The sequence below is a fragment of the Lepidothrix coronata genome, unplaced genomic scaffold (assembly GCF_001604755.1).
Source record: "Lepidothrix coronata isolate B3197 unplaced genomic scaffold, Lepidothrix_coronata-1.0 Scaffold98, whole genome shotgun sequence".
Lineage (NCBI taxonomy): Eukaryota > Metazoa > Chordata > Aves > Passeriformes > Pipridae > Lepidothrix > Lepidothrix coronata.
Window position 1 is genome coordinate 2,474,440 of NW_016690278.1, and position 127,671 is coordinate 2,602,110.

The following is a 127,671-nucleotide window of genomic DNA, read 5'->3' on the forward strand; positions in this document are numbered from 1 at the left end:
AGTCACGTGAATCCTATTCTCTTTTTGACTACATATAATCTAGACTTCCTACAGTGTTCTTCATCCATATATCTCAAATCATTTTATGAAGGAGACTGTAAACGTTGTCTTTATTTTATAAAAAGAAGCTTGAATACAGAAGGAAATGTTCAAGGTCACACTGAAAGTACTGGTAAAGATAGGAGCTGGACTTTTCTAAGTCAGGGAGATCAAGTAGTGAGCTTTTTGTTTGATGATCACACCAAAACCTGGGGAAATAATCACAGTGGTTCAATCCAAAACAGAAGATGTGATGGTAAGTTAGCAAATCAGTGCTGAAATGCAAAGTACAAGTTACAATATTTGCTGTTGTTTTTCCTTGAACTCAACCCAGATTTTGATCTGTTTTCCATTTTCTGTTTGGTTCCCATAATTATTTTTGCCAGTACTAGGTGAGAGCAGCTCCAGTTCATAGTGTTACCTGGCCACAAATATCCCCAACATAGTACAAGTGTAACATCAGAGAGACAGATGCTAAAAGAGAAACCTGAACTTCTGTCTCTTTCAAAGGACAACCAGTAAAAATTGCTAGATATTAAAATGAGCTGATTAACAGCAGTATTTTCTTCTGCCTAGAATAGTTACTGAGGAACAAAGAGAAAGTGGACTAGGTCTTGCATCTGTGCAACTTTTCTGGAAAGGCAGAAGAAAAGCAGTGGGCCAGAAAAGCACAGTGCACACAAAGAAGTTGTCTAAAGAAACCATAATGAAAACTGCACCTCTACAATAGATGTGAGATGTCAACAACCATCCAACTGTGTCATATATTAACTTTTAGGTACAGCTACAACTATGAGAGGTATCAGACAATGTCCATTGATTCAGTGTCTTGTCTCAGAGACTAGCCAAAGACAAGGGTTTAGAAGAAAATACGAGAATAGGACAATCACATAGAAATATTTTTGCTGATATACTGCCATCTTTCAGTGGTTTGATGTTTAAGGATAAACTGTATCCTGACCTTTGTGTTTATTAGTCCATAAAGGATTTCCATTAATTAATCTAATAGAATTTAAACTAGTTGCCGCCAGTACTTGGGGGTGATGCAGCGTGACCATCATGTGTCATGTGCAAATACACACTGCACTGGCAAACAGTGGTATTGTTGTCCCAAATATGGGTTCTTTCACACTGTGTGCTAGAAGCTGGTCCACACCAGAGTCTGGATATCTGTTTCATCTCTGTGCAGAGATGGGTGCCGGGTGGTAAATCCACAAAGCTGGCACACCTTCAGTATGCCAGGTGCTCAGTTTTATACACTTTGGACAGTAAAAGATTGGCATTTTCCATATACATAGCAACTTGAAGTTACAGTCATTGGCTTTTCATTCTCTTGTCTCGTTTTACTGCACGTGTTCTGTAAGGAAGTGGCTTATGTGAGTGAGAGGCAGTCATAGCCTGTGGTGGGTATTTCACTGTGATAGTGACTAAGGCTAACACAAAGTTCACTTCTTTGGCTTTGTGATTTGACTTATAGTGTCCTCTTGTTCTTACTTCTCAGGTCATGGCTCTTGGTTCCTGAAGGTCTGGTTATTCCCTCGGTTTTCATAAGCTTTTTTATTTATCCTGTAATGTGTTTTAGTCAGTTTTTAACCTTTTTGTGGTGCTTTAGTTCGACAAAATGGAGAAGGGCTAACACTACTCCATTTTCAAACAAATTGCTCATGTTTTTAACTGAGCAACTTTGGACAATGTTTTATTGGCAGGGAGAAGCAGGAAGGAGGGAAGACTTCAGCCAGACACACCATTAGGTTTAAAGGCTACTGACCCAAGTACTGTATTTAAAGACACTGAAGGTTGCATAAACATATCTGATTTGTGTGTTTAAGTATCAGTACATAAACATAGCGAAAATACAAAGTCCTTTTCAAAAACTTTGTGTGTAGGACAGGTTTCAGAGCTGATGATCCCATGTAGCCTCCCATGCCACTAAGCTCTTTGGGAAATGTACATAATCACATGGACATCAGATTTTTCCTTTTTGTTCTTTATATATATGAAGGATACAGAATGGTAAAGCTAAGAAAGTGGAAAAAAAAAAAGAAAAACTTAAGCTCTCACTGCAGGACTTTTTTTTAAAACTGGAATAATTTCTAGCCAATCATGCAATTAATTTTCTCTTCTTCAGCGTTAGTAATGTTGTCAACTCTTCATTTTCCAGGAAAACACAAAAAACTATGTGTTCAGTGACATATACCCCAGTGAGTTTGCCTATTGTTCTCAGGAAGAACTTTAAGCAAGAGAACTGATATTTTGAACAACATATTCATTATAATGAAGGGGCTCTGGATCCTGAAAGAGTAGGACAACAACAGAACCAGGCTTTCAGTCAATTGTTTTGTTGTAAACAGTATGACTCACGGCATGAGCCATAACAGAAGCTGACAATCCTACATCCCTCTTGGCTACTGGGCTGATCTTTCAGTGCTTAGGAAAGGATGGAGCTTTACCAATGTGGTATTTGGAGAATGACTTAGCACTGTCTGTAACTGTTTCAGGTCTTGCAAAAATCCCATCTCGCAAACAAAATGACCAGCAGTGATGTTTGTTTCTTGTCTACCTGCTGATCAACAAGCAGGTCTGGGTCAGCCTTGCCTTGAATGTAAACATCTACTTGCCATTGAATAATTTGCATTCAAAAACCAAGTGTCAAGGGCTCTGTCTAGGCTTGCAGGACATATAGGTTATGAAAGCTTTGTTTAAAACAGAAGTGTGACTTTCCCCAGTTGTGCATGAGAGGTGGGAGTTGTGTGGTCAGTGCTGTGTACCTGTGATGGTCCCTGCTTACCATGGTTAAATAGGGCTACCATCTGGCTGGGGTTGGCTGTGGGCATGTTCTGATTTTTGCTAACACTGCAAGCCGTAAGCACATAAAAACCTGCAGTTCTGAAGCAGTTTGAACTTACAAACCAACAGGGAAATCACATCTCTTTCAAAGCAAAGGAGAAGGGTGGAGACCCATTGGCACTTCTGGTATTTGTCCACGGCTTAACCTGAGTTACAACTTGGCAGATCTCAGTCAGGTATCTTGTGGAATAATTTCTATCTGCAGATGTGGCTCTAGAAGAAAATTGCCCACAGCACTCCACACTCACCTTGCACCAACTAAAGATGTCTTCACAGAAGTTTTCTTCTGAGAACCATCCCATTTCTGCTTGCAGCCGGTGGTAATGTGTAGGTTGACTCTACTGCTGCTTGTGGTCACTTTCCTTCTAGCCTTAGTCAGAGCTTGTCTGCTCCATCTGTATTTGGGGCTTGCTGCTGGGTTAGGTTTCTCTTTTTATCGTGAGCCAAGTTCATATAGGCTGCATGGCTGCCTGTGCCAGCACAAGAGAGAACTACAGGAGTGTGCAGTCAGCAGTAGGAAGGGGAGAGACAGGAAGGGAAAGTTATATTATGTATATTATATTTATTATATTATTACCAACCCTTCTAGAACTTTCCTGCTTGCCCCTAGTCTTGGTTACCTTAAATCTGTGTTCTCAGCAGGTTTTGCTGCTTTAATGAGAAAGAGACTTTTATTTTCTAAAAATTAACTAATTTTTAATCCTTCTCAAAGCTTCCTCTGCCTGGGAATTTCAGGCTTTCTTAATAGCTTCTAACAAGGCCCTTCAAAAAAGCTGTTTAGAAAACTTCACTTCTTTATCATGAATGGCTAATTTCATCCCCTAGCCTATGTAGCTTGGCCTTACACCACTGAAGTCAGAGGACTCTAGAGGCAACCTATCAGAGGAGAATCTGCTCTACTACTCTTTCTAAGGAATTCACTTCAGAAGCCTGATTTCTAGAGGTAGGATTACCCCTGTTTTACTGTTCACATCACAATGCTGTGTAATCCCATCTCTAATGGTGTCCTTCAGAGAGTTTTTCTCGGATGAACAGTGTAACTCTCTGGCCAAGCAGCTGTTCTGAATGATAAAGAGTATAAGTATACCTATACCAGTATAGGTATTTTATTCTTTGGTTCTGTAAAACCAAAGTCCAAAGTCATCCAGTCCTGGCAAACACGCACCAATTCCTGCAGTTTTTGCATCACAGTTCTTTTTAATGTCTCTCCCTGTGACAGTGCCCCATCATCAGACAAACATCAGCATATTTTTCCCTTGTGAGGACCACAGCAAAATACTCATTTTCCTACTGCCTTTTGATGTTCTCCCTTGACAGAAAATGCATACTTGTTCTGGGTTATATTTATTTTTCCTTAGAGGATACAATAAGGAAATAACAAACAATATCCAGGGAAAGAGTCCCTCTCCCTATTTCGACACTGTGAGGACAATGCCAAGGAGATGGGGAACTACAGCCCTTGCTATGGATACACAACAGATGCCAACAGTTCAGATTATCAATTAGTGTCACTTATAATCAGGTAGTCCCCACTGATTCCCAATCAGACCAGAGCCTTACTATGCAAGGTACTGGCAAATAATTAACAAATAAGAGAAGCAGATGCTTACATGGATTTATTAATATCTAGAGAGCCGATGTAATTTCTGGCATTTCCTGTTTCCAACTGGACTATAAACAATGTTAAACATTTGCATCTTCAAAGTTTTAATTGCTCTCCATAGGAATACCAATGAGATCTGTGCTATACCTGTTATTATCCATGTTTATGAGGAGCAGGAGGCAGGAATGGTGAGTTGTACAAACACTGATGAGGAGTTCCTGGCATTTACCTGTAAAAGAGGCCATTAGCTCTTCTCTCACCTTATGCCTTCTCTCTGCTGCATCATCTATTCCACCTGAACTAGGAAATGAATGAAGGATGTAATCATATTTTGAGGTTGTAAATATTCATTCACACGTGGGCTAAAGAGATATCATCAGCTTAAAATTTATCTGGAATGTCACTGCCACCAAATACTGTCAAGATGCCCTTCCCTCTCCTTATATTCTTGCCCCACACCTCCAGGAAAGGATGGAGCTTTACCAATGTGGTATTGGTAAAGCACAACTTGCTGCGTGGGCACAGTGACGGCTTCATGAGGAGGCTGCGCGCAGGCTGAGCCCTGTGTGCTCGTTCTGCCTGAAGATATTTTGCATACCCACAAATACCAAGGACTCCCAAGAGGTTTAGTTCCAGGAGCAGGAGCAGAGTACTGACCAAAGAGGCTGCAGGCAGGTGTGCAGAGCTGTGGAGAAAGGACAGGTGAGTTTCAACAGCGCTCAAACCCAGAGCACAATGCTGAGTTTACCAGGACGGATAAAAGCATGGATGTGGAGCCCTGGAAAGACAATGAAATCCCAGGCTGAAGCTGAAAGTGTGCCCAAAAGTAAAGCATCCCACTCTAGAGTAGAAAACCCTGTTTGCCCATCTTTTTGTCTATGTGTCCTGGTGGTGTCCTATGGGAAACAGAGTTCCAACAGCCTTCTGCTGCAGAACAGTTAAAACCTCTGAACCCATAGTCCAATTACAGTCAAATTTGACAGAGAAAGCTGTCACAAAGATAGAAAATTCCTTCATGTTTTAGGAAAATGAGAGAATGGCAGAGTGACTCTAAGAGAGTTATCAATATGCTCACTAGTGGAAAAAGAGTAAAGGATGGAGATGGGACAGAGATGATACTGCTTCTCTATCCACTGGAGATCTCTAGTCAGAGCTGTACTTAAAGCAACCAGAAAAAACTCATTCTGTAATCTGTTTACTGATGTCCAGTAGGGAGTGAGTTGACAAAATAGCTTTGATACAGCAAAAAACGAATCAAGCAACTAACTATGAGATGCAAATCTAAAGAAATTAGGATTTACGAATTCAGCTACTTCTGGAATTTATTCTTTTGATTCAAAAAATAGGATATAAAAGGGTCGTCATCACATGTTCACATTTTTATATCTATTTAGAAAACCAACTCAATTCAGTGTAAACAAGCATAAGCAGTTAACCCATCCTTGTTCACCTTTCAAGTCCCAAGACTAACAAACATTAAAGTTAATGGAATGCCTTGGATTTCTGCACTTTTCAATCTCTTGTTTCCTAAGGACACCTATGGGCATTTTTTTAAGTGTTTGACACTTAGATGAACATAACAAGGGCTCTACTGTGCCCCTTGCATGGAGTCATGGAAAGAAAAGGGCTAAGATATAATGTTATAACATAAGATGACTCCAGAGTCTCTGATAAACTTAAACAGATAGTTAAGGAGCCAGTAATGTTCAGTCTTACTGTTTCCATTTCCATTCCCATCTAATGTAATTTCTCAGGGTACCACACATCTCTAAGTTACTGCCAGAACTGTGCTGGATCTCAGTTACTTCCAGAAGTTTTTAAAAAGATCTAGATCGTGATCTGGAATATGTTTTTTCCATTCAGATAAGTTAACATGCAGTCTTGCTATGGATTCTCTGATTTGTTAGCACTTTTATACCTCACAAGTGCAAAACCCAACAATATCTTTCACTTTCCACATTACTGTGATTTGAATTTCATTTTATATTTAGTAAGGGGACTCAGGAGGTGTCTGTTCTGTTTCTGGTCTGCTTTCCCCTATTTGAATCCCAAAATGCAGAGAAAGAAAGAGCATCTCCAAATTCTCAACATATGAATGAGTTAGATTTTTAAAATAAATCTCTTCCAAATCAATATTGTAAATATATAAACGGAAGTTAAAACAAATTCAGCAAATATTTTTCAAACTCCCTGCGTCTAAAGAGAAACCCATACAGAATTGTCCAAGATAGTTGTATTTCTCTGCCCCAGAAGAGACACAACAAATAGTTGTATTTCTCTGCAACAGAATCCTTTGCATGGGCCTTTCCCTGACATTGTATTCCCTGTCTCCATGCAGATCATCTGAGGCAGCCAGGGAAGAGGAATGCTACTTGTCTGCATCTTTACAATGATCCAGAGATGTGATGCAATGCTGGTAAGGTGACTGTATCACCAGCTCAGTCTTTTTGGAGGATATTATCTCTTTGGGTTAAATGTTTCCAACTGACCTGTCCAGAGTGCTGTGGATAAATAGTACTACCCTGTTTTCTGATTATTATGCACCATTTAATGAGAAAAAGTAGGTGGGATTTGTGAATTAACAAATATTTTCAATCTATCTATTTCTCTGATGTTTTTGCCATCCTACAGTTCTGGCAGCATGAGGTAAAAAAAAATGTGAAGGACAATTCGGATCTTAATTCAACTTTCCTTATTTTAAGTCTGATTTCCTAATAAAGTCCAGCTAGTACTAAACCACTGGTCATTAATCTGCTTATTTCTGTGAGGGTTAACAGCAGGTCTGTCAGCTCTCTGGGAGAAGATATTGACTTGGGAAACTTGTGGGTATATCCTCGAGATAAGAAAACTATGTACACAGCCCTAACGAAAGAAAAGACAGCTGTGGAGGGCTTAGATTCAGTCCTGTGAGAACCTCAATATAGCCTTGAGCCTTGCCAAATATATCAGCAATAAATAATAGCCCATTAAAACACTGTTGCTTGCTTACCTAAAAAAAAGTTGCTGCTTGCTACTGACAAGGGATATAAAAAGGCACACGGTAAAAATAAAGAGAGACATGCATTTTGCTCTGAACTTGGCTGTTAGTGTATTTTTCATTGATGGCCACAACAACATATTTCTACTGGGATGGATCTCTAAAGATGGGCTGATTGACTTGTGGCCCAAGTCCCTAAATATAAAGGCTACAAGAGTGGTCTAGTTGGCAAGGAGAATAGTGCCATCTGCCCATATGTTCGCACTGCTTTCTCAAAATGCAAATTGACTTGGTATTTACACATCCACAGTGAGGAAGGAGGGGAGGGTGTGGATTCATTTTGCACTGGAGGTCTGGAGCATCACTGGGGGCTATGGAACAGGTATATAAGTCAGAGGTAGTGAAGATCAAGGGTAAGGCCTTGGATGGCTGGTATTTCCAGACCCTCGGACTTACTGCCACAGAAACAGGAAACTGTAGCATCAACAAACAAATTTTACTGCCTCTTGTTAAATCTGAAGAAAGTAAAAAGGGAGATTGCAGACAAGAAGTAATACTGAGCAGTATTCCTGACTCCCTCAAGTGCAGAGTCAGCTCCTCTTCTGTAAGAGAATTGTGCTATCTGCCTAGAAGATGTTTATACTGCTTCTGCATTTTGAAACTCAAATGCCAAGCAGCTGGATCTTTGCTATCTCTTACTTTTCCTACTTTGTTGGTGAGCTTTCCTCAAGCCAGTAACATGTCAGGCAGGTTGCAGTCACAAGGAAGCTGGAGGAGAGGGACAGAGCTTTATTAGAAAGCTAACTTCTGTTCTTTTTGGTTTCAGACTGAGCAGGGGTTGGAAGCTTTGTTCTGTGCAGAGATAGCAACACTGACAAACTGAAAACACCTCATGATAATGATCTCCTTCGCAGCCTCTTTCAGTTTTTTATTTTCTAGCAGAGGTATAAGGGGTATAAAAATATAATTTGTCCTGTGCACATCTAAGTAGTATAAAAAAGTCCACCAGGAGGAGAAGCTCTACAGTCCTGAGCAGCTTCATATAGCTACTCAATAAAGCATGTTCTCTAATCTCTGAGCAACCTGAAAAAGTAAAAGCCATTGAGCTAGAAACTGCCATGCAAGAGCTGCCAAACTTTGTTTGCCAAAGCATCAGCAGTGACCTGAACTACAGAGAGAAGTAGTGAAGAAATTTGTAGAGGACCACACAGCTTACAAGGAGGCTTTACAGTCACCGTAAGGCAGGAGTTCAGACACAAAATTTATTTTGGTTTCCTTATTTGACCCTTTAACTTGGCTGCCTTTGGTAAAATACCATAGTCGGGATTTTCAGGTCACTGAACTCTTCCTTGAGTTCCTTCCTGGGATTTACACAGGTTGATATGCTGTGTTCATAGAAAAGCTTAATGCTGGAGAGAATTTTTATTCCAAGCCAATGCTGGTGTTAACCTGTTGACATGAGTTTGATTTGGTATCACTTTAACCTTAAATAAGTATTATCAAAAGGAGAATAACTTTTCTTGACTTTACAGTTAATCATTTGCATAAAATTGATCCTAGGTTTCCTTTTTTAACAGAAGCAATGTGAGTCAAGGCATTACTGGCACTTGTAGAGGACATCAGTGATTTCATGTAAAAGCCTCACTAGCACCCTTGATTAGTCTCGGGATCTTGCCCTTCTAAAAAATGTCAGTTGTGTCATTAATGCCTATAATTAAGGGGGACTATAACTCCAAACAAATGATTTAGTATCTAAAACCAAGAAATGTAAAATACACTTCAGCTCCCTGTGATCACACCATCAGCAAAGGGTGGGAGAAAAAGACATGTTCTCCCTAGGCAAACGAAAACCTTCAAAGGCAGTAAGAGCCTGTCAACATGCTAAGCTCAAGTGGTAACAGAATTGGAGCTGTCAGGAAGCACTAAATACTTCCTCAAGAAATGGTTTTCCACAGTAGGCATAATACCATTGAAAACACAGAATATTCGACATTAAAAAAACAAGCAACCAACCCAGGACACTACTGTTCAGTACAATGCATACTGAATTCCATGCCTGCCATCACACTCTTCCACTTTTGTTTGTGATTCTATTCCACTACACAGTGGAATATAAAAGGAACCATAAAAGGAAGACTCTCTGTTGAAGTGTGATGACATCTTTCAGTGGCATTGCTTAATCATAGAGTAACAAAACAATTAAGGTTAGAAGGGACCTCAGGAACTCTTGAGTCCGTGTCCCTTTCAGAGCTGGGTCAACCAAGAAAACAAACCAGAATAGATGGCACTGGGTGGGTAAAGTGGCCCAAGTCATTCTTGAGTTAATCTGCTTTAAAGTAAACAACAGCACAAACATTACACTAGAGTGACAGGTAGTAATTAGGCAGAAGACTGCAACAGCAGTATTCAGCAAGAGCTGCACCAGTCTTTTAGCAGCGGGCTACATGTGGAAAGCCTTAGGAAGTGGAAGTGGGAGAATAAGGAAGTATTTGCCTTTGCTTGATGGAAAGCAGCAGAGTTTGCTGAGTTGCTTGGTGTGGCCTGTGGAACAACACGTGGTGGCCCTGGTAAAACAGGACCACTCAGCAGTGAAATCTGCTGAGCTTTATTTGCTGAAGTGGTAAATTACAGAAAAGAGGAAAGGTTTGTGCCATTCCTGCCCCAGATTAGGTCAGTAAGAAACAGTCATTGAAGAAAGTCACGCTGCCAATGACTTTCCTCAAACACCGTCTATGGGATGCACACTTTTCATCCATCTGAAAAGTTAAATTCAAGACAATGTCTAAATTCTTATTTTCTCACGATCTCTTCTCAAAAATAGCTTTACAAAAAATAGCAAGGTCAGTGTAGGACAGGGCAACTTGGAGAAGCAAAGTAAAGCCTGAGGAAGGTATTTTCTAAAGAAAAAAATGTGTATAAAAACTATAGATAAAGATATATGGGTGAGTCATGTTGATGGTTTTGTGGATGTCATAGTTTCATCATTATCTTCTCTACCACCATTGATCATGCTCCACCCCTCCACAAAAATTAGTAATGCAACCAGTAAAGGACCAAAGAAACTATTCAAGTATACACTAACTGAACATCTGAGTCAAAAGTCACATATTTGGCATCAACTTTGGTAAACTGTTACTTCCCATTAGGCTGGATTTGGTGTTGTTTATTCCCATGAACACTCATCATGTATTGTTTGTATTAGAATAGATTCAAGAAGAGGAGAGAAACCATGTCAGAATCCCAATCTCTGTGATTATTCTAATCAAAAACAGCAGAGAAATTTTCAGAGTAGAGAGCAACAGAAATTTTGTGTACTACCTTGCAACTGGATTTGATTAGAATCAGAAGCCTTTAATTTCTTCCAAACAGCTCTTGTGAACCCAAATAATATGTGAACCTAAACGAATAAATGTTTTGGGTAAGACCTCTGCTGCCTTCTATAAAACCATGGAAATGGTGCCTGTGACTTTATGAAACCATCCTGTGGCCTCTGTGTTGACAGCCCATGTTTTATAATAACCAGGGAATGGCTGTTTCACGTGACAGGATAAACAGCCAGATAATCCTGTGAGACAGAACACCTTCCATCTCACTTGGAAGGCATCCCCTAGATGCAGATAACAGCTATTTATCCTACAGTGTGCTCCTGTTCATTTGGCAGCAAAAGCTCTGTGATAGTTGAGCAATCCATGCTTTCTGCAGGCCTTTGGTGAACTCTAATAACCCTTTGGCCTGCCACTACTCACTTGTCATGGACTATAAAGGCAGGTTAAAAAATTCTCTTGTGGGCTGGCACTGCCTAGAGCCACAATTTTGCAAACAGTTGTTTATCTGGGTGTCTTCCATTGCACTAGAATAACCCCAGGACTGGGACAAAAACACCCATTGATAAATGCCCTCCCAGAGAGGCCACATACACAACAATAGCATATGTTCTGCATTTAACTGTGATTTTGCAAACATGCATTGGTAGTAAACACATCAGCTAAGCAATAACTGTAGATGGATGCACAGGCAATGCAGGAGTCTTTGCCAAAGAAAGAACATCTACTGAAAATTGTACCTACTAACCTAGTGCTTGCTGGCAGCTAATTACCACAACTTCAGATGCTGGGACGTGTTAAATCAGTGATTTCTGTTTGTGTTTTTAATTGCCATTATTCAAATGCAATTTACATTAAATAGTGTCTGTGTCTTTTTTGGTCAAATATGCAAACTGCACACAGTAAGAGGCAACAGGCACCAACAGTGTAACTTGAATTTCTGAAGTCTCTAGCAGTTAGACAACATACCATTAATACAATTACAGTAAGCAATGGCTCAACAAGATCTACTGTTGAGGTCAGAGCACCAAGCAGCTGAAAGGCTTGTACTAGTGTGACCCTTGCTTAAAAAATTTAATGAAGTATGCATGTGTATATATCTTTTCAGTTAACTTCACCTTTGAACAGAGAAATATCATGTTACGTGATTAAAATGTTAAAGACAGCCTGAAAGGAATCCCCATGAAGGTCATGGGATCATGGGGTAATCTGTTATCCCAGATTGGAAGATCTCTAGGCTAATGCCCTACTCAAAGCAGGGTCGGCCATGAGATCAGACCAGGGTGCTCAGTGCTTTGTACAGTTACATTCTGAAATCCTCCAAGGACGGAGATGACACAACTTCTCAGAGCACCTTGCCCCACTGCCTGGCTGTCCTCATGGTGGTGCCATTTCTCATTACATTAATCCGGATGTCTCCTGTTTCAGATTATCCTTGTTTCTTGCCCTCCCGCCTTACATTTCTGTCATCTCGCTCAAGTTGCAAAAGTCAACCACCAGGACTCTGACATTAAGCCTTTATCAGTTCGTAGTCTCCCTATTTTTCCAGTGAAAGTACAGATCCCTGTGTGGTAAATTTAGGCTTTCTGAACAGGTAGGGATTTTCTGTAGTCTCCTGACAAGTTGTTGAGGACCATCAGCTGGAAAACACTGTCAAGATACATTCCCAGCTAAAGGAGAGAATGAGTTGTCAAGTTTTGGCACAGAAGACTGGGGAGCAGAATGGCAGAGCACTGGTCTAATTGGAAAGATGATCCTTAGCAGCAGATAGCTGGCAGTGGAGAAACCAATGAAGTGAATTTATTAAGCTGGAGAGGAAAAGGTATAATAGAGAGAACATAATCTCTGCTCACTAATGAGAAAGAGCTGGCACCCAAACTGCTGTAAATCAGTTGAGCTCCAGTTCTTTCAGTGGAGATATATGCTTCTTACACCACCTTAGGATTAGGCTTGAAGTATCTTAAGCCCTAAGGAGCTATTCCTTGTCTCATTCTGTGTATCATCTTCCATGTGCGAGCAGGTTATACACCAGCAGGTGCTTGTTATGTCTATTCAGTGCTGTGCTGTGTGGTAATTTATTGCTCACTGACATGTCAGAAATTTTTTAATGATGTGCCTCTGCTGTTCTGAAATAGGGTGAACTCTGAATATTAAGTTTTATTTACATTTAACATTCATTTAGATCACGTGGCAAATTCAACATTCTCATAGCATGGCTCAAACTCTTTTTGACACATTCCTTCCATTTGAACAAATAATCATTATTCATTTTTACTTATTTGGCACAAGTCAAAGGTGGAAAAGTCATTACAAGGACAAACAGTTCTGACAAGAAGTCTGTAGGATGCTAGAAGGATCAGGCAGTCTGCTTGTGGCACTGTTCAGTGAGATCGAATGAAGGCTACGTTAAACAGCTCTTATTTGTCCATAGAACGGAAGGAAAATGTGGAGGGATCATGTTAAGTTTAAAATAAGAGCTATCCTAGGGATGTGGCAGTGCATATTTACATTCTAAGTCTAGCTGAATTTGCAGTCTGATGCAATTCTGGTATCAGTCACTAAGTCAGAATTCATTCCATGATACCTGTCTAGATCTTTAATTACAATTCCTGTCTAGGCAGGTACTTAAGTACACATTAAACTCTCACTTCAACAGGATCACTCACATGCTTCCAAATTAAGACACATGCTTTACTAAGTCTTGCTTAATTATGCAAAACTTGACTAATTTCTAAGTCAAACTAAGTAAAAATTCTCACAGATTAAAAGAAATTCAGACTGGCCCCTCAAACTAGGTGCAATATCCCATGCCAGGGTAGATAAGGCACAAGCATTAAACAGAAGCATGGCACAACATGATTCACATAGTACTGGTTTTTAATGAGGTTGTTAGGTAGATCCTTCACTGGTGTCTGACATAGCACCATCGAAGTTACCGACTGTGGAAAAAAAGGGCTGACCACTCATGAAGAGTTTGGGGATATAGTTAGGTCATGTAGAAAGAAAACTAGAGGACAAAGGCAAAACTTGAACTCAATCTAGCCACTTCTGTTAAGGATAACAAGAAGTGCTTCTAAAAATACATCAGCAGCAAAAGGAGGGGCAAGGAAAACCTCCATGCTTTGTTGGACACGGAGGGGAACACAGTCATCAAAGATGAGGAAAAGGCTGAGGTATTTAACACCTTCTTTGGCTCAGTTTTCAACTGAGAGGTAGTGAAGACTCCTGAGTCACTCAAGAAATAACACCATTTCAACTTTTCTTCTCTTTAGTCCTCCTGCTGTTATGTGGCGTTCATCTTCCTTCCCTCAGCCTAAATGAACACAGAATCCCCATAGTTTTCACACCAAACAGAAAACTAAATTGCATGGAATAGTTATTTTTAGAAAAGCGTAAACACACACATGGTTAAACACAAATAAGAAAAAGGAATGACCCTTATCTCCAACAAAGGGTGAAACAAATAGCCCAGTTTTCTCCTCTTTTCCACCCCCAATGCAGAATTTGTTGCAGAACAAACACACAGTCTGCTTTGCAGATTCTGATCAGGCAGAAGCAGTTTTTAGGTATAGGAGGAAACACAGAGCAACAGAGTTCAGTGTTCTATCTACATGAACTCTGACTTAAAGTCAGAGACAGTATTAGGGCTCATATAAATTTTGAACATGTCTGAATTGCATCACAAAGGAGCCTGATATGGAAGAGGAGATTCTGCATAGAAGTGAACTTTGTTTCTGAAGATGTAGCTCTGTGGGCCTGATAACTCAGAAACTGCAGCCATGCAACCTTGGCAAACCTTTGTTCATCTGCTGCCTATCTGACTTGTGAGGTGGTTGTGCCTTTGACTACTTTTCAGGCCTACAAGGCTTTCACACAATTTATTATCCTTAAAAGATATCATGGTTTCAGGCATCAAAAGATGCTTATTTTGGTCCTCCTGTTGTCAACTGGTTTATCAAGACTCACCAAAACTTCAAGCTTTTCATATTGTTTTCCTGACATGTCGTATCCAAAGAAGCAGAGGATTTATAGCTTCAGATGTTACTGGTTGGAGTAAAATATAGCAGTGTCATTTGTTCTTTACTAAATCCTACTTTACTTCACTGATTTTGTGTCTGTGCATGCTATTCCCCATCTGACCTGCTTCATGACCTGCTTCCACTGCCTGTGAAGCAATTAGGTGAATGGAGCTTGCAGGCTGGCATGGTACAGTCCTCTTTACATTTGCAGTCACTGGCCTCAATAAATGTCTTCTCTCTAAACTGCTTTTGTTAAATAACTTGATAAACTAGCAAAGTCAAACAAAAAGCACATCTCCAACATGGTACTCTACCTATTGATGAAGACATGAGATCTGACATCTGCAAAAAATACTTTCTCTGAAAGTAGATGAAAACTTAATTAAAACCTTCTGCAGGGAAGAATTTACTGCATGGTTGTTAATTCAAGGCTTATGGTATTCTTAAAATACTTTTTTTAATTGAGTTGTGAAGTACTAAGAAAACTTGTCATTGTACCTATGACCTAAACACTCAATCTGCTTTTGTATTTTCCTTCACAATTAGGCAAAAGCTCCCAGGCCTAACTCAGAGCTGGTATTTTTCCTCTAGCCTGAAAGGATGGTTTGTTTCAAAATGGCACCAAGAAAAAAAGGCCATCAGCATTTCAAATAATCTCTTTGGCACAGGAATACACTACTGATTTCTTTCTCTCTGCCTGAGCTGCATGAGCTACCTGTCCCCTTCTGCCACACCTAGCTCTTACCATGCAACTTTCTGTGTTGGGCTGGAGCAGAGCTTGCTAGGTACCAGCTCCAGAACGGGGCTTGGCTCTAAATGAACATGAGAGAGCTCACTGGAGAGATAGGGGCTGGGGTAGTACATGGGAGACTTTCTTTGCTTGACTGCAGGTCACAGCAGAAAGTTCCAAACATGACCTGCAAAGGGGGAAGGGAAAAAAGGGAAGGGACAGGGTTAACTGCACATACAATCAGGAAAAACCTGCAGAAGGGCTAGGCAGCTATTGGGAGTCAAGGGGATGACTTTGAGGAGTGAGCATCCACTAAATCTGAGCTTGAAGGCAACCTAAAGTTGTTTGAGTGCAACCACAAGTGCAATTGCCAATACCAGTGGGGGAGGCTTGGTATCACTTCAGGACTTGCTGTCACGGATGACTTGGCCATCTGAGAGTTTAAAGGTGGCAGTATCCAGGTATTCAAGCTTGAAATGGAAATGCGTCTGCTCAAGAGCAGGAAACAGAGCCACACGTCTCAGGCTCAAGCAGCCCACCTGAACACATTCAGGCACCCAGTTTTAACTCTAAACACACAAACAGTGCCACTTGCCTGAGAGAGCACCAACAATCCACTGAGCTGTTGTTGTGGCGGTCAATAAAAATACACTAACAGCCAAGTTCAGAGCAAAATGCATGTCTCTCTTTATTTTTACCCTGTGCCTTTTTATATCCCTTGTCAGTAGCAAGCAGCAACTTTTTTTAGGTAAGCAAGCAACAGTGTTTTAATTTGCTATTATTTATTGCTGATGTATTTGGCAAGGCTCAAGGCTATATTGAGGTTCTCACAGGACTGAATCTAAGCACTCCACAGCTGTCTTTTCTTTTGTTAGGGCTGTGTACATAGTTTTCTTATCTCGAGGATATACCCACAAGTTTCCCAAGTCAATATCTTCTCCCAGAGAGCTGACAGACCTGCTGTTAACCCTCACACTGAGCAACAGCTGGAAAGCTGTACCATGGCAATGCTTATCTCCCTGAAGGGTGACAAGAGGAAAAAGTTAAGCATTTCTGTCTTTGGGAATTAAATTACAGTCTTGTTGTGTGTAAAGACCATCAGCACATTGGGGAAGCTGCAGCTCCTGGTGAAGGAGCTGCCCAGCAAGCTTCCAAATGACAGCTGTAGCTGCAAAGAGAGGAGCTCCAGCTTAGCAAGAGAACAGAATGTCTTCAGCCACTTTGGGGGGTTACAACATCTTGCTGTATCTACACATACAGGAGAAAAATCTCCAAGTGGTGTAAATCTGCATGGCATCCATAACTACAAAAGATTAATGCAAGTTTATATAAAAGGAGGAGTAATCTCAGTTTTGACAGACACCCATAAAGGTTTCAGGGCAGTAACGATCAGGTTGTCCTATTTGTATGACTACAACCATAGTGGTACTTTGGCCAAGATGTTGCTGCTGCTAGGGCAACTACTAGTAACAGAAATAACTAATTCTCACAAAGCTTTACCACTCTGTTTGCACTATAAAACCTACACCATGTCTTACAGAGCAAGGAGTACTGGCAAATCTATTAATGCTTCAGCCACAAGATGATGTCTTGGTACAGTTATTTGGCTTTTACTTGATATAAGTTTTCTTCTGCTTTACATGAGATGGTAGCTGTAGCTTAGGTGGCCTCAATCAAGTTTTATGCTCTCTGGAAATCTGAATTAATTTTGAAAATGAAGAAAGATAAGCCAGCCTCTCTTTTACATGTTTATAATTTAGCACATGTTAATTATCTCTTCAAATACGGGTATGTTTATGTGACTTTCATACCTTTTTTTCCTTAATTCATACCCAGCTCAGATCTCTGATCTATTTAAGAGGTTTATGCCAGCGCAAGAAAGGTTCAGACATGAAATAGTAAATAGAGGGAGAAGGGAGAACAATAGAATTGGACCTTGAGAAGGGAATCATACAATAACACAGAAGTCAAACTGTGGAACAGGTTTTGAGTTTTTTTGCTGGCACCAGTCTAGTAGTTTTTGTGATATCCTAATCAAAGTCTCAGCATACCCAGTTCTACACCATAAAAAGCACTCAAAATGCAGAAATGCAGTGCCATGTACAGAAACTTCTGCTATTTCAGGTTCTTTTTCTTCCCAAACAGCAAAAGTATTAGTAGACTGTTTTCTGTAATAAATAATCTGAAATAAAAAAATCCCTTCTGGAATTACCCAGCTCTGACTAGACTGAAGTGATCTGTTTTATCTCTGTCATCTGATATTACACACTGCAGCATGGCATGGCATAACACATCAAACAGTATTTAAAGTCATAGAACCACAGAGTCACAGAATGGTTTGGCTTGAGAGGGACCTTAAAGACCATCCAGTTCCAAGCCCCCTGCCATGAGCAGGGACATCTTCCACTAGTCCAGGTTGCTCAGGTCCCTGTCCTATCTGGTCCTGAATGCTTCCAGGGATGTGGCATCCACAGCTTCTCTGGGCAACCTGTTTCAGTGTCTCACTACCCTCACAGTAAAGAATTTCTCCCTAATATCCAACTTTAACCCACAATCTTGCAGTTTAAATCCACTCAGATGGTCTCCGACCTGATCTTTTTCTACCGTGGGTGGTTCTTCATTCTCACAGTCCCTGTCTTTGCCTTCTGTGACGTGGGTGGCTTGGCTGGAGCACTTGCCACTGCAGACCAAGGCAAAAAAGATGGAGTATTTCAGCCTGTTCCATGTCCTAGGTAACCAGCTCTCCCATTCTTTCTGGAGAAGGCCCACGTTTGCCCTAGTCTTCCTCCTATCACCAGCATACCTACAGAAGCTTTTCTTTTGTCCTTTGAGATCCCTGGCCAGATTTAATTCTGTCAGGGCTTCAGATTTCCTAACCTGATGCTTGGCTGCTTGGACAATGTTTCTGTATTCGTCAGAGTTTCTCTGTCTTTGATTCCACTCTCTGTAGGTCAAAAAATGTCAAAAAATTAAATGAAATGTTCTTAAGTCATTTAACCCCCCAACATTTTGTGTCTTTCTCCCAGTAGCATTGGTTGAACTGCAACCTAGCTGGCTTTGTTGAACGGAAACAAAATTGCCATCAGAAATTCTGCTAAGAAATTTCTATTCTGCTTTGCCTTCTACTTCTTCTAGTAATTATCAAACATGCAAACAGGTGACAAATAGGTTTGATACGCCCTGAAACTGGAACAAAAGCATTTTATGCCCTGTTCATCCAGGTGTGAAGGACAGCACAAGGTACACATGGAAGGGCTAGTGAGCAAGGCTTGGTTCCAACTCTGGGTGCAATGTTTGGCAGTTTGGTGTGCAGGGCACTTCAAAAGGGTCTCTTTGGACAGTGCTATTACTGGAAGTTTGTCTTCTCTAGCTGGCTAGTGAGCAAGGCCTCCAGTGACCTAATGATGCTTGGGAGGGACCAAGGGGCAGTACACTGTTATTGCAATGTGCCTCCACTAGAACTGCTGTCAACTGAAATGGCACAGTGCTAGACAACACAGATTAGAAACATGCTGAGGTACTGGGGTTTGACCCTCTGTTTGCAAGTCTGATTTAACAAAATTCAATGTTTTTATCCTATCTGGTTAGGTTGCACTCATGTTGTTAAGGCAGTCAAAGGAAGTTATGCTGCTCTGATTCTTTCTGGGTCACTTCTTAGCTGGTACTAATACTTGTTAGCCTTGATATCTAAGGGCAAATTTGGGCCTAGTTCTCCAAGAAGTATTGTCAGTACCGTGGACTGGACTTATGAAAAGAAGTGAGTTCATTTTGTCATAGATAAAGCTTGCAATACTACAGAAGACAAAGTGCTTCTGCAGATGCCTTGACTTGGGATATTTTCTGTGCATCTTTCATTATCATCCTGTTTTCCAAAGAGAATTAGCAGTCAAGCCTGCAGAATTGATGTTCAGATTTAATTGGTAGGGCTGATCTTTTGCCTTATCATAGACAAACATTCCCATATATTTTAGTCTTGAATTAGTTCAAGGTTTTCCTCATCTGTCATTAATTCAAATCCTTTGTTACTATAGTCACTTTCTTTCTTTTTCTCTTTCATCACCTGTCACTTTCATACTCATTCTGTGTCAGTCTTTACCCTACCTCATAAATGCAGAAAAAAGACCCCAAACCAACCCCCTCCATAGCAGGGAAGAAAACATTTTGGATGTGTTTGGATGTTCTATGTATTCCCACCTTATCTTCCAATATCTGTTTCTATGGTGACTGTAATGAATACACACACAAATCAAGCAACCTCGCTTTTTTAACATCAGTTTTTTCACTTTTCTGTTTTCTGGAGGCGATGAATTTTAATGTCTATGCATCCAAGAGACCCATAACAATGTCAGGTCACAGCACAGGATCAGGAGAGATGAAAAACTATCTCAGCTCTTTTACTTACTGCAGTCCTTGCTGTATCAGAAGCTGAGCCTCAGAGATTGAGAGCAGTGCTCTTTGGTATTCAGTATCTGACTAGGATTTGAGTATTCCTACACATCAAAATGTTTCAGACCCAAACTCTGACACTAATTTCCTCTGTTTTCTTGGGAAATCATGAAATCTGTCCATGCTTTTGTAAAGGGAAGTAACAATTCTTGCCTGTCCACTGCAGGATCTTTGAGATGGCAATCAGTTTTTATTACTAGTCTCTACAATGCCAAACTCAACAGAACACTTATCTAGATTGCAGGAATTACTGTATTACAAACACTGGGAATAATTAGGAATAGGCAGTAATACTGTTTTGTGTCATGGGTCATCTCAAGTACAACTTTTGTTGTCACAATGAAGGATCATCTTGGGATTAGATGTCAAAAGCTGTAAGCATAGTTAGAAAATGGCTTCACCTAAATTCATAGTAAGGTATTTATTTTCTGAAAACATTAAGAACAAATAAAAGACCTGGGACATAATAGAGAGTGAGTTTATAGTTCATCCTATGCTCTGGCTGTGTAGGTATGCAAGAGACATACCTACACGACGGAAATTAAACCAGACAAGACTGGGGGTGTTGATTTACCATGTTAGTAGTTCTGCTGTGACCAGCTGTGTGAAACAACCTAGCAGCTGCTCAGCTACACTGACCAGGTAAGCGTGTGAGCCTTAAACAGACACGTAGTGTGGAGACTGGCTGTGTAGTATGACTGTTGAGACAGAGAGGAAATTCCTCACTTAATCCCTCACAGCACTCATCACATCATTAACCAACATTTATCTACATCTTCTAGCAGCTGTCTTTCTTTTAAAAAAATTTCAAATTAAAAAAAAAAAAACAACAGTAGATATTTCATGAAGAGTGGGGACACTTTCCATGTTGAGGATCTAGTTCTGCAAGCTCCACTCAGCTTGTTCGTTATGTAGATTACATGAAGTCACAGTAGCAGATTGTGCAAGTGTTGGTCAAGTTAATAAACTGGCAGCAGCCTCCTCCCATCAATTTTGCATCCTATGCAGCTAAATCTAACATACAGATCTCTGAAAGTCCAGCTAACTGGAAAGAGCAGATGCCTCATATTGGAGAAGACTAAGGCAGACTGAATAGGAAGCACTTTGAATAATTCACCATTCACCATTTTCTTCCTTTGGGAGTTATGTGGCCTTAGTTATACAAGCACCATGCAGTTTGCCTCTTCCAGCAAAGCAGTGGCCTGCAACTGTGCCAAATTTATCTGTTTATCCATCAAATATCAAGAAACAAATTATTTGCCAGAATCACACAGTAAAGCTGGTACTTAACTAACTGAATCCTTTCTCTTCCTAACTGTGACAAGGTGCTCCTTTGAGGTGCTCTCCCCTTTTGGAAGACTGACAGTTGTACAGGTTGTTTCCTTACTCAAAAGGCCATTCCCTCAGGACTAGCAAGAAGCTGCACCTATCCTGTCAGATCCAGGCTGAACTACACTGACCTGGCACTTGTGACTGCCGAGTCTGAATAGCATCAACTGTTCTGCCTCAGAACAGAACAGATGCCCCTCAAAACACTCACAGCTGGTTTCATACACAACAGGCCATCTGCTCATGCAACACAGATGGCTGAGAACAGAGCAGCTATGGGCTTTGCTCTTTTCCCTGGCTCCAGGTCAAAATAAAATGAGAGGTTTGATCTTCATGTTGTAAGAGACACGACCTCTCTCTGACTGAGGAAGGCTTCTGCAACATGTGTCACAGTCAGCACGAACAGGCAGAGCAGCTTCAGAACACTCCGGGGACTGTTCCAGCTACTGGGACACCTCTCCTCTAAGCACATGCACGGATACAGAAACAAAAAGCTTCTGGGGACCCTCATGTGCTCAGATGTAAGAAGAAAGAAATATTTTTATGGTTACACTTTACGAAATCGTGAAACGCTCATACACCACAGCAGTATCTAAGAAGAGATTTAAAAAAAAAAAAAGAAGCAAGCTGTGTAAATAATGGAAAAAATATGGCTTGAAGAAGAGTACAGGCCTACAAATCTAGGACTTGCAGCCTCTAGATTCTCATATCTCTCCTCCAACTCATCTGGGATGCATTTATCTGACTGTCGCACTGGTTTATATTCTGAGGCTCCTATTCAGCAAAATAGAGTTTGAGACAGATTGAAATCTGGTTTCAAGTATATGGATAATCCATCTGAAGTAAAAAAGATAACTTATGTATCTAAAATGAAGCATATGCTTAAATGTCCTGCTGAATAGGATTAAGGTAATCAAGAAATTTTCTGCAGTTGAAAGATTTGCCACTGATGTACATTCATTGTGTTCTTGAAACACCCAGGAACACGTGGATTTTGCTTCCAGCTTTACAGGAAGACAGAAACTACAGTGATGTAGAAAATGGATATGTCATAGAATCACAGAATGTCTTGGGTTGGAAGAGATTTGGTCACAGGAACCCCTGCGCAGCCCAAACTCACCCCAGAACCCTCTTTCAGTCACCTCTGGTGCTGCCTCAGGAACAGGGAGGGTAGACACACTGAAATCAGAACCATGTTTCTGATTCAGGCTGTAAATAGCAAGCAGCTCACAGATTATTGCTCATCTTTACATGAACCCTATTTGCTAAAAGAATTACTTCAGTCTGTTTTGTTGTCATTTCACTTACATGCGTAGAACAACATAACTTACCAGGAATTCATGTCTTCATCTTATGCTTTAAAAAATGCATCCACAGACTGGAGTTGAGTAAACTTGAAATTCACTCCCTGACTTTGCTTTCCTAGTCCTCATCATGAGGCAAGGTTATTAGCTGCAGATTGAGAGTTTGCCAGTACTTTCAGAAGAATATGCTCTCCTTTTCCATTCGGCTGAATCTGGCGTTTGGGTTGTTTATTCTCAGCACCCTTCATGTTCTGCACATCTTCACAAGTGTCCTCAGCTTACTCTCAGTGAATTTTAATTTTCCACAGATCACTGTCAGCTTCTGACCTCAGCTGTAGTGAACCAAACATTCTCAATTCAAAGCCAGACTGATAAGTAGGAAGTGTTCTGCAGAGTACACACACAGAGAACACCATTCTGCCTATGAACCTTTTTCTAGAGCTAGAGAAGCCCACTTGGAAAAGCCAAAAATTGCGTGTTCTACTGGCTTTTACTCAGTCAAGACCAGAAGCTCCTTGAGAAATGGGTGATAAAATCTTCAGCCTAGTAGTCTAGAAGGTATCTGCTTCCTTTTGATACCGTACTTGAACACATGTATCTATACCACTCCTTAGGAGGTGATTCATGAGAATTTTCTTTGGAATACAGGCATTTTGAAGCTTTAAAATCACTTGCATCACTTCATGCTATGACTGATCCTGACTCTCATTTCCTTGTCTGTTTCTGAGAAGCTGGTATAAATCCCTCCACTCTAAAGCCATCCTCACATTATCAGAGCAGAAGGTCACACAACTCAGACACAGTGAGACAGACTAGTAAGTAATCTCACTCTCTAATGGACATCAAAGATCTCATGACTCATTCTGTACTTATCACACACAGCATTCTTATTGGTGTTGCTTTATTCTTTCATAGAAAAAATTAATAGAATGGGAAACAGGCAAAGAAAGCAAAATCAAAACTACAAGTCAAAAAACAGTGATATTGAAGCCCAAAGCTGCTTAGTTTTTTTGCTATAGAGCTTGTCTGGATTTGCCCCACATAATCAAAGTCAGGGTTTAGACAAATAGGAGAGTGACTAGGAGAAGAACCAGTACAATGAGAAGGAAAAAAAAATCATACCTGTGAATTCTACCCCAACTTCTAAGTGACTGTATGGTTGTTTCCTGTACACAGATGAAGTGCTACATTCAACTTACAGATGCACACGTTCTGTGAAATACTCTCCTGTGAAAATCTCTGATCTAATGGAATTGTCATTGTAACAAGTATCCAGGGAACAAGGAGAAGGACGAATGAAATCTCCAAATGCAAGTCCCTTTGCTTTGAGCCTTTAACTGCTCCTGTTTATGTTTGCTAAAAGACAAGACCTTCTAAAGCCGGGCTGTTATGCTGTACCTGCCAGCCAGCATTATATGTGTGAATATTGTCAGATAAAGTTTGTCCAGTGCAAAAAGTTCCCTGTATAGATAAACTGCTGGTTTTCAGTGGCATTCCTCACTGTAGTCTAACAATATTTTATAGAGACTTCCCATAAGCAGGAATTCGCTCTTTCTTAAAAATAAAAATGAAAGTAGGTCTAGGATGTTTATTTTTCACAAATAAGGTCTCAAAAAGTTTTCCTTTGCTGTCTCCTTGAGTTAACGTATATTATTTTGAATAAAAAGTTCTTTGGGAAGTGAATGGAGGTTCTTAACATGGTACTATTAGGAAACATTATGGTCCTATGAGAAACGCAAGGACAAGACTATCAACTGAGTCTGCAATATGAGATGAAACTTGTTCTATCTCAGATCAGTGACCTAAACAAAAGCAGTGAGATGTAATGCCCTGATGTTTTCAATTCTATTCTTCAAAGAAGAGACAGTCCCCATTGCTCCTTCTCTGCTGGACCAAGCTATATGTTTGCTATGGCAAGAGACAACAGTTGTTTCTGTTGTGCTCTCACTGTCTTCATTCAGTTCTCTGGTCCTGAACATAGAGCTGACTTCTGCTCTGTGAGGGTGTTTCTTAAAGACTCTTTCTTCCAAAACTTCAGAGTACTTAATGTGCTTAATTGTTTGCTCCAGCTGAATATTTGATGAAATTTCAAAATGTTGAATGTGAAAAGAAGTTCACACTCACCTATAATATGGTGGGATGAGAGAAAAACATGAACAGATACTGTGCACACAGTAACGTTTGACTGATTACTGACAAATTGGCTTGGCAGAAACCCACAGTCATGCACGTGGGAGGGAAGATGCTCAATTCAGGCAAGGACTCTCACACCGCCCTAATTGGGGCTGGCAAACAATACTGGACAAACTGTGAGGCATTCAGTGGCAGACACATATTTGCCCAATAAACTGGCAATGCCACTAAAAAAATACAAGTTGCTTAGTTCATTTGCACAGGGTCACCTTCTGAGAATGACCTTCTGCCCCGCCTGCTCTCCATTCGAGTCTACGGTTGGAAAGCCAAACCCTTTCTTTCCCAACACTGCTACCATTAAGTGGTGCAGAGAAACTGGCATTCAGAGCAGCCAAGAATCCAACAGATAGCTTGCACCTCTGAATTCTGCCAAAGAGAAACTATTTGAGGCAAAAGCAGGTTGACTCAGTGGGCAACTGGACATAACTGGCACTAGCAGAAGCTTGCAAGTGCTCGTCAAAGTTGTTACGAGTTAGAGTTTTACATCTACAGCCAAGAATGAGCATAAATTAAAGCTTGTAATAACTGGCATTTTCAGGTTGTTGAAGTGGTTACAGTGTGGAGCTATTACATGCAAATCCAGATGTTTGAGAGTCATAGGGTACAATGAGATTAGTTTTTTTAAGGATACATCTCATGGATAATCCTACTAAATCCATAAAGACAATAGTTGGTACTCTCAAAGACTGTGGTAGAAACAGGCAGAAACAAATAGAAATAGATGGAAAAGAGAAACACGGACACAGCCATCCCAGGGATGGACATGTTCTCTTTGGCCATTTGGAAGAAATGTTGCTCTCCTACTAACTATTCAACCAGTAAGTATCTCCATCAAGTAATTGGTCAGTCAGAGCCACGTGTGGCTTTGGTGGAGCAACTGGAGGTGGATTATAACTGAAATGCCTGGATGGATACTCTAATTCACTCTGAACAACTAAGGTGTTAGTTGCTGCATTCTGTTCCTGGAATGGAATGACTAGAGCAAAACTTACAAAAGAGTCGTGAAGGCGCTGGGCAGAACGCAGGAGGCCTTCAGCTGTGTTACACCACATCAATCTATGGAGAGATCTATGAACAAGAAGAGCGAAGCTGTCAGCCATGCCTCAAGGGGAAAAAAAACAAACTTTTTTTTCTTTTTGTTGTTCTACTCCTGCTGTCTGAATTCACAAAACTGATCAACAGCTCTGGAGCAATTCTAATTTTCTGTTGTATGCTCATCTGATCTTGGCCACTCAAAGCTAGCTGTTGCCCATATTCCATCCCTTGAATTCATGGGGCATAAGTAATTAATTTGCTACCTACCTTGCAGATGAGAAGCCAGAATTATACACTCAAAAGCCAGCCTGATTTTAGCTTTTAGTACTGCAATCCCAAGTCAAGGCAAATGTCTCTACTATCTCCCTGTGAATGGTTTGCACTCCTTCCTTTGCAATGCAGTTCTTTGTATCTTCCTGTTCATTTCCTCCTTCAGCTCTCCACTGCCAGCTACGTCAGACTTTTCAGTACAAGGTTAAGAATGCTTTACTGTCATTCTTGTCTCACTGTTTTTGAAACTGTGCAGTGAGCAGGATATGCTTCAGTTATTGTTCAGTCTTGGTCTAAATGCCAACAAAGTGAAGAAGGGAAGAGAGCAACAAGCCAATAAACTCAGTGACAATGAAGTTAAAAGTAGGCTGTCACATTCAGATCTTTGTTGCATTCTCCGCTTCATGCAGACCTTTGACTCAGGTATTTAGGCAGGGTGGGGGATAAGTCTAGCCTTATTTTCATGGCACTGATGAATTAACTCATTCAAAATGGGGAAAGTAAATATTATGATGCTTGGCACTGTATTCCTATAGCTTTGATGTTCTTTGAAGTTTCATACTGCTTCAAAGCAGGAGGAGCAGTGACTTGTGCTGTTCAGATTACAAAGGCCTGCCAACAAGGGTGTAGCTCACATACAGGTCTGTTAAGGGCCTGAGTGGCACTGTCATCTGGCACTCAAGATTCTGCTTCACTTGTTCTCATGTTTACACTTATAAAAAAGTGCTGTTGACCCTTCTGGGATCATGCTCATCCAGGGACTGCAAAGTACTTTGTCAGGGTGTTCAATATATGTAATAAGCCCACTGAATCCTCATCAGTTTCACTGTTGTGGCCAATAGATCATTTTGTGTTGTTATAATATGCTGACAGCTACCTAGGATAGACCAGCTATAAAAATACCATCTTCCAAGAAATTACAGAGTCGGTCACAGAATATCGACCATGACAATTAACAGAGACATTGCTATTTTGCTCTCACAAGAGCTCTTCATTAACTGTTGAGAAATGGTTTCTCCTCAGTATCTTCTTGCCTTCCTAGTGTGTCATTGAACAATGAAGACTGTTTATCAAGCCATCTGTTAGGGGAGTCCTTGATTTGATCAGAAATGCATTTATACAGCTAAAGACATTATTTGGTACTGATCAAATCTTTCTGGAATGACATGGATTTAATCTCAGGTGAATATTATGAAAGTAGCATTTCAGTGACAGGCAGGCAAGCTGGTAAGATCTCTGTCCTCACTGTATACATGAGTTTGGGTGCACGTGGCTATGAAAACAGAGGAAATAAAGCTGGACTATTTAATAATAATAGTAGTAGTAATAATAATAATGATAACAACAACAACAACAACAACAACAACAACAACAACAACAACAACAACAATAATAATATAATGAAAACCAGTCCTTTTTCATATGAATCAAACAGCGTAAAATATTGAGCAAAGCTCTCAAGGAAGGTTGTTTAGAGAAAGAGAAAGCATTTGCTATTAGTTGAAATAACACGTATGTCATTGGTAGGAAAACAATTAAATGCGAAAATCTTTCCTAACTCCTCATAGTCACCTCTTCAATGAGTTGAAAGGATTGATGACTCCTTGAAAACAGTGTAATAATAACAAAGTCAAACCTGACCCAAAAAGTTTAATCTTAGCTCTCAACTCTTCAATGGAAACAAGAGTTTAATGTATGCAATGGTAGAACTGCTGACATAAATATCTTACTACTGCAACTGTCTCTGGAGACCTTGTCTGAGCACCTCAGTGCCAAGCATTATGTAAAAATATTTTTTTCCTGTAGAGTTATCAGTCAAAATCAAGGAATAAATAATGGAGAAAGAAGGAACATATTTCTTAACTCCCAATCTTCTTCACAGCCACTATGCAGTATTGTATTCTTTATGGATTGTTGTGCAGTTAGATTCAGATTTATTGGCAGATAGAAAATCTGGTAACAGATCATCCTAAGTCTGAACAGCACTACACGAAAAGCCAGAGTGTTGCCTGAAAAAAGAATCATATACCCAATCCTCAGCTGAAATAGCCTCAGACACAGTTTGCCAGAAATAATTACATCTAATAAACTGAGAGAAAGCACAATGGAATATGTTACAAATGGGTCAGCTTAGGCAATTTCAGTTGTATCATTTTATGGAAATGATCCCTACATTCTGATCCACAAAACAAACTCCGCAAATCAGAAACTAAATGCAGTGTTGTGCAGGCTCAGTTTCTCGGTGCTGAGAAAAACCAATCCCATGCTGGCAGATTTTAAGTAGGACTCTGGGAAGTTGCAAGACTTCAGCAGCCAGTGTTTAACCAAGAATATGGGGAAGCCTTTCCCTCCTTTGGAATCCTTACAGCACTACACCAGAGCTGGGAGCTGTCACCAAGTGCTGTCGCTGGCATAGGAGCTGTACCAGCTGAATACACTTGGAAAGACCTGCACAACTGGTGGACAAATGAAAAGAGGGAGGAGAGGAATTCCCTTAAGCTTCTGTCTCAGTGACTCCCAGTGGTCCATGGCCACAGCCTAAGAGGAGCATCACAAGCCTGCATTTCTGCTCTTCACTGAAGCAGTGACACCCTCAGCATCCCCCAAAAAAGGAAATTACGGGAGGACAAGGTGTATTCAGTGCTCCCCTTTTTCACACAGTCTGTTCTCAATACCTCTGACAATTTCTGGAAGAGGTAAATGCTACATATACTGTGAACCAGGAGAATTGGGCCTAAAAAACGTCTGCAAGTTCTCTACACAAGTATATCCTTACATCAGTGGAGCTAGCTCACTTCCAGACTGACTCTATCCCTCACTTGTTTGTGATTGTTGTGTACTTCTCTATCACTGTGTGCTGTCTGTAGACAATAATTCAGCCCATTTTTTATGGGTAGTGTCTAATCTGGTAATAAGTCAAGAGTATGGATATATAAATGAAAAATTTAGCAAACCTATCCCTGAAAGATTGATTTGCCTTTGAAATATGACCTTTCTTTTACATCCTACCAGCTTTTACTGCTTGAATGTTATTCAGACTTTTTGAACATATACACATTTGGTTTCAAATGTAACAACTTCCACACCCATTTATGCTTCAAGATAGAAAGATAGAGCTTACTAAAGGAAATGGTTTGCAAGGTTTAAGGCAAAGAAGTTACTCTTTCTTTGTCTATTATGCTCTGTGCTTTTACAATATTTATCATATAATGGGAAGCCTTCACAAATACTCCATATTTCCACTTTCAAATATTCAAAAATTAATTTGATTCAAATATCATAACACTTCTAATATACTGGTTCTATTCATCTGCCTTGTAGTTTTAAGTTTTTAGGTGGTTTTTTCTCTCCCATTAGGGTCAGTACTTTTACTTTCAAAATAAAGGTATTCACTCCAGAAAGTCCTTCCTCAGCACCTACAGGGACCACATCCCAATTTGAAGGGTGTGTGTGTATGTGTAGGTCTCAACAGCAGTAGTCTCCTCTCTTTCCTTGAAAAATAGATAGTCTTCATCTTTTTCTCCTGTCTCCTGGGTTGAGACCAAAGCTGTAAGCTGGTTTTATCCAACAGCAGAAATAACTCAGGCCACAGAGAAAACAAAGAGATATGTCCCTTCTTACCCTCTGGTAGATTTGGGCAGAGACGAGAGAAATGCTTTGGTCCATCTTTGTAAAAGGGCAGACCTGTCACTGGTTTAAAATACCCACTTCTTGACCCACTTGCACATATTGGTGTGTACAGCTGCTGTAATTCCTTGGAGGCATGTCTCCTTTCTTTATCACTCTGCAATCTGTTTAAAGGCTTTGGTCTGTAGCTCAGCAATGCCACCACTGCAAATAGAGTGCTTGGAGAGAAGATTCTCTTCGTTACTAACTTCGTGCCAGCTCCTTGCCCATCAAGCACTGCTCACTTAACTAAACACATGCAAAGGGTTTCTGTGTGCTGACTTGCAAAAGCATTGCAAAATACAGGAAAGAGGGGAAAGGCAATGTCATTGTGCTGACTGGACAGAGAAGACAGTGTGCTTGAAGTACGTCATCATTCAACCAAGCATTCAAGCACATGGTTAAAATCAACTACCTGTCTAAAGTGCTTTGCTAAATCCAACCTTCCATCCACCAAGATGTGAGATTGAGTTCTCCTGCTAGAACACCAGGCCTGCAGGAGTGTATGGTAGGAAGCCCTTCTCCTATAGTTATTTAATTACATATTAGATAAAATCACAACCTGTGGAGAGCAAAAATCCCAAAAGCTTGTGGGCACTGATTTTTGACAATGACCATCTCTGAGAAGTCATCAAAAGTTCTGAAACACAGTCTTCAAAAACCCAGCAATCAAACAAACCGAGTCTTGTATCAGTATATTCTAAACTGAAAAACCTTGTGCCCTGCCAGAACAGACAAAATATTGGGGTATGAACACTTTGTCATTGAAAAACTATTTTTAATACAGTAGTTAGCAATATTTCTGTTGACATCCAAATGTAGGATGCTAAAAATACTTTCCATCTTCATTTCAGAGCAGAATTTTGTATGCATAAATAAATAGATGCTCTCTTCAAACACAAAATGAATCTGACTTCTAAGGCTAGACAGAGAAAAAAAGCAGAATGCCGGGGTTGTGAGCATATTCTGTTATTCTAAATTAGACACACAGTTACTGCAGTTGCGTGGCAAATCAGGTCTTTGAATGTACAAAATGGCAAGAGGGCCATGTCACTGCAAATTCCAAATGGGGGTAAATAATATTTTACAAACTGTACATATACACTGATCACAGTGTTGTAAGGTACCCTTCCATCTTCTTGAAAAAAAAAGTATCATAACCTTTGAATAGTGAAATGAGACTTAAGATATTTAGATATTTTCTCATGTTAAGCAGCAGTGCTTTTATAAACTACCCTTATTCCCCTAGACAGTATAAATGGAACAATCCTCTCCTCGGGTATTTCAGTCTTCAACAACATCCATATATGTCAGAGGCAAAAACAGACCTTGCTTCCATCTCAGATATATAGGGAGATGCTGTTCCTGAATCCTAATGATGGCCACAATCCCTGTGGCTCAAAGTGTGAAGATTTTTGCCTGTCTCAATGGACAGAAGAACAAACTTACTATAAGGCTGTAAAGTTTTCCATACTGTCATGTTTCCTTTCTCCCCTTCTCCCTTTCTCCCTCCTTCCAATAACCAGCAGCGATGGCTAGGAGTATAACACAGAAGTTTTGCTTTTGCCTTCTTGATCAGAACACGTAGAAATCTGACTATTGGGACACAATGCAAGTGTCAGGCTGTTGAAGCCAGGGACAGCTGATGTCTGATGTGACTAGACTTTGGATTTCATCTTTTGCTATGCATGTTTTGAATTTGAGGGAGGGACAACGTTGAGCTTTTCTTGTGACTCTTTGTAATATACGTCAAAGATTACACTTTTACGAACCATAGAATTAATTTAAGAAAAAGACCATTAAGATCATCAAGTCCAACCATAAACCTAACACTGACAAGTCTACCACTAAATCATGTTCCTAAGCACCACATCTACATGTCTTTTTAAAAATCTCCAGGGATTGTGACTCAACCACTGTCCTGGACAGTCTGTTCCAATGCTTTACAACCCTTTGTCTGAAAAAAATTTTCCCAATATCAAATCTAAACATCACCTATTGCAGCTTGAGGTGATTTCCTCACATCCCTGGGATGATGGGAGACCATCATGATGGTGTTTCCTGGGAGATGAGACCAACCCCCACCTGCCTACAACCTCCTTTCAAGTAGTTGTAGAGAGTGAGAAGGTCCTCCACAAATCTGCTTTTCTCCAGACTAAGCAACTCCACTTCCCTCAGCCACTCCACATCTGGGACCTCATTAGACTCATGCTCCAGACCCTTCCCCAGCTCTGTTGCTCTTCTCTGGACATGCTCCAGCACCTCAGTGTCTTGTAGTGTGGGGCCCAGAACTGAACACAGGGTTCAAGGTGCTGCCTCACCAGCACTAAGTGTGGGGGATGATCCCTGCCCTACTCCTGTGTGCCAGGCTGTTTCTGATACAAGCCAGGATGCTATTGGCCTTCTTGGCCACCCAAGCACCCTGCTGACTCATGTTCAGCATCCCCAGGTCATTTTCCAACCTCTTTCCAGCCACCCTTCCCCAAGCCTGTAGTGCTGCATGGGATTATTGTGTCCAAAGCAGAGGACCCAGCACGTGGCCTTGTTTAACCTCATACAATTGGTCTTGGGACAATGATCCAGCCTGTCCAGATTCCTCTGTAGAGCCTTCCTACCTTCCAGCAGATTTACACTCTGCCCAGCTTGGTATTGTCTTCAAGCTGACTGAAGGGGCACCTGATCCCCTCGTCCAGAACATTGATAAAGATGTTAAACAGGACTGGCCCCAATACTGAGTTCTGGAGAACACCCCTTGTGACTGTCTACCAACTGGATTTAACTCCATTCACCACCATCTGAGCTTGGCCACACAGCCAGTGTTCTGCCCAGCAAACACTGCATGAGCAAGCCATGAGCAGCCAGCTTCTCCAGGAGAATTCAGACAGTGTCAAAGACTTTACTAATACCAGGTAAATAACATCCACATTTCCTTCTCCACTAAGTGGGTCACCCTATCACAGAAGGAGATCAGGTTGGTCGAGTAGGACCTGACTTTCCTAAACCGTGCTGGCTGGGCCTGATCACCTGCTGGTTCTGTACATGTTGCATGATGGCACTCAGGATGAATGCCACGTCAAGATGAGTGCTATCTCTGTTCCATGACCTTCCCCAGCACTGATGTCAGGCTGACAGGCCAGTAGTTCCCCAGTTCCTCCTTTCTGCCCTTCTTATGGATGGGCATTACCCTGGCTAGCCTCCAGTCATCTGGGACCTCCCAGGTTAGCCAGAGCTGCTGGCAAATGATTGAAAGTGGCTCAGTGAGCATGTCCTCAAGAACAAGTGGACTTACAACTAAAGACTGCAGCAAAGAAGGCATTAAGTATCTCAGTACTATACCTTCACATATAACAAATCTCCTTTCTTTTTGCTATGAAAAATGAGAAAAAACTCAGTAGAGACGAATGGTAGCAACAAATTTGAGTACAAAGACCCAAAGGAAGCAGAAAGCAAATATAAAATTAGTTGAATCACCACAGCAAACCATTTTCCTTAAGAGCTTTCAATACTCTTAGCTAGAGGGAATACAGCTGATGAAGGTTGAAAGCACTGAATTGTGCATGCAGAATAGTTTTCAGTGGGCTGAAGGCACTGAGTTGGAATCAGGTTTCAAGTCTGAAGACACTGAGATCTAGGAACATGGACCAGAAGATTATGAAGCCTGTGAAATAAAAAAATGGGGCTAGGTAATACCATAATTTTCTAATGCAGTGAATTCCCTTCAGGGTCCTGAGATTTTGTTTCAAAGATTTGAAATCTCACTCAACCACTGTGAACATCTGAAAGGAGTTTTCATACTAGCAAGCTCTCCTCAAGCACTCCTAGGAAGCTGCAACTAATTTGACGTCTGCTTATCTGGAATGAAATTGCAAGGGGAGGTAGAAATTCCTTCGTAGATGCATATACTTGTGCTTCCTTGTGGACAGACAGAAACTTCAGCGAATGGGCAAATTTTACTCCTTCCACTCTATTGGGAAAATTATGCAAGAATCTCTCTCTCCTAAGTATATACGTCAATTACAGGATTAGAGAAGGTGGCAGGAGTGGTTTTTTGCCTATGCTGCATGAAAGCCCTAGTACAGAGAAGTTATTTACTCTGTCCTTCAGCCATTTCAGTACTTCCAGATCTAGCAGGATAGGAAACAACAGTCTTATTCCAGACTGAGAGATCTTTTTCTCCCCATTTTCTTCTTCTTTTGACCAACCTTTGCTATGGTCAAGCACAGAAGATACAGAAACTTCAACATTAATTTATCAAACTAGAAGCTGATTTGATCTGAAGCTGCTTCATGTTCCTCAGTTTTGGAAGTTTAAAACCTCTCCGTAAAATCACATTCCTGCTAACATGTTTCCTGGACATTCTTTATTTGTCAGAAAGGTGCTTGGAATAAAAAACAGAACTCAAATGTTCCCTCTATTTTGAGTGACCTAAAGATTCAAACCAACCTAAAACACTTTGGCATTAAGAGGTTAAAGTAAAAAAGCTCTCCAAACCTGAATTTTCCAAATGCTTCAGCTTAGCTCAAAAGACATATCCCTTATGATCCCTTGAGATGTAGTCTGAGCTTAGATTTCCACTACATGACATGTCTCAGAGGCAGATTCCTATTGATAAAAAGTGCAAATTATTCAGCAAAGTCCCTTGGAATCAGTTCTGGAACCTCTGTCAACACCAGACTGGCAAATCAAAGCCCGAAATATTACAGGAGAACTTGTCAAATTTGCCCCTGTCTTGAATCGAGCATAAATACAAGTGATCCATCAGCTGCAGGACAGATCATATTCCTGAGAGGGAGTGCTGCCTGTTTCTTCCCACAGCTCCCTCTATCAGGTCTGAGCAACTCATTTACAGGGACAGAGCTGAAGGAGTTTGTAAGCATTTTTAAAAAACATCCCGCGTGGTTTCAAAACGCCAATTCTGCCACCTAGTGACCACGGAAAATGAACCTACGGTTTACGAACAGGCTGAGAAAAGACTGGCTCGCACAGCTACAACTGTGCCATAGCTGGTGGGTGGGCACTGCCTTAATGCCACTGGCACCGTGGTCCACCCAGGCACTCTGCCTGCACTCTCAGAGCGTAAAAGACGACGTGAGTACTGCGCAGAAGTGCATGAGAGGGATGACCAAGCCAGTATGTATAAGCCCAGTTCGTTCATCAGCACACACTGGAACTGCTGCTGCCTCTAGACCTCGACTTTAGGGAGCTCAGTGAGTAGATTCAGCTGTTGGCTGCAGGAGAGCACAGACAGTACTGGAAGAGGGGAAGGCAGCAAATACTGATGTTCTTTCCCAGACCTTTGGCTCACTGGACAGTGACCCTGATTTGGACCCTATATCTCCAGTGTATGGGTGGTGCATCAGCAGGACCTTCCTGTGTTCAGAATTCACACACACAGAACTGCTAAAGTACCTGCTCAGGGTGAAGCTTCACAGCATGGTTCTCCAAAGGAACTGGCAGCAATCAGCACTCTCCACCTCTAAAGTGTGTTGGCCATGGAATGATTCAATGCAATTTCCTAAAATGTCATGTGGAGTCCTCTGAACTGAGCCATTTGTAAAAAGGCATCCAGCAAAAACGTATGTGCTCTTCTCTGCCCAAGATCTTGTGACCTTATTTTCATTGTCCTGTGTCATGTGCACAGGTTCTAGGAAGACATAAAGCATTGAGGTTAAAGGTTGCTGTGCCTTCTATTACAAAGCCAAATAGTGTGGTGTTTAGAAATATGATTTCAGAGCAAAATCTAACCTGTGGGTTAAAACAACTAGCTTCTCTGTATCTGCCCTGGAAGCATTCCCAGGCTAGACAGGTATAAACTCATTGCTTCCTGCTGCATTTCACAGCGCTCACATACATCAAAATGATCTTCAAGCTTTTGTAAAGGGGGTGGAAAATGCTTGGAAAACTACAGTGGAAATAACAAAGAGGCAAAAAGCTAAGCTGTTTAAAGGATGTATTACTAATTAATAAAGTCTGCAATTAATCATTAAAACTTTGTCAGGGCAGAGCTGCAAATAGAATCCAGGCTTGCCATCTTCATCTTCTTTGTTCTAGTGACTTGAAAACCCTTTGTCCCTAAGTAGTTGTGCATCTGTTTTACATCCTTATTAACACTGATGTAAAAAAGAATTACTGAAAGAAAAGCTTACTATAGAGCTCTGGTTTTAAGATAGCTGGTTTGTTCTTTCTTACACTTTTGTAACTCAGAAAATTTCACCTGAATTCATGGAACTAAAGCATGGTGAGAGAAGTGTCCAGTCCAGCATCTTCAGAACCCCGTATCTCATACAGCTACTAACCCTTTTTCCAGGATGATGAAGGCAGCTATTCAGGAAGGCATTTCTATTGCATTTCAGTATAAGTTTAGCTTTAACTTGTTTCCTGGTTGAAGTTTTAGCATTTATGCAGAATTTTTTCAACCATGAGCTGGGGAAAAAAAGGAAGTAAAACAAAAAGTCTGTCTGAGTGACAGACTGTGCGTCACGCAGCTATATCTAAAGTCCTTGGAAGGCATTCTCTACTTTTCTACAGCATGTATTTACCTCATGGAATCAAAGGCACTTAGGACTATCACAGCAGTACTATAAAATCTACGTAAATCAGCAGACACTTCGGGGGCTTTTTTCTCCATACTGTCACACAAAATAGAAATGCTACATTCTTGGTGATTTAACCATATATTAGAAAGACTAAACACAGCAAGATTTTGGCAGGAGAAAGATGGCAGATACTTGTTTTACAGTATACGTATTTTATCCTTCAGCTCCATCTCATTTCTCATCCCATCCTGTTTTGTTCAGCAAATAGGAAATTCTAGCTAGTATTTGAAAGCAGAATCACTAAGGCAGTATTTGTTTTAATAAGGGATGGGATTCAAAAGGTAGAAAAGGTAGGGAAAAGGTAGGGAAAAGGTAGAAAGTTACAAGGATACCAGAGAAGATCCAGAAAATGTTTTGATTTTTATCTTCTAAGGAACTGAATTGTGCACATGTTACTGAGGATAGCAGCTGTTTATTAGGGGCACAGTGGAGCAGAGTGTAGAGATCTCTTAAGTAGTCCATCTAAAAGGTTTAACTCAAGTAAGATGTCCTACTGTATGTCCCTACTGTTTCATGATATGAATGTGTACACAGCTAAGGTGTTTTGAACAATACTGTCCTACATGTCCAAGTGAAGGGTCAAAAATTCAACAGTTAGCCTGGATGAATATTCCTGTATCTATACTGCAGTTGATCCCTAAAAGACTCATGATTTTGAGTCTCATCCTGAGGTGTCATTAAGAGATCTGACCTAATACTAGGTCTTGCATGTGTGTGCATGGTGGTGGTGATGGTAGTCATTGTTCATTTAAAATAAAAGTGAGCCAAAACACAGATGTGTCTAAAAAGCATGCAGTGAAAAGTCTTGTACACAGACAATCAGCTTGACATTCACTGTGCATCAGTACCACAGTTAAAGCATTTGTACTTCTCCCCACGTCGTAAGAGTCACTAGGCCATGACTCAGGAGTGGGTACAACTTTCCTACTCCAAACCAGTGAGGCACACTAGGACACACTGACACAGTCATGGGGACTGAAATGGTGACAACACAAAACAACTATAACCCTAACAAAATAGTGCTAATGATTAATATTTCATGCCCACCTCAAAACTCACAGAAAAGAGCAACTGCTGCAGGAGATGTTCAGTAAGACATAGGAAAAGAAAACACAAGAACAGCAGGAGCCAGTGTCCTCTCTGCCTTGAGTGGGTAGCTCATCTGCCTCTCCTTTACCAGTGTGCTATGCCCACTGTTTGACACCTGCTTAATTGCTTACATGATGACTTACAGAACAAACCCTCCTCACAACAGAATGAATATACTATGTAAAACAAATATGGTCCCTCCTGCAAGCTCAGTAGCTGAGATGGAGGTTATCTATTTCTCCAAGAAATTTCACAGGAAAATATAGCATGGAAAATTCACTACCACAGAAGAGTTGTTCTAAAACAGGACAAAATGCCGCCAGCTGTCCTAATTCTTTCATAGGTTAGCCTCCCCCACTGAAAAGGTAGAGGGGTGGAAGAAGTCCCCTCTTTTCTGTACCCTGCCACCAGTGCTAAGTAGCAGAACACATCCTTTGGAGATGTTGTGGAATTGGTGTCTGATCAAAGAAAAGTTTTACAGTAGGGCGACATTTATTCTTGGAAAGCCTCTGAGGTGGAGCTGTTTGGCAAACATGACGGGATAACACCTGAAAAAGAGGGCAGGTCTTTCAATCATAACTGAATCTCTTTGAGACTATTACTTTATCATCACTTTTATTGCAATTGTATTCTCTTGTTGTTTTAAGAAGTATGTTGAGTAAGCAGTTTCTCACTGAAAAATGCAAGTTCTTTGAAACTGAAACTTCTTGGCCATGCAGAAATCTTGCCCTAAATCTGTCAGAAGTTAATTTTGATACCTGAAGTACAATGTCTGATCCATACTAGAGTCTGCCCTTGGTCATTAACCCAAACAGAACCAACTGCTCAAGAAGTTAGGCATTCATCTGAAAAACAAATGAACAGCAGCACAATACTTCCAACAGCATTTGCAATATCTTAGTAATTAGACGACTAACTAAAAAAGCAGAGGTTTTAATCTTCCTAAAAGAGAAAATACAGAATCAATTCTTTTTTTTCCCCTGCTGCAGAACAAACAACTACCGAAATCTGTCTTTGTGGGATGGTCACAGTTTACCACGGTTGAGGAGGTTTTGTTGTGCAAAGTCCAATGTCCAACATAAGTTGTCTGAGAACCTGCGTTTTCTCTATTTACTCACAAATCTTCTTGACTTTCACTGTTTTCATTAAAATTTACTGTTCCTGTTTTGCAAACACAGAGTTGCCCTGGGTCCTACCTAACGAAAATCTGAAGCAAGAAGGGAGAGGTTTCCTCATCCACTTCTAAAACTTGCAAGAAGCTTTCTGGTAATGAGCTATTGGAATCAGCCATCTTGGATAGACTTGGTGGATGGATAACACCTCTGTAAACCATACAGTGTTCCCACAGAACTGCTAAAAAATATTTTTCCATATTTAAATTTTTCCATCTTTCAGCTTGAAAACTGTTTCACGAAATCTTTTGAATTTCAGAGTGACACACTTTTCACTCTTCTGCAATCCCTCCCACCAGAAATACTTACAAAAGTGTCCTTACAAGACACTGCATCCCCTCCCCCTGGGATTTTGCTAGTGTGCCATGAAAATTGATAAAGCTGTACTCTTGTACTCACGGTTTGTCAGAGGCTCTATGGTCTATGCCTAGCCAGCTGCCTTGGTCAGGTTTCTAGAACCTGGTCAGTGAGACAGGGACAGTGACAGGACAAATAAAGAAAACCTCTTCAGTCAGCTATTAGCACTCTTCCTACATTCCTCTATGTCCTGAGCCTGGTGCCTGAGTCCCTTCACTGCAGTATCTCAGTTCTGTGTCATTAATCACATGCTCATTAGTCCTGCACTTCTGCTTGTTTTCCACAACTATGAAGATGTAACAGCAAAAGAGCCATTTCTCAGTGTCACCTGCTCAAAAATCATGCATCTTCAAGTGAAGCAACAACACGTTTGGCATGCCAGATTATTTTCTAGAGGCAGACTGTTTCTGCTTTTATTTTGGAAACATTCTCCCACTTGGGAACTTGTAACAACTGTTGACAGAAGCATTAATAGCAGGAAGAACTGCTGCAGGTGACTAGAGGCTGGAGTTAGGATAGTGTCAGGTAGGAGCAAAGAGCAATGAGAATATTCTGGAGTAATGTTGAATTAATAGTTACGAGAAAGGCAGACAAATAAAATAAAACAACTTACTTGGTGGATATTATTCTAGTATTTAGGGGAATATTCTGTCAAATGAAACAGATGTAGCCAAAATGAAACAAAACAAACCTAAAAAAACCCCAAACATTGACTGACTGTGTTCCTGTAAAATACTTCTGAGTTTGAATTAACGATCTTGAAGCAAAGGTACCTCTGTACATTCTTCAGGTGAGCCATAGCCTCTAGATAATTAAAGAGTTGCTAATCAAAGATAAAATGCTGACAAGAAAAAATGCTTGAAGAAGTTAATAGAACTTGCTCTTCTCAAGAATATTGTCAGCCAATGTTTTTTCTTCGGTGTTTATACCACAGTGATTATTTCAGACATCCAAGGATTTTTTCTTCTCCACCCAAACTTTTTGTGGCCTTAGATGCCAGGGCTGTTAGTCTGAGGCTGTGTCAACCAGCACAAGCCTGGTTCAAGGGACACAGGCAGCTTGATATCTGATACTGCTGAGCAGATGAAACCTGCATCCATTGGAACACAGACAGTGTTCACAGTACTATCCAGCTGTCCAGGACCAGTAAGAAGGGAAACCCTCCAACTAGGCCAACAAGATCACACAGGCTCGATGCTTGTTTATACATACATATGTACGCATTTTTTTAATTGGAATGGTGGCCATTGTATTAAAAGAAATTGCTTTTCAAATTTTTAATACCCTAATTTTAAGCATAAACGTAAGTGACTCAAAGAACAATCAAGCATTGAGGCTGGGACCTTTAGGAAGGAAGGAAGAAATCCAGTGAAATTCATTGTGAAGGCCCTCATATCTTTTGTTAGCTGTCACTGTCAGCTGCACTTGCTGCATGTATACTGTCAACTGCAGTGTGGAGCTGAATTATGCTGAACCCTGTGACAGTCCCATCCCTCTGTCCTCCTTTCTGGCTTAACTCAGCCTCAAAGTTTCAAAAGAGTACTTCCAAGGACTCACACACAGGATTATGCATCAATATTTTGAGCTACATCAGTGTCTATCTACACTGGATATATGAATGAGGGTTTGTGTCCATGGCAAACCACTCTTTGGTCTTAAGCCTGCCCATCAGTTGAATGCTGAGTTCACTGCAAATGTTCTCCACAACCAACAGGCTGGGCCTGTGCCAACCTATCAACCATCAGCTGGACATTACTATAGCTAAGCTATAAAATTCAGCCTCTGGAGAGGAATGTCTCTACTCCTCTCTTAAAAGAATACTATAGAGAAAGCCAGAGAGATACAACACATTGAATATTGCTATGTCTCCTTTCTTCTCTTACTCTAAGAGCTGAAACTTCCTTGATGAATGGTTCCTTGCATAACATTAAAGAGTGCAGAATGTGACAGTACCTTCCTCCATAGCCCCTTTTCCCATCTTTCCTAAGAAAACAAATAGCAGATCCCTTTAGCATATGTTTTTTTAGGCAATGACTTTTCTCCAAGAGATTTACAGTGGCAGCCTTATAAGAGATTTGTAGCAGGCAGTCCTCCATCTGTAGTCTTACATCCTCACTAGGAGAGTCATAATTCTCCGGGAATGAAATGACAGAAGACTGTAACAGCTAATCATATATTATAATGGTAGAGCCTCTACAGGAAGGACTGTACTTGGCTTTGCATGTCTCCTTTGGGCAACACAAAGCTTTCTCAAAAGGCTGAGATAAATTCTATTGTTTTGGTTTCTACCGTGTCATCAGTTGCACACCCCATCCCCCCTAAACACACACACACACACACAACTGTACTGTCCCAGGTATTTTAAGGAACATTTTCTGAAAAGGGGATTTTTCGGGGGGCTTGGATACTGGCTATGGAACATTTCAGCTGCAAATTGCTAGCATGATTTTGGCTCAGGCTGGTTATGATGTAAATATGTCACAGATGTTTCGCCTGCGTGCAATAGTCTATTCATGCAGTTCTTCATGCACAGGTGATCTGACATCAGAATGAAATTCGACAGGTACTAAATAGTGCAAAGCAACACGTTTTAATATACAAAGAATATCTATAACTTTCAGTATGGCATGAATGGACTACTGTAGGTACAAAGCAGTACCTAAACTAAATGTTTAGAAAGCCATTTCGCCAACACACCAACACTTTATTCTTCTAAGGAGTCCTGAATATTTTTGATATGTCCCAGAGACAGGACCTCCATTGTACACCTCTATCCTCTCACCAGAAGGTTACATCTCTAAGAGTACAATGCACCAAAATTTTGACTGAGCACTGGGGAAAAAAAATTTCACCCTCTTTATTAATTCAAAAAGCTCTCTGCTCTTTCTCTTTCCTTGGTGTCTCCAGTTTTCAAATTGAAACAGACCTAATATGACCCACTCATGGGGTTGCAGCACAAAGTAGAATCACAACAGGTCTTCTGACTTTCTCAGTAAGTTTACTGAATTAACCTGTTCTTCTGTGGTCAGACATACAGCAAGAAGAAAATCTTAGCTTTAATTTGTGAGAGCTTAGACGTACTGAGTGCTGTGCATCTTTTCTTAGTCAGCGATGAAAAAGTCTGCAAGAATCCTGCCATTCTAATGGCAAAGCAGGATCCCTTGAATGTTTTTACCTCGGCTGACTAAAATTCACAACTGACAGGATGGCCAGTATACAAGCTGGAGTTCTCTGCCTTGTGACTGGTTTCCCGTGTGACTCGACACAAGCATCCATGCTGCACTTCCACAGCAGTCAAAAAAGTGCAACGGCATGGTTTAACTTTTGAGAAAGATGATCGGCTTCACACGGGTTCCGAGATATATGGGACCACAGGGCTCTGAATAGTTCAGTGGGCTTTATCCCCATATCACTCATAGAGACGGGCAGACATCCTATTTGCCATTTGTTTGCTGGAATGCCTTCTCATGATGTACTCTTGTTTGTATTCTGCTGAAATCAGCAGGATCACTCTTAATCCTGCATTGATACATGTGTATGAAAGTTAACAGTAAGTTCACAGGGCATATTATGGAGGGAATATGTGTGGGTCTGTATTTAAATAAATTAGAAAACCGAAAACAAAACAACAACAGCAACAACAACAACAACAAAAGAAACAAAACCAAACAAAACCAATCCTAGGAATACTGAAGATAAGCACGCAGGATGGGATTTTTAAAGATGCAGAGTGCTTGCCAAGCACAGATAGATGCAGATTTATTGGTAGGTGGAAGAAGTCAGCAGAATGATAATAAGCAGATTTTGTCGATTAGAAGAAGGAGGCAAACACACAGGCTGTAACAATGCCTTGCTGGTGCAATACTCAATTTTTAGTCTGCACAATGCATCTCTTCCCATTTCATTTTCTTCAAAGCAAGGCCAACTTTGGACTGAGCACTTAGCTCAGTACTGAGCCTGTTTCAAAATGACACCCCAAAACTTATACTTTAAAACATACCCAAATAGACTGAATTTTATTTAATGCTATTTTAAAGGTATTTCTCTCATTAATACAGAACAACAGATATAGATTGGTTTTGTACTCTGTAGAATCTTTAGGTGTTTAAATATGGACAGATAAGATCAGGATACTACACCTAGTGAGAAAAGAAAAGGTAAATATTACCATACAATTCATGCTTTCTTCCCAGAATGGAAGCAGTCTAGACACAACCTACAATTTTCAAGTGCAAAGGCATTTTTTGTCATTCTTGGGCCTTGTCTCTGTTGTTGTCTCTCTCAGTACCAAACGGTGCTTCAAAAACTACAACGTGTCATTCTCAGTCTAGCAATGAAATGAAAATATAGATAAAGATCATCCTTCTTGGTGAGGAGAAAAGGGCAGACTCAAATCTGTTATAGAAAAAAGCTAGTTTCTTATTAATGGTAGATTTGTGATGTAACCGTGCCTTAGAGCAGATTACATTCAGCATCAGAAAGGAATCATAAAGTGCAATTCAAGAAGTGCACTTAGGCATATGCTTAAAGTTCAACTTCTGCGTTACTGAACTAAGATTCAGCAATTCCAATTTCAGTTGCTTCATTAGATGCTAATCTAAATAAATATAAAAGCACGCACAATCATGAATAAGCCAGATTTTTTTAACTTTTCCTCTCCTTTGTGTGACCGGCCAAACAAAGTGCAATAAAACTAATGAAAGCCAGGTAACTACCACTGCTGCTGTTACCACACCCCTATCAAAAACTAACTAATTTCCTCAGTCCAGAGGCAGAGATTCCAGTGATTATTTCTAACACTGATATTTGTTCAAATACTTTCTACAGTTCTCATATACTTACACGAAACTCCAGTCACCTGTGCTACAGCTGGTATGTCTTTACAAGCTTTTCCATAAAGGTTCCCCCAGAAAATGAAGACCTGGCATTTTTTAATCACTATAAAGATACCATTACCCCTCTGCAGCTGCAAAAAGCTTTTGATTATTGGCTAGGATTTTTTTTTTTAAGGGTTTACAAGTCTCTGCAGGACTGTGTTTTAAACCCATTACTATCTTCTGATAATCATGCTGTACATGTTTATTCTACATCCAAAAGAGAGACAGTATTTAATTACCAGGACAACACTCTGAGGTCCTAAATGAAGCAATTGAAGTGGAAGTCCTAAATGAATGGATTATTTAAAAAAAATTGAATTTGGTCTATTTAACAGACTGACTTAAGTACATCTATGGCATAGTTGTCATGCTTTTGTTACCCAAGCAAACAGAAAAGACAAAAACTGGGACAAAAGTCAGTTTTATAAATGGCAAAATGGAGGAACAGAGATACAGGAGTAACATGTCCAAAGTTACACAAGAACTGACTACAGATTTCTTGTTATCTATTTCTGTGTCAATCACAAAAGACACATCCCTTCTAGAGAGTGTTCCTGCAAAGCAGTACCTTGATGGCCACACCTTCTGGAATACCACAGAATTATTTCAATAGAATGAGATGGAACAATGGAATATAATGGCAATGTACATGTAAATGGCAAAAGGGTATTTTAACCTTTTTTCTAATTTTTTTTATTAGAAAATGTGAAAATTGTGATGTTACTGATGAGTCATCAACCTTGGAGGTATTTAAAAGATATGTAGATGTGGCACTTAAGGACTTGGTTTTGTGGTGGACTTGGTAGTGCTTGGGTTATGGTTGTACTCGATGATCTCAGAAGTCTTTTCAAACCTAAATGGTTCTGTGATTCTACTTGCCATTAAACTGAGAAGAGCTAAAAAAACCCAGCATGATTCACAACTCGCCCACATGACAGTTTCTGTTTTATTTTGGAAGCCTACAAAACTCCTTCTCTAGTCACAAGGTCTCTTTTGCCTCATTCTGCTTAAGGATCCCTTTAAACTTAAATCATTACGATGTTATTTTAATCATGGATATTCTACTATATTGATAGAATAATTCTGCTACTGAGAACTGCGAGTGTTGCTTCATACATTTAGGCCATGTTCAAACAGAGCTACTGGGCCAGTAAATATACCTTAAGAGAGACTGATGTTAGCCAGCGTGACACCTATCTAGAAGAAGAACAGGATGGAGGATCTGGGAAACTACAGGCCTATCAGCCTGACCTCAGTGACAGGGAAGGTTATGGAACAGATCATCTTGAGTGTGATCACACAGCATGTGCAGAACAATCAGGGGATCTGGCCCAGTCAGCATGGGTTTTGGGAGGGCAGATTCTGATTGACCAACCTGATCTTCTTCTATGATAAAGTGATCCACTTAGTGCATGAGGGAAAAACTGTGGATTTAATCTACCTGGACCTTAGCAAAGCCTTTGATTCTGTCTCCCACAGTATTCTCCTGGGGAAACTGGCTGCTCATGGCTTGGATTTGTGCACTGTTCTCTGGGTAGTAAACTGGATGGATGGCAGAGCCCAGAGAAGGGTGGTGAATGGTGCTACCTTGGCTTGGCAGTTGGTCACTGGTGGTGTTCCCCAGGGCTCAGTATTTGGGCAAGTCCTGTGTAATATATTTATTAATGACCTGGATGAGGGGATTGAGTGCCTCTTTAGCCAGTTTGCAGATGACACCAAGTTGAGTGGGAATGTTGACATGCTGAGGGTAGGAAGGCTCTGCAGAGGGATCTGGATAGGCTGGATCAACGGGCCAAGGCCAAGGGTATGAGGTTCAACAAGACCAAGTGCCAGATCCTTGGGTGATAACAAACCCCATGCAGCACTACAGGCTGGGGGCAGAGGGGCTGGAAAGCTGCTCAGCAGAGAAGGCCAACAGCTGGCTGAACATGGGCCAGGATGGCCGAGAAGGCCAATGGCATCCTGGCTTGTGTCAGCAAAAGTGTGGCCAGCAGGACCAGGTAGGTGATGGTTCCCCTGTACTCAGCACTGGTAAAGCTGCAACTCGAGTTCTGTGTCCAGCTCTGGGCCCCTCAGCTCAGGAAAACACTGAGGCGCTGCAGCGTGTCCAGAGAAGGGCAGTGGAGTAGGTGAAGGGTCTGGAGCACAAATCCTATGAGGAGCAGCTGAGAGAGCTGGAGGTGTTTATCCTGGGGAAAAAGTAGGCTCAGAGGTGACCTTATCGCCCTCTACAACCACCTGAGGGGGGCTGTAGCGAGGTGTGTGTGGGGGTCGGTCTCATCTCCAGGTATCAAGAGATGGCCTCATGCTGCGCAGAGCACGCCTTCACCGGGCAGCGCCGCTGTCCCGCGGGGGGCCGAGGGGTGGTTGAGCTCGAGGGCTGAGCACGGCCCTGGACGACAACCCCCGACATACCCCAGCCCTCGGCCCCCCGCGGGCCGGGACCGGCCCGGCACGGAGACATGGCGGCACCGGAAGCGGCGGAGCGAGCCGGGGGCGGGGCCAGTGGGCGGGCCAGGACCCCCCGCGCCGCAGTGCCTGGCCCCGCCCCCCGCAGACCCCGCCCCCCGCAGACCCCGCCCCTCCCGGAGCCGCCGCGGGCTGAGGGGGAGGAGGAAGAGGATGAGGGGGCGCCGCGGCGGCGCTTGTGTTGGTGTTTGTGCTGCTTGTGCTGCAGCCGCGCTCGCCTGAGCGGGCCCCGCGCTCACTCCCTCCCTGCCGGCCTCGCACCGCGCCGCCGCCCCCGGGGGCGGGGGGAGTCGCGGCGAGTGGATGCCCGGCGGGCACCGCCGGGGCACAGACCCGCGGACGCCATGGGCTGCTGCAGCTCCGCCGCGCAGGTGAGCGGCCCGGCCCCCCCTCGCTTCCCCTGCCCTCCTCCGCGCCCTCGTCCCGGGGCCGTCCCTGTGGCTGCGCAGCCCCTCGTCCCCCCCGCTCTGTGCCGGCCGTGCATCCCCTCGTACCCCTGCCCGGCTTCCCCGTGGCTGCACCGCCTCGCTGCCTCCCGCCACCGGCGCCCCGCTCTCCCGTGGCAGCGCATCCCCTGCTACACCTGTAGCGCCGTTCTCCCGTGGCTGCGCGCTCGCTGCATCCCGACCTGTAACCATACTCTCCCATGGCTGGGAACCCTTTGCTTTTCCCTCCCCGACTCACACCCCACCGACAGCTCTGCTCTCCCGTGGCTGTAACACTCCCCCCCCCCCCGCCTTTGCTCTCCCCTTGCTCTTTCGTGGCTGGGAAGGACCCTCTGCACCCCCTTGTTCACCCCCCCCCCCCCATAGCCTGGATCCTATCGTGCTGCGCACTTCCACCCTCTGCGCGCTGCTCTGTGTGCTGCTTCCCCTGCGGATCAGCATCATCTTGCCCCTTCTTCCCCCAGCCCTGCCACAGCTTTGCAATCTTTACCATACCCTGCTCCCATCCCCTGCCATGGCTGCAGCTGCATACCTCCAGTTCTTACCTGCCACCGTCTTAGTGCCTTGCACCACTGTCCTGGCGTCCTCACCGCCTCCTCCCCTCTGCCATGCCTCAGTACACCTCCCTAGATAGCTCTACACGCCCTGCCCTTCCCTGCAGCATGTTCTTTGGGGTCCCTACTTGCCGCCCACCCCCCTCCCCCCCAGAGAGAGAGGCAATTTCATGGGAGGAAATCATGCCCAGGGCCTCACTCAAGTCCACTGCCCCTGGAAAGGGAGGCAGTCCTAATCCCAGCCCCCTGCTCCACTCTGTGGCCAGGGTTTCAGGTGCCTCCCTACATCCTTTTCCCTATGTGTGATTGGTTCCACGCATATCTCTTGTTTCCGAGGTCGGTTTTTCCTTCTTCCCCCTCCCCCCTCGCTCCGCTTTGCCCTTACTGACTCCTTTTTTTCCCCCAGAGTGGTGCTGCCAGGCAAGGCACTATTGGGAGCTCCACCCAACGCTCCAGTTTGCGGCTCTGCTTCCCGTTTTAACTTTCCCTTTGAACAACACGGCCAAGGCTGTGCTGTTGTTTTTGCTTGGCTCCTTTCTGAAGGCTGTAGGACGAGCGATCACGACTGATGCCTTGGCTGTGCTTTGCTCGCTTGTAAATGTTAGCTTCCTTTGGCTGTGTCACTTACGGTGGCTGAATCCAGCTTCCAGCAGACTGCTTATGTGGGAAAGTCCGTCTCTGCTGTCCCAGATGACTCATCACAGAGATGAGTTTTTGTAGCTCATCCGTTCAGGCAGACTTTTTTTTTTTTATATAAGGGCTCTGTCCTTCCGATGCAGAACACTGCAGAGAGCTGTCCAGTTGCAATAGGGAACATTCTTTCTGTACAGCAGATTTGCTGCAAAGAGGAAGGCAATCAGCTTTATGGTGCGTGAAGAAATGGTTTGAATTGAGAGAATGAGATGTATGCTAAATGATAGGGAAAGATTTTGAAGTTGTTTGGTCACTGCAGTAGACTGCCAGGGGGTATTGTGGAGTCTGTATTGCTTGAGGTTTGCTAAAAAAAAAAACAACTTTAGATAAGCATCTGTCAGGAGTGGCTTAAGGAAAGCTGATACAGACTCGGAGCACTGAGAGTGAAGCTGATATTTTGAAGTAATGTTTTGAAGTCTTTTCCAACCTTATTTTCTGTGATTCCTATCCAAATTGCTTTTCTGAAGTGATTAGTAGGCCCTTTCTAGATCTTCTTTATGAATTTGAATTGCTGTTCTCTGTTCTGTTCTTAAATGAAAATGCAGGCTTATTTGTGGGTAACATTAGACTGAAATAGGAAGTAGAAGATCAATTGGTTTACATATCTGGCTTGTTCATGGGTTTCAACTGATTGATTTTGTTTTTCAGTGACACTTGTGTTCCACTGTCATGGCGTGTGATGTTAATAGTGCACTATTGAACTTTTCATTTGCTTTCCTCATGTGTGGCAAGATATGGTACAGTAATTGAGCTTTGTATCCCATATATATAACTGAAATATAAAGAATGGCTGTTTATTTAACACCCCAGCCATAAGCAATGTTGTGTCTTCTCAGGAAATCCAAAGCAAGGGCTAGTTGCTGAATATTTTATCAGCAGTTTGTCTGGTATACGGATTGCAGAAACCTTGCAACCTACAGTACAGCATTGCATTAGATCCTAATGTCTCTTATCTTCCCTTTTATCATTAAAAATAAATGTTGTGTTCCTCATCTACCACTGTCTTTGTACTTTCCCCTCTTCCATTTTTCCTGGGCAGGGGTCCATCAGACATTCCTTCATATTGCCTCGCTTACTTTTTGCTTCTCTCTTTGTAGCTGCATGTTGGTCTTTGACATAGTCTCTCCCATTGCTGTGGATTGCTCATCCTCATTCCTTATGACTTTGTTTTTCAGGTTGATTTCTCATTAACTTCATTCTTCAGCTCTGTAGCCTATTTGATTTTCATCTGCTAATCCTCATTTCTGTTTCTGAGAGAAATGATTACTTCTGTTTTGATTCTGCCAGCCATCTTATCTGAGTACTGCACCTCCAGGTCCCTTTCTCATGACTGCCACCTCCTCTTATTTGTGATAATGCACCTACCTGTGACTGATAGTTGAACAGGGTAGATTTCTTTGTTGTCTTCTTCCTGACTCTTATTTCATATTCAGTTATCCACTTTCGCTACTGAATACATTTCCCAGTTCCTTTGCTTTGCAGGCTGTCTAAAGCAATGCCTCAGGCCTTTTCCTGTATCTCTTCCCCTGCGGAATCTAAAGATTTCCAGAGAAAAACTGATTAGAATTGACTTGTTTACCTTTGCTCAGTACTATTGATTGCTGCTTACAGAGATGGATTTGCATGTTTGCCTTCTGCTTTTCCTCGTTTTTAACTACTTAGTCTGACCCCAAAGCCCCATTCATTCAATTTTCCTGTTTTAATTCCAAATTACTGGGTTTTACCTCTTGCTGCCATCTTATTCCCTTCCTAATTTTGGTCTGAGTTACTATTATCAGTCCTTAGCTGACAGTCAGCTCCAGTCTGCTTCCCTTCTTTTCCAAACTCCTGAATGGAAGAATGTATGTTTGTCCTGTCTCTTCATACTAAATTAATTCCAATCCATATTCTGTGTTGTGCTGAAATTGTCTTCAGTAACGGTTCTACAAACTTCTTCTTCTGCCCAAGTTGAAAGGATTCCCCTTCTTTCTTACCCTCCTTGACCTCTTTCAATACTGTGTGTAATCCTCTGCCACATGGTGTCTTATTTTCCCTGGGCAGTCTGTGGTATCACAGAATATTTTGAGTTGGAAGGAACTCACAAGGATCATCGAGTTGAGCTCTTAAATGAATATGAGGATATGCCTGCTGAGGCACTTAGAACAGGTATATTCTTTCCAGTTAATTTCTTGTTTCCATTTTGGTCTTATTCCATGTTTGCACGAAGTTCTTCTACTTCCCCTGGTGTAGTATCTGCCCTTGTTCTTTATCATTGCAACCAGAGTTCCTGTTTGCGTGTTTCTCCTTTTTTGTATTAAAACAGTGTCATCATCTTTTTTTTCTTTAGGGGTTTGTGCTATTCTATACTTATTTCGTTTCACTAAGCTGTAATTATTTTTGTGCTTGCTGTCTCTTGACACTATCACCATCGTGAACCTTGAGCTTGCTGAGAAAATCTTGTGCGGTGTCCGCTACATCCTCACACTTGTCATAAAGCAGTCTGGGTACTCATAATTAATTACCATGACCAGATCTTCCTAACACTTTTTTGAATTGTAGTTTAGCCAAAGTGTGCTGGCCTATATGAGATGAAGACCTGTAAAGGACAAGAGAAAGAAACCCCACCTCTGTGTATCTCCTCTCTGGCACTGCTGTTAGTTGCCAGTACCTTAATGTGATTTCAGCCCACTGTCTTCTCTTGGCCATATCTTTGTCATGAGATGTGTGTTTTCTCAAGGTGGGTGCTTCTGTCTAGGTGGATCTCTTTCATTGTGGGTCTGCCATGCAACAGAAGTTAAGAAGTTTCTGCTTACTTTTGATAGAGGTTGTTCTGGTTTGGTGGAGATGTTGGTTTTTTGTTTTCGTTGGGTTTTTTTTGTTTGTTTGTTTTTGTGGTTTTTTTTTGGTGGTGGTTTTTGTTCCTTTTTTTGTGGGTTTTTGTTTGTTTGTTTTGTTTTTTATTTTTGTTTGGTTGGTTTGGGGTTTTTTTTGGTGCATGCGGTTCTGGAAATTATGTTCTCTACCTAATGTACACATCTTTTGAGCAAATGGTGCTGAAGTTCTGAGTTAATAGAACAATTAAGTTTCTATCAGATCTTTAGTTTTATTGAAGAAGAAAAATGGAATCTGTGGTTGAATGACAGTATTCTCTTCTCTTGCGTTTCATTCTTCTTCATCAGTGATATTTTCTGCTATCTCACAGCATTAATCCATTATAAAACTGGATTTGCAGGAGGTAACTGTTGGAGTTCATCACTCTTATGTCACCATAACTGTTAGGCTGCACTGTAAATCCATTTGTTCAAAGTAATCTGTAACAGACTTTTTCTAAGCAAGAAAACTTGCACTACAGTGTAACTCAGATTGCTCTGCTGATCTAGTTTATAGCACAGTTCCATAAAGTTTGCATTGTTATATCTGAGCAGACAGACATTAATAGATCATGAAAGGGAACGAGGTAGGGGGAGAGGCAGACCTTAAACTGCTTTCTCATGGGACATTTGTGATACATAATCCATTCTCCCTTCCTGCTGTTCTGCAGTTGGAGTGGCTGATTGGAGTTAAAAGGTGTTTATTTTGGCAACATGTTGTAGGGAACAAAGCAACTTATTGAGATCTTTGTGTTGGGATTGGGAAATACTATGTGTGTGTGTTTATTTTATCCCTATAGCTTTTTACATTAGTGACTTAATCCAAGATATGTGTGAGAGAAGCTTGAAATATTGACAGAAATTGGAGGCATGACTGGAAAAAACAAAGCACATGTTATTCTTGGTGGTTTTAGTGGTGGCCTTGGTTTTTGAAAGACTCTAAGAACTTCCCATTATTAGAGGAGATGAAGACAGATCATCCATTAACTTTCCCTTGAGCATCTGCTATCAAAGCAACACTGAATAAATCTGGAGTTCCTAACTTTCTAAAAAACCTCACCGTTCTGATGAAATGTCTCTGCTAACCTGTTATGGACAATACAGATGGCTAATTGTACACTAGTGGTATCTTCAGTTGTCAGAGGTTCTTGCAGTCAAATGAATATAAGGGGCATCAAAACATGCCTGTTTCACTGTGGGCACGGGTATGATCATGGAAGAAGACCAGCTGAATAACAGTGTTGATGCACAGAAACAGAATGAGTTGTGAATTCTAATTCCAGGAGATAGGAAGCTTGCTTTGGCAAGCAAAAATAGTATGAAGGGCAAAGCGTACAAGCAGGATCCAGAAACATACTAGTGAGTCAGGTATCTCATGAAGTTGTTGGTGGCTTTTCTGTATTTCTGATCTGTGAGCTCTGTTAGATTCCTGTGAAGCATGAGATGTCCTTTTACAAATGCTGTCACAAGCAACCTGTGCAAATAATTCCATTCAATCTTAACATAGAAAGAAATATTTCAATTACATAGATACTTGTAAGTAGTCTTTAAATTCATGTACTAAGGTTTTAGTCTACCCTTCAGTTATGTCACTTCTTAAAAGTTGTAAGCAGCAAGTTATTTTCTTTACTTTGTCAGGTAGTTCAAAGATCAACTTTGTTATTTTTAAGAGCTTCAGGAAATGATAGTTTGTATTAAGAACAATAATGGGACCTAGCATCCTTATAAGACTTTTTTTTTTTATAAAGTGAGAACAATTTTGGAAAAGATTGATTATCTTGCATTGTTAATAGGAAGTGCTAAATCCAAAGCTCGTGTTATTGTAATCTATGGGGCATCAAGAATAATGTCAGCCATCAGACTTTTAGGCTAATAATAGTGCAGGTATGTTCAGTATCACCCAACTGATGGCTTTTATTTTTCATTATGAAGAGATGGCAATGTTTGTTATGTAGTGAAGTTGTCAACTGTCTTTATGCTGTTTACTCTGAAGGCAAGCTTTGCAATAACTGTGCATGCCTCTTTCTCCTGTGGGCTGACTATAACTTTTGTTCCTTTGAACCTGGCTCAGCGAGTTCTTTTGTGAAAATCAGAACTTGCAAACCAACTTAACATAAACTGTGTCTTTGATATTTTGTATTTGAATCTTTCTCACTTAAAGCAGCTCTTGGAAAATTGTGTAAATCTTCGGCTTAGCTTCTAAAAAAATAGTTATGCAGTGTTGCCAGGTGACTTCTACCTGCTGATTAAACTGATTGCTAATTTTTACCTCTGTTTGATGAGACCTTTTTGTGTATAAATTTTAGAGAAAGGGTCTGTGTTGGTGAATATATAATAGGGTTCTTTTAGGTCTTCCATCCACTTTGAAGTTTCACAGACTTTGTAAATAAATGTCAGTGCTTCGATTTCCCTTCCGTTGCTAAGCCCCCCCCCCTTTTTTTTTGATTTTTAAAAAAATTTTCTAGGTAAGCATTTTCCTAATGTGGAATAAAAGTGTATATTTGTGTGACAACAGCCCCAGAAACATCTCTATGTATACTTTAGGAAGAGAGAAGTGTCATCTTCGTTTAGAAATTCAGCTTTATAGCCCAAAGATTAGTTTTCAGTGCTTTGATGCGATTTCAACACCCAGTGTCCATTGCACTGCAAGAGTAGGAGATGACTGCTTGTATGTCGGAGAGCTGAGGTTCCATGCTGCACTTTTACATGGTAGTTCCTAGCTGTCCTTGTTTAAACCAGTAATATTGCTAGACTCTGGTGGAGAGTCATGGCGAGCAGAACACGGTGACTTGTGCCTCACAATGTAATATACAATGTGCCTGCTCTTAATTAATGCCAGGTAGTTAAGCTGCTGATTGCAGCAGAAATGAGCACTGGCCTGTTGTGGTTTTGTTGTAAATTGAAACCACTCTTGCTGCTCTCCAGATAGTGTCTGACTGAGGGAGAGACCCCTGAATGTTGTATACAGATCTGCAGAAACAAAACAAGGAACCCGTTTAAGTACTTCGTTCAAGGTCATGATAACCATCTCCTGGGAATGCTTTGACAGACTCCCCCTAGTTTGCTATGAAAGACTGAAAAATTATTGCCCACTTATAAGGGCGTATGCTTATGTAATAAACTAAGGGCTTAACACATTATTTCCCTTTCCATTCTCCTCCCGCTCTTTCTTCCTTAAGTCAGAGCTTTCTTAGCGTTGGTTCTTGTTAATCTAATATACTTTCAATGTCCTCGTATTGCAATCCTGAGTGGTTTGTTTGTTTGTTTGTTTTCTTATTATGCTAGAATTTTGGACCTGTAAGTCAGGACTTGGTAATTAAGCAGCCATGATTTTCACTTGGCAAACCCATTTGAATGTAGGATACATTTTGGAGGAATATGTAGCAAAGTGCTGTGAATTCCCCTAGTAAGTGGCAACGTTGTTATTTTTCACAGCAGTGCTGTGCAGGCCATGAGCTCTTGGTGAGCTGCGATGTCTTTGGTCTGGAATTCACGTGAAGAGAGTGCAAAAAAACAGGGGCAGCGTTTTCCATGGAGTGTTCTTCATCTGGAATCCACATTTCATGCACAGACCAGTAATTGGGGAGTTCTGCTGTGGTTTTATTTTTGTTTGTTTGGGTTTTTTTTTTTTGGGTGTGTGTGTGTGTGTGTTAATATCATGTGATAAAGCTAAGACATTTGGAAGCAAAGTGTGTATTGTAGTTGGGCAATGTTTTACTAGTCCAAAGTTTGAAAATGTTTTATAATTTGGGACTTGCAGGGCATGGAAGGAACAAAATTTGAGATTCTGTGAAACTGGTTGATATACAAGCAGGAAGTTCAAATGTGATTAAGTAACTTGGTATGTGCAAAATGTCTTCAGAAGTGAAATGTTTTGTGATTTTGGTTTTGGGGTTTTTGTTTGGTTTTTTTGTTTGTATGTTTTTGTTGTTGTTATTTTGTTTTTGTTTGCATGACTGATTTTTATTAATTATTAAGAACCATGGAAGTACCAAAAATGCATTGAAATTAATATTTTAGTCCCCTGAAAAATATTTCTATTATATTTGTCAAGTGTCCTTATTTATTGCTGCCTTCAAATAAGTACTTAACAATGGGTTATGAAGAAAAGAAACAATAATTAAAGACTTAGAGAGTTAAAAACTGGGCTTTTGTCTGCAGATGGCCTGATTTCTAAACTTCAAAACCTCAGCAGGTGTGCTGATCAGCTCTTTATTTAATCAGCTGTGTTATGCTTCAAGATAAATATTTAAATTGTTGACTGAGGTGGAAGCATGTAATAAAGGAGTTTTGAAGCAACGTTTAATATGAGTTGACTGTCAAGATGAGTGGAAGATTATATACAACACATGTCATATTCAAGAGTGGAGTCTCCGCACAGGAGTTTGCAGGGTAAACATCTTCATATTGCATCATCAATAATATGATGTCCTATGGGATCTCAGTTTTGTTGACATTGTGTTAAAAACTTATAAATACTGTTTGTAGCATCTGAGAATGTTCATGAAGTAGCATATGTGGGCTCAGTGAATTGGTGGTATTCTTTGTCTCAAGAGAAGCAAAGTATAAACTCATCACCCTTTGGTGGATAACTTTAAAGCAGTATTATACCATCAGAAAACTTTTCCTAGCAGGACCTTTGAGTTTCATACCTAAAAAGAGCAGATGCATCTTTTCAGTGCTCAGGGCATTGGAGGACAAGTGATGAATGTGGAGTCATTAGGAAAATAGGGATGTGGGTGCCTATATGTAAAGTACTGTTATATGGCTCTTAGTCTGAAGTGTCGCTGGTGTCTGCCATGCAGTAAATTGAAAAATACAGGGTTTTGTAGTGAGGTCAAAGCAGGAATTAAAAAAAAAAAAAAAAGGCAAAAAACCCCCAGGATGTTAGACTCCACTGTGATTTGTGTGTCCTGTTATGAAGTCCATTTTGGAATTGCCCACATGTGTTTGGGCTTCTTTCTACAGATGACTGCCACCTCAGCTGTGACAGTATTACAGTGACGACCTCTCTTGTGCCTGGAAGTGGGAGACATTGCTTCACTTTTGTAAGTCTGGGGCAACTCAAGCCCCTGTCTCCGAGGAGAATTCAATCATTAGCAGCCTCTTTGGGGTAGGAGCAGTAATACTGTTCTTCCGCAGAGGTAGATCCAGGCCAGGGCTACACTAACCATTCTTTTGGTGTGCTTATGGAGATATTTTTATGGATACAATGTAGTTCATTCTTCCAGGGAACTGGTATAGTTCAGTAGAGTAAAAGTTTGTGTTTGCTGGTGTGTGTTCCTGCTCTAGTAATGGAGGTGTAGTAGTAATTTGCTGGTAATAAATCAGTTTTATTGCAAACCTGAGAGATCATCTGAACTCATGATAATAAGTGCTGTAAACTGCTGTTTGGTACTTTATCTGAATGCCTGTAAGTCACGCATAGGAAGTCTGTGCATAATGGTGAACATTTTTAACTGAGTCAACTGTGCACAGTGTTCTTAGACTTCATGGTGAAGTAAACTGGGGGTTTTCTATAAAAATGTGACATTTTGGTCAAGTCATGAACTGATTATAGTTTTGGTGCTTCAAGACTTTGTTCTGGACACTTAAAACAGTGCATTCACCACATGAAAATTTTACATAGAGAACTACTTTACAGTCTTCCAAATAACAGAAGATCACAGAATAATCATGGACTTAATGCTCTTTAGAGCTGACAAACATAGACCTTCATATTAGCATTGTCAGGGACTCTAGACTCTGTTTACTTGTGAGGATGTTAGAAAATGTCCATGTCTTTTCTCTCCCTCTCAATATGAATTCCTTTGTGCAGCGTATTTAACAGGTTTAAAAGCTAATGCTTTTGTTTGAAAATGTGAAACAACTTGCTAGATTTTAATTTTATATTCTGACATTTTACACACTTGTTTAGATCAGTCATTACCTACTAAGTTGGCTGTAGATGCAGAGAAATGCTCATGAAGTAGTTACTAATTTGTGTTTATAGTGAGACACACTTTAGTAGTCTACATCTATAATTGGTATCATGTATGTTTTGACCACTTTGTAGTGGTCAGATGCAGCCTACCAGTCATCTTATTCACTGCAGTTTGACATTTGTAATGATGGAGGAGGAATGGATAACTTCATTTGGTGTCTGGAACACGCTCCCCAAGGAAGTGGTCACAGCACCAAGCCTGTCTGGGTTCAAGAAGCATTTTGACAACACTCTCAACCACACGGTGTGATTCTTGGAGTGCCCTGTGGAGGGCCAGGAGTTGGAGTCTGTGGTCGTGGTGGGTCCCTTCCAACCCAGCAGATTTTATGATTCTGTGTCAAAATGGCTTCTGCTTTGGACTAGGGGGCATATCTTTGTTTTAGGCCTCAGGTTGGAGAGTTCTGAAAACATCCTAAACTGTTAATGCTTGGGGTCAGGACTCATTTCCTCTTTCTCTTTAGGCTCTAGGATTAAGATCTGTTCAGAGGTGGAAGAAGTTTCGTTAGGACAATATAGAGTTGCTGCTAGTTGTTATTTTAAACAGCTGAATAGTGTAGAAAAGTGTTCCATGTCTTGTGCAGAAAAATGCCATGTTCTCTGTTAAACCTGGAGAAGTACCTTCTTGCGTTGGAAACAGTTTGGTAAACTACTGAGTTGTGACTCCTCTTATTGATAGGTGGAATGCTTACTGGTAAAGGTCAGCATGTGACTAGTACTGTTCTTTAGCTTGTAAAGATATATAAAATGAGTAAAGAATCACTTCCTACTCACTGGGAAACACTAATAAATGTTTCAAGAACTGTGTGTGTTTTTCTTTTTTTTTTTTTCTTTTTTTTTTCAGTGTGGGTGTGTTTCAACAGCACGTGAAGATGCAGTTTTAAACATAGCTTGCAGGACAACTTCTGAACTGGATGACTTATTGCTCATCATCCTTTTAACCTGGCTTGCCCATTTTCTGGGGAGTCATGCCCTTACGTGTCCTTTTGTGGCATGTGCAGTATCGCAGATGGACCCTCCAACTTCGAAGGGTCAAACCTGCAATGTACGTGTACAATTTATGTATTATGTACTCACTCTGCTATTGGAATAAACTGAACGTTAGTTATCAGTTGAATCTTGGCACTTTATCAGCATCAGTCTGCATCCTAGGAGAGGTGGAGGCTGGAGGACTCTGTGCAGTTTCTGCAAAAGATCCTGGATAGGATGAAAATCCATTTTTACCTCTAAGGGCTGTTTATTAATGCTGTGTGCACGCTGAGACTGTTTGTTTCCTATGTAGATAGATAGGTACTACACAAAAATTTCTGAGTTCTTGATTTAAATAAACAAACAGCAGTTATTTCTATTTACTCTCCTATATTGAAGTACAGCTGTATGAACTCTAAGTCCAGATGTAACATCAAGGTGATAAAAAAACAAACAGAGGATGTAGTTAGATTAATGTGGTTCTTAGAATGGGGGTTTATAACAAATTATCCTAACTTTGAACATCGGTAGTAATATCCCTGAAGATTTTTAGAAGTATGACAAAAAATATCTTTTCACTTAAAAAAACATGAAATATTTACAACCCAAAATTTTCAGTATCTTCTTATCATTACTGAAACTTATTAGAAATTGTAGAAGTGAATATTCCAAATTTTTTTACAGTCGCTCTGTAAAAAACCCTGAAATTAATTAAAGCTATGTGAAAACGTAACTTACATAGTTACTTGTAGGGATTTAAACTACTTTTTTTTACCAGTATCTTTAGCACAGATTGTACAATCTGTGTAATGGTACACAGTTGCAATTTTCCTTCAGAAAATTAATGGTTTCTCCCACGCCCCAAAATAATAATTTTGAAAATTATTGATTCAGCTGAGCTACCTTGGCAGTGACAGCTAATTCAGCAGTGATGATGCAAAGATCCTGTTACGTTCCTTTAAGCTTAATATAAGACTGAGGTCAAACTATTGCTGCTGAGGAAGGGTCTCTTAACGAAAACTCAGTTACTCTTAAATATCAGAAAACCTGAATGAGAAGAGAGAAAAAAAAATACCAGGAATTGTCTCCACTGCATGAAGAACTATGATCAGAACTTGCTCTTTGTTAGATATCAGAGGATCTCATTATACTAGTCAGAAAGACCAAAGGAAGTCAATCCCAGCTAGTTCCATGGCTTTTAAAACTGTCAGTTTGGTTATTAGCTGGGTTCTGTGCTTAAACACTTAATAAACTATATCCCACTTAAAAGAATGGTCGCAGACAAACACCGTTTTGAGGAACAAATGGGAGTTCAGGTATTTGTGCACACCAGTGTTTGACAGCCTAATACAACTGTTCCTTGAAAGGAATATGTGTCTTAAACTTCATTAAATTTTGTAAATTGTAGCAGGGAGGAAGTCTTTCGATGATTGTGCGGTTGGTGTCATGATTGAGATATTAAAAAATTGGAAGGTGGATGTAGTATAGAATGGAAACTAAGGACCTGAATTGATTACAAAATCGGTGTGCATTGTTGAGGAGAAGAGTAGGCAATGAATCTTTTTTTTCCCCCCCAACCTTTAAGGAAAGGTCAAAAAGTGAATGAATATAAATGGTGAAAGCAGTGGTGAAGTTTGCATACACAGGTTCTATGTCTGGCAGTCCTGTAAACCCACCAGTTGAATCAACAAAAGTTTCAGAAATCCCAAGTGGTGTGAATAGTTACACCCTTAAAGGAAGGTATGAGCTGCTAAGGGGAGGATGGGTCAAATGCTGAAGTGCTTGAATATCCTGATCTGAAAAACCTTTGTAAATCAAGACCTGATTGTTTAGATGGATGAATTGAAATGCCATACCTTGCATTCAGTGTTCAGTAGAAAGAAAGTGGCCATTTCTAAGTGTGGAAAATAAGAAAACTTATTCTCAGTTCCTGCAAATGGAAAACTGGATGCTTTGCAGCATCTTCACTTTGTGTTAGAACCAGGTTGAAAGATAAAAGAAAACTAAACCAAAGCAATTTGTTGCTTCTTAAGAGAAAATGTCAAAATTATTTGTGTGCATCTCTGTTAAAAAAAATATTTCAACTTTTCTGTCTTATTTTCTCCTATTTTGACTGGAACTGGAACTGATTTAAACCAAATGCTGAAGTAGAAGAATATTGGGTCACTGTTTTTCATCTGCATGTAAGGTTTTATGTAGCATTACTTATGAACAGGAGTGATGAACCATTTGTCCTGGACCATTTGTGGACCTTCCAGGAGTTCAGAGCACATGCACTTGAGAGCCTCTTCTTTAGCCAGAATGGCACAGCTCATGTAGCTGTCATGGTATCTCCCAAAGTATAACTCCACTTGGCTTTGCTGCCTGTGGACATTGCTTTAAATTTTGTCTTCTCTGGACTTTTGACTAGTGAATCTTTCTGTAGGGTTTTGATTGGATATTCTTCATCCTAGGTCTCTTAAGAGAATTGGTTTGGGCTGAAAAATGTGAAGGCTGTATTTGTTTGTTCTGGTTTGGTTTTGGTTTTTTTGTCCTCAACTAACTGAATGAAGCTGTGACTTTATTATTACAACCTGGATGTTCATATGCAAATTGGAATAGTCCTGTACTCTCCAGCTTCTAGTTTATGCTCACTAGCTTAACTGAAGCCTAGAGTATAGCCTCTTCCTGCAACTTCTTTTCATCCAGTGGTTGTTACTCATGCTAGTTATTCACTGGGTTACCCTTAATTCAGCCCACCTGCCTCACTAGTACCTTCATTTTCTTCTTCTTGAAACATGTCATCTGATCACTGAGACTTTTTCTCTCTGCTGCTTTAATCATGGTGTTGCAACATCCTCAGTTGATGACAAATCACATCTTTGCTACTTACACACTGCTTGATTATCCGTTTATATAGTGCTGTAGATGTTATTTAATAGGCTTCTTGCTTCAGTTACATCACTCCCAAATTTTACACTGCATGAGGCGTTTTGCGTTTAAAATAAATTGTAGCTCCTTGTTTCTGTAGTCCCCTGGTGACATGCTGTGTTTTCACACCTCCTTGTGCTCTTATGTGTGTTACACTCTGGTTAGGGCAGGCGAGTGTTGTATGGCATCCTAAATGTACTGCTATTGCAGTGAACAGTGAAAGTGGCAACCACTGGTTTTGGCTACGCTAGTTTTGGAAAAAGAAATCTGGAGGAGGGGTTTCTATATTTGTTTTGGACCGATGGGAAATGCAATGAAGAGCAAGAAAATAACCTCTTTTTATTTTGCGTTTGCATGCAAGTACTTGCTGTCTTGAGACTGCGTAGCTCTGAATTCAGCTAGAAAAGCCAGTGGCTAGTGTGCTGGCATTCTTCCTATTCCATCTTCTGCAAGAGAAAACCTAACTGTAGGCATCCAGCTTTCTATGTGTGGAATATTAAGACGTGATTGTAAAACTGCTGCACCAAGGGGTTCTGATTTGGTTTTGGGTTTGCTAAGTCTTGTGAAAAATGGACGGACGTAAACTTCTGAACACACTCATTTGGGTTCTTAAGTAAATAACTCATAAAATCACCACAGAAAAGCTGTTATGGTCAGGAAAATTGTTGCCAACCTGCAAGTTTGTCTTGGAGAGAATAACTCTTTTGCAGGCTTCCCACTTTTGACTGATAATGCTCCTGATTCTCTGTGCTTTTGTGTCAGTACAGATTGACCTGATCTTTGTTAATGGCAAGAATATTCTTAGGGAGCACAGCATAAATTATGAAAGCTCTGTTTGAAGAGAAAACTTTAAATGAATCAAATAATTTCAAAAAAATTCTTTTTTTCTTCTCTAGGTTATTTATCTTTCATGCATAAGCAAATACTGTAGGCTCTTAATCCATCTGGAAGAAAGGCTAAAATCAGTAGAAGTGCTGAATTAGGGTTTCAGGCAAAGCATGTCTGCTGACATGATATGGTACTTCAGTTATTGCGGAGACAAAGCATAGTTTGCAGACTGCAGAACAAACAGCATTTGTTAAACCTTATGTTGGCCATAGATTAACAATTAGTGTTGCTAAAGCATGAATATCACAGTCTGAGCAAATGCCTAAGGGTGTAGAGTGGACAGGAAGCAGTCAGTAGAGAGACATAGATACCAAAGTCAAAGACAAGAATAAAGGACTGTGAAGCTAAGGAAGAAGATTCAGTAGGAATCCAGAATACAAGGAAGCGACTGAGAAGAAAATAGCAGATAGATAATGGCAGCTAGCTCAGCTAGCTTGGGTTGTAGCAAGGACTGGAGAGAAGAAAGATTGGACAGGCTACCGAAGATGGGTGTTGTTTTAAAACATGTTTAATTTCATACATTTTTACTATGCTAGGTGGTTAAATTGAAAGTCAGTAAGTATCTAGTGCCTTTTGAGTTGCCTCCAAGACTACTCTTTGTTTAAAATACCTTCCTGCCTTTTGTTTTGTTGTTGTTTGGTTGTTTGGTTGGTTTATTTTTATTTTTTTTTTAGTTATGTTTTGTAGCACAGTAAGGGCTATGGACTCAGAATTAATTTCCCTGTGTAACCTTCTAACTATGTGCTATGTCATGGCATTTCAGGTTTCTTTTTAACATATAAATTGCAGTCCACTTAGTAAATAAAATGGATTACTTATGGTAACTGTTACTTATGGTAAATGTGACTAGTCAGACAACCTAAATCCTTGCCAGAGCTATTCCAGAGGCTTTAAAAAATCCTATTAAAAGATTTTGTTTGCAGGTGGTACAGAGAGGATAAAAAAACCCCAACAAAACAAACAAAACACAGTCTGCAGAGCATTCTATTGCTCCCTCCTTTGCTAAGGGCAGTTTACTTTTAAGACCACAGCTATAGGTGAAATTTGTCTCTGCTGTTTGTAAATAAAAGTAAATTTCTGAAGAATCTGGAGTTCTTGGAGGGAATTTAGGAACAGGAAGCATGAAGCCTTATGTATTTTCTGCAATTATCATTATGCTAATTATAACAACATAAATGTCACAATCATGTTGTAAATGTTAAGTTTGAATCGTGTGTTAGTGCTGAGTGTAAACTGCCAGGATCAGAAGACAGTTTTTTTGAATGTGGGTAGTAGGGTGCATAATATGACCTTTTAGCACCTTTCACTACTGATTGTTGAGTAAAATCTAAAGAAGCTGGACTGTTCAGAGCTCATAGTAACTTTGCATAGTTTGAATTAAAATTATATTTATCATATCTGTAAGTGGAACTTCCTTAATAAAATATTGCAAAAGTAACATGGAATTCCCTAATGCAAAGTCAGACGACTTAGAAAACTGTGTGTTTTTGAAGCATGATGCATGCAGAATTTAATTTGTATTTACACAGTTTGTAGCTTTCTAATAGTAGTATTTGAAAAGTGTTTGCTTTGTGCTTGTGCAATAACAAAAGCCAAAGTGATGAATATGAAAAAATGACCTTGCTTATATTATGTACATTACACACTATTGCTTTTTTTGATTAAAAATCTGCAAAATACATAGTAGAGATAAAAGCTGTTGATATTTCATTCAGCCATTTTGGTTTAATTGAGTACTGATGTTTGCTACCTTGTTAGCAAAATCCTGAAGATGCTTCAGAGTCTTGAGAGAAAAAAAAAATCTGAATAGGTTGCCCCCTTTGCTTTGTCTCTAGAGAGAACTGTTTTGTATTCTCGCTGTATCAATCTCCTTTTCTTCATCAAGGTTGAAAAATGTGTGCATTTTTGGGGTCTCAGGAGTAATATCTGAAGACTTAGTATTTGGGAGCCAATTGAAAAAGCTCATCTATAATCAATGTTTTTGTTGTAATAAACAAATTCTGATATGCTTAGATTTGTACTACAGCTAATGCTTATTCTTTTCCTGGAACCTTTTTGCCTAGATGACTCTTTTTAACAGACTTTAATTATCTTAGCAATGTATACACACTTGAGAACTTTTACCTCACGAGCAGCAAACTATTTGAATTGCTTACAACTGCCTCTTTATACTTTGCAGTAGAACCTCCATCTTTGAGTATTTCAACCTTTAAGTACACAACTGTCCTTTCTGGCACCATCACAATATAGGCTAGGGATTTCTTCACTGAGATGTTAAGCTCAGCTGCTTTGTGGCAGGTAGAGAACTGTTCCTTAAAGAGCAATTTATTACCTCCTTTCTACATGCACTGTAATTGCTAAACCTGCCAATAGTGTTTGAAAACTTGGGGGCTTTTGGAAAGTTTAACATTTTATCCTTCTTGCAAATCAGATTACTGAAAGGTAGCTGTGGAAGACTGAAATAAAGAGATATCATCAATTTCATGCCATTAATTTCTGTTTTATATTAATAAAAACTAGTTATGAAAATAACCTAGTTTGTGGATAAATATTCGTAAATTCCTGGATAAATTACCTGTTTTCTGGATAAATAGTATTTGTTGATCTAGCTTCCTGTGGAAGCACTTCTTTTGAAGTCTCACATGAGCCTTACTCTTTAAATCTTTTGACCAAGCTGCTTCAGCTACCTCAGAGCTTAAGGATGGCTCCTGCGGTATGTTAATGCCCCATAGAATAATTTTCTGCCTTTTTCTATTGTGAGCAGACAATTAAAGTGTTGTTAACCTCATCTCTCTCTTCTCACACAAGAGCTCCAAGCGAGAGTGGAAGCCTCTGGAGGACCACAGCTGCACAGATGTACCATGGCTGCTCTTATTCATCCTCTTCTGCATAGGAATGGTGAGTAAAACTCAGATAATTCTGTAAATGTTATATAGTTAAAGAGTTTGCATTCAGAAGAAAGGAATTTTCAAACCCTTCAGTAACTTCATCACTGGGAAAAGTCAGGGTATATTTGCATGAGAACCAGTAGCTGTAGAACAGAAATGGGTACTATGTCCTTGGTAGGGATCCATAATTTATTGTTTGTGCCAATTCTTTCTTCAGCTTCTCTTCCCCTCCAGTTTCTTTGGTAAGTGATTTACATCATGAAGATGTATCACTTGAGTCATGTTTCTTATGGGGATGGATGTCCCAGAAGTGATAGCTTTGAATCTGGTGAACAGTTCTATGAATGACAGTAAACTTTTTGTGAGGAACAAAGATCCTGAATATCAAAAAGTTGACTGCTTTTTGGGGGGTTGGTTTGTTTGGTTTTTTTGCTTTGTTTGTTTTTTGTTGCCTTTTTTTTTCTTGGATGCCTAGTAGAAGCAGCTACTGTTAACAGGCATATTACCAGTGGTAAAATCTTTCTTTCAAAGTTATACCAGCTCTGTCCTGTGTGATGAAGCCATCACCTTTCTCAGGTCAGCCTCACAACCCTCTAGACTTTATGTTAAAAAAACAGACCTCCAAGAGCTGCAGATTAGTGAAGACTAGCAATACACTTCTTTTCATCTTGTTTTGCTTCATACCGTTCTTCTTAAACAGAGAATGTCTGTTTCTGTCTTGTACTGCTGTGTTACAAGCAGTAGTCCTTAGGGGTTTGGGACTTAGATTCTGTCAGCTTTCTTTTCTGCTGTCCCTTGGTCTCTGGTGTTTGGAATAATTCCACTGAAAAATTTCTTCTACTTTCCCCAGGGTGTTTGTCAACGGCTGTTCTTCAAATGCAAAAATTATAACGATTATTTAAAATCATATGAATTACAGTGTCACTGTAATGTGGCTATCTTAAAATTGCAAAAAGTACAGTACTTCCTGAAACAAGTAGCTCTCTCTTTTGTGTTTGATTTTTTCCTTTATTGATGTTCCCTGATTATTCGTGCATACTTACCTGTGCCCCCAATAATAATTAGGTCTGCTATGCATGAGTGTCCCAAATTTTCCTGTCTAAGCAATATGATATACAGAGCAATTATCCTATTGGGTCACATACCTTGTTAGTTACTGTTCTAGGGGACTTCATTTGAAGGGTCAGGTGCCATGACAAGCCAGGAGAACATCACTGCACACTTGTAAATTAGCTTTGATAGAGGAAGGGTTGTATGATTTGCCTGTGTGTAAGGACAAAAATTCTTGAACCAGCCAAGAACCTGAGGACTACTGTATGTAAAATGCACGCTAGTATGTCCTTTACAGAATAGTAGGGGATCTGAGAAATTAAAAGTGAGTGCTGGAAATTAGCTTGAATTATTATGACTAGTGAGCCTTTTGATCACTTTGCCCTTGTTTTCAGTTTGAATATTAGGTCTATAAGTGCATTAGTGCATTGGCAAGGGAAACATAATGATTGGCTTGTCTGGAATTGATAGCCTATCCATTAGAGAAGGTCACTCTGCTGTATCTTCACACCTTTGAAACCGCACATTTTCACTGTTCTGTGCTGAGTTCATTACCTGTTGTCATCATCTCATCTGATCCTGCCACTGCCATCTGTTGCTTCACGCATTTGTCTCAGCTGCTCAAATCTTAGCTTGTCTCACATGCGAAAACAAGTTCACTGATGGTAGTGGAGTGAGCTGATGGTTCATTTCTGCCTGTCAGTGGTGGTGTTAATGATGCTTTTGCACCAGTCTCCTGTTTGCACAATCACCATCTTGATCTTGGTTTTGCTTGAGAATTGTGTCTGAAAGTTCACAGCAAGACCTGCCTACGTGTTGGTATTTTCCACATTACACTGTCTGAGCCATCTTGCTTTGTGTCTGTTTCTTTCTTGCATTTAAATCCAGCATATGGAACCACAGTAGCCTTGATCTGGTCACTTGTTTTAGGAGCACTTCCTTAAAAGAAACTTGTGTTAGATAGGCCTCTTCATTCTAGCTCATCTTTGAAAGCAAGTAATATGAAGGAAAGAAAAAAGTCTGAAAGCAAGAAAATCTGGACTGTGTGGAATTCTCTAAGATGCATAGTAATCCTTGACAACTCCAGCTCTTCTTGTAGCTGGCTCTCCTTCACTGCCTGCTCTTGGTCTCCCTTCTGCTTCGTGCACAATTCACTGACAAAATGACTAACAAAAAAAGCACCTACAAGAGTCTTAACTATGCTTGTATAGTACCCAGTGTTGGATATCTCAATCCTCTTTTAGGTTACAATCAATTTTATCGTTGCACAACATCTCTCTGTGATGGTCCTTGTCTTTCCTTTTTCAGGCCGAAAGAATTTTTAGACAACTTCTACTTAGAAACAAATTGATAAAACTGACTTCTCCCAGCTGTCAAACAAAATATTGCTAAACTGTGGATTGTTTTGTTTTTTTTTTTTCTCCTCCAGGGTTTTATTTGTGGCTATTCAATAGCTACAGGAGCAGCTGCAAGACTGCTTTCAGGATATGACAGTTATGGAAATATTTGTGGACAGAAAAATGTCAAGGTGGAGGGAATAGTCAACAGTGGTCTGGACCTTACACACAAGAAGTAAGTATGTAATTCAGCTGCTGCATTCTGTAAACCAGGAAAGGCAAAACCTTTCTTCCTTTGAGAGTGGTTTTCAATAAAATGGGAAAAGGGATATGCTAACTCATTCCTGCTTGTCATTTGGCACTTTTCTCACCTAGAGGACAACAATCTCTTGTAACAACCAGCAACAGTACTTGGCGATATGCAATATGAGTATAGCTAAAGACATTGAGGAATTACCTTTTCTTGGTATCCACTTCATGTAAGATATTGTATTAGGCCACTGAAGAGTCTAGTTTGTTAGAGTTTTAGGTGTGACAAGTATTTTCAGATTTAGGAGCTGACCTTCGATATTAATTTAGAAAGGTTTGCTTTTGATGTTGTATGCTCAGTTTCTGCTGCTAGGTGTAGGGGGAGATGACACATATCTAACACTTTAAACTGTAAGCAGAATGTGTGTAAGTGACTTGTGGAGAAAATGCACAAAACTTGTAAGCGGCTCACAGCTCTTATTAAGCAGTATCATGTTAAAACCCTTACTTACAGTTCAGGTATTTCCCATCTGTTTCCCAAAAACATCCCACTGCAGTGGTAGTACTGGAGAAGTAACAAAAATTCTGGATTTACAGGTTTAAAACATCTCTTGAGGTTTGTCTGCCAGTCAGTACCCAGAGCGCGTCTGTACAACTTGGGTGACTTAAGAAAGTAAACTGTTTAGCCTGACCATTGAACAGTGGTATTAACAGACCAAAAAAAAAAAAAAAGAAAGATGTTTCTTTCACTGTTTGATTCCTTCAAAGAATTAAAAAGTTATTAATTTCTTAGTATAATAACCTTTTGGTTCCCACTTTCAGAGTAACAGAAAATCAATGATTTCCATAAATTATTTTGGAGGGATGCTTTCCTAAGATCTACTTATTTGGAGTTGCTATACAAAAAACTTCTAAATACTTGATTTAAGATTTAATGTGGCTGGGTAATTGGTAGTTACCAGAAGGACTTGAGATAAATAAAATGGCCTGAAATATTGTACAGATTTCTTCTGTCAAAAAACCCCCCACTTCTTAATTTAATCCTATCTTCCAGGAGGGTTGAAAGGCTTAAGATTCATGAAGCATAGTTTTCCTATTTTTTTACATAAACATTTTAATGGTTTCCAAATCCGTGTATATTCAATACAAAATTGTCATTCTGGCATTCTGAGATAAAATGCAAATTTTAAAATCATAATTTTAAACTTACTTTTAGAAAGAAATGGTGTCTGAGTTCGTGTGAAGGTAGGGAAATTTAGACACCTTATTGAAATGTAATAATTACTATTGTAATAGACTGCTACATGTGACAGAAATCACACCATCATGTGGAGAAACATCTACCACTGCTTAGTGATTTCCTCTTGTGAAGGCAAGCTCAAAAGACAGCAAATAAAATGAGAGATTATTTTTAACACAGTTAATAGATAGACTGTTGTTTATTAAGAAGTCTTAATGAGGTTCAGAAGGATTATGTTTTTGTAACAAAGATGTTGTGGCTTGAGGCATGACCTAAGCAAATTAACAGATACACTTATAAGGAATATCATCATCTCTATTTGCCTGAGAGTAAGAGAAAACCTTCTACCAAGGCAGACTGTTCACATGAAGTGCCTGGTACAGTCCAGGGTAGTGAGTTTTGGAAGAGATTGGTTCTTATATAAGCAAGTGATCCTTCATTCTCTCACACCCTATAGTTTCTTCTGAAAAATTGCCAAGCAAATTTAAACAGCTATCTGCTTTGCATCTGTCTCTAGCAGATGGAGTTTCTCCAGTGTCTGAGGTACAGTTCATGGGAGTATTTCATGCTATTTTTATAAAAGTACTTTTCAGACAGCCTGTAAAAATGAGCTTTTCTTCCTGCCTGTGCATTTCAGTTTGTGTAGAGAAAGAGGACTTTTAGGATCCAGAAATGCGGTTCTGGAAACATGAAGTTATTTCATTTTGCTGGCAGGGTAATTCTGTTTTCGTTTCCCAATCCAGAGGCAGAAAAGCTAAATCATCTGTAAAAATAACATTTTCTTCTTTGTACGTGACAGCAACCCATAGGCACTGTCATGTGGAAATGAAATGAATGTGGCCTGTGTGGATATGGAAATCTGGGTGGTAAGGGTGAAGAGGACAGTCCTCACAGGGATATGATTTGCTCTGTGTACGTCAGATATGCTGAAACCACTGAGATGAAATCTTGGGAAGGAGGGTTCTACAGTTTGGTCTCATCAACAAAGAGTGGATCAGGCATCTTTTTATTTTTACCACAGAAACAACAGTACACTTTAATAGTCTAGAGTCAGACATGGCAGTGAATTCTAATTAAATCTATCTGCTTCAAGTAAGCTCCTTGCTTTACAAATTCTGGTAGTTATAAGGGGGTTAAAAAAAAAGATGTTTTATTTGCAAATATATGATGACCATGGCAGACAAATGTAAGTCCCTGAAATGCTAGTTCAGTCTGATTTTTGATCACCAATACTGCTTGGACTGAACTCAGTTTTTGCTGTTTACTCCAGTATAAGGAGATGTGCATATACATATAGCATTCCACCTTAACTAATGCCCTTGACCCCAGAAAATGGGGTTTAGGTAAGGGGAAAACCCAGGGAGAGTTTGCAAGCAAGCATGCAGAGAATTTGGTCGAGTGAAACTGCATGTGCCCTACAGTTAAAGACATCTTAGACACTAGGCTCTCATCTTCATTCGACAGATTTATTGGCACAGATCAATTATGATATTTGGTAGCTTGATCTATGTGCCTTGAAAAAGGGAACCTGAACAAAGAACAACCTGGGTAATTATTCCCTTTCAATCCAAACTCCCCATCCCTCACATGACAGTCCGTACCAATGGCAGTGTTCTGTAGTCCACATTGTAATATGGTTGTTACGGTTCGTATACCATGCTCTATGGGCTGTACACTCTAGCTGTTAATTTTTAGGCGATATTTAAGATGCTAGCTTTGTTTGTTCTAAGTATTGTTGATGTTCAGATTATTAGCTCCAGGTTTCACCTTATTGCTCTCTACAGCTACCCGAAAGGAAGTTGTGGAAAGGGGGGGATCAATCTCTTCTCCCATGTAGCAGTTGAGAGGAAGTTTAGATTGGACATTATGAAAAATTTCTCTGTCTAAAAGGGTTATCAAGCCCAGGGAGGTGATCGAGTCACTGTTCCTGGAGGTATTTAAAAGACGTGTTGATGTGGTGCTTAGGGACACGGTTTAGTCGTGGATTTGGCAGTGTTGGGTTTACAGCTGGAGTAGATGGCCTGAATGGTCTTTTCCAACCCAAAAAATTCTATCGTTCTAAATCTACCCTCTTTTAGTTTAAAGCTGTTCCCCCTTGTCCTGTCACTATTTGTCTATGTGAAAAGTCATTTTCCCTCTTTTTCATAAGCCCCCTTTGAGTACTGGAACGCTGCTATAAGGCCTTCCCACAGCCTTCTCTTCTCCGGGCCGAACAGCTCCAACTCTCTTAGCCTGCCTTCATATGCTCCAGCCCTCTCATCATTTTTGTGGGCCTCCTTTGTGCTCACTGTAATGGATTCATGTCTTTCCTGTACTGGGGGGTCCCAGAGCTGGGTGCAGTGTGCTGGGTGGGGGACCCATGAGAACAGAGTAGAAGGGGAAAATTCAACCCCCTTGCCCTGCTGGTCATGCTTCTTTTTACAAAGCCCAGGGTACAGTTGGGTTTCTGGGCTGCAGGTGTACATTGCAGGGTCACGTCCAATTTTTCATGCACCAGTACCCCCAAGTCCTTCTCTGCAGAGCTGATACTACATAAAGATGCATAAAGACACTTAATGTTGTAAGTCTGCCATACTGATTTTCATATAGCAAACGTATTTTCATTTGCAGTGTTGAAGCATCTCTAACAGTATGATTGCCTTGTTTACTTCAGTCTTTGTGTTGCTGATATAAGTTATTCTGTTATCAACAAATTAGTCTATTGTTGATTGTAAATAACTGAAATTGCAGCACAAACCATGTAAGTACATTCTTCTAGGATGAAACAAAACCTGGTCTGTGATGACATAGTATGGAATTTTCTGCAGTAAAATCACTTATTTTCTATAAGTAAGCTTTATAAACAAAAATAAAATTAACCTTTTCTTCTGTAATGCTGGTGCCTGGCATTTTGATTCTTGTTTTAACTGCTAGAAATTTAAAAAAAAATCTTGCTTCTGTCTTCCTAGACTACAGATTGAAGCCATGGATTTGATAGCTTGGAATTTTCTGTGCAACTCCCTTACTTCTGTCAGAACTGCCTCTGCCACTGCAGTGCAGTATTGGAATTACATGTATCTATTTAAGTGTATGCCAGCACAGCACACTTGTGTCAAAACTGCATGTGACACTGCAGTTGAGTTGTATTTCTAAACTTCCAGGCTTAAGTTAAAACGGTAGTATTTTACAAAATATTCCAGCAATTAAAATTACAACTTGGCCCTGAAATTTAAATTACTGTAGAAGTGGGCTGAGTTCTGTCTTGTCAGTGGCAACATTCCTCATCTGATTTCCGTAGGCAATATGCGTTAAGGGACATTCAAAGAAGCCTTCCGTCCAGGAACTGGAGTCCAGCCCTATATATCCTGGTGTCTGCCTAGGCTGAGGGATGGGGATGGATGACATGTATGGGACACTCATGCAGCTGGTTACACAGACTGGTACTGACAAAGTGCTGCCTTCAACAGCGGGACTCACAAACAGAAGCACAGACAGCCACGTCCTCTCCTCCTCATGGGCTCACAGAGACAGAAGGTCACTAGTGCAGGCACACATATGACACTTCCCAGGTTCACAAGCTCACATACATTTGTGGAGCCCTCAAATACCAGCACAGCACCTCTGCTCACCTGGCACCCCTGCCCCGTATCTGTCTCTTGGGTTCCTCCTGCTCAGCAGCTGATCCAGCTTGGTGCTAACTAGCAAACACTCACACACTCGTCCCACAGGCACCCTGTGCTCACAGTTCTCTCAAATACCAGTGCAGACCCTCTGCCTACCTGACACCTCTACCTGGACCCAGAGCCTCCTACGCACCATCTGATGAAGTTTGGAGTTTGCTGGGGAGTTACAACAGGAGTTGAACTCAATTATCCTTGTGGGTTCATTCCAACTCAGGATTTTCTGTGATTCTGTAACATGTGTACACCTGCTTTGGCTCAGCCCCTGTCAACAGCCAGCACCGTATGGGCTGTGACCACTTGTGCTCAGTCCTTCACTTCTGTAGCTGCTTTTTTTTTGTGGATGCACATTGTTCCCACTCCAGCAGCCCATTGCCAAGACCCCTTTCTGCCCCAGTCACTGGCACTGAGACCCCACTCACTTCTGTAGCTGGCACCACAGGCCTGGGGCCTGTAAACCCCTGATCTGATTCTAGTTGCTGGCACCAAATCCTTCATGCCCATGCCAGTCTCCCCAGTAGCTGGCACTTAATCCCTGCAGGACTTGCAGCATCCATACACATGGAACAGAGACTGGAACTATGCAGAGGGAGAGTTAAAGGATTTAGTAATAGGATATGACAGACTGCAGTGATCAGGTGCTGAGATCAGTGTACTGACCAACACCAGCTTGCATGCAACTGTCCCTTTTATACCCCTTTCTATCTGCCACCCTGTCCCATGCACACCCCCTCAGCAGCTCGCACAGTCCCACTCATCACTCCTACATTCTGTGTCTGTGGGTTTGCATCCTTTTCAGCCACATAGTCCCTGCCTGCAGTTTCTTGATAGCCCATCAATTATTGTGATTGAGTAGGTTTGTTTCTGATTATTAATATAATAATCTGGTTACTATATTCTGGTTATGATTATTAATATAATATTAACACTAAGTGGTTAAGTTTTACGTCTGAGTGTCTCCCTCCTTTTCCTTATTATCTCAGTTTGTCAAGGTGCTTAGCCGGATAGTCTTATGGAAAGTTAATAATTTTCAAAATCCACATATCCTTACCAATTAATGTGACTGAGTTTCTTCCCATCCTAACCTCCCTTACCACATCAATCAGGTTTTACTCTATAAGTTCTTGTTTGTGGCTTCTTTGACCAAATAACCTCAAATGAGCAGACACTCTTCTTCCATGTACCTTTATAGTATAGAATAGCAACTGTAGAAACTTGCCCTCATGCAGTGGAAGCTTTGACAAGAGTGTTCAGTTAAGACAACTATTGAACGTCTTGGTATTAACTCAAGAGTATTTTCTTTGAAATGAAGGAAAACTGTGGCTTATTGCTCACATACAGTTACTTTGATTGTGTCTACGGGACAGAATTTTCATGTTTGCATTTGCTTCTCAGACAGTGGTCTATGGATTCCTGAGATGGGTAGTGTGTATTAAGTAAAAAAACCAGAAATAGCAGTGGATGATTTTCAGTGAGATGTGGACAATAAAAGGGAATGTTTTAAGAATGCAGGTAATTACCACATTACAATTGATTTAGATTACATGGGGTTTGATGGACTTTCAGGAAGTAAGACTGTACTACATACTTATCATTCTTGTATACTGACACTGGGTAATAGAACAGTAGACAGCAATTAGTGTACAGACTGAAGTTGTTCAGGCAAGACCTAAATGCTTTCTAGGAATAGAAGGGATTTTACTGATTACAGAATGAATTCCCATCCTGAGGACTGCAAAAATGGAAATGGCATTTTATATGGTGGTTTGGTATTGATTTCCTATGATGATGTTAGAAAATATGTAGAGAGTATTTCAATGTATAGTGTGTCACCAGAATTGTAGGAATTTGAAAGACTTGTTCTGCTTCCAAAGAGAAAGGCATTCTTCGTCTGTATTATACCATCAGTGGGCAATTCTGTAGGTTTAGGGTTTGTGATGAAATGTGTATAGCCAGGAGATGTTAGCTAAGGATCTATAATATGTGCTTCAAATGGCAGTGACTCATCATGGAAAGTGAGAAAATAGAATCTCTTTAAAATACTGCACTTGAACACGAGATAGTTGTAATGAAATATCTGAACCATTTTTATTTCAAAGCAAATACTAAAGTAATCTGTTCAGTCATATGGTGTGGAAAATTGATCTAAACTAAAAAGCTGTTCTTGATTGCTGGTATTGTGTGTTTTCATTAAAACAGCCATGGACTTTGTCCTTTTGCAGCGTAAGGGTAACTTTATGGGGTTTATTGAATCTTTCTAGAAAAATTTGTCAAGTTTAAGGGTGGAGTGAAGGTTCGTGAATGTTTGGGCTCATATTTATGAAAAGGCATGGTAGGAGTATTGCTGTTTTTAGGAATAGCACCACTTGAATGGACTTGAATCAGGTAGAGTTAAACATCCTTTCTGTGTTATCCAGAGGTAGATAAATACCCATATACTCGTGGTGCATATGTTGAGTTCATAAATTCTTTTGATCCACTCAGTTATGATAATATGAAATTTACTATGTTTCTGGATAGACTGAATCAGTCAGTCTTGACTGAATCCTATAATTTGAAATTTTGCTCAGCGTGATTGTTAATTCAAATAGAAATTATTTACCTTTTTTCCTTCCCTAGGTATGTATTCTTCTTGGATCCATGCAATATCGATATAGTACATCAGAAAATCAAGTCTCTTGCCTTGTGTGTATCAGCTTGCCCAAGGAAAGAACTAAAAACTCTGGCTGATATTCAGAAATTTGCAGAAACTAATGGTATGGAAAAAATATGTTTGCTTTTGTTCATATACCAGATATTTTCACAGGATTAAAAAAAGGCTCATGCATTAGCTGAGCTAAAAATGAAATATGTATGGAGAAATACGAATAGAAATAATGTGCTCTTTTCATTAAGCTAAAACGTTACTAAATCTTACAGTATGCTAGTGTTCCGTCATGTCTTGGGCAGTATTGAAAGCTTGTTGTTAAAACAGGGGTACAAAGTGTAACAAGCACTTGAAGGAATGTCTCCGCTCCTAGAGAAATGTGCTGACATTGCTGCTCAACAGTAGTGCTGTTGAAATGTCCTCATGTATATGGGCTAAGTGAGAGCGGTGCTGCTGTTTAATGGCACTTGTGGCACAGAGAATGACTGTGTGTGTGTGAAAATATTCCTGCTTCTTTTCAGTGCTGCAGTGTGGTTCCTGTTGGTTTGGGTTTTTTTGGTTTTTTTTTAGTTTTCCCTAAGAGTAGTACTTTTTCTCAGTAGCAGTGACACTGATATTGCTAGCTCAGTTCCTGTTTTAACAGTCTGTGGAATAAAATGCATAGGAAGTAACCAACTTTTGGACGTTCAAAAGAAAGTAAAGATAAAAACTTAATTTAAGGAAATTTCAGGGGTTTTCAGCTATTTAAGTGGGAACATTTAGTCCTAAACTTACCTTCTTGTCTTTTAAAGTGCTGCAGTAAAATTTCTTTGCGAGGTGCTCGACTAAAGATGAGTCAGTCTGGATGACCCAGTTCCAAGGGGTGAAACCGCTTGATTACTTTCCATAAAGGGAAACTGAAATGTCTGTTTCTGTTCTAATACAGGTTATTTGAGTACTTCTTGTTTGAAAGCAGGGCGAGTGGAAGTGTCCCTAGGGTCACTGCTAATGCCCCTGGCTCTCCCACTGCACTGTGCCCACACACCTGGGTGTCTGACACTTGAACTGTCGCGCGGCGTCACAGCTTCCGAGGGGCTGCGCAAAGAGCTGTGCCCGCCCGGTGTGGCTGGTGAATGAGAGCCTCCTCGTGTGGTCTGTGCAGCCTTGTCAATTACAAGGGAAACTACTCAGTATCTACAGCTGTGTTCTTCACTCCTTCTCTGAGCATGCTGTGTTTCTTTTAACTAATGCAGGGGAGTTATTTGTTGGTATGAAGTTAAGGTCATTTGTGCTGGAGTTCGGGTATTTCTTGAAGTAATGAAGTGCAGCCATGTCTTGTTTTATCACCAACACTGTTTCCATGTTTATAAATCAAGTCTCATATTAGTTGTGCCTGAAATATGTTTAATGTAACTGTTTTTTAAAGTACAACAAAAACCACTCTTCCCCAAACATGCTATGCTATGTCTTGTCCTCGTCATTCTTTCTTCTAACTGTATCTCTCTTAATGCTTTAGATTTTAAAAGATATAATTCTTTTTACTTGACATGACAGAACAGTATTTTCAGTTTCCAGAAGCTTGGTCAAAAGTATGAAACCTGATGTTAGATCAGAACAAAATCATTGATGAGTTCAGTTCCAAATTTTCATTATATAATGTTTGGCTTATCAAAAACAGGTATTATACTAAACTGATCTTTCCTTTTATAGATGAACTCTGTGCAAGACTGGAATCACACTGTTCAGAGAAATATTGTCATCTTCATGGTTATAGTTCTGCTTAAATGTTCACCAGCCTTTGCAGGTTCCAAAAAGGGATGGTTTACAGCAAATGAACAGCTTAAATGCTGACTATCTTAACTGCTGCATATGTATAGTAGAAGTTCAAGTGTGATTCAGTCTCATGGTTGAGCAAGAACAGTGAATTAGTACCAAAACTATAGTACTTGGTAAGCAGAATATTTTTTCTAAGATATGATAGTGGATTTAAATTAATTAGCACAGGATTATGTTTGGCAGTCTGTTTTAAGTGACCATTGACTCCAGTGTAAAAACGATAATGATGAAATCTGAGGACCTTGAACATAACTGCAAAGAGCTTAATTGCAACTTCCGTGTTTGTTCTATAGTTAGAATATAGAGTTCAGCTGTCAAACTGAAGAATGAGGGCAAGCTTGTGATAATCAGTGCTGAATTTTCACAGGCTCGTGACTTCTAACGTTCAACAAGAAAAGCATCGTAATGGTTTTTTAATATATGGGTAAAGAGTGCAGTCAACTCTTGGTTTTGCTCTTTTGAGCCTTTCTGAAAGCTTTAACACTCCCTGCATCCTGAAAATAGCAATTGTGCTGAAGACAGAATCTGTCTGTAGGTTGTTGCATGTACTTTTGTAGAGTTGGCCATTTTCACCTGGTTCATATGCCATCCCTGAAATCACCTTACTTGTCCATGTACCTTGAAGTTCTTTCATAAATTACTGCTTAAGAGCCCTTCCACAACCCAAAGAAACCATCTGTTGTGACTCAGCCCATCAGGAGGTGGTGTGGTAAGTTAAAAATGAATGGGTTTTTTTAATCTAAACATCAAGAGATGTAACATAGTGAAACATACTACAACATCCTTGTATTGACTAATGATTTTGTCAGTACCACATATGATCTTGCAGCTAACTTAGTACTTATGGTATCTTTCCTGAAGCAAGACAGACACTTGATTGGCTCTACACAAGAGGACACAACTGCCAATCCCAGAGGTTCAGAGCAGTTATGGCAGAGCTCTTATTCATTGCGCAGTACAGCTTGTATTCTTCTGTAAGCAAGATTATAAATAAGCATTTAGGGCAGGGAAAATGCTTGCTTGAGGCGTGAAGATCATTTTATGACAAAGCAGCCTTTAAGCTTTCTGAATCAGTAATGCACTTGCTCTTCTGCTATAATTTGAGAAAAGCAGCTGATTTTGTGAATAACACAGCACCATTTCAGGGCAGTAACTTCACTCTCACTCCTACCCCACTTGCTCTCTCACAGTCAGGCATTTGCTGTGCCTAAGAAGAGAAGAAGCACATCCCTTACAAAGCCAGGCTGATTTTAAGAAAACAAGGAAGTGTGTGTCTTTAATCTGTTCAGAACAATTGACATCCAGAACACTGGGAACCAGCTGAGACTTCTTACAAGAGGAGGAAAAAGGGAAAGAAAAAGAAAAGATCTTTGCCCTGTGCAAAGGTGCAAGTTGTAAAATGCAGGGGTGCTCTTGGGAGTGACACAGAAAGGTGCAGTGTTATCTAAGAAACATTCTAATGCTGTTCTCAAAGAGCTATACTAATACTTGAGTTTGTAGAGCTATGAATTGGACAAAACTGAGAATGTTATATGTTGTGAAGTGACTGCTGCTGCTCTCCCCAGGATTTTCTCACCCAGCAGAACACCTCAGGCAGGGAGTACTTGTGATTCAATGTTTTTGTCGGTCTTGGCACTTAAAAAATGTGTATTTTGAGGAGTGTGACTGAAAGCTGTTTTTCCCAGAAACCTGATTGATGCTTCAAAACTTAATGTCCGTGAAATATTGCAATGGTGTTTTCAAGGACTTGCCAAAGCATTTTGAAATATCCTTGAAGATATAATTCATCTGTGACTGTGCCAAATGAATAATGAAATTTCATTATTAAAAAGAAACACTAGAAGGTGACCATAATTTCTGTTGTGTTTAATTCAGTGATAACTATACTGTCTGTTCAGTGTATTCCTATCTGTTATGTAAATATCTGGATGCATACTTAGGAACCTAAAATTAAATTTCTCTTTTACAGAATGTTAGCAGGCATCTCTCTTGTCTGAGATCTGTAGCTAGACCAGGCTAGTTATGGTCTGGGTGGACTTAGAGCCAGAGATAAAGCTACATTAAGTTTGCTACAGAGACTGACCTGAAAGAAACCAATAGAGGAAATCAGTCTGGTTAGGTCAGAGCAGGTAATCTCTCTGAGCTATTAGGAGAAACCACAGGGGAAACAAAACGGATTTTTCTTTTATCTGAAGATAATGACATCTTCATGTGCAGTAGTCAAAATACATCTTTGCAGTTCCCATTGGTACTTGCCTTAGAAATAGCCATTACCTTGATTGCTGCCAGCTTCTGGTATTTTTCATCTGCTCTTCCCCCCGCCTTTGTTTTCACTGAAAGTATTCTATTTAAAACTTAATCCTTTGCTCGTGATTTTCCTGAAGCATGTTGTACCATGCTAGTTAGAGGCATCTTATGGTTAAAGCAATTCTGTACCCGCAGGTCTTTGGGAACCTGGGTATGTTAGTGTTGAATGTCATTTTTTTATTGACTTGAGTAAAAGTGCATTATGACCAGTTTTAGATAGTCATCCACCTCTATTCTACCTTGTTACCAGAACTGTCCATCAGGGTTGCCTTGTGTTGGAAATGGATCCTCTAGTTAGAATGAAGTTGTTTCCTTGATAGAAAGTGGCTGCATGTGGAGTCCTCCAGTACTGTGTTGTGTTATTCATTACATTAATAAACCATTTGGAAAGGGGAAGAAACATTGAGGTAATAAATAATCTGCTTAATTATTTAGAATTACATGGAAAAAACCCTGCTATTTATCAATTGCAGTGGAATAAGGTGTCAAATCAAAAGGAATTCCCCCAGAATGAAGGGGTGGGAAACAACCATCGTTATGCTTATAGTGTTTTAATTTAAAATGGCTATTTGTACTTGGGAAAGAGATTGTGAAGCTACCGAGGATCACAAGAGGATTAGGTGGAGGCATAGCATTGTCCAAAAGTGTAATGTTTATTAATTGTGAAGAGGGACTGTGTTTTGTGTAAACTCATGCTCTGTTGGCATCATAAAGCCTGTGTTCTGGCCCTTCCTTGACAATTTTTTTTTTTTAAACTTATGCACAAACACACATATTTGTATATTTCCAGTATGTATACACATACTGTATGTGTATACAAGGGTAACAAGGATTATCATAAAAAAAGACCAGATTCTTCTGCCTGGAAAAGAGAAAACTATCAGGAACAATAAGGTCATTGAAAGCAGGAATAGCTTAAAAGAAGGTTAAAAAATTATTATTCTATGATCTCATAACCTGACTATTGTGAAAATAGAGGTCAAAAATGAGTCACTAATCATGAAAGAGCCAGATTTTTCTCCACACAAATTGGTTGATTTACAAAACTTATTGCCATGAGGATATTTTAGATACATAAAAGATAAACTCTTAGAATAGTACTGTTTAGATATTTAGTAGCAGGTTAGTACTCAAGAATGTCCTTGACCTCTAAGTGGTGCAGAGCTAAAGATACAGTGGGAGAAACATCTGCTACTTGACTAGATGGATTTTAATTTGATTCCAGAGTAGATGGTTTTATTTAGCACAGGGAGAAATATGAGTGGAGGAATTGGTAAATTAATATTTGCATTCACATTTCTGTACTGTTAATACAAATGGGGAAAAGTGAAGAGTATTGTCTTGGTTTTTTAATTACAATTGAAAAGACACATGCAAATTCTGAATCTAGGGGCTTTTTTTGTGGTTTTGTTTTGTTTTGTTTTGTTTGTTTGTTTGTTTGTTTTACATACTGTTAGTTGTAAGAGCAACTGTGCTTAACCATCACAGTTGTTCTCTTTGTGGTCTTCAATTCTAGAGACATTTGAGGATCTAACTAGTGGGGTTTTATTTTGGGTCTTTCTTGGAACACACTTGCAGGCGCTAGAAAATATGTTCCGTTCAGTCCCACATAATTTATGAAAGCAAGCTATAATTTCTCCTGCCCTTTGATGCTTGTTTTAAAAAAGTGGTAGTATGTCTTTGTGCAACAACTGGAAGTATAGATATACAAAAACCTTACTTTCCTTCCTTTAAAACACACACTGTGTTTCTGGAAGGGACCAGTGGATAGATCTAGAGAATGAAGCTTGCTTTCTTTTGCTGAGAACAACTCTGTCATACTAATCTGAGAAGTCCTGACTTCAGAGTGGTTTGTCCTATGCCTTTTTGCTCATCTCAAGGCATTACTATTTTGCTAGGTTCTGCTAGGGCCTAGAAATCAGGCTTTTACGTATTAAGGTTCAGCTCTGTCCTCATTTGGCCTTCTGGTGCTATTCCTGCACAATTTGTGAGAGGCATAGCTGCCACATTTAGCTATGTCTGTGCAGTCCTCTGGTGTTTCTATTTTACTGCTAGTTAACACCCTATTCAAGCTTATGGCTAAGAAGTGGAGTTCTTGTTTTCTCGCTCATTTCCAGCTCTGGTGCCAATCTGTACATAACTAAATGCTACTTCATTCCTAAATGAAGCATCAAATATGATCAAATATGTCTGCTCTTGGAATGTTTTTGTTGTTCTGAAAATGCATATGTTAACAGGGAATTTATACAAGCCTAAACTTTACATGTGCTTAATGCTTGCGTTGAGTAGAATTACTTCCTATAGTTGTAGACATGTTATAATTACTATTGTCAGACATAGCAGTCTAAGGACGAAAAAGGTCTGGTCAACATCAGTGTAGTTCCTTTTATGATGAGCTGAACTTTTTTACACTTTCATGAAGAGAGGGTCAGGTTGTTACTTGCCATAGGCACACTTTTTCTGAGGTCATGCAGCAGCGTTCTCTGTTACTGGCAGAACGTCCACTACTTCTGTGGAAGCAGCATTTGGCATCCTACCAGTTCTGTGGTTTTGGGCTGTGGAATTTGCAGCAGCCAGATGCATGACACCATGTCTTAAGCTCCCACTTTTTTGTGCTGGTCCATAATATCCAATTATTGGTAGTGTACCGAGTTGTCTGTTGTCTCATTGCATGAAGCTTTGAAGGGATAATGTGGTTCAGATTAAGAGTTTAGAGGTGGTAGAGTTTGACAGACAGATTTGAGGCAAGCTCTGGAGTGAGAAAAGTAGAAAAGAGTTATGAAATTTTACCCTTGTGAGAGTCTGTGAGCCTTCCTGAATACCAGTGAACTCCACCTCTGTCGATATCAGTATCATACTCTAGCCTATATCGCATGGATTGGTCAAGTATAATCATCTGTGAGTCATGTGTTCACAATGTTAGCTAAGTTCTCATTGGTGACAGTCACAAAACACCCAGAACTCAAGAAGAATTAGGACTGGGCTGAAAGTCGGAGGTGAAGAGTCACGATGCAAACAGTCTCACTCCTGCTAACATTTCTGCACATTTCTGTGTCTGTGATTACCTGGGATTTGATTCCTGTGTTAGAGAACATAAGGTAATGGTGGCTTAACAGGATGTTACTTGCTAAAGAGAGAACATTTAAAATGGAATAAGATTATGTTTTTTATATATAGTCTCTGCTGTTCTTTTAGAAGTCAATTTTCAGTCATCATAGAATCATAGAATATCCTGAGTTGAAAGGGACCCACAAAGATTGTCATGTCCAATTCCTGGCCCAGCACAGGACACCCCAAGACTCACACCAGGTGCCTGAGAGCAATGTACAAACACTTCTTGGACTCCAGCAGATGTGGTGCCTTGGCCACTGCCCTGGGAAGCCTGTTCCAGTGCCCAGCCACCCTCTGGGGGAAAAACCTTTTTCTAATGTCCAACCTAAACCTCCACTGACACAATTTCAGGACCCTTGGGTCCTGTCATTGGTCACCACAGAGAAGACATCAGTGCCTGCCCCTCCACTTCCCCTCATAGCTGTAGATGCTATGAGATCTTTCAGTCTCCTCCAGACTGAGCAAGCCAACAAACTTACTTACCATAACTTCAAGTCCTGAGTCCATCTGTATGCTGGACATTTTGTCCAGCAGGATCTTGTGAGAGACAGTATTGAAGGTTTTACTGAAATCCAAAAAGGTTGCGTCAGCTGGCTTTCCTTGATCAACTAGGTGGGTTACTTTGTCATAAAAGGAAATTAGTTTTGACATGCAAGACTTTCCTGTCATGAAGCCAAGCTGGCTGTGACTGGTAAATGCATTGTCTTTCAGTTGCTTTTCAATAACTTCTAGAATAATCTTCTCCAGTTACCAGCCACTGAAGTGAGACTAACAGGTCTGTAGTTTACAGAGTCATCCATCCTTCTTGCCCTTCTTGAAAACTGGGACAATGTTAGCCAGCTTTTAGTTGAGTGGGTGCTCCCATCCATAAGACCGTTCAAAAAATCATCAGGACAGGCCTCGCAATGACATCAGCCAGTTCTTTGATTCTTGGATGAATCCCATCATGAAGCCCCATAGTCTTATAGGGACTCTGGAGCAGCAGATCCCACAATGATAAGCAACTGCTTATCATTCTGGGAGTTTATCATTCTCCCAGCCATGGTCCTCTAGCTCTGGGCACAGAGACCCTCTTAGCCCATCATCAGTTGAAGACAGAGGCAAAGAAACATTAAATGTGTCAGATGTGTGCTCATGTCACATGTGCACAATACATGCATAGTGTCAGTCAGACTCAGAGTGGTGAGACTGTGACTGTATATGGAAGGTCATATTAGTTACGTTATCAAAACTGTGGTTTCTAGTCTCTCTTTGCTGTGTGTCTGTGAAGACGGATTTATGGAGCTGCTTGGAGCCATGCCTTAAACAGAAGATACTTCTGAACTCCTAAGGTGACTGTTCTGCTCCTGGTACTGAAGCTATCCCAGGTATCTCTGCGTAGTTCTTTATCTATCTGCTTAAATCCTTGACTCTGAATATGAGTCCATGTTTCTAGATCTGAAAGTAAGGACAGTTTTAGTCCCCGTTAATAAGTGTTGATAGATGGGTAGACAATGCTGAGCTACCAGAATGGGATCCAAAACTCCCGGTGTGCTTTTCACTACTGTAATTCAGGCACTAAATGTCAGTGGTTCCCACTGTGAAGCTGCTTCTCTTACTGGATGACTTAGGAAGTCTTAGCCATTTCTCAGGCTGTAAACTCTTGATAGTGATGCTTCTTTAGCAGGCGTTTGTGTATTTGTTTACAACACAGCAAATACAGGAAGGAGAGCTGTATTGGAACTCTAGTCTTAGAAGTGTTTTTATCTAACTACCTCAAGTTATTTTGGACCTTCCTATTTACTGCACTGATGTGGAAAGGGTGTTATGTCTTGTTCTGTGTGCTGTGTCTTCTGAGCACAGAAGACCTTTAAAAATTTGCCTTCTCAGTTGGAAAGAATCTTTGAAGTAAGAGTCCTGGCTTTCTACAGCATCTTTATATAATTTTTGCTTAATATAGCTGTTTTGTAGGAATGCCAGAGGTAATGGCTGTTCAACGCCTCACTAATCCAAGCCTAGGCAAAAAGGAAAGGAAACTTAGGAAAGAAGTTCCTGTGCTAAGGTTCAAAGTTTGTCTTTTGAGATACTTTTCTCCAGTCATGGCTCCAATACATTCTAATGACTGGAGTGACTCTATTCACCGAAAAGAAACTGTGGAACAGAAGCTGTGCTGTGTCTCTGGGGTACCACTCTGTAGGTGAAACCACCAAATGCAGCATTGTGGGACCAGTTGACTCTGTGTGCTCACCAGCATCCCAACAACTGATGCTCTGCATAGTTTTGAGGTATTTTTCTTTAAGGTTACATTTTGGGATCTGAAATCCATTCCTTGAAGGACAGTTTGCTGTCATTTGCCTAATGGTTTCTCCAGAAGAAATATATACATTGCTGTAGAAAGCAAAGAATGTATTACTTTAATTTTTTTAGTCAGTTTCTCTGTATCCTACTCATAATGTTTTTGAAATTTTTTTGAGTGGTAATAATTTAGGAATAAAAGTCATGTCTTTGGTGAACTATTTATCTCTGCAAGATAGAAGACTCGAATGCTTCTTTGAACTTTTGTAGGCCTTGAAAGTTCGAACAGCAATAATAAGACTGGCTGTCCTAAGACAGCCTCTACAAACCCAGAATAAAAATATGGAGTGGAAGGTTTGACAAAGCAATTCATTCTCACCCCTCTCACCTTAAAAAATGCAAACTTTTTTTTACTGAAGAATGTTATTTAAAGAGAACGAAGGTTCTCTTTTCTTAAAAAATTGGTTGAAGTTTAATGTAAAGGGACATTACTCAAGCACAAAGTTTGGGTTCTAAAACTCTCATACATAGTATTAGAGAAGGCAGAAGGTTTTCAGAATTTTCAGAAAGATATACTTATGGGGATAGTTTCTGCCTAATTATGTAGGACAAAAGGACAAATCTCGTGGGTACTATTTCAGCTATGGGACTGGTAGTTTCTTTAAATACGGGGTGGTTAATGTCCCTTGTTTGATAAACTCCATGAAAATGGTTTTCTTCTTGACTGTGAGTCTAAAGAAGCACACTGTGTGAGGTAGGCAGCTGAAGGGAAGAGGTCCAGAGGAGCCTCAGGAGCAGTTCCCAGGCAAAAGATGAGAGTGGCAGCCTGAGTTGTCCACTGCTCCAGGGCATGACAGGAGGGAATAAGCCATTGGGTTCCAGAGGGACCTGACAAGCTGTCTCCAGCTTCCTCCGCAGGCTGGGGTGGTATTGGATTACACTGGTCTGCAGGTCCTACTGGAATGGCTTGTGACCTGTATGCAGATCAAGGTCTGGCATTTGGTTTTGCTTGGCTTATGTTTGTGATCCAAACAGTCTTCAGATACACATTTGTGCAAATCCTACCCTTTTTCTCTCCTGCTTGAACTGCTGGAATTTGAAATGCATGGGTATCCACAGATCAGCCCTGTCCCTTAGGCTTGTTTGGGTGTGGGGGCCTTTGCATAGGATACTTAAAAACATGCAGCACATCCTGATTCCTCCTTGTTCTCGTTACAGAGTCATAGATTCACAGAATAGAACCACAGAATCATTTAGGTTGGAAAACAGCCTTAAAATCATCAAGTCCAACAGGAAACCCAGCACTGTCAACCTTGTACTTAAGCTCCACATTTACATATCTTCTAAATACCTCCACGGGTGGTGGCTCAAATACTTCCCTGGGCAACCTATTCCAATGTTTGATGACCCTTTTGGTGAAGAAATTTCTCGTAATACCCAATCTAAACTTCCCCTGGCACTACTTGAGGCCATTTCCTCTTGTCTTGTTGATTGTTACCTCAGAAAAGAGACTGACCCCCACTTGGCTACAACCTCCTTACAGGTGGTTGTAGAGAGTGATAAGGTCCCCCTGAGCCTTCTTTTCTCCAGGATAAACTACCTCAGTTCCCTAAGTTGCTCCTCATATGACCCGTGCTCCAGACCCTTCACCATCTCCACTGCCTTTCTCTGGACACACTCCAGCACCTCAGGGTCTTTCTTGAAGTAATGGGCCCAGAACTGAACACAGGGTTCAAGGTGCAGCCTCACTAGTGCTGAGTACAGGGGGATGATCACTGCCCTGGTCCTGCTGGCCACAGTATTGCTGATACAGGCCAGGATGCCGTCTGGGCATCTGTATCTGGGCACCGTGCATGCCCATGTTCAGCCAGCTGTCAACCATCTCTATAACTTAGGTGTTGGCCTATATTCAAAGCAAAATAAATGTAAATATCTGCAATCTTCTCTTTCCTTCTGTTTTTAAGATAATCTTGTGACACTCCCTACTGTTGCCTCTCCATCAAGTTATGGAGTTGTTAGCAAATTCACTTAATCCAAAAGTTTTCATACCTACAAGAATTTTTGCAGCAGTGTAGAGCCTTCTCTCCAAATTCTGACAAAATATTTTAGTTACTACATTTAAAACTACTACGTAAGGAATGTTGTTTTGTCTGTCTGTTTATCTGATGTCATGTTTTCCATGTAAAAAAGTAGAGGCATATAAATAGTGTAATTGAAAATATATTTCATGTGTTTTACCCGATACCTTCTCTTTGCAGGAACTCTAGCTTTCTTCAGTGGTGCATTTGATGTTTTGCACTGGCTCTCAAAAACTACTTTGTAGAAGTGGTATTTAAGTAGTGTTCCAGAGACTGCATGAGATAGCCTGCTCAGCTGCTCTGTCTCTTCTCTTTCAGTCTGTAAATATAAAAGGTCTCTTCATAGAGGTAGAAATGTAGCAATGGTAAACAAAGGTTCTGCAAATAATATTCTGCAGTTTCTACAATTAATACTTCTGTTTAGTGTAACACAGGCTAAGATAAAACTATTTGTCAGAAGTCTTGGTTTATTTTGGGTAGTAGTGTGTATGTATTATCTGGACCTGGTTTGTAGAATTCTCTTCTACAGAGTATTTCTGAAGAGGAGTATTTAATAATGGACAGAATTGAATATTTATATTGATGACCAAGATTAAGATAAGTCCTTATTAAGATAAGTCCTTATTAAGATAAGTCCTTAGTTTATTACAAAGGGAAAAAGGACACTAAAAACTATGTACTCAGGGCACTTGCACTAGGAAATAAGCAATCTATTAGCAAACAAGCTTGGGAGGAAACTCATATTTGGATAGGCAGCTTATATCATTGGAGACTTTCTTACCTCTGCAATTTCTGAGATACCAGTGCTACAGTCTGATTTAGCAGTTGCTGTATTCCTAGAAGCATTGGGTCAGATCTTCAGTGTCTTAATTGTAGATAAATGGAAGGAAATCTCTCCTAGCTAAGGTACTTCCATTAGGCAAGAGTCAGATATAAAGAAAAAATTAAATTATGTTTGAATTTTGTTATAGGCAACTTGATCTTTATTGTGCTCAACCAATTTGTTTATGGAGAGAGTTCAGCTTTGTTAGAAGATCTGGATATCTAATGCATAGCTTCTGTTATTTTTCAGCCAGCTTTCTAATTTCATCAGTTTTAGTTCTTTGTTCCTCTCCCTGAAATCTCTAGATCAGTTGTATTGTGAAAACATGAAAAAAAAACCAACCCAAAGTCAAGAATATTTTCTTTCTGTTGTGACTGTTGTGTCATGCAATGTTCATGCATTAAAAATGATCAAAAAAAAATCATGGTGGAATAGCAGGGGATGGTGACTTCGAAGTACTTTGTCTCCTTCTCTTTTACACTGCAATGTGAATTAGGCTTTTTCACTCAAATACCCAAACTTATGAAAACCCTAAGCTAGGTAGAGAGTGTCATTCTGTTTCACTGAAGACTGTGTTGAGTTTGATTCACTGCTACATTACAGGAGGAACTGCAGCAAAACCTCCTGGTAATAACATGAAGGGCTGCAGAATCAGGACCTGTATCAGTTTTAATGCTGTTTGCAAAGAATGTGAATGTTGGATTTTTTCCCCACGTCAATATTTTTTTTCCTTTTCAACAGGATCTACTCTGTGTAGCTATGAACTGCAGTCATCAGAATATACTACAGACCCAAGGGCTGCCAAGTTATGTCCTAAATATCCTGTTCCAGAGAGGTAATATTAACATCTTGTCTGATTGGGGATGGAGGGAGCAGAGATTTGGTTTGATTGTGACAGTTCTTTAGAAAATACACAGCACACATTTACTCTTACCAGATGTTTTAGTGTATTTTTTTAGAGGTTGTGAAAGTAACTCTTAAAGAAAAACCCAAACTATCTGTGCATGTGTTACTGAGGGTATTGAGCTGGTATCTGCAGGTTCTCTTCTGTCTCATGTGACTGACATTGTACGGTATCAGCTGCTTTACTGCCTTTCACCCTATCTATAGCCAGCTGCCTGTCAGCAATGCAGATCAGAGACAATTACGAAACACTTTTAATCTTCGGGAGGAGAAAGTATATAGGGACACACAGCTCTCTGCAGCATTCACTTCTACCTTACCTCAGCCAGCCAGATGAAAATTGCTTCATTTTTTACTCTTTTAGTCCCCAAATGATTAGAGGATAGCCAAACACCAAAGAGATGACTGTATTTTATTAACAGATCATTTTGAATTTTATTGTTTTAAATATTATGTTAGACTGCTTTTTGTGAAATAGGATAGAAAAGTTGATAGCTTAATAAACTCTTCTAGCTGTGCCTGCTGGACCTGTGGAGATGAGTGTTGCTGAGAAAAGAAGTGATCTGTAAGCTGTTGTGCACACCCTTCTGTCAGTAACTCCACTAACTCAAGAAGAACCATGTTGTGTTTTCTCGAAGTTTAGCTTCTCAAACATGCTCATTAGTGGGTTGTAACTGCAAGTCTTTTCCTATGAATAGTTTTCTGTTACGGTTTTAGTAAATATTGTGTTCGTGTCAGTTCTAGAAACTCTGATTTGAAGTCTTTCTTGTTTACATGTTAGTGTCTCCAGTGAATATTTTTTTATATTGTAGTGACAATTAGTGGAATCTGAAATATTAACTGTTTTTTTACTATTCCCCACAGTAGATTCATGTTCCATGCAGCTAACCAGCTGTTATAGCAGTAATACAAAACCAAATGAAAACTTCAGTGCCAGCTTGCATACTGAAAAGGCTTGTTAGTCTTAATTTTTGCCAGAATGATATTGACTTTTCTCATTGTGTGTTCCCATGTCGTTCAGTCTCAATGAATATGGCTTAATAAGAAAACAGAAGGATAGAACAATGTGTCAGAGCTCTAATGATGCTATTTAAATTCCTCACAGAAATGACCCTAAGTTATTTTAAAAAAACCTATTGTGTAAAGTGGAGTATTTTCCATTTTTCTATGTGATATTACTAAAATGTACACTATGTTTGAGTATTTTTGAGATTGAAAAGTCTGAATTTAGTATCCTAAGATACTAAATCTTTTTTGTCCTAAGACAAAAAAGGCCAACATTGTATCTGTAAAGCACCTTTCTTCAGGTTTTTATAGTTAAATTATTTGAGTAAGTTAGTTAATTTGGAGGAGGAATGAAATAAGTCATTTGTTGAGACAACCAAATGAAAACCCAACACCTTGTAGACTGAGGCACTCAGGAGAACTTACCTAACACTCAGTCTTGATCTGTATCTTGGTTTAACCCCAGCCAGCAACCAAGCACCATACAGCTACTTGCTCACTCCCCCATCAGTAAAATCGGGCAGAGAATCAGAAGGGTGAAAGTGAGAAAAGCTGTGGGTCCACACAGGCAAACAAAGGAAAACAAGGAATTAATTCACTGCTTCCCATGGGCAGGCAGGTGTTCAACCACCTCCAGGAGAGCAGGGCCACGTCAGTATATAGCACATAATGGTTTTGTGGGAAGACAAACACCATCATTCCAAATATCCCCCCTTTCTTCTTTCTTCCCCCCACTTTATGTGCTGAGCATGATGTCACATGGTCTGGAATATCCCTGTGGTCAGTTGGGGTCACCTGTCCTGGCCGTGTCTCCTCCCAGCCTCCCATGCACCCCCAAATCCCTCCCTACTGTGGCAGTACAAAAAGCAGAAAAGGCCTTGGCTCTGTGCAAGCCCTGCTCAGCAATAACAAAAACATCTCTGTATTATCAACCCTGTGTTCAGCACAAATCCAAAACACAGCCCCCTGCTAGCCACTGCCAAGAAAATTAACTGTACCCCGGCTGAAACCAGCACAATCTGCCAAGAGTTATGAACTATCTGATTCCCATGATGTCCATGGGAGGGAGGTACCATATGGTGTAAGGACTGTCCCTTGATGTTTTCTGTTTGATGACCAGACTTCTCTCACACCCTTCAGTTGAGGCTCTCAATGGATTCTTACCCTCCAGCTTCAAGGCATTATGTCCAACTTTGACAGAGCAGTGTGGTCAGCGATACATGTTTCTTCCAGAAACCATACCCAGCCCGTATCAGCCTCAGGAGAGCATGACTTCACTGTTTTGAGGACCCTGGAGGAAAACCTGTCCAGTCCCTTCAGCAACCAGATGTGTTGAGCTGTGCCAAGGGGCTGCCTTGTAGAGGTTATAAACAGCAGCTAACAGTGGCATTCCAACCAGGCTCCCCTCACACAGGTTGCTGTATTTGCCCAGGGGCAGTAGTGAGAGGAAAAAACTCTCTGGAATCTAGTACTTGAATAATCAGATGTATCTCCTAACTTAATTTGAATATTGCTTTAAAAATACAACTTCTAAGACCATGCGTTCTGGCTTGAACTTTATTCGTTCTTGTTTATGAATAAGCATCGTGTTGCTATTCTTAGAAATTTGTAATTCCTTTTCAGTAGGTAATATACCAAGATATAATCCAGAGGCCATATAAAATAGCATGGGTCATGGAGAATAGATCTATTATTGTATTTTTTATTAAGACACTTCACCTCACATACTCATTCAGTCAGAACCACTGAAGCAGCAACAGATCTCAGGTGGATTTTCAGGAGTCCCATTTGCTCAAGGAAGCTTGTAGAAACCACTAACCTAATTTTTTTATTATTAATTAAAACAAAGTTAGCAATTAATCACGGCACATGAAAATTAGTAACTTAAAATATTTAGTAAAATTGCTATAGGTTAAGGGATATTAGATGAGCAATAATATAAACTGTCATGCAAAAAGCATGTTTTCCTCTGTTGGAATATATTTTGGAAGAGTACTTTAATCCAATTAGTTCTTTTTTTCAAAATGGATGGTTTTATGTATGAATGCAGGAATGACATTCTTTTGCCTACATCCAGCTCAAAATTTGAGTTCTATTACTGATATTGACAACTTCTAAATGCTCTAGGCTTCCTGCAAAACTGTAGCAGTTAACAATTAAATAAACCTCTCAAATTTCAGTCTTTTCCAGTAATACTGCATATAATGAGCTGCAGTACACTGCATATTCCAAAATAGGTTATGTTGTAAGAGGCTGAAAGAATACATGGTCTGCCTTTTAAATGGGGCAGCCATCATTATGAGTTTAATTTGTTTTTTAACAACTGTGACTAATCCACAATTACTTTTTTGCTGTGCTTAACTGCTGTCTTCATTACTACAAAAGTAGACCATCAGTGTGAGCATTTTGGAATGCATTTACATACTCAGCACAGTAAGTTTAGAACAATAAGATTTGCAATCATCACTGACTATAAACAAAAACCTAGGATCTACTAATTACTAAGGTATAGCAGGTGATCATAATTTCTCCCAATTTCTTTACAGAATAATTACACATGAATGGTTTTCAGCATGTCATCCTTTTTCCCCAAAAAACCCAACGTATAGAAAAGATGTGCCTAAGGCAGCTGCTTTACTCACTATGTGTTTTAAATGGTTAAAATTTTGGAAAGGCGTGGGCTTGAAAAATAGTTATTGAGGACAGAAAATTGCTGGTTTATAGGTCATTACTGAAATAGGGAAACTGCAGAAGATTATGTGCTTTGCTGCTACAGTCCACTGAAATCTTTTAAGTAATGAAAATTGGGCAGGGTGAAACAAATACAGAGGTTGGAAGAGAAGACTGACATAATATGAAAGACACTTTCATGAGATCCAATTACAGGAGGGAACATGTAATTCATGTCTGAAATGTAATTGGGAATTGATCAAATGATGTAATAGGCCACTTTGAGATCTGACATAGTTTATGAGCAAGAAAGACAGCTACTTAGTGGGAAACATTTAGAAAATAAAATTACCCACTTTTAAAGTAAAGTTTTTACTGTCTTGTATCTTTCCCTGATGGACTCGACTACAGGTTCTTCCTGGCATTCTGCAAAGTTTAGTGCATAGTCTCAGTAGTTGTTTGGAGGATGCTTCCAAAACAGTTGAAAACAATAGAAGCATCCTTGCGTATTCTGCGTAATTTTAACAAAGTTAATGAAAGTAAACCATGTGATTGTAATCTTTAATACAAGAATGAGTTTAATATGGGGAATGACTAGGAATAAATACATTGGTTTTTCTTGGCAGCAGTTGTAAATGCTGATGTCCTTTAGCACAAAATGTATGCTTTCAAGAAGAGTACTGTTATTCTGTGATTTCTTTTGCTGCATGTAAGGGCCAGTATTTTATTCAAACATGAGTGAAAGGCATTGTTTCAGTTGCTGGTTCACCGCCTGACACTTGAATGAGAGATGTTTAAGTGGAAATAGGAACATACATTTTCTGAGCCTTGTCATTTAATGGTGGGAGGGTAATAATTTCCTGTTGGAATGTATACTCCAGTCTCACAGGGTTATTTGTAAGAACTGCATCACTTCCCATTATGATCATCCTCATTCCAGTGGCACTTGTGCATTCAACGCATGGTTTCTGGTTATGATGTTATGAGGGTGGAATGATTGCATCTATTCACCTTTCATTTGTGTGTTGATGTGGCATTTATATTAAGTAGGAGTAATTTTTTTTTCTGATTTTTTTTTCTTGTGTCACCAGTGCACCTATTCCATTCTTCCATCGCTGTGCTCCTGTGAACATTTCCTGCTATGCCAAGTTTGCAGAGGCCCTGATCACCTTTGTCAGTGACAGTAGTGTCTTACACAGGCTGATTAGTGGAGTTATGACCAGCAAAGAGATTATAATGGGACTTTGCTTGTTATCACTAGGTAATTGTTTTTCTCATTACTAGCTATTTCTTAGTGTACTGCATTAGGAGATTGTTAACACCCTCTACCACAATATGAGCAAAAACCATGTATAATAGCAATGAGCCCTTAGAAATTATTCAGAATGCTTCTTTAAAATTTTATTTGACATCTGGGTAACTTTTTCAGAAGCAATATACATATGCATTCCTGTTTTTATTTCTCTTCCACTGATTACAAGATAGAGGATGTGTGGCTGTTGATTAGCTAACATTAGTTTTGATATGGTTAAGAGAGCATCTCCATTTTCCTAATTTTTATTATAATATTCCCCTTTCCCATTTGCAGTAGTCATCTTCTGCGAATCCAGGTCCAAATAAACCCTTTCCAAATAAAAAGAACAGGGCGAGAAGTCCACAACAGCGCACTCCTGTTGAATGTAGGGAATTTAGTTTGTTTCGTTTAACATATTTGTGCAGGGATATGAGAACTATCAGAGTGAAAACAAGACAGTTAGGTGCCTATTTGTTGTATTGTATGTTCCTTCTTCCCTTTCCCCCAAAATTTAAAACTTCAGGCCTTTAAAATCTGAGCCTTGTCTGAAGAGCTGGAAATTCCCAGGGGTATAGAGGTGCTGAATAGTTTCTGTAGTTGTGAGATGCCTATAGAGTGACACTTTGCACTGGACCAAGTATTGCTTTAACTAAGTCTTGTTGTTTAAGATGGAATGTTACCCACCCACATAAACTGCTTACCTAGTGAGCCTACTTTACTCATACCAAGTATAAAATCTGAAATACTAAAATGGGAGGATCAAGATAGTAGCCATGTATATGAGCAGTGTGTGGTATAGATAGAAGCACTGCAGAGCTCTGCTAGATATAACAGTCCTTTGTTTTCAGTCTGCCTTTGTGGTTAAAAAAAAAAAAAGAGTTGGGGGGAAGGGAAAAAGAAAGGGGACAAAAGAAAGAAAAGAGGATGGTAGATACCATTAAAAAAAAGACACACACACACAAGACCATTGTGTGTGTTCAACTGTAACTGGAAAGCTGTTTATTCTTCTATCTTGATAGCTCCAGTATTTGATAATAACGGTAGAAAGATTGTTCAGAATCTAAAAGCTGCTGGCTCATTAGCAGTGCTACTGTTCAGTGAAGAGTCAGAAGTTAGTACGGAGTTTACATACAGTTAATTTAAAAAATAGTTTGCATAACTTCATAGTTAAACAGAAATTATTTATTTTAAAACAATGGGTTAGACTGTGATTCAGAAAGCCAGGTTCCAGTGGCTTTCATGTAACTGCTGAATACAGACATGTATATATAAAAATATGAATGTGCACTTGTGCACACCACTCACTTAACCTTAGTTAGCTGTAATAGTTTTTTACCCATGACTGGCGTGACATTTTGCAATACATAGGCATCATATTAACTGCACTTGTTTGACAAGTGTATCTGAGTGCAAATTCTGCTCTGGTCCTCAGGAGGTGTGCTCATGTTACCAAACTCGAACTACTATCATGTCTTGCTGTCTGTTTGGTCATTGTCTAAGTACCCCCCTGTCTGTGTGCACGCATTATGTCTTGTATTTAATGTATCATGTAAATGTATTTATGCTCTCTTTGTTTCAATCAACAGTATCAAAGCAGAAGTTGTAAAGGTGCCTAATTTTATTTATTGTTCAGTGAGTTCGTAGGCCTTGGAAAAGAAATCTTTGTGTAAGAATTCTGTTGGAAGGCAGTTGTCATAGCCCAGTGGGAAAATTTGGAAGGCTGTTTCTACTTGAAGTAATTGCTCTGCTTATTTTATTTGTCTTCTTTTGCAGTGTTGTCCATGATTTTGATGGTTATAATAAGGTACATTTCAAGAGTACTTGTCTGGATTGTAACAATTCTTGTCATTCTGGGATCGCTTGGTAAGTCTTGTTTGTCTCCCAGTTTCTGAGTGCCCAGTTCTAATCTTTGTGCTCTGTGTCATCAGGCCAGCTACATCCTGCACAGATCTTGGGCCATGCATTTCCCTTCAGCTTTCGATTGAGTCCCTTTCAAGACACACATCAAAATGCCACCTTAGTAATTGCAGTCCTCTCCCAGAGACTATGTTGCTCCTTGGATATTTGCACTCCCTGCTTGGCAGGCAGGCTTCATGTCAGCCTAGCTCACTAGAGCCCACACAATCAGTGTGGGATATTCTCACAGAACTTGTAGCACAGCCCTAAATGTTGCCTGCAGTTCTTAACCAGCCTTCTAAATATGTCAGCACAGCATCTAGTCCGGGTGTGTCTGGTGGCACGCCCGCCCCATGGGTGTATTCAGGCATGCAGGAATCAAAGGGCAGCTGCTGTTTATGCAGCCTGACATGTTTACAACCCTGACATGTTCATCAACCCCTTCAGTCCTCTTGTGTAGCTCTTTAAGACCTGTTCTTGAAGAGAGAAGGCAAAGGTGCTTTTGTAGCGTTCCTAATCAAATCTCTGTATTTCCATATGACTCAGGAAGACCTGCATGTGAAATGCCATGCTGTATTGGAAGTGGCCAAAAATGATGTAGTTTGCATGAAAATAGGCTTATTTTATCACAATAACTTTAAAATTTGTAAAACTGAAGTTTTCTATTATTGTTACTCAGTAGCTAAGCCAAAATGTATGGGCAGATGACTGAAGGGCAGGAATAAAAGTAGAATAATCATATGAGGAAGAACTAGTGATTTAATTCTTGCAATTCATGTCTGCAAGGGATGAAAAAAAATCAGCAGACCTTCTGTATTTTTTCACAATCGCTTTGTTTTTCTGCTTATTGGTCTCAGGGCCTGTGACCACAGAAAAGAAAAAAAATAAATTTTTTTTTCATTGATATTCTTTTTAGAAGCTGATCAGTTATGCTGAGTGACTTATTGGCATCTGTTACTATATTCTAAAAAGTTTCATCCCATACAGAAACTGAATAAGAACCAATCACTTGTGAGACATACTGCTTGTTCTGTCTTCACTGTTTGTTTAGGAGATGCCAAAAGAGCATTCTTCATTTCAGACCTGAACAGGGTAGCTTCAGCATAAACTTGTGATCACAGAATGTGTAAGGTTGGAAGGGACCACAGAGGCTCATCTGGTACCACCCCCCTGCTGAGCTTATGCCTTTGATTCAGAAATAACAAGAGAACATACTCAAGAGAGAAAAAAGTGTATCAGAGGGGAGAGGTTATATCCCTGAGACCTGTCCTTTAGAAAAGTTCTGTCTCGGAAAGACAGCTAGAATGGGAGAATAATATTCTGACAATAAGACTAGGATTTTGTAACAGTGGTTAGAAGATAGTACCTCACATATTATTAGCCTCCTGTGCTTTTTACTGATGTTTGTCCCACTGCCCTTGACATTATCCGAAACAAGTGTACCTACGTATCATTAACCTGAGGTGTTTTTGCCAGCATTAGGCTGATCCTTCTTGTTTTGATTAGTCTTCCCAGGAATTGTAGACTCCTTGTTTTGTTGTTACTTCACATCATAATCCAGAAGTCCCTCTCTGTTCCCTCTCCTAAATTCTTACTCCCTGCATTATTATACACTTGTATACATACATACATCCACCCATATAATTCTTTATTCCTTTTGTTCCTCTATTACCTGTCTAGTGGGAGCTGTGTTTTTCATTGTTGGGGCTCCTCATGAACTAGTTCTTTCATGCACTTCACCCTAAAACATGGAGTCAAGGTTCTGCAAGTCTCTTAAGTTGTTGTAGTGGGGTGAGACTGTGAAAAGAGGAGGGCAACAGAGGAGAACCGAGCACTTCTCCCTCCCCTGAAGTTCCTGTTGGGTTGAGCATGAGTGCTCTTGAGTATTCTGTACCAGACTAAACTTACAAGAAGGAACTGTTTCATTTCCTTGGGACTAGGTAGTATGACTATGTCATACAGAGGAGATGTCTTTCATTTATCCTTTTTTTCTTTCTCACTAAAACACAGGTGGTACAGGAGTCCTGTGGTGGCTCTATGCTAAGAAACGAATGTCTGCCAGTGCTCTTGAGACTCAAATAGCCAAAGACAATCTTCAGGCTCTCTTGATCTATGCCATTGCAGCTACAGTCTTCACGGTATGCTTTGCTAATGAGTGTACTATTTTTTTGTTCTGACTTCCTTTTGGTCTCTAATTTTTTTTATTCAGGGGAAAGGTTTTTATTGCAGACATTTTTGAACAGTTTATTTCTGCCACAAGTTCTGTTGCAGTGATTTTTTTTTATTTTGTTATTTTATTTTTTTAACTTTCAGGAACTGTTCCCTAATATCTGATTTTGAGTCAGGAGAGACCTTCTAAACCCTGCAGCTACTTTCGACTACTGTAAAATGTCCACAGGGACTTCCAAGAATAGGTACAATATTGGACTGCAAATCCAAAGAGATTTTTCTTAGGTTCCCAGTTCAGAGGTACTTAGTCATTTTAGTGTATCTAAAAGTCCTTAGGACATTCCTACTTCTTGAAATTAGTTGTTCCCAAATTTGTTCCGTTTACAGAAGGATCATTGTGAACTGAAATGCTAACACTGATTATCTTGTTTGGGCCCTGATGTTAATTTCACAGTCACTGACTTTACTTTTAAAAATTGACAATGTTTGACTAACTTCCCAGGAATTGTAGACTCCCTCTTTTGCTCTTCTTCTTGTTTCACATCCTAATCGAAAGGTCCCTCTCTGTTCCCCTTCCTAAATTCTTACTCCCTGCATTTTTATAGATACGTACGTACTACAAGACCACCACAGCATGGTCAGATATAAATGTTAAATTATATTCTTTGTTAAAACTTGCTGATTTCACTGGTTTGTACAACATAATTGGGGATAGAATCTAGTCTAATCTCATCAGCCTAAGGCTGGTGATGATTTCAAATACATAATTATGAGATTGGAATTCCACGAAAGTATAACCTGGAAAATAATTTATCACCAGAAGAAGCTAACAGCGGTTTTACATTTTGATTTTGTGATCTTATAAATGTGTTAAATTTAGCGTGTTTGAATATCCTAGCTTTGTGAAATAATAGCTCGCTTATTTTTCAGTTCTCTAAAATGTGATTTGGAAACTTCTCCCTCTAGGTTATCTTATTCTTGATCATGTTAATAATGCGCAAAAGAGTAGCTCTCACCATTGCCTTGTTCCACGTGGCCGGCAAGGTCTTCATTCACCTGCCACTGCTAGTCTTCCAGCCATTTTGGACATTCTTTGTGCTTATCCTCTTCTGGGCATACTGGATCACAGTCCTGCTTTTCCTTGGTACTACAGGTGAGCATCTGTTGCTTGTTTTAAATAATTTTCACCTAACTTTTGTATGTTTTCGAGCAGAGTTGGCTAAAAAGCATGTGGGAACCTCTAAGAAAAAAAGCCCACCTGTTGTGCTTCTGTTCTCACCTGCTTCACTGACTTCAAAACACTTATTTCGAGAAAGTTATTGTGCATTTGAGTCTGCATTCTCACGTTGTACTTTGTGTGTTAGACTGGCTTTTTATTTTGATGCAAGTTGGCATGTTGCAAACCACAAGACTCTGTTAATACAACTTCTATAACAATTTTTTTCAATAATTCCGTCTAATTTTACACAAGCAAGTTAAAAACAGCATAATCTTGCGGCTGATCTCTCCAAGTAATTGTATGGTAGCCAGTGCTCACACAGATGAAGGCATAGTAATGAAAGGACTGTTCCACAGAATTGCTGTCTCCCGCAATGTAAATATAGTGGAATTCATTTTCAGTTGTTTGTAACTTAGGTTTCCATTATTATTCCACAATTATTAGGGAGATTCTTCTGCTCTTTGTACGCTGTATTCCGAGACTAGCCAATGTATTCTTAATTCCAACCCGCTGTGAAGACCATAAAAGGTGAAAGCTTTGTTTGTGTTCAGAGTCTGACAAGACCTTCTAGAATTAGTCAGTCCTATAGGTCCAAATCTTAGTCACTTCAGCAAAGAAACTTTGCAGTTGCTTTTTAAGATGGGAGATGTCTGCGTTATCTTGCAGTGCGTTGCAGGCGATGCAGACCGCCACTCACTGTTCAAATCTAAGAATTCTGAAATGTGTTGTTTATTGCCGATCCAAAAGTAGCGGAGTTTCAGGTCACAAAGCTATTTCACAATAATACAATATCAGTATCTTTCATATCCCGAGTTCTTTAGTGAGGGTTGGAGGTAACACTTCATGTGTTCTTGTTCTCGTTACTGTTGAAATTTTTAGCTTTCATTACATGCTGTGTGATGTGCAGAAAATGTTGGGCTCTGAAAGTCTCAGCCCTGTGCTTCACTCTCTGAGTCAGGTCACTGCACGGGCACTAAATTTGTAGCAGAATTTAGTCTGATATTATATTTTACTGACAGAACCCTTCAACTAGCCTTGATTCTGTAAAAGCTAATTTATCCTTTTAGCTTATATACACTCATTATCTTCACTGTTATCAGTTAGGAGTGTTCTGAATATACTGTCAGTCTCTGTATGTGATACTGCTATTCACATTAGACAAAGAGTCAGTGAATTTCTGAATGTATGAAATCGTATGTTTAGAATCTCTACAGCTGTTCCATATGTCTGTAAATAGCTTTAGAACTGCAAACATTGTTGAAATACTTGTACAAAGACTTACCATAAGGAAAGCAAAAGTGATTGTTAGTGTTGACAAATAGATGTAAGGAGCTATGAAGTTTAATATTGATTCTTGCTGTGTGAATAATACCGATAGAGCAGCAAACTCAAATTAAGAATGACTGAAGAAGTAGGCTTCTATTATGTTTAACTATAGGGAGTTTTGCCATGTGATGGTGGTTCATTGTGGAAATTTTCACCATGTGGCTGAAAATTAAAGGAAGTGTTGCAGGAGTTTGAGCATGCTCAGAATATTTTTTGTGGCTTTTTTCAAGTGCCATTATACTGATTGTCTCAAAAGCTGTATCTTTTTTAAGAATGATCTTCCTAAACGTGACATTTAAAACTGTTAGTAGAAGCTGGGTGGGTTCTGCTGTAACTGCTTGTGACCTGCTAATGCCATATGCTTCCTTATTTATGGGCTGATGTAAGCACCATCTTCTTTTTTCACCCTCATTTATTTCTAGGTAGTCCTGTCCCAAATGAAGAAGGATTTGTCGAATTTCGGATGGTAGGTCCTTTGAAATACATGTGGTGGTACCATGCAGTAGGACTCATCTGGATCAGCGAGTTTATCCTAGCCTGTCAGCAGATGACAGTAGCAGGGGCTGTTGTGACATACTATTTTACAAGGTAAGGACAACTTAGATAGCTCTACCAGGAGTTGCCTAGACATTGATTTTGCAGAAATAATGAGGGACAGAGGTCCTGGGGAGAATACTTGTTTCTGTCATGAAAGCTGGGGAGTCATTAAATGGTCTTGACTCTTTTTAAATCACATGAAGTCCTAAAATACGTGTTTTGCCGATTATAGATGGTGTCCTTGACATTTAGGACTTGAAGTCTCATTTGCCTTGTAACTTGTGCACGTTGTACAGGCATGGATGGTTGTTTACAAAGCAGGATGCACCTGGAAGGTCATCTGTGTTGCTAATAATTAATGCTGATAAATTCTGTAGAGATTAAAAAAATATTGACAGCATCTGATTATTATTTTAATTGCAAAAGAGTGCCCTTTAAATTATTTACAGTGCTTCATTGATCTTCATTATTCTTTCTTTCACAGGATTACTTGAGGTCTTATTAGATTCATCACTTACATATTGATTATGTCAAGATTATATAAAAATAAAAAATGATATGAACTATATGTGCATTAAAGCTCCATATTTCATTGCTAAATTTGTGAACTAAACTGTGTATCAGGGCTGTACTTCGTGCTGGCTGTTCTGCATGTATCTGCTGGCTGTCCAAGAAAGAAATACTAATTATTAGGCAATGGTTTTACAAAGCAAGAATTGTGCTTTACAGAGCTAATTTCAGAATTGCAGACTTAGATTTAGCCTCTAGTATCTGAAAACATTTTGAATTTAATATTGCTTAAAATTTTATCTTTAATAAGTCACTAATATGTGGCTTAAATAGCCATTTAGGACCCAGGTTTTTCAGAAAAAAAAAATTGGTATCAGATGCTTTGTTAGTGTTTCATGAGAATAAATGGTACTTTGGTGATCTGATATATTAAATTTTGGTATGTGGAGCAGAACTATGGCATTATTTTTGGTAAGGGAAAGAAGAAAGTACACCATTACTTACTTTGGAGAGATACAGTTGAATGAAACTTCTCCACATGTCATTGTAGATTCTAGTAGTTCATATGTTTCTTTAAAAAAAAAAAAAACACAAACCACTACATCATTGTTCAGTGACTAGATAACTAATTTTATTTCAGATGCTCTCAAAGTCTTTTCCAAACAATATAAATACAACTCCTCTGAATAAAGAACAGCATGAGTACAATACATTGGCAAGGTATTTAGCAATGGTAGTTTACTTAAGAAAGGGAAAACCATATAGATATTGGAGGGATGCTATCCCCAAGTGAAAAAGAGCATTAGTATCCTGAACTCATGCTGTACTGATGTCCAGCAACCATACTCTGTTCTTGCCATGTGCTTTTAAGAGTCTGTTCTTTAAAAAAAATAGATGTTTTTAAATGCTGTATGTATGTATGCAGGTATTTTTCAAGTGGCATAATTCAGATCATGAGTGTTTAGTTGGTTTGTCTTTTTAATTGAGGCTGTTACCTGAATTACATTTGACTCCTTTTTCTGCCCTACTCTTTAAACATTATCAAAGGCAAGGAATAAATTTACTGTGCTGTCAGAAATTCTGTTGTTTTATTAATGATTAAGTCCTCCAGTATACAAATGAAATACATCTATGAAATTATTACAAGATGTTACAGGGATGTAATCTTGTGAATAATTAAAATAGATTGAAGAGTGAGGAAAATACAGAGGAAGGAGAAAGACATTGCATTGAAATAGATTGCTTAGCAACATGTATGCTTCATCTGTAAGTTTATGTATTTTCTGACACCTGAGGGTGAATGACTTTTATTTTAACCATACCCTATAATTCCATAACAGGAATCTTATTTTAAGTTAGTAAATACTCATTTCTCTCTACTATTATCCTCTTTTTGCATTTTAAGGTACAATCATAATCTAAAAAGTGACTTAGTAAGAAGGGAAAAGGCATTAATTTGGACCCATTATTTTGCATATGAGCAACTTTCCACCGCAAATGAGATGAAGCTATCCATGGAGAAATGTTTTGTATAAGTTCACTGTTCGTTCACCTGAGCCAGATGGATTTCTTTCAACTCAGGCAATAACAGAGCTCAAAGTGTTCTGAATTACAGACTCTGCCCTGATAATGAGGAACCTGAAACTTTTTACCTGAAAACAAGGAAGTGTTTAGGTTGTCAGGGTGTAAGATTCAAACTATTTATGCATATTCTACTCCCAACAAGGAGCAGAGTTTGGCTTCTCACCCCTTCAGCTCTAAAAGTCAACTGAAAGAAAATACAGGGTTAACCTATTTTAATCATTAACATCTCAGGATTAAGTTATGCAGATATTAGTTTCATGGAATGAAGGCTGTACTTTTTTATCTTTTCTGAATGAAAGTCACATCTCTTCCCGAGCTGGGGAGATACTCTATCTTTGTAATGTGTAGCACATGTTCCTTTAATATGCTTATTATCCTGCTCTTATTTCTAATAAAGAAGAAGAGCAATTCTTTAAATGGTTAATAGAGCTGTTCTTTAAGAGAGAAACAGAATTGGCTTCCTTGGTAGGAAAGAAAAATAAACATTCTAAGAAGGACTAGCTTCAAACCATGAAAGTGAGTATTCTTCTGATAAATTAAAAATACTCTAGCTGCATTGGGTTAAATAACTTGTTTAAGGCCCAGCACTTGGTCTTGAGGACATAATAGCTGGGTCTTGAGGACATAATAGCTAAATCAGAAATGCAAAAAGTCTGAGAAAAAGAATTTACCTAATAAGTTAGTTACATCCTCTCCAAAGTCTACATGAAGATCTCCAACAGAACAGGAGAAAAGTAGAAGGCATTGTTTCTCACTTCCTTGTAAGATTTGAATTGCAATGTAACTGTATAGAAACTGCTAGGTGTTAATAGTGGGTAATGCAGCTAATGCTAGTAAAACTAACTATCACCAGTTAGTGTTTTAAGTCACTTAAAGAATCACCAGCAAAGGTATTGGCAAAAGTAGTTTTAATATAAAGGTAAAAGTGTGACATAAATCATTGACAAGGTTCACTCTACTACTCTACTAGATGGCTAAAGCACACAGAGAAAAAAATAGGAAAAAATCTAAAAATCTAAAATCAATCAAACTAAAACTAAAATCAACCTAAAATTATTTATGCAGAGGCTGGGGAAGGAAAAAGTATAAGGATGGGAAAGGATATGGATAAAAAGGCATGATGGAGACCCTCCCACTGAGTCACAAGGTTCAGAGCAGACCGCCTTGCCAAATTTAGCCCTGGACTTAACCAGCAGTTTAGGCCTAGAGGTTTTAACAGCACTTAAAATCACTTAGTCAATAGCCTAATTTAAACAATTTAGCAAAAGATTCTGTAGAATTTATTATAAGCACAACAGTAACTCATTTAGAGGCCTAACTTACTGACCAGTATAACACTTGTAGTACATAGTACATACACTTGCACACGCAGAGACCTAAAGCAGTATGTACAAGGTATCTACCTGTGAAAAATTCCCCCCAGGTTCACTGAAGTTCTCACATCAGATGCCTTTGCATCTTCTCAGCTGGCAAAGGTTGAGCTTTGAGGAGTGGAGATATCAGCCCAGGCTCCACTGGCAGCGCTTGACATCAGTCCTCCAAGTATACCAAACTTGGGAGTTCTGTGGCTCTGAAAAGCATCCCACTCAGAGGGAGATTGCTGGTCACAGACAGCTGTGGTACAGGAGTTTGTAGGGTTGCAAGAGCATTTGCTTTAGTGACAGGAATTTTCCATCCTTGCTGCAATTTGGGTCGGTAACTTTCTTGGAAAGTTCAATAACAAAAATGTTGTTCCACTTAGGTTGTTATTCAGGCGCAAAAAGCAAGTTTCTAGAGCTGTTCATTAAAAAACAGGAGCTCATTAGACAGGACAGGTTCCTGGGAGCAGACAGTGTTTCTGATATACTCAAGAGGAGCTGAGCCCAGGTGCTCTTTGCCAAGGCCTAACGAGCATTTCTGAGACCCTAGTGCAGCCCAGAGAGGGTGGGGAAGAAGGGGATGTACCACCACACTACCCATATGACATACTGATTCCTTATTCTAGTCCTACTTCTCCATTGGAGACAAATCTGTGAGTTACACAAGGTGGAGTGAACAATACACCCTGAAAGCTGGTATGAGGATAATATATTCCTTTTGCACCTTATTTTATTGAAAATTTATAGCACTTCTAGATGGTACCACATACATACTGACCGTTCTACTTCATTTTTTTTTTCTCTTTTCAACAGGGAGAAAAGAAATCTGCCATTTACTCCTATTCTGGCATCTGTTAATCGCCTTGTTTGTTACCACCTAGGAACAGTAGCAAAGGGGTCTTTCATTATCACACTAGTGAAGATACCACGAATGATTCTAATGTATATTCAAACACAACTCAAAGGAAAAGTAAGAGAAATAGGTTCCATTTTCTTACTGAAAATTAAGGCCTGGTGTGTTGACCTGTTAATTTGATCGGTGTGGGAGGCTTGAAGTCTCGTTTTGGAATAGGTTAGATGTAATGAAGAAATTCTTCACTATAAGGTGGTGAGGCACTAGAACAGGTTGCCCAGAGAAGCCCCATCCCTGGAAGTGTTCAAAAGCTTGTTGGATGGGGCTTTGAGCAACCTGGCCTAGTGAAAGATGTCCCTGCCCATGGTGGGGGGAGTCCCTTCCGACCCAAACCGTTCTGTGGCTCTGTGAATATTGAATCTTTAAAAGACCGTGGGACTGATATGGATTGCTTAATTTAGCAATCTGAGTATCGGTTACTGAAACACGAAGGAATACTATTTTCTTAAGATCTGTTGGTTTTACTCTTTATCTTTGTTTTCCCACAATTTGTGCTTTCCTAGGAAAATGCTTGTGCTCGCTGTATGCTTAAAGCCTGCATCTGCTGCCTTTGGTGTCTAGAAAAGTGCCTGACATACTTAAATCAGGTAAGATTTTCAATATTCATGTTTTATATAAGGGCTGATAATAGTATATATATTCCCAGGTTGCAGTCTGAGGCTGACACATAATGTATTGTACTTGGGAACTGAACTTGAATGACAGTATTTCAGTCTTGTCTTCATTACTGAAATTACACTGCAAATACTACATTGACCTTTGCAATGTAAACAAAGACAAAAGAATAGCCAATACTCGTCTTTGTGAACATGGTATCTCAACTTTATAACGATTTGTGTAGTGGTTGGAGATGTTTCCCATATGTCTACTCAGTAGAACCACGTCTGAATTTCAAAATGTGTCTCCTGTGAAAACAGAATGAAGCTTTTTAGGTGTAATATTTGAGATTCACACAATGCAGAAACTGTACAAAACATCAAATCGTCAGCATCATCTACAAAGTGGAAGAAAATTTGCAAGTTGCAACACGCTGGCTGGTCAGACCCATTGTAAAAATGGGTTTATAGGCCTATAGTCCATCTCTCATGTGTATATATATAAATATCTTGCTAACATTTCTTTCACTGTTAATTTTTTTTGCTTGTGGAGATATAGAAGATAAAATCAGAAGAAAGCATTTAATAAACCCCATTGTAATCCTTGAAAACTGTCCTGACTAACCTTGAATGCAGTACCTAGAAATTATCTTGTTTGACTTGTATGACTCTCAGACTCTTTTGTATTTCCAGATTTTTTTCTAACTACTTAATTTCTGTAGCTATGCCACTGCTCACCTCCTTCTGCAGAGAAATTGCAAATCCTGTTTAATGAGGTTTTTTTGAAAAAACTAGTTAATGCATAAATTATGAGCAAAGGAGAAGAAGAATAGCAGTTCTTTACCTCGTATAGTCTTCTGTCAGCTGCTCTATATTGCTTGATTCAACAACTCTCAGGGGAATGTTGGTTCATTAACATCATATGACGAATGTGACTTACTCAGGAGCTGTATCTTCCCCCTCACCTTCCCCACCCTCCATCTGAAATACCTGATGATTCTATGAATAAGTCTTCAACCTCCTTTTCCTAGAATGCATACACAGCCACAGCTATCAACAGCACCAATTTCTGCACCTCAGCAAAGGATGCCTTTGTTATCCTGGTGGAAAACGCTTTGCGAGTGGCTGCCATAAACACAGTTGGAGATTTTATGCTGTTCCTAGGAAAGGTATGTCTGCTGTATACAGTTCTTACAGACCTACATACAAGCAAGCTTTCTTTAGCAATGGCTGCACCCCAAACACAAAATGCCTTAAAAATCCTGTTTCTTAGTGTGCACTTATCACGTCCAGCTGCATCCCATTAGGAGGGGCTTTGTAGAGTAGAGAGGATAAACAAATGATGTACTGACATGTAGTAAAAGTGACTAGAGAGGAATACCTGAAGATTATGTCACCTTTTGCATGATTTATTTTTTAAGGAGTCAAGAGAAAAGTGTTTAGAAGTTCTAGGGTTTTGTTTGATTTTGTGGTTAAAATGTAGAATTCTAAGGAGAGGAAGCATTTCTTTTAAATTCTGTTCAGTAAGGGCTCTCCAGGCTTATGTTGAAAATTTGACACATTACTGATCACCTTTATGATCAAATTGTACAAAAGCCTGCTATGAGAAATTGCCAGCCTAAGCAACTAAGTTACCTCTACTCTGATAATTAAAAGGAGACTAGAATAGTTGCTGTGGTCAGTCAGCTTTTTGGGTCTCCAACTGATGGAGACACACTTTATGGAAAGTGTAGTATTTCTATCCTTTGAAGGATTTTATGCCATTATTTACTAAAACAATTAATACCAATCTACTTAAATCACCTGTGCCTAAGCATTCAGATAGTGGTTGAACTCATCTGTATTTCTTATTACACTCCTCTACTTCTGTTAAGTCAGAGTACAGTGGGCTGAACTTTGAATCCAGTAACTAAGTCAGTAAGATGTGAGAAGGAATAAACACATAAGGGAGACATAAGTGCTTGGGAGAACATGAAATTACATAATGCAGTTTTTGTGGAGGAGTTGGAAAACACCCCCCAGTCTCTCAGATTATTAGAAAAATGCACAGGTGACAGAAATGTTAAAATGAACAGTGTCCAGCATGTAAAAAATACCATCAGCTAAATCAATGCTAGGCTGCCAGCATCTCCTCTACCAGTCCAAAATGGTATTTTCATAAAAGCTGACCTATTTTACAATTTTATGTTTAGCTGCAGTTCATAATAATAGACTCAGAAATGTTCAAAAAGTTAAGTGGCCACAACAATTTAGTCCATTTGGTTTTGCCAAAATCAAACTGGTACCTGGTGAAATGTCTGTTAGGGCCTCACATGAAGTATAATTCTGTGGAGACTGTTACATGAAGTGCCTCACATGAATTCTGGTCTGCTTTCTCCTGTATGGAAGTGAGATAAAGACTACACAAGTTTGGAAGTTGTTTCCAGCAGCAAAATGGAAAATGTACCATCCTCTTAAGACCTAAGTTCTCCCTCCAACCAACCCAAAAAAAAAAACCCCCAACAAAACCAACTGCATGGGATTGGTAGCATCAGGTTGTGGGGCTTTTAGAGATTACAGGATAAAGTTCCTTTTTATAGGAATGTTCTATAAAACTAGAACTATGACAGCAGAATATAAATATAATTTGCTCTGAAAAATACCTTTTGTATTAAAGGATGTGTAACAATTCTGATATCAATGGATAAAATGTCATTTATAATCGGGGATGTGGGGAATCCAGGAGGTAAAGATGTTGTTACCACTAGTATCTGTAACCCCTAATTCTAGCCCTGGCAGGCCAAGAAGCACATTGGCTTTAAAAAAATAAACCAACCAAAAAACATCAAAAGGCTTCTGCCATTAGAGTTGTCTACTGTTTTCTTCTTCAGGTCCTGATTGTCTGCAGCACAGGTTTGGCCGGCGTTATGTTGCTGAATTACCAACGAGATTACACCATCTGGGTGCTGCCACTCATCATTGTCTGCCTCTTTGCATTCCTGGTTGCTCACTGCTTCCTTTCTATTTATGAAATGGTTGTTGATGTCCTTTTCTTATGTTTTGCCATCGATACAAAATACAACGATGGGAGTCCTGGGAGGGAATTCTACATGGATAAAGTTCTCATGGTAAGTTTCCTCTTGCTCTCAAAGTCTAAGGATCTGGTTCCATAAAATAGGTATTTTGACAGTGGAATGAATTCACTTGCTGGGTTTAATGTTTTGTTTGTTTTTTTTTTTACCTTGCCACCTTGTTCATGGCTTGACCTGCAAACAGTGTAGTCTGATGAGCATCAGATAAGTGATGATGCTTCCTTCCCTTAGTTTCACTGTTATTGGCTTTTATTTGCTGCCTGTTAGATGAGCAGTCATCTTGCAGAATCATACTCTGGGGTATCATGTCTTGTAAATGACACTGCAGATTAGAAAGAAGCAGAACAAGAGGGAAAGGCTTGGTTTTGTGCTTTCCTAAGAAGGACATCTCTTTGGGTAGGGAAGAGGAAAAATATCAGAGTATTCTACCTTACACATAGATGATGACCACAGTGGAGTTTTACTTCTTTCAGATAGACATCAACCAGAATTTGACTGTCTGTCATACGTAGGCTTTATGCTAGAAACAAAGTTGTAAGAATTCTGCTTCCAAAACCCTTCACTTTGTTGTTGAGTAGGTAGTTTTCTTGAGAGTGTTTTTAAGTAGCAGCTGTAGAATATGTCTCTGTAAAATGCCCCACCAAGCGTGGGCTAGAGGAAGATTCTTATGACTTCTCAGTCATAGAAAATTTTTTTTCTGATTGCTTGTGGGAAAACCATGCTGAGAATTTTGGTGCTGATTTTTTGGTAAATCACAACAGACTCTAGAGTATATAATAAATAAAGTGGTGGCTGATGAGTTGCTTTTTAGCAAGAAACACCAATAAACCATAAAAGCATTGTAGGTTTCTTTAGTCGTGCAGTCAATATCACAAAACACGAGCAGCTAAAGTTTACTGAAATTTGCTGCAGAATGCTTGCCTGCAAGCGAAAAAAATTGTGTAAAATTGAATTAGTTTAGCTAATCTTCGTAAATGAGATTGTACTGGTGAAAAATTTAAGAGATTGAAATTACACACAGTTCACAGGCTACAATGTAATAGCTGAGACTAGGATGGTGTTGGGGGGAGGTTTGTTGTGGTTTGGTTGTGGGTTTGGTTTTTGGTTTTGGTTTGTGGGTTTGGGTTTTTTTTGGTCAGCCAGCCTTTTATCTTCTTTCCCCATAAAGGAGAGCATTGCGTGGTACATGGAAAAGTTGTAAGAGCACACCAGGCAAATACCTGTCTGGCTTCCAGAATTAAATGAGGGAGGCCTTTGTGGATATTTGACAGGCTTTTCTGATACCTCATGGTCAAGTCTGAGCAAGACATGCAGATGGGCTTGATGTTTTGAGCAGTTGCATCTTGAAGTTCTGTCTTGAGACGATGTTTTAGAGTCTGTGCTAAGAGAGCACTTGTCGTTTCATTACTGTTTTTCAGGAGTTTGTGGAGAATAGTAGGAAATCTATGAAGGAAGCTGGCCGGGGAGGTGGAGCTGAGAGCAGAGAGCTAAAACCAATGGTAGGTGCAGATGAGGAGGTGGCGATCCTCCAAGAGTTTCACTTTTACTTCTTCTCCCTCTTTGTCTTTACTGACTGCACTTCTTCAGGAGAAGTTTTTGTTCTCTGTATCACTCAAGATGTTCTGCTTTTTCTGTTTGTGAGCTTGCCTATCACCTGGATGGCAGAGTTTTTGTCACAGCTGAGACCATCTCCTGTAAAAGTAAGATGAAAGGAACTGTCTCATATGAAACAAATGCAGTATATTTCATTAGGATTCATGAGGCATGCTATGTGGTGTACACAGACAGCCCCAGTTACTGTTTAGTCTAAAAATAAGGTGGCTCTGAAATTCATTGGGCTATTCTGACTTTAATCTCTTCTCGGCCCTGAGATGAACAATTTTTGCTCATGTTACATTCACTGCAAAAGCCTGAAGAACACTACTGAGCGCAGCCATTGTTGCAAAGTAGGACCAGGCATTTAAAGCCCTCACCAAATTATCTTACACCATGCCAAGGAATTGGATACAGTGATTCCTTTCAACCTGCTCAAATGACATTTCTCCCAGTTGTTTGTTTTTATTGCGAACTACTTATGTTGCTTGTCTCTTGTGTGCTCTTTCCATCTCACACTGTCAGATGCACAGACAGTGAACAATGCATCATTTATGCTTTTGCAGCCTGTTTTACTTATGGTGTGCCTGTTAGGAAGGCATTGCATGTCTGAGTAGCCTGGAATAAGGAACACTATACATGGTACAGATAACAGATAGGAGGATAAGTTTGGAAGGTGGAGAACAGAGAGCGTATAATGGAGAGCCAGTCTGGGCAAGGTACGACTTGTCATTGTGCAATATGATTTTGTGAAATAGAATATTTTTCTGCCATTACTTTCTCAGAGCGTTTGGGGTCTGAGTCATTTCCATACTATGGGGATAATTTTTTAACCAAATGGAATCTAAATAAGTGTATGCTAACAGAAGAATTTATTTTTTTTCAACAATGTACATGAAGCCATTTTGCATGAGCACTTTTTTGAACAAGCTGGAATGGGTTCCTGCTATAGACTGATGTGTAGCTTTGCGTGTTTTGCTATTTCATTATGGCATACCAGTTTCTAGGTTTGCTTATGCCTAAATGCTGCTGTGTTTATACATATGAAAAACTAATTCTATGCTCATTTACTGTTTCTTCTGGGAGTAATTCTAGCTGTTCAAACAGACACTAATGTCGGGATTTTCAGAGTGATCCAAATGCTGTAGATGCAAATGTGCCATTAAAAATTATTGAGACTTTGGGTGTGCAAACCCTCTAGTCACATGCACAAAAATTTCAGTTCAAAATTTTATTATGTAGTGGTTTTCCACTTACACTGTTGTCGGTACTATCACAGACCGCTACTTATACTTTTGTACCTGACTGCCTAAAGCTTGGATGGGAAAAACCTTTATTCACCTCGCCCCTTACAAAAGGGCAAACAAAGTTACCTGCAAGTCAAGGGTGGTGTTATTCTTGTAGGAACTTGTTTCTAGGCACTTGAGCCTGGTACTGGCTGAAAGTCCTCATAGGACTACTGCAGAAGATGCTGAGCACTTGGGGCTCAGCATGGGAGTCACCTGCTGAATTACTCCCAGTTCTGCTGCTCATGTGATTGTTTTGTTTGGAACTGATTGGGCCTTGTTTTCTCAAGTGGCTTTCCATTTTTGGGCATTCAGCTCCAGTTGAGTGGGTTTTGAAATACTAGGATCTCACTTCCTGACAAGGATGGGACACAGTGGTTACCTCCATTAAATTTCTGATACCTTCCCCAAAGTGTCAATAAAGGCCTCAGTTATGTCTGGCATAGAACCATTCATAAGTCTATTCTGTAATGGTAGTGCCCATAGTCTCGAAATTGCATGTCTGAAAATTAGATTACTACTACTATTTTTCCTGTTCTTTTAGAAATAGAATCTCTACTGTCTTGCTTCTGTACCCTTGAAATGCATATATTTCTTAGAATATGACAATTATTTCTAAAAGTGAAACACCCTAAGTGGAGTTGTACTTAAAGTAGGTAATAATAGCAGAGACGAGGAAACATTTAGGACCTTCTGTTCTTGTATCAGGGCACAAGAAAAAAAACAAACACCTTTTCACACTTTTTTCTTTATGGCTTCCAGCGACCCCTTTGACTCAGTTTCTACTTGTCCTTTGGCATTTGTCTAAGACTGTACTGTATGACTTTGTTTTCTAGGCCTCTGGAGCAAGTTCATCTTGAAACTAGCCAGCCATATTGGAACCCATTGACATTCCAAAACAGTATATATATACATATATACATATATATATATATATATATAAATAAACAGCCAAAATCAGAGAAAAGGAACAGGGATTTAAAACTTTTTTTAACAATTATTTTTGTGAAACATGTACTCTTTTCATACGGGTGGCTTTTACAAGCAGCTTTATCATTGTTCCGTTTCTTAAATTATTGATTGTGGTCATGGAAATGTTGATTCTTATCTGCTTGGTATTTTACAATCTGGAGGAGGTATCGTTGTAAAGATAATCTGAAATCATGACTGGGTTTAGAGACAGATTTCCCATGACATTGCTAATCTGCTGAGACTTTTACTTGTTTAGTTTCTTTTCAATTTGCATTAAATTTGGGACAGTCACATGTACAGAAAACCTTGAAATCAAGAAAAGTCTTAAATTTAGTTTTTCAGAAGGTGGTTTCAGTGAGAATTCATTCAGTTCAAATTGGTTTGTAAGCAGTTATTTTACTTTACAACCCTGGCAGGGCACAGTTTTGTTTACCAGTATCAGACATCTCAATAACCAACTCCTCAGGTATTCAGGTGTGTGGGAGCCCTTGCATCTCCTATTAAACAGAACCTACAAAATGGGGACAGATAATTTTTATATGCAATCAACTTCCTGCTTTACCCTACTTGCCCCTCATACCCGTTGCCCTCTATCCTCCCCTTGAGTTCAGTAACCTCCTTCACACTTCAGCAGTGTTCCTTTGAAGGGTATGGATTCTGCATATGGGCAATTGAAATAACAGATTGTTAAAGCTCAGTCTTAGCCATACTCATGATTAATTCATGACTAGATACAAAGATGCTGAGGAGGGGAAGAGAAATGAACTGTACTACTGTACATAAAAAAGTACTGTATGCTTCATTTCATTTAATGTCAGAGAGCTCTGGGAGGTAGAAGGGATCATTCCTTGCCTGTTGTTTGATCCATATATGTATGTACTGTAGTGGGTGGCTAAAACGGGAAAGGGCAGAGAAACATTTCTTTGGAAGTGTAGCTGCCAGGATCTGAAGTTATTAAATAATGACAAGAGAACATGCTTTTTTATTATTAGTAGTAGTACAAAATTTCTTTTCAGTCTGGAAGCTCGCCAGATATGAATGCTAATATTCAATTATTCAACTTATTGTAATGGTAAATGCTTAAGTGTATTTGCTAAGAATTCATGATCTGTCTATGCTATATATTCCTTTTGTTACAATTTTTTTAAGAAAACTATTTTTGTTAATGTAAAGTTAATATTTCAGAGCAGAATTTTTAAACTTATTGCACTAAATACAAGCTCTCTACAAATAAACGATGCCTCAATGGTACGATCACTCCATTCAAGAAAATCTTTTGAAAGAGAAAAGTCTTTCTACAGAAGCTTTGTAATGGAGTAGAGAGGTATGTCTAGGTAGAGACATGCACAACTCATGTTATCAAGGTTTAGTAAATAAGCAGTTATTTGTGCTTCCTGTCAGAGGATCAGACTTCCAAATCGCTGCTGAAGATTTAAACAATTATGTAGTATCATGTAGCTAACTAGTGCTCTTATCTTTTGGCAATAGTAAAATATTTCACTTTTGCTTCCAGAAGGCATTTGATAGCTTAAATTTGGTAGGTTTTCTTTCGGTAAGCCAGTTAAAAGAAGGATTTACACTTTTCATATCACAGACCCCAAACTATGTGAGAGGTGTGAAAATAAAGGTACATGTAGAAAGGATAGCTGCTGGGGAGGCAGAGAGACAGAATTACTCAGTCCTGGAAGCACTTAGACACTCATTTAAGTGAACCATATCAGTACCTCCACTAACATCAGAAGGGCTCTCTAAGTATTGAAGTTGTAACTTACACATCTGTGTAAGTGCTAACTGGGCTAGAGCTTCAACCTAGGGATTCAGACTGGAGCACTGGTGAGGCCTCTCAGTGCAAGTTAGAGGTCAGACTTGCCTAGAAGAAGCACTGGAGCAGTCTTACTTTTGTGGAGGGGAGACCTTCCTGCTGTACCAGTGTCTAAGACAGCAGTGGCTCTCAACACCAATATTTGTGTAGATCAGGAGGGTTTAACCACGCCAGAAATTTAAAAACTGGCTTAGATGAATCCTAGAAACTGGATTCCAAGGCTAAAAGACTTATCGAGTACTACCCAGTTGCTTCCAGAAAAATTAATTTTCTTCTTGTTTGGAGGCTATTGGAGGTGCTTAATCAAAGAAGCCTTGTATTCTGCGCATTTTGATAAAAAAGTTCTGCCACGACTGATCCCACAAGTTTGTGTTCCCTGCTCACTGGAAGTCCTGAGTGGGGACTTTTCTCTGTAATTGCAACTAGGACTGCAGTTGGAAACAAATTTTGTATTTTTGTATTACTTGACTGTGCACCATTTTTATAGCAGTTTATCCTGTCTTAAAAATAAATTTGTTTTATTTACATGGTGTTTATAAAATTGTGTGCACCACTCTTGAGTGTATATCTGGCATGCAGAGCTTTTAAGTCATGCCAAAAAGGCATTCCATCCACATGCAGATTTTCCAGTGGCCCTTTAAAGCTTTTGAATGTCCTTTGAAGTTCATTTGCAACCAAACTACAAGCTGCCCTCTTCCAGCCCTGTCTTGTGCAGGGAGATAAGCAGAAGACAGAGTTCTGAAGAGACAACTTTTCAGGAGAAATTGAGACTCTGCTTTCCTGTCCTAGTGGGGATAGCGGAGTGAGAGGACACTTTGGCATGTAAATTGCTATAGAAATGTTGGCAGTAGGGGTGCTGGGCTCTGCCAGTTGTGATGGATTCAATACTTTTTTTTTGACTGTTGGTTATTAAAGCCAGTATGTGGACTGCTTTGTGGGAAGCAGTCTAGACTAACTAGAGAGCGATGCTGCAGCAAGAATAACAATGCAGGAGGAGCAAGATGAGACAGCTGAAACAGAGAAATCATCTCCTTGGCAAGTCAATTGAACCAAGTACTGCTTGAGGACTGGAGATTTAGACTGGACAATCTGGGTTTAGAAACAATCAGTGGGATTACCAGTTCCCAGCCGTTGGTTTCCGCAGATGGTCTGTATCATAGCCTCAGACCAGCTAGGTTACAAAGGGAAAAAAGTATACAATTCTTTAAATTGCTAAAATTTTTACACATTATTTTACTCACTGTTTTATTTGGAAGTTGAACAGCAGTGTGTAATCTTTATTGCTTCTTCCAGCCCTGGAGGATTTATTTTTTGTGTTCTTTTAGGTCTCATTTCTGTATTGCTCTTTCAGTAAAGGAGTGCCAAGTGGCAGTGTCAGCTCCCCTTTGTCCCACTGATCTTACCACATTCCCTCTCACCTTCCTGAGGCAGTGATTTAGGATATCACCTGGACAATGAGAGGGGGAGTAGGTGCTGAGCTAAAGTCCTAAGATAGGATTTTTTTTTTTATGATATCACTCCATCACTGTGTTAGAAGTGCAACCCATCTCTTCCGCAGTTTCACTGCTGTTCCACAGCTAGGCTAAATGCTATGGCCAGCTTAGAATTGCATCTTCAACCTTCTCGTAACTCCCAGCTGCCTAAAACAGGATGGGGTTTTAAATGTGGCCTTAGCTTGGCATAGTAACTGAAGGACTTTCTGCATTAGGGAGAGGGGAGAACTAACAGTGGAAAACCCAGTTAAAATGCTGTGGTGGGTTGACCCTGGGCTGTCATGTAAGCTGCTACTCTGTTGCTTGCTCAGACCCCACAGAAGGATGGGAGAGAGCAGTGAAAGGACAAAAAGCGCTGTTATAAAGGCAGTTCATTAAGTAAGAGAAAAAAAGAAACCCAAGTGATACAAAGGCAATCACTTACCATCTCCCACCAGCAGACAATGCCCAGCCAATCTCCAAGCAGTGGCTACTTTGGAACCACCCCAGGTTTATAGCTGAGTATGACCTTATTTGTTATGGAATATTTCTTCAGTCTGTTCAGGTCAGCTGTCCTGGCTGTGCACCCTCTCACCTCTTTGGCCAACTCCAACCTACTCTGCTGGAGTAGCAGAGTGACAAACAGAGAAGGCCATTCACCCTGTGCAAGCACTGCTCAGCAACAGGTAACATTGATAACATTGTGTTATCAAACACTCCTTTGGTTGCAGATCTGTAACACAGCACCTTGTAGGTTGCTGTGAAGGAAATTAACTCCATCCAGCCTAACCCAGTACACAGGTCCACTTACCCAGTAGTTAATCCAAGACTTGCTCCCTGCATTTCTGTACAGCATCTTCTCAGGGTGGTTACTTCTTTCTGAAAGGGCTTTTTTTGCAGCAGGCAATTAGCCTGCTCCACAGTGCTCCCTTTCATGGAGGGAGCAGGGGATGTTAGCTCTTACTCTTTCAGCACATAATGGGGATATAACGCAAAAATGAGCCCTTTCTGTATCAGTGTTCTGGCAATTGAGCAGCCAGTGTTGGAGACAACGTATTTAATGTGCCCTCAGGGCATGCACTTTAGCAGTTTGCTCTGAGTGGTTATGATGTATTCTATGAATGTATGTTATAGAGTCAGAATAAAATGCATGTAGCAGACATATACTTGTCATCCAGTGAGCATTTGATTCAGAGTGCATATTACATGCTATATTGAACATGGCACAGTCGTTTTGAGAAACAATCGTAAGATTTATAAGTAGGTACCTGACAGCATTCCTGTTTTTTAAATCATGGCTTTGCCTGTGCAGATAATGTTTACTAAATCTAAGTATCAGTAGCCCATTGTTTCTTGAACAGCTTGTGTGTCACATTATCAACACAGAAATCCTATTTCATCTTTGTGAAAAAAAAAACAAAAAACACCAACCTTGTGTTTCCCAACACAAGACCCAACAGACTTATTTGAAGCATTTCTTGCACTCAGCTTCTTTGTTGAGATGATGAAAGTTTACTCTAAATATGTCATTTCCAAATGGTTTTTCAACTATTTCATCTCGGCTGTTATTTCCATCACATAACAAGATTATGGAAACTAGTAAATCTATATTTCTTGTGTTCTGTAGCGAATACTGTTCTCAAGGTATTTTTTTCTTTTATATTTAAAGAAGTGAGAGAAGAGATGAAACTTATCTCTTGTGATATGGGTCACGTATAAAAGGCAGAATTTCTGGTCTGGGATGGAGCTGTGATGTGTCTTGCAATGTTCGCAAGCTGATGCAATCAAGCCGAAGCTCCTCAGAGACTTTAGGATTATGAAAACATTCCTAGGGACAATTGGTAGCATGAATCAATCTGAAAATACCCATTTGGAGGCTAAACTATTGGAGGCATTCATTTGGCAGAGATCTGCTAAAAGGGAACTAGCAGAAAACCAGCAAACACCCATCAGATTCTACTCCCCTGTCTCAGTGAGGTCAGGTCATTGAATGTGAGCGTGATGAGCAGAATTCGGTGTTTTAAGCGTTTGGTACTTTTCTACAGAAACGTAGGACTCCACTTAGAATGAAAGTTGGGAGAATTCAGAGCAAAAGTACCAGCTGACTTGAACAGAACTGGTCTTATTTCAGTAATGTTAAAGACAGCTATGACCTTTCTAAGTATGTGGCAGCATAGGTAGCTGCAATTCCTCAAGTGGACAACCTCTGTGGCTTGAGTGGAAATAGGGACAGCTAGGGAATTATTCCAGAAACACTTGGTGAGATTAGCAATTTTGACTACTTGTGAAACCCAGCAGAAATTGAGCACTGACGTTTCCACCGAGGTCACAGTTTTTAACTCTCAAATACCATGTGTGGTCCATGTTAGTATTAATTGGGTCCCTCCCTGCTGCTCAAACCGAAAAGGAAGAATATCTCTCATTTGGAAAACAGTGCTGCAGACAATGCTGTAGTGCGTCCTGGGGGAGTGAGCGAGTAGAAAATAGAAAGGTGGCTTTGTTTCTAATGTGGGCTAGAAAGCAGAGGCCAAAGGTTAGGTGGAGCCATGGAGAGTAGGATTTCACAGGTAGAAAATATTCTGCAGAATCTTCACAATAGTTAAGGAAATTCGTGTTCCAATTCAGACATCTCACAGCAACATCCCCTGTGTCCTGCTTTTATTTTGCCATGGAGCTCTTCAGAGCAAAAATGAAGGTGGAATCTATACCTATAGAAAAGAATTATTTCTGTATGATGGATTGTGTTGCTGATTACAGAAACTACCCTAAGGAAAATCTTCTGAACATATTTTAAAGGCTTGACAGTACTTGCATTGTCATAGTCCATCAAAGCTTCATCTGAAAACGAATTTTTCATCCTCCTTCACTCATACTTTTAACAGGGCAATCAAATCCCTGGACTGACTTAGTGATTTACATTGAATCAAGATCAACTAACAAGTGCTCCTTTTTCCAGTGGAATGCCACCTCCTTTGAAAATGGGAAAAGTAAATGTGACACTGTTTATTGTTGTCTTGGGAACTTAAAATGTTTTATACTGCAAGCTGTGAATGCAGGAAGAGAAGAAAAATTAACAGTGCTGATCTAATCTTAGATTTTCTGTGTAAACTGACATTGTGCCAGGATACTGATGCAAAACTGTATTTTAGTCTAAGAAATGTATAGATTTTTTAATGTATCAAAATAAAGTTTTCCTTTTAAGTAAGAAAGAAATTTCTCTGTCTTCCATGCGGGGTGCTTAAGTCCAACTCTTCTTAACAACACAATCTCAAGTTCCTGAGAAGCAAGCAGAGCCCATGCAAGTGTTTTCCCAGCCTTCATTTTGTTCTGTGCCTGCCCTTTAGCTGAGTAGCAGCAATAATGCTGGACATGTTGTCCTGGTGCCAAGAGAAGCATTGTGGTGCTTAATGTTTTCCTAAGATGGGTGTGCCAGTGGAGTTTTGTAGAGCAAAGGTGGGGTTTTTTTCACAGTCTTTCTTCTCACTGATCATCTGCTCCTCAGCTTCTCTCCAGCATGTTGGAAACTGCCCCTCTAAGCCAACATTTTCACCCATCATCAGGTTCCTTAGCCTGCCGGGTGTGCTGAAGGTCAGTCACATGCAGAAGCAGTTGAGAAGCTTTTGCTGTGGAAAGGGAGAGGCTGCAGTCACACATGCACAGGAGTCCCTTGCTCACACCCGGGACTCTCAGGACTGCTGATGCTGTCTGGAGCAGACTGGCTAATAGTGTATGCTTTGCCTCACAGGGACAGCTATGGGGGAATGCAGAGTAGGGAGGGATGATGGAAATCTTGTTATGTATTACGAGCCATGCAAACTGCACATCCCAGTGCAGCACCTCTTTTGGGACAACTTCCTTGTTCTGCAAGGTCCTGTACCTGCTTCCCACTCTGCTGAGCCAATCTAACAAGCTTGGATAGCTAAAGATGGATGGTGAGTAGAAGCAATAATAGTACCTGTGTGATCTTACCAGCAGAGGCACCTGCAGTCACAAAGATTTCTTGTACTCTCCTCTCCGTCCCATGGGCACAGCAAATTTCTGCTTTCTTTGCTGCCAGTTTCTTTTTAATACACTAGTAAGCCAAACTGAACCATGTTTTCTTGCTTCTATTACTCTTCACTGCAAACCACTTCAGCACTGCATTTGCATGAGATGGTTTACTTTGTCTGGAAACCACTGCCACTTCTGAACTGGAGACTGATGCTGTTGTGGCCACTCAGTAAATACCGTCAGGATGAAAAGGACCAGGCAGCCCATCAGACAGGACCTCTGCACACAGGCAGGGTCCCATGCTGGGGACCCAAAGAGTCCTACTGCATGTCAGTGTTCCGCAGTTCCTCTGAAGGTATGTCCCCTTGGCTTGGAGTGTCTGTTTCATGGGTTATTAATGGTGAATCTGCTTGGCTGGGTGGGTTTAGCTGTGTGGAGCAGAAGGGACTCTGGAGATACCCTTCTTCACCACTGGAGGTGTTAGGGGAAGGAAGCATAACATAGCATACAGATTATAAAAACCCTGTCTGGTTTCCACTGGATTTTGCATGTGTCAGAACTGTAGAACAGAAGCTTTCCTCACCCTCTGTAGCAGTGAGGGACTGAAGCACTGTCTGCAGGGATTGGTGCTGATTCCCTCAGCTCAGAAACAAGAGTTTCATGACCTCCAGGGGAAAAAAAAAAGGGGAGTGGGGGTGGGCTACAAGCGGGCTGCAGAGGGCTAGCGAGAGAAGTATATGTAGGGAGGACAGAATGAGACACAAGACTTGAAAGGAAAACCTCAGGCTACGGTGGTGGAATGAGCAAGAAAATCCTGCTCACACTGTGAATGGGAGAGCAGGGGCCTAGAGACAGAGGTCTGGAGCTGCAAAAGCAGGATTTGTCCTTCAGTCACACAGCATTTCCCACTGCCAGGACATTATGCATGCAGTATGCATGTACCTGTGAACACCAGCCTCGGGACTCACTCCCTGGCATCGGCAATTGCAGAACAGCACAGGCAGGTGCCTCCTCAGATCCCTGAGCAGCCCTGCTCTCCCTCTGGAGATGAAGGACCAATCTCCTTGCTTGCAAGACAGCACAGCTCCTTGGCCACTGCAGGAGCTCTCCTGCCTCGTGTAGAGGATGGGCCCCTCTGTGTGCAGCATTTGGTGTGCAGCAAACAGGCTCCTTCTCCGAGCCAGTGAGGCCAGATCCTGTGCTGCAGGAGTCTGACACGGCTCCTTCCCTCCACCACAGGCCACTGAGGAGCTGACCCAGTTTTAGTCGCTGGTATTTAGATGTTTAATGAAGATTAGCTAGTGCCCAGGGAGAGATTATTTAGAATTTCTAATTACTATTTAAATTATGAATGTGTGAAATGGATGGAGCTTGCAGTCCTGCACACAGAACACCTGAAAAAGCTTTTTCTGACACCTACTGCCATAATCTCCCTCTAATGCTTAGTTATTTTCTACCTTAGGTACACTAAAAACAAAGTGGAAGAAAAACCAGCACCAGGGCAGATTTTCTGATTTTTTGGAGCAATCAAATCTAGAAATAAAGCCTATGACAGAAGCTACTGAATTGTTTTATCTCACTATCCCAGATGACAGTAATCAAATGGAAGACAAATAAATGGGTGAGCAGGTATTTTACACTGCAGTCCTCTGAAGAAGTCACAGGACTGAACCCTGTGCCCTACCAAAAAACAAACAAGTAAACAAACCCACAAACAAACAAAAAACCAAACCAGTCTGCCACAATCCCAGAAATAGTGATATTTCCTGGTTTTAATTGCCTTTCTGATGGCTCTTAGTTGTATTCTAGTTATAAATATGAAGTCCTACATACAAACTTTGGGCAAAAAACATCCAGTAGGCATTGGCAATGCCAGATGAAGCCACCTCTCCTGATTGCAGGGCCTGCCATGTCCCCCTGTCTTTGCTCCAGGGGCTTCCAGGTAAGAGAGGGAGATGTGGACACCTGCCTGGGGCCAACACACTGCTGGTCCACGTGGGGCTCATCATGTGCTGTCTTTGTGCCTCCCTTTCCTCCAAGACGGGGATGCCATGAAGGCCAAGTACATTAAAAGCCAGTCGGCACTCAGATTCTGCAGGAGGACGGACGAACTAAACGGGCAGGTAAGGCTATGTGTGAAGTTGGGATTTAAATATGCCTCTCTGCAGCTGCAAGAGGCAGTGAATCGAGTGGAAGTTTCCCGGTGCAAGGGAAATAATACAGACATGAACACCTCAGACTCATTCATCGTCTTATAGGTAAAATATCTGAAAGCTCAGTCTTCTGCTAGCAAACCCCCTCCGGTCCTGTAGTGGGTCTTGGTAGCTCCTTAAATATGTGAAGTCATCCTGACTTCCTGTCACCATAAGTCATCTACTGATTTGTTTATGACATTTCTGGTTTCAGTGAAAGCTTTCCTGGCACTGGGTGCAATTCAGTATCCCACAGTCTTCTGTGTCAGGATTCATTGCCCTTACTTTTCATCAACAGAAGGAGAGAGTAGCACTGTCAGTCACAGGGAAGTAGGGAGGTCTCAGAAGAGTATCTTGAGAGAATCTTATTTTGGTTTTTAAGCCTCTGATAACTGGAAGCAAAGTGTGCACAAAGCACTCTGTGAAAGAACCAGACCAGAAACAAGATCTCTCAAATCCCAGGCTGGGAACACCACTAGAAGTGCCTGCTTTCTGCAAGAATTAAAATTCACTTGTTGAAAGGCACTGCTGGGTCTCTTTCAAACCTCTCCAAATTGCACTACCACAAATTACAACAACAAAACCTGACTGTAGTACCTAATGTCGGAACACTGCTGGAGGAAGTAAAGGGTTTTCAAAGCATGAGTTTGCTGCCTGTTCTGTAAGGCCTGGTAGAAGGAATGCGGAGGAGTGCCTCCTTCTTACAGGCACAGAAGTCCACTGTCTCCAGGCAAGGAGCATCACAGCTTGCCTTTGAAAGCTCTGGTGTTGGATCTGTTCATCATGAGACAGCACAAAGACCAGAAAACCTCAGAGGGGTCTGTATTGCATTGCAGCAGGAGACCAGCCTGCCAAAAGTACATGTAAGGTTCACGCTGTTTATGATGAAGAGGAAGCTTGAGAGCTTTATCAAAATATAATTTGCTCCCCCCAAAAAACAACCAGCACAAGAGTTTGTAGGTCTGAATTTCCCAGAAGATGCACAGCTTGAAAAGCTGTTAAGCCTCTTAAAGAAATAATAAGGAATCAAATCTTGAATTAAGGGGGTAGGAGAACTATACACAATAATTCACATAATTATGTTCGTGGGCCAGGGCCCCCCCCCGTGCGTAACCACCATCTGAACTTGCTTTAAGAATAGCACATAACAAGGCAAGTAAAAAGCACACATTGAGTTTTCGAGCTGTGGGGGCAAAGCAACTCCTTTGAAGTGAGTTGAACATTTGATAGGCGGCCACAAGCTGTGGTTGGCCTCCAGAAGGGCCCCAGCCATGACACAGTGAAGGAAGTGGGAGGAAGGAGGGAATGGACTGATGGCAAAGCCTTGTTCAGTGTCCAGGCTGCTGTGGAGCACCTTGGATTTGCACCCTGTAGCTGTACCCACCCCACTGAGATCCTGCAGATGTTTTTCAGCTAACCCTTCTGGAGGGATCAGGTGACAAATGCAGTCAGCAGGGAAAAGGCAGTGGGAAAGCCAATGTGGAAAAAGCAATAAGCAGTAATGAGATGCCAGAATTCGTAGAAGCTCCTCAAAAGTGGGCTGCTGGAAAGCTCAGAGGAGATCCAAGACCCAAGCCATGCTTATGGGCAGGATGACAGTGGTGTGTTTCTTTGCAGGGTGAGTATCTGTGCTCATAATTACAACTGCTGTAATAAACACAACTGCTCCTGCTGGCAATTAAAAATAGGTTGGTTTCGGCTGGAATTAAGCATTTTGCATGGAGGTGTTTGGGAAAGTCATATGAAGACAAATGAGCCCCTGCAATCTGAGCGTCACTGGATTTGCAGCAGAAGGAGCTTTCAGAGAGACCCCCCTCCCTTGGGTGTCTTACTTTTGCAAGGGAGCAGAGCTGTCCTTGCTACCTGTTCTGATAGAACAAAAGGTTAAGAAGGTCTCTAAGAAAGGATGCAGTGCTGCAGGCCAGGGCACAGAGCATCTTGCTGTGATAGTGGTAACATATCAGGCAAGGGGTGCAGATATACCTGTGCTGTGCTTGTGCAGACTGCCTAGAGGAAACTGTTAAAAATGATAAGCACTTCACACTGAAGTAGCCTACTTTTTGGGAAAAAAAAGAGCAGCTGCTCCTGAGCCAAAGGGTTAATTTTTTCTTATTACAAAATCCTAGGCAAATACAAAATTTTTGTTTTCACTCCTCCAGATGAGTCCTGCCAACTCGCTCAGCCTAAGGGCACAACTCAGTACAAGGCATAGGCAGCATCATGAGCCTAAACAGCAACAGCTTCATCTGCTATTCTGTTCCTTCCTTTGCAGTCACAATAATGAAATCCAGGGGGAATTAAAAGTACCCTGGCCACAGAGCCCATCAGCTTACCATTGTAATGTGGCTGTGAGATACAGAACCATAGACTAGCAAGCACAATTAGCTAATAAGATCAGTGCTTCATCATAACCCCATTTTAAATGGGCTGCTGATAGAGTAATTTTGACACCAAAATAGCATCACAGGAAATGCATATTCATTGAAACTCATTGTGTGTTCTATTAAGCAGCATTACAAAGAAGCCAGCAAGCGATTTTCACCAGGGGCTGTCAGTGTGAGCAATTTCTCTGCAGAATGTTTGTGCTCAGGCCTGTGCTGATGAGAAAATTTTCTGTGTCATACCCTTCCCCCAAGCACAGCCAGGAGGGCATCGTTACAAATGCCAGCTGTGAAGGTTTTAGGCTGCCCACAGCTCCCCTCGTGGATCTCAGCCGGGAGAAGCGACAGGGCTGTCCAGTAGCACATGGGCTCTGCAGTATCCTCTGTAAATAATTCCACCCTCTGTGCCTTCAGCTCGGTGTGCCTTGAGCCATGTTTATTCCTGTGGGGCACTAGGAGTCTGCTCTTTCCCCTGTGCATAAAGATCAGGAAACCAAACTGGCCATGCTCGACTGTTTGAGTGAGCTCCTAGAAAATGGAGGTAGCAGGGGCTGCCGGATCCCACCAGCAGCTCAGGGCAATGTACAGCAGTGTGACAGTGCACTGCTTCCCACAGCACACATGGATGCACAGCGCTCCTTGGGTTTGGAAGCTCCCCAGCAGTGGTACTCACTGTCCAAACTGGCACCTCTTGGGCCAGCTCCAGCTCTGGACAGCCCTGTTCTAAGATGAGATGTGGTGTTGCAGCTGGGTGGTGTGGCTTCCAGTGACTTCCTGTGACCTGTTCTCTCGGTGCCCCCCCTGCCTCCTGAGCCTGCCCTGAGGGTCGACTCCCCACTGTGCCAGGATTGCTGTGAGCTTTGCTGCTCTCTTGCCTAAAGGAGCCTTGCCAGTTTGGTGACCTTCTGGCAGATGTCAACACTGTGTGCCTCCCACCTCCCTCCTCCTCCCAGGCAGGGCTGACTTCTGTCAGCATTTGTCCCCCACCACAGCCTCTGGTCCACACAGCTGGCATGATTTCTGCACTGGATGCAGCCATCCTGTGGGTGCTGCCAGAAGCACAAACAGATAAGAAGCTCCCCTCCCCACTGGCCCAGCCCAGAGTCAGGAGATGGTGCAGAAGGCACTGGCACTGCCGGTACCTGACCTCCCCCAGGCCCTGTCCTTGCCTCCTCCAGTGAGCTTATCAGACTGAAACCCAAGGTGATGCACCAGAGGTCATTGCTCTCCAAGAGGTAGCAGAAAATTAGTGCTTGGGGCAAAGGTGATCTGCTACCTTTGAGTTTCAGTTCCAGTAAGTGTAGGTCAGGGTTAGGACACCTGTTTCATGCTCACCAGCTTCTTGTGCTTAAGGAGAGTTTTGGCTCATCAAGCCCAACTGTGCTGTGTTTTTTTTTCCTGCTGCAAATCTTTTGCTGCAGAGACAGAATTCACTGCAAGATCTGAGAAGTTACAGGGTCAGAGCCTCCATCCATTAGTGCTCTCTGAAGCAGACACACAATCATATGCAAATGGTAGGCTCTTCAAACCAGGCACATACAAATTGCAATAGCAGCAGTCACCTGTTTTAGTGAAGGAAGGTGTGCACAGTGCACAGACACTTTCTTGGGCACTACAGCTGTCTTCTTTCCATTGCAGGTCTCTGGCAACACACACACCCTTCTAAAAGAGCATGCTGTGGAGCTTCTTCACTGATCAGGGTGGCCTCCCTGATCGGTGCCTGTGGAGGGAGCCAGTAGGACACTACGGGCATGGGAAGTTTCCAGCTAGTTGCAGCATGGTTCATGTTGCCCCCGAGGACAGGCAGGCACTGTGGGGAAGGGGAACAGGACTGGGTTCATCTCTTCCCTTACAGAAACGTGCTGATGATGTTGGGGTGTAGTCGGAGCTGGCTGTCCTAGGGAGGAAGATGTGGGGCTGTCACCAGCTGCTCCTCAGGCTTTCAGGCTGTCCACAGCTCCCAAGAGGAGAGCCAGGATTGCTGTCCATGCCACAGCCTCTAGCTCCATTGCACCCAGGCTGTGATATCTGTGGGCACAGGAGCTTCCTCCTCTGCAAAGTCTCCAGCACCCTGTTCAGCAAACCGGTGTTAACCAGCACATAGAAATGACAGGTCATGGATCACATTTGGTGCTACAGCATTCCTTCTAGGCACTGATCACAGGCAGGTAACCCACTGCTCTCCTCTAACCAGGCAGACTGACAAAGACACAGTGCCATCAGCTGGGCATTTGATGCCACTTCCCTGGAGTCCAGGACACTTTCCTACCAAAAGGCAGGGATTTCATATAACCTCACCTTTTGGGGTCGTCAAGCTTTGTGGCAGACAACGGTGTGTGCAGAGCATAGGCCTGCTCTAGGTAAGGAGGGCAAACCACTCTGCAGCACAAAACCAGGATTAGAAGGTGTTGAGCCCACTAGGAGGGCAGCAGCTAATTCTTGCTATGAACCAGATTTAGAGAGCCTTTTGTCCTCCATGCTGCACCCCACCATCCACCAGCACTTACTTGCTACATGAAGGCAGGCATGGCAGCAGTGGTGCCCCTGGCATTAGCAGCAGTCTGCCAGGGGTACAAAAGCCTTTGCCTGCAGTTTGCTTTGGGAACCTCTTGTGTGGAAAGAGGAGGTCCAGGTGGCAAGCTGAAGAAACAGTATTCCTTAAGCTTTAACAGCTGGAGGACTGCAGCTGACTGCACAACCCTGCAAAGCGCAGACAGCCTCGAAAACCTTTTCAATTATGCTCCTTTTCTTCCACACTGTAAGTTGACTTTTCACTGGAGTATGCCAGCACATCTCTCCCTGGAGGTGAGAGCTCATATTTCCTCCTCTCCTCATCCCTCCTGCTCCCTCACTCTCTGCTGGAAAAATAGGCAGCAGCAGACCCTGTTTCCAGGTGTGCTTGCTTTTATGCCCTGTGAAAAGCCTCCCTTTCTCTGCTCCTTCCTTTGCTGCTGCCTCTGCTCCTGCCCCATTTTTTTTTCTTCTCACTCTGTCTTCTTTCTGCTCCTGGCTGGCTGCAGGGCTTCTCAAAATTTGGTTTTAAAATGGGAAGTGACTTCTGGACTTTGTGGCTCTGGGCCAAGCCTTCACAGGCAGTGGCTGAGAAAATGTACTTACTCACTGCTTTTTGACATGGCCAAAGCTTATTCCAACAGGCACTTTGGCATGAGAGGAGCAACTTCAGAAACTGACAGAATGATAAGATTTGAAGAACCCAGGCTTCATCTTCGTGGATGGATTCCTCCTGAGAAATATACTTTCTTTTCACATAAACAAAGTATCTGTTTCTTTGCAGCAGCTCTCATAACTTCCCTTGACTCTGCTTTATTTGAGTGGTGTATATGGGTATGTCCTGCCTATAACAGTATATCCTGTCTTCTGAAGAATTCCTCTCTCTGTCTCAGGGCCAGGGGGTGCAGGGGTGGGGCAGAGAATGAAATTCACACTAGTTACATGAAATTAAAGGCCAAATTCTAGTGAGCTGGGTCCTTTTGAAACTTACCTCAGCCAACAGAAGGAATCAGTAGAAGAACAAAATTCACAGTGGGGCAGCATCCCAGAGACGGCACAAGCTTGATGGCGTTGAATTTTAATATCAGCACCGTGCTCAAAGCTGCTGTAAAACCATAAGGCTACATTTGTACCTGTATCTCTGCAAAACACCATCACTGTGAAAAGAAATTATTATTTCCTTTCAACACTGCAGTGGTTTTGTTTGTTTGTTTCTTTGTTTGTTTTTTTTAGAAATTGGATTAGTGTGCTCTGAGATAAAGAAAAGTTGCCTTACAGGACGTCTGACCTAAC

The 127,671-nt window shown here is 40.5% G+C and overlaps 1 protein-coding gene across 5 annotated transcripts; it reads left to right on the plus strand.

Annotated features, from left to right (window-relative positions):
* Window positions 1-46,619: 46,619 nt before the first annotated feature.
* On the plus strand, window positions 46,620-120,853 carry SLC44A1 (solute carrier family 44 member 1). 5 transcript variants are annotated; one of them, XR_001876114.1, is made up of 17 exons: window positions 46,620-46,712; window positions 64,439-64,528; window positions 66,998-67,140; window positions 74,673-74,809; window positions 87,850-87,943; window positions 92,778-92,947; window positions 94,754-94,843; window positions 96,887-97,014; window positions 98,012-98,198; window positions 100,013-100,178; window positions 104,393-104,549; window positions 104,996-105,079; window positions 106,120-106,257; window positions 107,959-108,195; window positions 109,578-109,658; window positions 119,440-119,649; window positions 120,757-120,853. XR_001876114.1 is itself a non-coding variant. In XM_017822520.1 (16 exons), the coding sequence occupies exons 1-16, from the start codon at window positions 46,686-46,688 to the stop codon at window positions 118,211-118,213; spliced, it is 1,956 nt and encodes a 651-aa protein (XP_017678009.1). In that variant the 5' UTR covers window positions 46,620-46,685; the 3' UTR covers window positions 118,214-118,493. The 5 variants fall into 5 exon arrangements, 4 of the variants coding, with proteins under 4 accessions (XP_017678009.1, XP_017678010.1, XP_017678007.1 ...); XM_017822520.1 differs by lacking the exons at window positions 119,440-119,649; window positions 120,757-120,853 and adding an exon at window positions 118,187-118,493; XM_017822521.1 differs by lacking the exons at window positions 119,440-119,649; window positions 120,757-120,853 and adding an exon at window positions 111,875-118,272.
* The last annotated feature ends 6,818 nt before the right edge of the window (window positions 120,854-127,671 follow it).

Bases quoted from the DNA above. Each gene is read 5' to 3' on its own strand.
- SLC44A1 (XM_017822517.1), top strand. From the start codon at position 46,686: ATGGGCTGCTGCAGCTCCGCCGCGCAG. The intron at 92,948-94,753 runs GTAATTGTTTTT...CTTCTTTTGCAG, and splicing joins ACTTTGCTTGTTATCACTAG to TGTTGTCCATGATTTTGATG. The intron at 94,844-96,886 runs GTAAGTCTTGTT...ACTAAAACACAG, and splicing joins TGTCATTCTGGGATCGCTTG to GTGGTACAGGAGTCCTGTGG.